Here is a 121,896-nt window from a genome sequence, read left to right on the forward strand (position 1 = left end):
GTTGTTTTTTTTTTTTGTTTAATCTATAGAACTATTTTTTTTCCATCACACACTTGTTTTATGATGTTTGCTAAAAAGCTTCCATGCACAGAGCAAAATGCGGCTGTGTTAAATCCAATGATTTTCAGCAGATGTACATTGTTATTCCAAACAGATGTGTCTATGAGAAGCTTAAAGATAGAGAGCAGACCATTTCTATTTCTATACCTGCCTGCAGCCCAGTGACAGACTGCAAATTGTGAGCATGTTAATTATGATTAGTGGAAAATGTTTTGCACAATTGTTGTCATCAACTAATTTGTGTATTGAAGCAATAATTACAAAGAGTATTTTGGTTTCCTTTTTCATTTTGCAAACACTGGCATATTGAAACACGTCATTAAATAATTAATATTAGCTCAGCATCACCACATAATGACATTAATATTAATGTTTATGGTAATGAGTTGTGAAGAGGAACACTTATTCATATTTGATTCATTAATGTAATGAATGCAAGGAATGGTAAGATAATAATTTCTTGTGTCCTTGATATGCAATGAGGAGTTTTAGAATGACTTAAATTCAAGATAGGTATGCCTAAACTGTATTAATCTATGCTAGAATATAGAACCTCTCTGAGAAAAGGCTGCAGGAAACGTACAATGTTATAGATTAAACAAAACAGAGTGAAATGGAGTTCATTTGCATCACCCTCCTCTTTTCAGAGGAGCTAAACTGCTTACCATTATTCAAAGATATCTTTTAAATAAGGCCCAAATATGCGGGTGAAACCAATTTAACGAGTGGCCACCAAAGACGTTTGTCAAATGATCTATATAGAGATTTTGACTGTGTAAGCCTCTTATCATAACTGCTATAAAACACACATCATTCTGTTTCAGGACTGAATTTCAGAGATATGAAAATACAATAAATGTGACATTTTAAAGCTTGGCTTACAGTACTTGTTAATTACAAAACCATTTAAAATTGAACTCGGAGAACTTAATAAAAGCATATTTGTGAGGAGGAATGAGATTCGCTCTGAAAAGGGAAAGAATCCTGCCTGATGTGTTCCACAAGAGATCAACCAAAGGTCTATTGCAGGTCATTTGATTTCACTGCTAATCAAGTTGTATTGCAGGTGCTTTCCTTATTTAACTAACTTACAGTACAACTTCTGTGCTCTTTAACTTTGCCAAAAAGGAAAATAAAACTTAAATCGTCTTTAAAGTTGTGCTGTGTGTATTCTCTCAGCATTTAATGGAACGTGCACCAAATGGCATTTTAGTAAACATAACAAAAGGATTGGAAGAAAATCACATTTGCATAAAGCAGGGGACAGTAAGGACAACATCACTCATGCGGAAGAGCTTAATTACCTCAAAGAAAAACAAATTAATGCATACTCTTTAATTGTCTGCTGATAACCAGCACAGGGGAAAGAAATCACCACACGCCTTGTTCAACAGCAGCTTGCAGCATGATACAGCATATATAGGTGTCTACTACTTAAATGTGTTGTTTTAAGGGTCAAAAATGACCCACGGCTAATTTTAACAGCAGAGGAAAACCCCCTAAATGATCTTTTTTCATCTTGAAACCTGATGACTAGAGTGATTAAAGTGGCTCACAGAAAAGGTTAAACATTGCCTTTGTTCATATTTCCATGAAAGCTGTACACCACCAGGGTACAAAGATTGTGTTAGGGTCGTTTTTGACCCGGCAGTTATAAAATCATTTACACACCACACACGCACAAATACACAATGACAACTCAGAAATACCTAAAAACTAAAACTTTCTTGTGCATGTGCAGCATCTCCCCTCCACGACCCCACACATGACTCAAGTTCACAGACAAAATTTCAGACAAACATTTCTTAAAAGCATTGTTTACTACTGGGCAATGCAGTCAAAGGCTATGAAGGTGCTGCAGATGACAGTACCCCCAGTTCTCTCTGTGCTGAAGCCATGAGTGCATGTTTCAGTCAGCAGGTTGTAGATCTGTTTTTTTCAGATGTCCAGGAGGAACAAGAGAACAATGATTTAGAAGAGGAGGAGGTATCTGAAGAAGAAGAAGGTGGGGAAGAATACCATCCAGAACACGATGCATCATCTTCAGATGAAGAAGAAATCCCCCAAGCTGAAAGAGACATGTTATTTTGCTGTTCTTTGACATTTTTTGTCAAAGAATAGCCAGACAGCCAAGCCAGGATGGCAGCACATAATGTCATAAGGATGACCCTATGCCATCGCCTCAACATGCTACATGTTCATCACACCAGCCATCGAAAAAATCATCCTGGATATGATAAATTTATAGGGTTTCTGTAAATATGGCGGGTATGTATAGGTCCTGAGGCGAGGCTACATCTAGTCTCTGGGAGGTTGGAAAGGCGATTTTCCATGCCACGATGCCACTGAAAGTCTTTCACACTTTCTCAAGAATGCTTGATTGAATGATTTGACAACAGTGAATCAAGACCTACAAGATGTGTGAAAGACAAACTGTCGGCTATAAGAAAGGTCTGGGAGAAGTGGGTGGAGCATCCGTAAAACCTCTACAACCCTGGGCTTTAAGTAACAGTGGAGGAGCAACTTCCAAACTTCATTTCAGAGGTAAACTTTTATTTTCATGTCAGTAATGCAAGTGATTTTCATTATTAATTGTATTATGTATTGCTGTACTATCATTGCTGTATGTGATTGTTTTCTGTGACACTGATACTAATTATTCATAGCAATCTCTTTTGTCAAAAGGTCGTTTTCCTCTCCGGCAGTATATGCCCAGCAAGCCAGCAAAGTATGGCATCAGGATATGGGCAGCCTGTGACGCACAATCCAGCTACGCTTGGAAGATGCAAGTCTGCACAGGAGAGCCAACCACTGGAGGCCCAGAGATGAACCAGGGGATGCGGGTTATGCTTGATGTGACAGATGGACTGAGGGGGCACATTGTCACATGTGACAATTTGTCCACCTCTTATGAATTGAGCCAGAAGTTCCTGAAGAGGAAGATCATAGTTGGCGCAGTTAGAAAGAACAAGCCTGAGCTCCCTGCACTGCCTTCTCATCCAAGTTTGCCTTCACCCCCACCACCACTCTAGTTTCTTACCTCCCAAATAGGAACAAGAATGTGGTGCTCTGGAGCACACTGCACAAAACAACTGAGATCAGCAATCGTGCAGACAGGGAGCCAGCCATCATCCTGGACTACAACCACAACAAAGGAGATGTGTACAACCTGGACAAGGTGATTGGAACTTACAGCTGCAAGAGGATGACTGCCCACTGGCCCCTGGTCATCCTCCATAACATCACTGATGTGTCCTCATACAACACCTTCGTCATATGGAACAAGATCAACCCTAAATGGATGCCTGATAAGTACAAGAGGACGGTGTTTCTGGAGCAGATGGGAAAGGCTCTTGTAACCCCACACGTTCAAAGAAGGGAGCGCCTCCCCCACACAGCAGCCTCTGCAGCACTTGTGAAAGCTGTTCAGGGGGCTGAATTTTGTCCTGATCCACCTGAGGCTGCATCTGGGGCAGGCAAGAGGAGGAGATGCCAAGTCTGCCCGCCAAAGACGGACTGTAAAACAAATACTATGTGCTGCACAAGTGAAAAAGACATCTACAAAGTCCATGCACACACACTTGCATACTGTCCTACATGTGCTAATTAGAGATGATTATTTTTATTTATTGTTGTTAATGCACCTTGTAGGTAGGGGCAATGGTTCAAAAAATGGGAGAAGAAAATTATTTTGTAGTTGAATTCCTCATTGTACAGTATGTAAGAATATATCAGTTACCAAAAAAGTTCTGTTATTGTTCTTCAATAAAATGCATTCAAAACTACTTTCTGCACATTTCTGCTACTTTCTTAGGGTATACAAGTGTACAAATGTTTACACCTATGCAGTACCTTTAGCAGTAATACTACTACTAATAAACCTCTGCTTTAGTAAAGAATGGCAGATGGCTTGTAATAAAAATCTCTCTGCACTGTGAAGAGGGAAGACCCAGATATTCATAAGGTTTGTGATGAATGACAGGTTGTTTCTTCATGCAAAATAGTTTTAAAAATCAAGTAAACTGCTTTATTTTAGGGGTTCAGTGGAGGCGGGTCATTTTTGACCCTTAGGACAAGGGGAGCACACAGAATGTCAAGACTACCCAAGGGTTAAACTAAAGCATACAGTGTTGCATCTTTAGCACGCTTTCATTATAAACTCTAGCAACCAACATTCCCACCTTGCATTGTGACACTCACAAACACCACACTCACCACCTTGTCAACGGTACTTACAGCTATCTTCTGTGCCTTAATTACAAATTTAACATCAGCTTGTGTCAAGTGATATAACGAGTCTAATATAACTAGCCAAACAACTGCTAATGAGTTGCCACAATGTGGAAAAACTGATTTAAATTTACAAAAGTGATATCCAATGTGGATGATTTAATTTTTTTAACTGGTGCTAAATATATCTAGTTATATATCTAGTTATATATATATATATATATATATATATATATCTAGTTATATATATATATATATATATATATATATATATATATATATATATATATATATATATATATATATATATATATATCTAGTTATATATATATATATATATATATATATATATATATATATATGGTTATGAATGAAAACCCTCACAGACACTGGGAAACGAACATTGTCTTCATAAATTGTAGGGCAAAACAATGCAGCACTTTGAGCTGCATTTTGTATGAAAGGTGCTATACAAATAAAGTTTATTATTATTATTATTATTAAAACCAAGAAATAAAAATCTTAATTGGCTCAGTCTTATAGTACATTCTATATTGTGTCTCTTTACACTGACTACTATTAGACTCTCTGTCTAGTTCAGTAAACACTGCACACTCCACACACCACACTCCACACACCACACGGTAAAGATGGATGAGCAACACTCCTCGGTTACAACAGCCACATTTATTTAGAAACAGTGGGGAGAGTTTTGGAGGTGAGGAATAATTCCAGCCAGCGGTTGGTGCCCAGTTTGAAAAAGAGGAGGAGGACCACCATGGGGCACCTGACAGTGATGAAGAGCATGGGCACATGCTGGCAGATTCATCTTGAGCCACAGAGAGAGAGAGAGAGAGAGAGAGAGAGAGAGAGAGAGAGAGAGAGAAAGAGAGAGAGTGAAAGGGGGGGGGGGGGGGGGGGGGGTGGAGCTCAGGAGGGAGGGCAGACAATGGCTGAACACAGGTTTAACAATGAAAACAGCACATAGTGTTGTCTTTGAGGTTCTCCAGCAGCAACCTGCAGGAAAGAGTGAAGCAGAGAGGAAAAGATACACAAAAAAAAAGACACAGAGAGCTCAAGATTTTATGTGACTTACAAACTGATGCGGGGCTTTCAAAACATGGCCAGCTACTTGGTTGCTGTTGGTCAATTACTTGTCACTCCACCATTCTTTTATTCCCTACTTCCTCCAGTGTGTTCCCTGTGTGGTATCGAGATAGGGTTGATGCTGATCACAGTCCCCGGCTCTCTGTGGTCCAGCTGGCTGACAGACAGGAGCTGAGCGGTAAGCTGGGAACCCAGGGATGTAAACCAGTGCATGCCTTTGATGACTGAGAGATGCACCCTTCTAGTTTGTATTTATGTATTTATGTATTCAAGCTGCCCTCTGCTGTTCGCTTTCCCAATGACATGAGATGGAACAAAAGGAAATCACTAAGTTTCACGTCAAATCACAACTGTCTTTACATTGTAAAATTAGCAGCACAGCTACCAGTGTTTAATTACTTTGTTTGAAAAATCCTTGTTGGTATCTCACCACATTTTGTGCTTCTCTTTTTTCATGGTAAGTATAGCTATGTTAAACTTATTTCACTCTGTGTCATGATTACATGGTTATTTATAGAGCAATCAAAGCACATGTGAAGGGTTGTTATCACTGTTTTTTTTCCAACACATCAGTAACAACAGGAATGAGTGATAATTGTGGTGAGCAGGGGTCATGGAGTTGAAGCTAGTAGTATGTAGCTGATTATGTACCTGCGTGTAAAGCTTTTAGTTTTGCATTTATTTCAGCTTCAGCAAATCATTTAAGCATCTGACACAGACAGAAGTTAACAATAAGATGTTGGACAATACAGGTTTAATACATTCTGGCAAAGATACAACAGAAGTTTTTATTTTAATTTTTTCTTCAATTCTTTTTTTGTGTTTCTTTTTTCACATTTGTTTTTATATTCCATTCATTTATGTTCATCATTGACATGCATAATAAAGAAAAACCTTCATATATGCATATTTGGTTTACAAAGAAGTCTATCTTCCCTCATTTTTTTTAACCACATCACCTTTTACCTCACTGTATGAAATGTTGCATTTTCTTCCCTACCTGACAATTAGATTATTACCATGATTTTCAGAAACGTGCAAGCTGAATGATAATAAGTTTCTGAAATGCAAGTGGCCCATATGCTAACTAGGGCAACATATTTTCCCTTCACATTAACATATCATCTGAATTCAGTAACCTGACACAATTGCGGAGATCAACACAGTTGATGTGTCAGCTACATGTATGTGTTGGCTTGTAAAATCGGCTGCACTCAAAGTCAAGTGGATGTTAATGCCCTGCAGACCCGTCAGTCTGATTTCCCTCATAAAGCAGGAGCACTTTTGTGCAATAGCTCTTCTTACATCTTTTAAGAGAAAATTGTGGAATTTAACCTCCCAATATTATCTCTCCTTTTTTCTTTGTGCAGGGAACAGGCGTATATCCACAAGGAATTTGGCACAGTCCACACAGTCAAGACGCTGATAATCCCAAGTCTTTGACTGCTGATAAGACGGCCAATTTAACATAATTATAAACCAGTATTATGAATAGTAACGATTCATTAATTCAGTACATAGAGGAAGATAATAATTCAAATCAAGCATTTACTCACAATTATCACTCATGATAATGATTTCATTAAATCCTGCTCAGTTTTTGGCATTATAAACATAATTGTCACACACTAAAAAACAGTTTAACGTAATAAAATTGTAGAGTGTAAATTAAAGGATGTCTGTGCTACATTAGAGAGGTGAGGCTGGCAAATCCCTCTCTCAAAACAAATGCTGTTGACCAACACTATTATTACCTCCACACTTAATTACTTTTTGCTTTTTGGTTTAATTGCTTCAATAAAAATAATCTATAACGCTTTTTTAATTACACTTTGGGAATGACCTATGTAAAGAGAATTTTATTACGTGAGCACAATAATTACCCTGTCACAGTCCAGTTAAGGGCTATTGTCTAGCTATCCTTTGCATAGCTGTTATTGGCATGACCAGCATGCCTAACTACCCATTTACTGAGCTCATAACTTTTTCAATAGTTGCACAATATGCACAACACAAGCACTTTTAGGCGGTCCTGTTTTGTGCCAGATATTCAGTGGAGGAAAAGTAGCAGCCACAGCTCAGCTCAAACACATCTGAACACTATTTGTGGACAATACGAGCACTATTCTGTTTTTCAGGGTTTAGGTAATGAATTATAGAAATGAAAGAAATAATGATCTCCCATCACAGTATTATTATATACAATAACTGGCCCACACACACACTCAGCTATAGTTTGTCAGCTACTAGGTGTTTTTCTGCTTTCAATTTAAAAAGGGGGGCATAATGAAATCACTTCAATTAAATGGCTGAGGATATTGTCCAATATGTATGTTGCTAATATGGTGCTAATGTATACACCACAATTGTGATGATTTGTCAATCTTTGAAATGGCATGCATACCTAAATGTTATTGTGCTTCATAATTGCCTTTAGTTCCATTTGGTTGATCATGCAGTTAGAAAGCTGCACATAAGCTGCAACTGATTTTCAACATCTTTTGACTGCTGCCTTGTCAGAGCACCGCTCCACTATTTTCTCCTCTATGGTTAGAATTTTAGAAATTCTTTCTTTAGCAAAACACTAACAACCCACAATCGCATAATAGCATCGATATCTTTTGTACAGATGCTCTTACATTTAAAAAAATAAAGAGGTTACGGGTATTAATATTGATAAAGTATATACTATGAACAGAAGCAACACGCAGCAGGTATCAAAGTAATTGTGTGTTTATTATTGTGGCTGTACATGTTCATTGGCCTCCCCTCCCCCCACTGGATGACAGGAGGCTGCCCCTTCCTTTGTATGGGTGGCCTTGTCAGTCCTCATCCAGTTCCCAGCAGCCGTTCCTCCAGCTCTCACTAGTACGTTAACAGCAGCTCTGTTTTAGAAATTTTATATCTCTGAGACACAACAAATAGAAATATATGAAACTAACAAAGCATGTGTTATTGTTCCTGTTTATGGGTATTTTTAACTATAGGATCTATTCACAATGTTCAGATTATTACAGTTATATTACTTGCAGCATACTGATATATACACAGCTGATATTTTTGCAACTATGTTAACCAGATAACCTATACTGATTCCTTAACTATTGGAAAAATGTCTAAGAATATCCCGATTACCCCTGTGCCACTTTTACACACGTCGAACATACACTTTAAACATATTTTGGTGCTTTTTCATGACAAATATTTATTGACAGATCACACGTCCACTGAAATATCTATGTCAAAATGATTCAAAACAAATATCTATGTAAAAAATATGCACAGTATATTGCGTACTCTTTAAAAATAAACATGTATATTTTGTTGGGATTTTGACTTCCAAAATTAACAGCAAATGCACTAACACTTTCAAATGTGCAAGGGAAACACTGAATACAATTCACAACATGTTTAAGCCAAGAATCATGTGGATCATTTGAAGAGTTTTGAATATGACCCTGCTCTAACACCACCACTGACCTGCTGAAAGCACACTTTCAGAGAAATTCACAATTTCCAGCTGCACTATATGACGGCCTCAGAAACATAAAGCCTCAAAGCAGATATATCGTCCTCAGAATCTCTGAGCAAGGGCTGAGTAGGGAGCAGTGGGACAGCCTAGGGACTGGGGGCCTTCTTCATGCTGGCTTGCCAAAGAGCCGCCCAAAGCATGGACAATTAGAGGGGTCCCTGGTGCCTCTTTGCTCTCTGTGCGCCTGGTGGGCTGTTCTGTAAGACACTGGGGGGCTTGAGGAACCGACTGGGCTAGCTTGGCGGGCTGGGCTAGAGGCATAGAGCTGGGGGAGGCCTGATCTCAATAATCCCTTTGCCCCAAGAGGCTGTCACACCACTCACACTGCTGGAAGCTAGAATGGAAATGGACCGAGGGCTTTCTGAAGCTTTTACCTGCCAGAAGAGCTCATCATTGAGAGACAGACGTACTGGGAGCTCACTGTGGTTCAAACATAGAGACAAGTTGTTTTTAGAGAATTGAACCAATACCTTTGATTTGTCATGCAGCACTGTGAAATACAAGTTTCCTCACATGAATTATTTCATATACAAATCTGTAAATAGACTTTCTGCTGAGGTAGCTCTAAACATGTCTTCATTTGTACCGCCACAGAAACAAAAAAGCATCATCTGTAATATTTTACACCCCAGATATCCTCATCTCTCACGAGATGTGAGGCTCCTCTACTTAAAAGATGGAGAGGAAAAGAGCAGTAACCCTGTCGCAATTCTTCTCTCCAGTCATTCTCCACTTTCATTAATGTACAATTTCTTCTTGAAATTCCCTAGACCATGGCACAATCTATTGACCTGGTGGAATATATATGATGTAGAATCACCTTGTTGTACAACTTAAAGTGAGCTGTCCCATATGAATATGGCCACAGTCAAAACCATTGGCCTAATTAGAACGACATGCCTCCGAATGTGAGGGGAAACTTAGTGCAAATGGATAAAGGTCTTTCAGCACTGTGCCACTGGCTGTCTCAGTCCCTTAATGTATTACCACCTGCACCCGCAATCAGCACAGGAACATTAAAATGACTGCGATTCAGAGGAGACCAAGCTCCAAACTGGTGGGAAACACATGAGAGGTGATTTAAGATATTGGCTGTAATGAAGCTGACTGTTGGCAGGTCTGCTCTGAATATGATGGGGGAAATTAGGGGCGGGAACAGGTCAGAGACGTACATATACCGAGGGCACGGCAGCAAATGAAATGCAGAGTAGAAGTCTACAGTCCAACGTGCTGTTTACTTCATGTCAGGTAAACATCAACTATGGTGAGCTTTGGGTGTCTGTGAAGATGATATAATCAATGTTTTGTGTTTGTTTTGCAGCAGCTTGAGTATATTGTGATGCTCCCTTCTTATCACCTCTGACTGCTCTCTTCCCCAACATCAGCCCTCCCTTTTATAGGCTCCAGCACAAACACAGAAACAAACAGCCGCCTTTGGGGTTGAAAATAACACATTTTTTTTCCATCCTCTTTAACTTTAGGAATATATTTCTCTCTATATCTCTAAGCAATATAGTCATTAAAACAAACATGGAGGAAAATAATCAGTGTCCAACAACATTAGTTTATAGTGTGTAAAAGTAGAAAGCTCAAACAACAAGTGATGGAAAAAGGACAACATATGAAGGAAGAACATCAAGAGATAGAAGACAGGCAACATCTGGGTATGCTTTCTCAGACTGATGGCTGCTAACTGATCCTTGTGATTGTGATTGACAGGCACTGACCACCACTCTACTGGCCCTGGCTTCTCCACACTGCTGAGCACAGCAGGTAGTGTGAAGGCTCGCTGAGATTCCCAATAAAATGGACATTACAGGGATAAACAACAGCCGGCCTCGCAGAGGTGAATGTTGGGCACGTAGCACTCCTCCATCACACAATGTACCAGGGTTCACTGACTCTGCACTGTTTCGGGATTGCAGAATATAGAGCCACACTCAGGCAAACATCTTATTGGAAAAGCTAAAATGGCCAGTGGTTCTTTCAAGATATGCTCTGTGGTAGAACTAAGAGCTCACCCAAACAGAAGAGGGAGAATCAGAATCTGTGCTAGCAGTGTTTCACAATGTTTAAGATAGTCTGCATATTTAAATCCACTTAAAATTAGGTTAAAAAAAAAAAAAAAAAAAGATGAAAAGCTTCCTTGCTTCATTTTTTTTGACAGGTGCAGCTGTTAAAAGCATGCTTTAAATAAGTGTTTAGTGTTTGTCCTTGAAAATGGTGAACCACAATTCATGTGGTTTCCAAAAATGAAAGTATATGCATAATGTAGGTTACATAAGTGTCGCCTGCATCCGGTAAATATTCCCACGAGCAATGAAAATAAAGGCTCAAAGCCATTTACATCCCTAATTTTCGCATCCATTAAAGAGATGGATGCTTTGATACTATTGGAGTGTTTATCTGCGGTCTCTGGAGATTCATTAAAGTGAACACTCCTTGCAAAATATAATCTATTGCTTAATTAAACTTCCCAAATATGAAATTTGAACCCACATATCTGGAGAGAAGTTACTGCTTTGTTGTTCCCTCATTTGCACAATATTTTAATGAATAAGTTGCTAAGATATATTGCCATTAGCATGTAAATAAAGCTTTTCCTCAAGCACTTAACAGCTTTGATTTGGATTATATGTGGGGTTTTTTGTGCTGGGTGAACCACCCAAGAATAAGAATTCAAGCTCGCTGACTGCTTAGTAAATTTCACAGCTTCTAGCTCTGAAGCACATCATTACAATGTGTGAAATTTTAATCAGGGATGTTGTGAAGAAACAGCGATCAGCCAACGAACATAATTAATGTCCTCTGTCATAGAGATTATGATGGCAAATTTGAATGTGCAAGTGTTTTAAAGAGCAAGGGGAAATGCATTAACTAAATTACATAGCATGACGTGAATGAGCCATCATGCTTTTCTGTCAGTTTATGTATGCACAGATATCCTTTATTATATAGGATGCCATTACTTCCCTTTTAATTGAACAGCATTTTGTTTGGCGCAGGCCTACTGAACTTTGCATCAGCCATGCATAAATTTTATGCATGACTTACTCATACGTGTCACAATCAAAGCAGATTTGCAAAGAGCAAGATGCAACACATGACATGGTGTATACTGAATATACAGAAAACCAAAACAAGATAAAACAAAAAGCTGCTCAAATTAATTTAAAATGAATTCTAAATCCATCCTAAGTGGTCACAATGGAATTATAATGATAACTGATCTACAAATGTGCTCAAATATGTGTTGATAAAATATCTGATTGCTATAACAAGCCACAGTTTTATTGTAAGAGTTGCTGTTGCCAGAACAGTTTGTTTTATAATGCTCACTTGCTCATTAAAATGCAAATTGTGCATATGCTTTCATTTTCCAGTACAATAATCCAGACTCAGACTGTTTATCCAATCAACTTCACTATAAAGAAAAGCCGGGGTTTACAGGGTGCTGCTGCTAAGACCAGGCATATGCACAGACACATGCACCCGTTTGCCCTTGTACCCACACACACACACAGCCTCACACACAATATCTCTATGCCACACTCACATACACATATACATAGATGTATAGTTTGAAGGCCAAAATACTCAAAGCACTTCAGAATTATACTTCACTGAGGCACAATCTGAGACTCGTTGTCAAGGACTGCCTTTAATGCAGATATAGGAATATTTTTACATTCCAAAAATCCTGTAAAATGCCCTTTACAGTAAAAAGCAGTTAATCATTTCAAGAGTTCTGGCTCACAACCTTTCTATTAGTGGAATTCAAGGAAACAAGCAAAGCTGGTCCAATACATAATCACATACAGAGAGATAATGCTGCTAACTTATCCCAGTGGTCACATTGTGGGTGTCATTAATGCTCCAATAATGTGTGTATGAGAGAGAAACTGAGAGAGAGAAACTGAGAGAGAGAGAGAGAGAGAGAGAGAGAAACTGAGAGAGAGAGAGAGACAGAGAGAGAGAGAGAGAGAGAGAGAGAGAGAGAGAGAGAGAGCTGCGAGGAAAGACTGCACACCTGGCACTGTGCCCAACAGTTGCCAGGGCCGTACTCTCGTTTCTGTCACCAGCGTTTGTTTCACAAGCCTCCTAATCAATTGGAATGCAGCCCCTGAAATAGAGCTTGGCACCGGGCTCAGCTCCTCTATTGTGCCTGCTGGTCAATGCTCAGAGAATACCACTTGTCACTCATGTCACTTTCCAATTTCCTCCTTTAACAGGGTAAGCGGGGGTTGGACATTAAGCAAATTTTACATTATTGGCCTGCCAGCTTGTAAGAGCTTCCTACTGTACAATAATTTACTCTGGAGTTGTTTGTGGCATGTGTTCTGCCAGGTGTGTGTCCTTTTGTGTTCAGTTGACAAGCAATGTTAATGAGATCAGAGCTGATGGCAGGGAGAATAAAGAGGACCGGTTAGGTTGGTTAGTGAACACTCCCAGTGAGGAGAACTTGAAGAACTGCATTCATTCTAATTTACTTAAGACAGCACTGAGTGGGATCAGCACCCAAGTACACTGTCATTAGTTTATTTGATACACTGTCAGGCGCTGGGATGTAAATTGCCGATTCCTCTCACAATGAATAAACAGTGGATAAACAACTCCCAGCAGGAAACCTGAAGACTGATAGGCCATTGCCTCCATGACACGCCACTGCATCAGCCTCTGCATGTTGCCATGTGTTCCCCAACTAATCAAGGGCGGCCTGCCTCTCACTGTCTCTGTCTTGGCCTGCCAACAGATTCATCACTGGCTGGGTTAAACAGGAATAAAAACACATTAGTGTCATGTTAGACTGATAGAGAGAAGTGCCTGGATTGGTGTTCCACAATGGTAAAAGTCTGACTGCGTATTGATTTGTGCAACATAAATCTTGTTTTCTGTCTGCGCTAGTGAATCAGTCTGACCCCCAGGGTTAACAAACATTGTAGAGGCTTTCAGCTGGAGTGTGAGCCAACAACGCTCATGCATTGCAATCGCCATGCCCCATCTTGTCATTTCTCAGCCCGCCTGGCTTTACTAATTGCTGGCAATCAACAGACAATATGATGGGGCTGAAAGAGGTGGTGGGTTTCTTGTGGTTTTTGGCTCTAACAAGGAGGTTTAAGGCTCCTGCAGCCAAAAACTATCAACAATGGATGTGAATTGGTCAGCAGGAGTCTGTGAGTTACAACCTGGATTAATTGGCATAAGGGGATCCAGCATGGCTAGCGCCAGATCACATTAAGCTGATGAGATCTGACTCAGTAAACTTTCACAAAGGCAAATCCCTCATTACAGTGACTGAATGACACTAAAGCATATAAACTTATCCACTTATCTGTTACTCCACCACTGAATGCATGTTCTTATATAATATCAACTGCTGAACAATATACAATTACTTGGGAAACTTGGGCATAAGGGTTGCATCTTTTACAAGAGGATACTGTTTGCCTTTGTTGAACTGAAAGCTACAAAACAAGCTACACAATATGTAGGTTGAGCAATATCAACACTGCAATATTTTGCTGGTCCCCTATGGCCACTTTTTGTTTTAATAAGTCATGGAGACATGAGGTGTTAAATAGTTTAATCTTTCAGTAGTATATGAAATCCATTTGTTTGTGGGCTAGGAAGATTACCATTGTGAAAGTAATTACTTTATTACAGGTGCTATCATTATCATTTATCTTTCTGACATTTAAAGACTTACTAAATGCCAAACTGTTCCTCAGAGACAGAAGCTTGATCCTACATGATGCTCAAACACTTTTAATTACAGGACTTTACATTCTAACAGTGGTTAATATCCATCTGCAAACTAAAAACTCATATGAATAACTGGGTATTGTCTCAACAAAATCTGAAATGGTTTGTTTCCTTTTTATTTGAGCAATCTGCTTGAACAAGTGATCAAGTTAATTCCATGATATTGGGCACACATGGGTCCTGTTGCAAATGCTTTGGAAGTTGTAAATGTTTATGAGTACAACTGGCTAACATTAATCAGTACGCCTGCTGAGAGGGAGGACTGTGTGTGTGTGTGTGTGTGTGTGTGTGTGTGTGTGTGTGTGTGTGTGTGTGTGTATGTGGTGGTCAGGGAGGGAGAATGGAGTAAGTTAAAGATAGAGAGGATAACAGAATTAAACAGCTAGATATAGAAAAGGGGGATGGCGTGTCTCTGGGGGCCTCCACACCAGTGCTCACCCTGCTGCCAGGCACGCTACACACACCAGAGACCTTATTTACCCAGCAGCCCCTAAGAGGCCTGGGCCCCAGATCTTATTTACTCAGAGCCTGGGCAACCATCAGGTGCTGAGGGGATCTGGCCAGCAGCAAAAGCAAATACCCCAGATCAAAACCAACCATGGAGGAAGAAAGGGGCGCTCAGCCAAAGTCCTGGTCAAGCACTAATGTTTACTCTTTGGTTTGAAGGGCTATGGATGGACTCCATTTGAAGAACTCCAAATTGACACCCCTCTCCCTCACCCCCCACCCTTTGTATAAAAAAAAAAAAATCTGATGGCTACCACTGTCTCATATCCATATGTCTAGAATACCTGCGGTAATATGGACTTCTCTCGTCTTTTAAACCAGCACTGCCACCGGTCTTCAGGATCAGACATGGTGTCGGGGGAAACAGAGATGAAGACGGAAAAAAAGCCCAGCTAATGACTAGCTCTTATGCATCAGTGCACTTACTAATGAGCTTCCAGGGAGAGGCTGGCAGAGCCAGAGCGAAGGCTGAGCCGGGATGTGAGAGGCCTGGGCCATCACTTCCCCGCTGTGATCCCTGCCTTCCCACTCACAAGGAGCCCCGGCTCCCAGCCACTAATGAGTGTTAGAGGGAGAGTCCAAGCTCGCGTCCACCTGCCAGCCTTCAGAGCCCAGCCTGCTGCAAGACAGTAGGGGTCAGACGCATTCCTGAGCTCTTAATAATTTACATCATATTGATTTCCTCACTGTTAGACACTCTCACCTGCATGGGCTCTCACTCCCACTTTCTCTCTCTGTCTTTCTCTCCCTGAAATAAGCACATTCCGTGAGAGAGAGGAGTTAGAATGATACAAAAGCATGTAACTTTGCCCTGGCTCCAAACCAGTTAAATACAACATTCAATTTAATAGATTGTGGACAATGTCTGTGTCAGTGGGGACAGTGGGCACTCTGTGTATGTCAACTGCTGGAGCATGGGCCTTAAAAATGGAGGACTTCTATTGTACTTAACATTACCGGATGGATGTGCTACACACAAAAAAAAGCCAAAATACATAATTAAATTTCTTTTACATGCCACACACATATGACACCAATTGTCCCTCATTTGCATGCAGCACCTACTATATATATATATATATATATATCACCATATTTTCAGTTTCAAAGGGACTGACTTCTGCACAAAGAAGTTATCAAACCTAAGAAAAGGAGTCAAATCAAAAGGTACAAAAATGCAAGAATGAAAATAAATTATGCAGCTTGCATTCTGCTTAACCTCTAATCAGACTCAGAGAAGCGGACATTAGTATTCTCCCATTGTCAATATGATGATCTGTATACTCAATCCTTTAAATATTCATCAGCTTTGAACGTAGGTTTGGCACCATTTCCCCCCCTCAAAGAACAACTTTCTATCATCAGTGCCACACTTAAGAATGACTTTTAACACTGTCCACCTCCCTTCATTGGAGAGGCAGCTTCAAATTATACTTTCTCTGCTCCCTAACACGGATTTCTCACAGAGAATTAACTCCACTAGGAAGATATAATTTACACAGTTATTCAAGTGCTTAGCCAGGCCTGAGGTGCATTTAAAATACATGCTGATGTAGTTGATATCTATCTATCTATCTATCTATCTATCTATCTATCTATCTATCTATCGTTCCATCTCCATCTGTATATCTTTTGTCAGGTTATGTCGCTGGCTGTCTCTGCAGTTTTCACCCTGCCTCTGGCAAGCCTTGACAAGCTTATAACCTTACTCAGTTAATTGTGGTAATCCAACACACACACAGTGCCATGGGTTTGGTCCAGCCAAGCAGATCATTCTGAGAGGATCAGTCTGAGGCAATCAAACCTGAAATCCTAAAGCATGAAATGAGTGTCAAGTCATTGTAGAATTCTTGTTTGCATGCATGTGTCATGATACATTGCCTTTTTTATGCTTTTGAAAGTATTGAAACCTGGTGCAATTGTAATGAAAGAGTTGTGTATGAAGGAGTTTGTAGGTTACAATAAAAATGCAATAATGTGGTCAAACACCTGGGCCACACTGGATGCGTGAGCAGCGCGTGTATGTCGCTGAACTGCTGCGTCTCTCACGCTTGCAGCGTTCACACTGGAAGCGTGTCTGCTGTGGCGCTTCTGCCACTGGCAACCCTATCTTTCTCGTTTTTCCTGTCCATTTCTGCTGAGAACCGCGCGCGTCACATAGAGAAAATAGGCAAGACCTCGAATCTCTAGATGAAGCGACGCAGCAGCCTCGCGTGAGACACACGTGTAACAGGTTAGAGCGGCAGTGTGGCCGCTCTAACCTGTTAACATGGGCGCCGAAATGAAAAGCAAGAGGTTCCGTGATGCACACGCACTGCTCACGCATCCAGTGTGGCCCAGGGGTTACATTTGAAACAGATGTACTTCATTTAAACTAACAATTAATGCAGATTATAATAGTCAATCAATTTAACTGACAATAAAGCAAGTAAAACTGTTTGGCCAGTTGGATACTCCAACTCCTTAGTTATATCTTGGTCAATACTGCCCTCTTCTGTTTAACATGTGCTACAAAAATAACTATGGCACGTTTGTTTTGGCATATGACTAAATCTCCCTCCACAGATTTTTTGCAGTCCCATCCAGCTCATGTAGTTTGGAAAAACAATAAAGTTCAATCAACAGAGTACACATCTCACACAGGAGGAGAGAAGAGTGGAGGAGATTTATTCAGCTCAACCAAAACTCCAACTTACCTAACTCACCACAGGCCTGTGAGTCAAACAGCTCTCAGCTTAATTATTCAACTCCTGATGTTCAAGTTGTAGCATTTCTACTTATTATTAATTTTAACATTACTTATGTTTCGATGAGGCACTGTTGTGATTTTTTTCCTAAAGCACACAAATTGCAGGGGAGGCCTTTATGTGCATGTATGTATAAGGTCTTAACACCATGAATATGTTAAAAAAAAGTGATTTTTTTTTGTAATTATCAACATCAAATCTTTTAATACCATACATTTCTATGACAAAGAAATTACACTAAACATCTGTTTTTATGTCTGTGGATGTGCATCCTACATAAAACATGTTCCTAATCATTTATGAGGCTTTAAATTGCTTGCATTGCAGTTGCATAAATTTGGAGATATATGCAGGACTAATGCTGCTGATGTTCCATTAGGAAGGAAATGAGGAACAAATCACACAAACACACACACACACACACACACACACACACACATACATATATGAACTATGATGTGGTAACTTTGCCCATTTTTTCTTTCGCATTAATAAAAAAATCCAATACTTAAGAATGAACTTCAACCAATAGTGCCACCATAAACCATATGAAACCATAACCTTTTATCTATTAATCGTGTTTTGCAACAAAGTGCTTTTGTAAAAGGTCAAACTTCAAGTCAGGTCAAATTAATTTATGATGCCAAAATGTTAGGAAGCTTAGCCAGAGCATCAAGGAAGGTGATAGGAGATAGATTCAAAGACTTATTCAATGACTAAAAAAAAAGTGATTTTTCAGACCAATGTACCCAAAAAACAAGAGTCTCCAAAAAATTAAAACAAACAAAACAAACACATCTTAACCAACTTAACTCAGGAAATTGCAACAAACTTAGGCATGCTCACTTTTACATAACTACACAGATGTTGGCTCTCTCCCTAAACCAAAAACTCTCCTCTTAAACATTGTAGGCCCTCCAATCTATCTAGGCAGAACCACAGGGTGCAACTGGTATATGAAAATGTCATTTGTATCAATCAACATTATTTACACACACACATATCATCCAGCATAGCATAGCCCTCACCATAAGCCAAAATAAAAATAAGTACAAATCACATAAACACAAACCAAACTAACTAAATACAATAAATTCCCCTCATACTTGGTCCAACTCATGACATCACTGGTGATGTCAGCGAGAGCTTAAAAGCAGGAAGTAGTTGAGTGATTCCCCCTTTTATCTACTGAAAAGCATGGTGGGTATGATAAGTAACACAACAAGCTAGTAATGCAAGAAACTCAAGACTAAATCAATAAAAAACTGAATGTAAACAATACTTGTCTGTCTTGATTAAAGCAGAAATGCAGATATAAATATAACAAAACAATGCTAAACACAAACAAAACCAGGATACTATGTGAAAACAATCCTATAGAGTAAATAGATGTTATACCGGCTAAATAAACAAATGACAAGCATGTTAAGAAATACAATAAAGTGTAACAGGGACAAATGGTGTGGTCTCACCTACTTTGTCCATGGTGGACCTAGTGTAACATAGTGTAACCTTATTTCTATGAGCACAAGTGGAAAGCCCTGAACTGGCAGTACAGGCACTACAGTATATGCAAGGTTGTACTTGATCCACCTGCACAGCGACTACACAAAATCAGACCAACTGCTGTTATACTTAAACTGCAAGAATCACAGGTCAGAGCAGGACAATCTGAACCACACTGTGTGAGGTCTTTACTGCAGTGCCACCATTCAATTTATTTTAAAATTGAAGCATTTCATGGCCCAGATATTAACCTGTAGGTGAGACATAAAATCAGCTGGTAAGTCATCCAATAAGCCTTAAGAGTCATGGATATACTTACACACGAGAATCTAGGTAAAGAGTAAAAAATTTTTCTATTGCAAATATTTCAGGGTCAATAGAATCAATCAAACTGAACAGATGTTTCATTGTTTTCTATGATAGGAATGCAGCAGAACTGGCAGCTTTCACATTGAGATCACATGCTTGTGTCATGTGTTGTGGGTGGTTCAAACTGGGCTACAGGACATGCTGAGACCACATATTAAGTAAAAACCTGTGATGTACCTCAGTAACCACATGATGTCAGCACAGAGCTTCTTATGTCTTCATAGACTACAACTCTAAATATGTTTACTTCAACACTCATGAATCTATGCCACAGGATTTTTACTCACTCAGTGCTGAAAGTTATATAAGATTCAGCAGAATTTAAAATAAAGATTGTTTTTTATTTGTTATTTCTGTTGTCACATATTTCCTGTCCCAATATTATCCTGAGCCTCATTCACTCTAAAGCTCACAGTTTAAGTGAAATCTAACTAGTGCATGTCAATACAATTTACAATTAATTGTAATATACTCCAGGGGTGGTTTATACATTGCTTAAGGCAGGCAACTGTCGTGGTCTCCAAGTGCAAGATCGCCCCAAAAGACCAGAAATTAATATGAACAAATACATTTTATTGCAACAATAACATGTCCCAACCAACCGGGACCCAGTAAATACACGCCCACTCAAAGACTTGCTCCCTTTAGAGCGAGTTATGGTTAGGATTAAACTTAGTGTTGGCCTGTGTATAACTGGATATTTCTGTGATTCTGCAGCTATAAACCCTTCTGCCTTATCTATGTAACACCCAGTATTTTTCTGTGCCACTGAAAGTCTACAGCGCACAACTCTGCTTGGAACACAAACCCTTGCAACATACAGATGTATCCATACAATGCAATTCAATATCAATACCTTTATGATGCTTGAAATGTTCAGATCTTAAAGTACACCGACAATATAACATACAACCTAGCCTCAGAAAATTTAAGTTTAACCAGGACAACACAAACAAACATTTTTACATTTCATATTGTAATAATTACAGAGCCATTGCATTGGATTTTAATACACTGAATTGCAATCAATTTAAAGATCATGTATATAATGTATGAACTGATGAACTGAAAGGAGTGAAGACCTAAACTGAGATGTTTTATGCTTGCTTTCTGCTAGGGTATGAGTGCTTCCTCATCATTCTTTGGACATAAGCCTCCATTTTATTTTTGACCTGAGCATCATTATCTCCCGATAATACAGAGATCAGAGAAAAGTACAGTATGGCACAAGGGAATATTAATTTAAAAAATGCTTAGGCAGCCAGTATTGCTGTACAAAAACAAAAGTTCCCCTTTGAGGAAAGAGGCAAATATGCCCCCTTTTTCAGCCTTAATGATTTATGATGGTTGAATGTAGAAAAAACATGCTAGTGTGGTGGCTGCTTATCTCCCCAGCGAAGATACATGCATGTAGCTGTCTGCTGTAACATTAGAAACATTATTTTAGTTCAAAGTTTCCAAAATAAAAATTAGGGAAAAAAATGTCTGGCTTATATGTATGAGACATATGATTGCAGGATGTGTTTGCTGTCTGTGTGATGCATGACGACATCCGTGTTAGTTATTGTAGTTTGGATGTGGAGAGGCACTTTTTCTTTTTTTTATTGGCTGCCCTCCAGAGAGACAGAGCTGTGGAGTCAGACTGCTCACAGTGAGAGTTCCTCATGTGAGCTGTGCCAACCAGACAGTGCAGGAAGAGATGGCTTTTCTCTGCCTACAATCTAAAGCATAATAAAAAAACCCAAACTACTGTTATCAGAGACACAATGAAGGGTGATACCAAACAGATCTAAAGCTCTAACAGCTCTACCTGTTGTGTAGGATAAAAAGGCTTTTACTTAGCTTTTGTTATGGTCAAATAATTGTTTCATTTATATTATAACATTCATTCTTATGAAAGGCTCAGTTAGGATGAAAACTGTTATGAGGGAAAACACCACCATAGAACAATTACATGAAAAGTAGTCTACGAAGAGGAGCAGTGGCACATCACTTGGGCACACCAGTTTCCATGGTAACCTCTGATCACAGAGGGGATAACTGAAATGAAGTAATCACTGCATTGCCAGCAGTTTGACAAAAGTGGGAATGCTTCTCTTAAAACTTAGCAAAGAGGGCAGCAACGTAAGTATGTTTTCACATCTTGACATGACATTTGTTTACAGGGAGTTCTTTGTGTGTTTACCATAGACTGCATAAAATAATGAACGGAGCCACCGAGACGTCACCCACTGGTCTGTGGACTGGCGTTTTGAACATGGATGTATTATAAGAGCTTATAATGAGTATTATAAGAGCTTATAATGGGTATTATAAGGGCTTATAATACATCCATGGTTTTGAAGCCTCGAGTTTGGCATTTTGACCGTTGCCATCTTGGATATTTTTGGAGCCAGAAGTGATGAGAAGTGGCCATATATGGACGAGAGGGTGCAGGTTACCCTTACGCTAGCTGCTAGCTTGGTTAGCACGGTGCATTTGCAGGGGTTAACTTTGATAATGCTAATGCTAATTTTCGTTAGCGAAAAACAGACTCAAAACCATTAAAACAAAATGAACTTACCGGAAAAACTGAATATCCGATTCCGTAAAGGGTCTTTTAGCACAACCAACGCTGAATGAGACTTTTTAGCCAGTCAAAACGTTACAATTAACTTTCATGAACTGAAAACACACTGAAATAGCGACGGCGTTACACCACGCCATGTTCACGTCACTTAACTAACGTTGTCGCCGTGGTAGAGACTTGCCAATCACAATGTAGCCACGCCCTAAAGCATACCCTGCTTTATCGTCAAATTTAAGTTACATGAGATCATAATTTACAAAATGAATATGATGTTGTATTGAAGAAGACTTGAAACTAGCGATTGAGACCATAAACTCATTAGGAAAGTGTTTACTGAGGTAATAAATCAAGTGAGAAGTAGGGTCATTTTCGCATGGACTTCTTTTTGGAGCCAGTGGAGTCGCCCCCTGATGGCCATTAGAGAGAATACAGGTTCAAGTCCCTTCCGCATTATCTTCCTTTTTCAGAACCGGAAGCCTTTTTTTTTTTTTTTGCTAGGATGGTGAAGTCATTACCTGCCCTACTCTGCCTCTGATTGCCTTACCCTGATATTCTTACCGTAACCCTACCCAATCTCACTCCTCATGCCTAAAACTAACCAACCCAACCAACAAAGACAACGCTATTAATGATGTGATGTGGTTGTAGTTTTGAGAGGAGTCTTTTTCTGATATTTCACAGACATATTCCCATTTTTTGTCTTCATCATTCAATCTACACACTGTATGAAACAAAGAGGGAACATCCAGAGCAGCACAGATATCTCCATACTTTTGTCAAGTTGATGACTCATCAGTATCTGCTGCCAATACAAGTGCTATTAATATCAGTGTATAAATTCAGCTAATGAGTTGTTGTTTTTTCTACAATTACGTCTTTAGCCTCTTCAAGTTTCCCTGGAAAAGGTGTGTTTCTGTTTGTTGCTGCTGCTGCAGCAGCAGTAGCAGAAGACACAACAGTTACTGTTTGTTTCCTCTTAAATGATTAATCTGCAGTCAGCTCAGATGGTCATCAAAGTGATTTGGAGCAGTGTTTTTTTCAGCGTCAGATTTTAATTGGCAACATTTTAATTATTCATAAAGGTAAGGTGTTACTTAAGGGAAAAGTTCAGTGATGGTGCCCTTTGCATGTCATCTAGCAGTACAGTGCCCCTGAATAAATGATAATAATGATGTACAGTAATGTTTAGCTGTGGCCTCAAAGGGCTACTTCCACTGGAGGAAAAAACAATACTGCTGATGATCTGATGGGGAACTCCTACCAGTACAAAAAGATGAAAGGCTTTTGATGCCATCACAAGTTGTTGTCGTGCACACTACTTATTTCAGAGTGTGCAGTGATGATTGACTGATGAATGATGAGTCGGATTTAATGATCTTTTTTCAGGTAATTGATGAAAAATATTCTTCAACTGTAACAAATATCTCCTATAACCCCAAGAGTGTGCATTCTATATAATTTGCCCCCAGCAGGATTTCTTGTAAGGTTTATCTATAAGCTCTAGTTTACTCTCCACTGCTAGTCTGATAAACAACAATGGATAGATGCCCTACGGTACAGATGATGCTTGGCTTTGTAATGACTCAGCAGTCACATCCTGGACAAAGGCAAACGGCAAAGCAAGCCACACAGGCAATGGTTCACTGTCAGATGACTTTGCAGCCTATTTGTGGGTGGCAACATATGGTGCTTGTGCCTAGAGACTGCAGCTGCATTCACACGAGGCCTCGCACTACTTCCCTCACAGTGGGGACACAGGGGACAGACGCTGCAGTCTTTCTGACCGTGCAAATTAATGGAAACATGTGATACAGGGTGGTTCAAAACAATCTTTGTGCACATGGCAACAGGAATACAAAATATCTGTTGATTCAAGAGTTTAAATGGTTTTACGTAATATACAGAAACCATTTCTCAAAATACATTTTTTACTGAATGTGATATGTCACATTTTCACATTTTTCAATAGGGCCTAAGGGATGAAGCACTGACCTCTGGCAGATTAAATGATATTGTTAAGTCACATACTAAGCCAAAAGTGCAGGGTGGCCCTTTTTTTCTTTTTTTTTTTTTGCTCCATTTTTTTTTTATCATTGAGGACAGATGGTGGAGAATGTGTGCAGTGGCATATGGGGCAAGGCACAGCAGCAAAAGCAGCAATAGCACTCTAGTGTTTTGCACTAGTGGATTACTCTGAGACAGGGCTGTAATGGTTTATATGGACAATGAGTAAGCCCTATGTGTTTCATGGACATACATGTACAGGCCGCAGTAGCAGAGAGAGTAGAAGGGGTGAGAGACAGATAGAGAGAAAGAGAGACAGAGAGATAGAGAGAGAGCTACTGCCGTGAGACCTGGATTAGACCCCGGACAGAGTATGCTGCTGCGGCTGCTGCTGCTGTTTTTCAGATTGCTCTAAATTCCCAGAGATTATGTGGAATGAATGAATGAACAAGTGAATGAATGAATGGAAGAGTGATTTTCAAAACAACCATACAAACCCAGCAAGCATCAGTGTTGCACTCATGTACATGGTACTATAAAAAAAAAAAAAAAACAGATGTCCCATGATTTATTCAGGAATTTCACTTACTTTTTAAATGTAATGTAATGTAATGTTGATAATAACACAGAAATTGTTTTTCCACTTTCCCTACCACATAACTGAGCTCAGCTGTGGAACAGCAATTGCTGCCAGAGCAGGTAGGAATTCACTTTGCTGCTCAAAAGATGGATGTTTGCTGGCATGAAGGAATGAATCTGGGCGCTCCTTCTTCACTAAAGCACTGTCCTTCCTTTTGGAATCACTCAAAGTGAAAACTATTGTAACTTGACAGGCCAATTACTACTACTGCAGGCACAGAAAGATAAATGTTGTCATCTAATTCAGTCACAGACACTACCACCTGCCAGGGATGGAAGATTTAATGCGTTCCTGCATCTTGTTTAAGTTACACATCAAGTACTGTGCCATTAAAGTAAACGCTCCCTTAACGTCAGCATAATAAGACCTTCATGGTATGGCTAGGAGTTTCTTTCACTTAATTTCATTCCTCATCGTAGAGTGGAGTGCTGTCAGTTCATCAGATTGCTTCTATCCTCTTTACTGTAAATTGCGCCATCTCACATATAGTATTCGCTAATTATTTAGCTAAAGCTAAACTGGATGTCTATGGCTATATTACACTTTTAACACTCTCAAACCACTTAAGCATATAAGATAATAGCTTCAAGTAGAACAGTGAGTAGCAGCTAACGACGAATTAAAGGTCAAATCAATACACACAATGTAGCATTTGTCTCCACTACTACAGCTATTAAAGATGCCAAAATAGCTCTTTATTTAAGTGTAATTCACATGCACAGGGCAGATTGTGAGATAAGTGACCATGCTGGAGTAGCTGTACAGTATGTTTTTACCCAAGGGCACACATCTCTCTATGGGGGATTGTTTCCCTTGTGTGCCGCTCTCAGTAAATATCCCCCCCTCACCCACCCATTGCTACCCTTTGCTTTTGCCAGTCAGCACATCTGCCAGTATTAATCAAATATGTTTCCAGAAGTGAGATGCACACAACAATGATAATTCTCACATTACTCATAATTCTGTAAGTAATAGTTTGGACCCCTAGACAATCAATCGAGTGAATTTTCATCCTAAGATACAAACGCAAACAAACAACACAAAAGAAAAACATGTCATGATTTTATAACTTAATTGTTAGTGAGTAATGGCTGTCCTCTGAAAGGTTCAACTGTAGCTGTGCTGTGAGTAATGGATACAAGCAGCACATTGGCTTAATGTAACTGTGATTTAATAAAATACAACAGAAAAAGCACTGTGGCCTGAGGAGGTCTGTGTTTATGGGTACAGGAGGAAAAACATTACAAGATTATTTTATCTGTTACTTGCAAAGTCACAGAATTGCTACCCTAGCTGACTTTTAAAGTAAACTCTTTTCTCAGAGCAGAGAAAAACAAAAGAGCAGATACTGCCACGAGCTTTTGCCCCGATCATCTAAATGTAGGTCAATAAAACTGAAATCCTGGAGTGTTTTTTCCACCCTAAGACATAACCTGCAGCTCCACACGAGCTCCTGAGAAGCAGGGCAACAAAATACCACACCAGCCAAGAGTAAAAACCTGCTTTTAAAAAACCAAAAATGCATCACATAGTTGGTGGTAATTGATAAAATACAAATAAATACACAAGTCATCTTGATATACATGAACTGTGATCTCTGGATATGTTCATGTTTCAGTGTGTTCTCTCAGTCTCAATTGGCCAGATGGGTGATGAGCTCCATTTGAAATAAAGGAACAGATGTTTGAGGACTATAAGGGAGATTTCGTATTATGCATACATTTTCATTTTTGCACCACCAGGCTGTTGGTTGTAGTCTGCTCAGATTAGAGGAACTTTTATTTATGTAGTTTTCATGCACCCATTCATGAAGATTGCATGAATGATCATTGAGGAAAAGTGTGTGTGTGTGGGTGTGTGTGTGTGCGTGCACTATAATCAGGCAACTGCACATCAGTAGTATATCGGCTTTTCCCTAGCTCCCAGAGGATACAGAAAGTGGTACTGAAACTGCAGGACCACGGACAGCGCCTCAGTCAAACTCATCTCATGCTACGGGTGAGCTTGAATTTTTTTTTTTCTGGAATTTTTTCTTACAGCAACTTTTAAGATCCTCACAATAAAGAGAAAGCTGTCCAAAAGAAGCTGCTCTTTTCTTGAATAAATGAGCTGCATATAAAAATTCATGATATTAAATGTGCCAAAAGTTAGAAAAAAGTATAATCAAGAAGGTATACTAGGTATAAAGTTTACTTTTCAGTATTTAGAAGTAGCAAACCACTTTAGCTGTAATTGCTGTACTAAAAGCTGTTCTTGTGATCTGCTTAAATATATTGAAATTATACTTTTCATGTATTCTGGGGTAGTGTTAAAAATATTTTATTATACTTGACAAGAAACCAGAGCCCAAAAAATTTGGCTACTCAGCAGAGTGTGGCAGTAAAATGTAAATAGATCCATCCAGTAAAATGGCTAAGAGGAACCACAGTCAATTTTCATATCCTTCATAAAATACTGTTTGTAGGACTTCCATTCAGCAGTATTTTTGATATTGTGTTGAATCAATGAGATCACTTGTATCAAAGAATTGACCATTTACAGCAAATGGTTGTACAGTTTGTAGTTTGGTGGAAAAGGCTTTGTTTAAGGAGGGGCCCCCAAAGAATCAAAGCAGCAACAAGGATTCTGCTGAGAGTAAACATACATGCAACATAAATACTAGTTAAATCAACAATACCAAAAATTCCACACAAGGAAGAGGTTGGGTGGTGGAGGGAAGGAGCCAATGTTTGTGAAGCATATATGAAGCAGATGATGCCAGTCTGCCAACACAAGCGTGACTTTAGTGCTCTGCCTGAACTAACTAATGCAATGCTTCATGTGATGGCCAATAATTTTAAAGTGTTGCTAGCCGTGCTTGTGTCCCTAAGAATCAACTGCGCATTCTTCACATCTGTGCAGCTTTTATCTAATTCATTTGGATCACCAGATCACCTTGGAGGTCTTGATGGTTGAGCACCTGCAACTCTCATCGAGCCCCTATATGAAACTGAAGTGCTCCTTCCCAGCATATGGAGGAACCTGAAGTAAACAAGTGCTTACCATGGGTAAACAACAAGCTAGTGATTTATTCCTCAGGAGGATGGCACACTAATCCAGTGAATACTGGACCAAAGCAGGACTAAAGCACCAATGAATATTGGATTTCATTACATATGGGGTTTCAACTTACAACTTTAGAAAGCTCTTGGCCATTTAATGCCTGCACTGGCTCTCAAAGGCCCGGCACACCTAAACAAGTGCTTTCAGTTATTCTGGCTGAATAGATAGCATAGCATGTGCAGAATAGATTAGGTGTAATTTTGTTTGTGTGCCACCCTTACAGGTACAACAAAACTAAGAGGAGAGTCAAGGAGATGTCAGTCAAGTCAAATTTTAGTTATGTAGCCCAATATCTAAAATCACAAATTCACCTCAAAGGATTTTACAACCTTTAACAGGAAATAAAGGGAAGAAACCCCAGGAAGAGCAACAGAGCAACTTCTTCCAGTATGGACAGAAATGCAAAAGATGTGTGTACAGAATAAACCAAATTGTGGTATGTTCACACCCACACTGAGAAGCAGAGTTTATGTACAAGTTGCAGCAAACTTTAAGTAATATGGTATAGCAATACATGAAAAACAAAGGGTGAAAATACTTTGCAGACATAGATTAAAATTACAGGTACAAACTAGTTATGACATTAACACACTTTTACTAAAGCATGTTTAGAAATATGAAATAGCAGTTTCAACAAATTCACTACTGTTTAAGTCAAGTTAATGTGGCTTACTTTTGAGAAATATATTACTCAAAATACACTGCATGAAATGAAGCTTTAAAAATGCAGTTCTATATTTTAACCCAGTATAGGCATTATTACACACTTCGGCAACATTTAGAGATGTACAATTTTGGTAATTATACCAAAAGTAAACATACTAAATATGTTTTTTTATGAGTGTACTTAGATAACAATTCTTGGTATAAATCCATATAAGAAGCACTGGAACTACTGTACAGAGTATGTACTGTATACTATAGTCTTATCACTGTAACATACTGTCAGAATGGGGGAAATATACAGTTTTCCACACCGGACAGCATATTGTAGAGCATAAAATTCCTAATAAACGCATATTTCGATTATAGTCGATCTCGGCACAAGGTTGGGAGTTATCCATACCCGCGGTGGAGGGAACTAAGCCCCCAGGGAGAAACGTCACTACCCATGGCATATCAACCACTGTCCGCTGCATGCGCGCACACACCACTACCGAGGACGTCAGGATCGCATCCATCCCTAAATGCGAAATGCTTTACGAACTGAATTTAACTCAAGCAATCCTCCCCGATTCTGTGCGTTTCGGAGAGGAGATTTTTACATGTTCTTGCATACAAACGGGCTAAAGAACTCCTCGGTGAAGTAGGTGATTTAAAGTGGAAAGAGTGCTCGCGTCGAGTATGGTTTGGGGTAAAGGAAACATCTCCAAGAGACAACATCTGTAACTTCGGGGGAAAGGAGCTTTTACGGCTGATCGTGGGATATTTTGTGCATAAACATGCCTGTAAGAAGAGGTCACGTTGCGCCACAAAACACATTTCTTGGAATAATTATTCGGAAATTCGAGGGTCAAAGTAAGTATCTTTTTGATGTACTGTTACTGCAACTACAGTAGATAAAGGGATATTACAAAGTAAATTTGCTGACAAATTAAAATCAAGAAGATAAACATGAGTGAATATGTTTATTCTGTGATAAAAATTTTTTAAAAAAATTGTAATTTTAAGACATTTTCTATGAAAAATATGACAAATAAAAGACAGGTTATGTTTTTATAGTTGTTTGCTGAACAAACTAACAATGAAAATATGTATCAAGTAATACTGAACTTAATCAACTTGATTGCTGATTAGTTTTATCTGTGACCTGACAACCTAGTGTAGCCTCCAAGGTCAGATGTACCACAGCTGGCAGTACACAGCACATACTTCTTCTTTTCATGCAGACCGGAAATTTGTGATAGCCAATGCCAGGGTGGAGAACTGTGCAATCATCTACTGTAACGATGGCTTCTGTGAGATGACAGGCTTCTCAAGATCAGACATCATGCAGAAGCCATGCACCTGTGACTTCCTCCACGGTGACCTGACTGACAAAGAGGCCATCAGCCAGGTGGCCCAGGCTGTTATGGGGTCCGAGGAGCGCAAGGTGGAGATCACCTACTACCGTAAGGATGGTGAGTCAGTGACCTGGCACAACAATGTGGTTGTCACGGCATATCAGTAAACCAAGAGGGGTAATTTGTGACGTGTTGCTCCTGAGAGAGTACCTACTGCAGCTCCTCAGTGTGTCCACAGCGTGATGTGGCCTGTCAGTCTGCTCCTGACCAGCCAGAGTCAGCTACAAGATGTACAACAGATATTACCCCTGACAGAGGAAAACAGTAAGAGCACTCAGCTCCAAAATAACTTCTCACTGTAGGTTTATGCCGGAGGTATTATGTACTCTGTGAAAGTAAAAAGATTTTTTGATCCTCCTCATACATCAGGAGGGAAACAAATAGAAATTCAGATCCTTGTACAGCAAAGCAGACAATATTATCCTAACAACAAACATATAATATCCGTATATTAGAGGTATGGCAATTTTCCCGTCCCTGCTTTTAGTGGTATGCTGCTTGTGTGTGAAAATGGTCTCTTAGTAATGTGATTACTGTTTGGTTGTATATTACAGAGGAGGTGTAACTGTCAGTGTGTCACATACATCAGTAAATAGCTCCATCTGTGTGATGGTAAAATAGGAAAGAACTTTTTGACACCTGCCTTTATTCACACCATCATGTACCTGGGTGACATAAAAAAGACTCTGGTGCTTCTTAGTTTTATCTTTACCATTCGTACTACACAAAGATAAATTAATTATGATAAAACAGTAGGTGTTATGCTTTGATGGACAAAGTAAGAAACAATAGCTGAGAGACAGAGAAAGTTCACCTGCTGCCCTGTAAAGTTTATGTTTTCTGACTTCTATATCTTCTTTACACTTTTGAAATCAAATACATTGACTGTTTTATCTGAAATGCAAAATAAAAGACCCATGATGCTTTTAGCCATGTTGTTGGTATACACTAGCTTTATTAGTCAGTGGATTAATTCACAAATCTGTAACATTGCCATACATGTGATAGGCTGCAGCTTTGTCAGCTTTGCATACAAATGCTCTCCCTTTAATGCTAACCATTTTAGTTCCAACAATAATATTGGTGGTTGTCATTCATTTGTGGCCAATCCTAGTCTGGGTATGAATGGTGTGCGGCAGAGACAGCAATCCTGAGTCAGAGAGAATTAATACGATGTTACCGCTCAGTGGCATAAATCCCCAGATTGACCACCTCCTGCCATGCTCTCACATGAGCTTTTTATGGTCAGCATGACATAGCTGCACAGCTTCAATCCTAAAGAACTTCTCTTGTAGAGCAGAGGGTGAACATACTTTTCCCTTTATTAATTGTGCACCAGTGTTTGGACCAGTAGAGGACATTATATTTTGTGATATTGTTATATTTTTTACTGTATGATAACTTCTGAGGCATGTACATACAGCAGTATATGAGGAGTCTAAACTTGAAAAAAAAATGCTGTAATATTTTATTTAACCATAAGGAGCCAGATCTTAAATTTTTAATTATGAGTTTGATTAGATTCTAGGCCATGGATACATGTTTAATCTACCATCAGCAGCCATCATCTTTTCTTTTTTTTTTTTTTTTTTTGCTAATCAGGAAAAAACCAAGAGCCAGCTGCTACACAGCTAAAATAGATTGTCTGAAAAACCTGCAAGACAATTAAACAAAACACTCAAGGATCTGTTTGTGAGAGCATGAACAGCTTGTTTTTTTGACAAGTAAGATTTTACATCAGCTTCATTTAGTTTTCCATCCTCCATGCATGTGCTGTACTTCATCTAAACGTCATGTGCCTGTAATGTTTAAAGCGTGGCGGATGAGAGTCACAGAAACCTTCCAACATAATCGTTGCTCTCTGTCTCTTCACAATCCTCCCTGGTGTGCATCACGGCTTCAAGACACAACTCTTAATACTCCTCAGAGGAATTTATAGTGAGCGTGTGTGCTCATGAATAAAGATGTCAGGGGCTGACAGTGCAGTGACTGGGAATGAGCAGCTTACAGAGTAAATGCATTAAACTGGTATGGAGGACACAATCCGCACGCTCCCACAGCTATAGGGGAATGAAAGATTCATGGCATCCTTGAGAGCGATGGCCTTATTGATTCAAGTCGCCCCACAAATTGAAGCTGATGGCTGGGAAGTGGGTGTATTCCATGTCTCCTCTCCTAACAGTATTTCAAGTTATCACTCCTCATGCAAATCAGTTAATCCTTTGTATTAAAACCCTCCATTTTCCATGCACCTACTCTATGTCACAAATCACACCAGCTTGTTACAAAAGAACATAAAATGAACCAGTATTAGCTCAAATAGGTTTGAAAACATGCTATTACTAGTCAGAATTCCCTCTATCTATTTCTCTCTGTCTTTGAAACAGGAGATGCAGTCACTTGGTTGTATTGTGGCATGCCTTAAATGTCATTGTGTAGAGGGATTGCAACATGGCATAGTGTAGTTTGTTTTCCCTCTTCCATCAATAACAACAGTGGGAAATCTTAAAAAGTAAAGTCAGGATTTGAGGAACAGCAGGAGCAGCAAAGCTTTGGCTCTTTTCATTGAAAAGGCAAAAGGTTAAGCTGCTTATGCGTTTGCTTAGAAATTAAAAGTAGTGGAACAATGGGGACCATGAGCACATAGCACAACGGCATTTTCTTTTAATTTTTGTGTTTCCTTCTGTGTGAAGGGTTGTGAGAGAAGATACCTCACATGCATCCTTATTCCGACGATGATGCATAATCAGTGAGATAAATGCTTTCCCTCGATGGCTTCATAAAGCTATCCTATTCCACGGGGTGTAATAATACTTTGTACCCGAATGAGTCTTAACAAAAGGAAGCTGACACCGCGCGGCGGAGAGAAGTTAAATGGATAATGGCTACATAACAGCGGCAGCTTAGCTAACCGTGCTGAATGATCTGGGACATGTGGTACGCGTAGGTGCAGGGTTTCATAGGTGACTCCCCACCAAGGGGACTGAAGGGCCGTGTACCCCTGCTGAGGGTTTAGTGGCAGGGGAGCAAGGGGAGAGGGGATACAGAGGGCCTACAGTGCACAAGGTGTGCTGCAGGACACTTGGATGACTACCCTCCAAAAGAGCACATCTATTTTTCATCACGCTCAGCCCTCTTTGGTGTCTCGCAGTATGAGGTGAAACACATACAGAGCTTTCCTCATCAGGTTTCATTTGTCAGAGTGAAAGCAGCTTGTCCAAGTAGATGTAACAAATTAAAAACAGTAGACGCGTTCCATTCTTGTTCTTTGTGAAGTGTGGATAACATGCTATAAATTAAGCACATTGTAAGGAGAAGAAAGAGCACTGATAAATATCAGTTTCATTGTTGGAAGTAATGGATGGATTGCTACCACTGCTACTAATGATTAGGATGTGAACCAAGTTTATTGGTAGCGAGAAGGAGCAGATGGAGCTGGAACAACATAACAATACAGGTCTCACTTTGCAGTGGATAGGATTGTTCATCCACAGGTTATTTTAATCTCATGGGATGCTTATATTGGAAGTGGTAATCTAATATTCCTCTCCATACCATCTGTGTTTTTCTCTTAATCACTTACTGTATGCTGACTTTTTTTTTTCCATCCATGGCATTCAGTCTGCCAACATTTGTGCTAAATTAAACAGAATAAAAGATCATATGGACAATATCATGAATCAATAAATGTAAACACATATGAAATATAGTATGAACTTGAGCTACTAGTTATTCCTGATGGCTCTGGTGACACTGATTGAAGATGAAATTAGGCCAGGCTGTGTAGCTTATAGCAGTCTGCATTGAGGCGAGATATTGCCACAAGGCCCAAAGACTCTAAACAAAGGGTTAGCTTGCATGGCCTCTCCCTACATGCCCTAGTCCCGATTGGCCATGCCCCAGTAATGTTGCGCATTGGCTTAAGCAGAATAGCCCTAAACGAGAAACATGTCAGATTTCATTATACAAGTCTACTACCAGGCAGTAGTCTGAGGCTGTACTGTTTAAAAGCTGTAGTTGAGGTTAGTACATTGGTAGAAAGATACAGAAACAAAAATCAGCGCTCAATAATATTACTCGTGTTTCTCCCTAAAGCAGGTCAGCTTATGCAGATTAATATGAAGCCGCGATACATCAAAATCAAATGGGGAGGTTCATATAAGAAATAGCTTCTCTTTTTGAAATGAGATTTCAAAAAATGTATAGTAGTAATCACATGACTATATACTGTAGATATGAGCACAACTACTGTATATATTTCTATATATTTAAGACATCTTAAATTTTCAACACAACTCTGTTTGACCTGTGAGTCACGATTTTAATAGTGTCCAAATGATCACTTGATTAAGCAGCAATGTTTTAATAATTGATGATGGAAATAGAGTCTACAGTAATGAAATTTCCATCATGAAAAGGGAGCCTGTCTTAATACACTGTCCATTCATTCAAGCAGGTGTAAATAACGGTTCTTGGCTCGCAGGGAAACACTCTGTGTAAAGGTCAGAGAATAAATGGACGTTCACTCTCTCGCTGGTAGAAACTGCTGCTCTGTCAATGATGCTAACCATGTCTAGCAGCTATGTTTGTGCGATATAATGTGCTGAGTTGTGTGCTGGAGAAGAAGGTTGGATAGCCTAAAACCCAAATGGTCAGCAGTCTTTTGTAGCACGCATACTGTACACTACAGCTCATGTATATTCTACCGGTTAGATTGCCGTTAAATGGAAATATAAAGGACAGAAAAATCCAAAACAGTGGCTGAGAGAACTCAGTGCACCTCTTCTTAAACAAACACATGCAAATGGACAAAACCCAAGCAAATGAAGAAAACATCATCAACATTTTGACAACACATATGTTGCAGTCACATTCTGTGCAATCACGTTCTTTATGAACTGTGTAGATACTAAAAAAGTAACATGAAAGAGTTATAAATGCACTGCCAGTCATGTCAGAAAATGAAACACAGTGGTGAAGATGAAACAGTAAATGTATTCCCTGTTGATGGTTTGTGTCTCCAGTAAATGTTGTTTTCATAGTCATACAGTATAAATAGCATCTTCTACAATTGGACCATCCAAATGCATTACATTTGATTTTATACTATTTCACTGTTTGTTTGGGGGTTTTTTTCTTCAGGAAAAATGTATTTCCCCAAGGCTTTCCATTTTTCTGTAACTACTGTATGTGCACCAAATGTAGCACACAGTAGTATCAGAATGACTTGTAAATAATTAGAATTTAAAAAAATTAGCATACCATCATCATTTGCCAGTGAATCTGAATAAGACCACAGCTTCTCATAAAACTGGCTGACAGTTTTGCTCTTCATCACACTTCAGCTGAGAACTCATGTCTGCCATGGCAATTTATCAGTCAACAGGGGGTAGCATCACAGATCTACAAAATGCATTTTTTTCAACAGAGTTCATTTGAGTTAATTCAAATATTCAAAGGCTTGAGTTTAGTAGTAATGACATTTGGTTTGGGGTCTCATTATAATCCCTTGGTTTACATGCCAATACCACTATTTTTGAACATACACAAAAACTCATTATGCAAGGTCTACATGTGCCTAAATAATCAAGTAGTATTTAATTTTCTCTGCAAGTATTAGTGATTATGGATAGACAGAGTAAGCTTTCATTGGATAAGAATATTCAAAAAGAGGGACAAAATCAAGTCCGCTTTGGATTCACATAATTTTCCCCACCAAAATACCCTCAGTAGACTTGCGTGGCCTTTGCTGTAAGTCAGAAAATAGATGAATAACACAGTTGTTCCCAATCAATGGCTGAGGCCGTCTTGCGTCAGGTCATGAGTAGTTCTGCTGATCACATGGCTTACTGCTACTGATTTGAGGTGGAGGGATGAAAAGCGCTCCCTGTTTTAATCACAAAAAGTTCCTCTTATTTTCCAGGATAAGAGCACTGTAGGCACATACATAAGTTTATAAAATAATACAGTATATAGTGCTTAGAACATATTATCAGATTAAGTACAGCCTGCTGATTTACTGTGGCAGTTAGAGAGATGCCTTCCTTTGATCCATTTTGGTAGAGATGACATTCAGCAGGAGACCAGATGAGAAGGGACCGCCACGGCTTAGCCTTTAAACATTGACTATTGTTTTCTTATCTGGTAAGGTAAACTCTAGCCCACAAATATTTCAGCAGAATTTTCCATTTTGGCTGTACACAGAGCACGGTTGCTGTACTGAATAATGTACACTAGATATTAGAATAAAAATATTAAATGATACAAATATTCTGTATATTCAGGCATTTTTAGTTCTCAGAGGGGTGCAGTGTTTTCACAGTATTTCTGTTATATTTAGCTTTTCTCTGTTAATTTTAATATCTTTGTAAAAATAAAATGTATACCTCAATGTCAAGTGATGCAATTACACCACTCCTCTGCAAAATGTAAGGCAAGTATGCAATCACATAGCAGGGAGCTTAATGCTGTAAGCAAAAGCAGTTTCTAATTTATATGCTCCCTGCTGTATTCAGTGAACTTAAGCAATTTATATTTAATGCACAAGTTATTGCACTGTTCAGAAAACTTTAGAAAACCCCTGATAGAGAGCAGATTGCAGATCAGAATCACTTGCATGCCTGAGCAATGGAGCAACGGGAGCATCTGCTTCTTTTTCCCCACATAAGGAGGAACAATGTTGAGATCTCATATTCTCATTTTTTATGTCTAGATATAAACAACTCTCTTCAGCTTGCTTTATACTTCTCTGTTGAATACAAGAAAGTCTGCAGCATATGAGACATAATTTATTGACTAACATTTAAAACCACAATCTTTCCCTAACCTTAACCAATGTGCTTTTGTTGCCTAAACCTTCAGTAACCACAGATGGAACTCAGGATATGGTTGGGATCCGAAGTCATGGTCATGCGCTTTTTAATCACCAGCCACCTTGACCACCTCCCTTCAATGTCTGTGCAGTACATAAATGTAGTGCTTTATTCTATCCATGTAATCAAGGCCAGTAATCACATGCTACCACAACATAATTGGGAAGACAAATTAGTCATGTCTAAACTTAATTTCTGGAAGACATGGGTTTGTTGTCTCACCTAAAATACACAAGGCTAAACATTTTGCATTTTCTAACATTGTGGCATTAGAAGAACTATGTATGTGTGAGAAATAGGCCTCTACACACTAAAGCATATATAGAAGCTTATATTGAGTGGCTTAAAAGAAAGACTGAATTTCACATTTCTAGCAATGTATTCAGACATACCTTTCTTATGTACCTTTCTTATATTAAGCACACAAAACAATCAAGAATGTGTGGTGAAAACATTAGAGATATGAGATATGACTGGTCCTGTTAAAGGACCAGTGTGTAGTATTTAGTGGCATCTAGTGGTGAGGTTGCAGATTGCAACAAACTGATAACCCCTCCCCTCACCCCCTTCCTTTCAAGTGTGTAGGGGAACCTACAGTGCGCGAACCTACCGTGCACGAAAAACGCAAAAGGCCCTCCCTAGAGCCAGTGTTTGGTTTGTCCATTCTGGGCTACCATAGAAACATAGTGGCAACACCGCAGGCTCCATGGAAGGGGACCTGCTCCCTGTGTAGATATAAAGGGCGCTTCTAACATGGTGAAAACACACCGATTCTTAGTTTCAGATGATACACTAATTAAAACATATTAATATTATATTACATGTCTGCCAATAGACCCCCCTAAATCTTACACACTGGTCCTTTAATGATGAAAAAGTGAGGAGGCTTGAACAAACACCGGGATGTCCTGGTGGCCTTTGATTCTATCTGGGGGCCTTTGTTACACATCTTTACTGTCTTCTCTCTACATCCTACTTTAAGCGAAAAATGCCTCAAAAACATCAATGAGTGCACATTTTCGTAGGGAAAAGTTTGAGGCTTTATCACCAACAATTTCAGTATCTGCATTCATCAGATAAATAAAAGTCAGTACTGAATAACTGTCAATTACTCACCTTTTCCGTCACTCTGAAAATGAGCATACTGTTTAATCAATTAAGATCAAAGTCAAAACCAAAAATATTAGCTTTTACCAAGGGGACAATTTAGAATTAGATGAAGGATTTCTGGGAAATGCAGAAAAGTGCTTTTCATGACAAGGGGATTTTCTGCATAAGGACTCGCAGTTTCCCAGCTCTCTAAGCACTGCTCTCCTACTTTCCAACCTAACATAACTAGGCACCCATGACACCAGACAAGATGGGTGTGCACTGCACACTGGCTGGTCTTATTATCCACATACAGCTCATACACAAGCATATGCTGTACTATTTATTCCCATCAATTCACATGATCATAATGAACATGTTGAACTGTACCTGTATGCTCAAACTTATTCATACGTTTTGATTTGTTTTGTTTTTTCATTATATTAAAATCACATTATCACATTGTCACTGGTGACAATGCAGCATTACTTCTGGGAGTTTCGATGCAGAAATCCTTCCAAAAGAACTCTGGCATGTTGAGGCAGACCAAGCTTGTTATATTTAGTCAGACAGCAAGTCTACTGCTAATGAATGCTGCTGGCAGGGTGTCTGTGAGCCCTGAGGAGATTACAGTGAACATTGGTAATATGTGTCCTCTGTGAGTAGGAGCAACACAACAAGCCAGACAGAAAGATAGAGACCTACATAGAGAGAGAGAGAGAGACAAAGGGACAGTTTTAGATTTAGACATTTTGATTTCATAAACCAGTGCCAGATGACAAATGCCACTACTTTTATTATCTTCTCTAAAAAGATTCAATTAAATGTTTTTTTTTTTTAAATATATGTAGTGCAGTTTAAGATTATGTGCTGACATTTTTTGTAATTTCAGGGACGACAGAAAAACACTGTGTCTCCTGTACCAAAGATGGTCCCTGTTTTATTGTATGTAACCCTGCATAGTAGCTATTGTTTTGTTGTTTAGGGTCCACTGGGTAGAGAGTTTTATTGGTGGGCAGTTGTGCCCGCAGGCATCAATAGCTTTCGCTAACACAGCTATAACCAGTGGAGTTGAGAAATTGTGATATTCTGGGCTCAATACTAAGTTTAGATCATGGATGGTTTTCTGCTCTGCTGCCTCACACGATGCTCAGTTAGAGTGATTATTCCTATGAGCACATTGCAATCCGTTAAATTGGCTGTAATCTGTCCCGTCTGTTTGATCTATTCTACTGAATCCTGCTATACACACTATACACTACACCATACTGTGGCTCTTGCACCATATTTTACAACTTCTGCAAGCTTTATCATTTTTATGCAATGTATTGCTCATTAAAATACACATGGTACATTTGTATGGGTGCAGATAGGCATGCACACACATAAACACACACACACCCTCATAAACTTTGTTTAACCCCTAGGCTTACTTATTTTATCTCAACTATTTCATTTGTTCTGACATGCAGGCATTGACCTTTAAATCGGATCAACTTCTCCTCAGTTTTCCCAACATTCATGTGAAACCAGAGGGAGGTGTTAGTCATTTTTAGATCTCGGTTTAATTGACATTCTGAATAATGGCCTCCACAATGGCTTGTCTGATTGTGACAGTAGTTGTTTACACACTTCCCTTAAGCACACTTACAGGTCATCGTGGGACATACTAACCCTTTTAGAGATGACAAGCAGAAGGATAATGCACAGTTCAGCTTTTTTGGCACCAACACTTTGTTTCTCTTTCAGGGTCTGACTTCCAGTGTAACATTCACATAATCCCAGTGAAGAATGAGGAGGGCGTGGTGATGATGTTTATCTTAAATTTTGATTACATCCTGGATGAAGGAAGTGACAACTCCACAGAGAAGATAAGCCCCACATCCCCAACAAAGTCAGATCAAAGTGAGTATTCAATATTCTATGCTCTCATTTCTAATAGAACAGTACCTATAAAACAGTTGTTCTTTTTTAAGTCAAAATGTAATTTTTTTTTCTATTTGTTACTCAATGATAAACCAGGGACATCATGCTTTTTGTGATTTTCTGTTATTTTTATACTGTTTTGAGGTTGGATGTCTATGCTAAGGATGGTCAAAGTTCCTAAACTTGAGGTGAACATATGTAGAATGATCCCTGAAAGTCATTGGCACATGCCTACAAACAGCCAACTGTTCCATAGTCTTTGTTGCTAAGGTTGCTGGTTGTTGCTAAGGTTGTTCTATGTGTTGTTTGCATTGTCCACTCGCATATTTCGGATCGGATTCCAGCTCAAACGTGTGGATGTGTTTGAGAAGTTTCCATTTTGAGTAAAGAACAACACAAAGAAGTGAAATCCTTCTACTACTGTTTGTTTACATAGCATTCAGACAGGAGAGGCAGCTGTCCAATCAGAACAGAGTGGGCTCATCAGGAAGGGGGTCTTAAAGAGACAGGAGCTAAAACTGCCTGTTTCAGACAGAGGCTGAACTGAGGGGCTGCATAAAGAGCCAGTATAAGATAAATAAGGAATTATAAGTCATGCAATGATATTCCAGTAGAGTGTCAGAATATAAATATAGACCTGGAAATGTGCATGATACGTCCACTTTAAATACGTCTTAAAAGCTTAATCATGACTTGATGCAGCACCAAAAGATTATGCATGGCATTGGATCTGTCACATTTTTTCTCTTTTTTTTTCATATGAAAACTGGGCGCATTTTGTGAGATGGCACCATTCCTAAAACAACTCATTCCTTACTTCTTTAACAAAGGGCAGTTGCATAAGTAGATGACTGTAATTGAGATAATTCATTAAAATACCCCACTTCATCTGCAAGACACTAATTAAGCACTAGAGATTTTGATTCAGATCCCTTTCATGCTCAGTGTAACTTCCAAACATGTTGCCAGCTTCTATTATTCACAAAATTGTGCATTATTTAGTTTGCCAGTACAGTACAGTTTACATGTATAGATATAAAATGTACTGTGTGCACACATGGGAGTGAATGGCCTGCTTACATAACCTTATCCTGTTGAAAATGTTTAATTCTTAATCTGTTTTATGTCTTTTGGTAGAGCAGCATATGCAGAGCTCCTCATTTTGTATTTGGATGTGTGTCAGGAGGTGTAAATGTCAATGAGACATTCCTGCTTCTCTCTGATTGGAGGCACTCAGCATCTCTTCTCTGACCGAAGCTCAGCCATCCACTTCACTCAGCATGAATTCCTCCATGACACCGGCATGCGGGTTGGGCTGCAGTATGTGTATGCGTGTATGGAAGTGTGTGTTTGCATGCACACTGTATATGTGTGTTCACACACATGCGCGTGTGTCTGCGTATGTGTGTCGACGAATGCCTGTGTCTGTTGCTAACGTTGTTAGTCAGAGTTGATTGCTTGTGACCGTGCATCGGCAAGAGGACCTGTGGGTAGATGGGGAAGATGAACATATGATGTGACTTTAGATTAGACTGAGTCTTGACTACATATACACATCACACTTAAAGTATGACCTTATCATTGTAATTGTCTTTGAGCATGCCCTGAGACAACACTAGGGCATAAAAGAGTAAATTACCCTATACTTGGTTTGACAGAAATGGGATTTTGAAGGATGATGCCAGTAATTCTATAACACAATATTATGTTCAGATATTGCCTCTCACATTGACTATTTTCACCTCCAAAATTACATATATTCTGTATTCCTTCAGGTGTGTGTGAAAGAGCCTATGAAACAGCATTTAGACCATCAAAGGATATGAAAATTGACAATGAAACCTTAACAGATGAACTTCCTTACAGGTTATCAGGTCTTAAAAGCAGAATAGCAGCCCCGTCCTTTTCAATGGCATGAAGACATTGACATTTCACTGCTTTGAAAATGGAAATACACTTTCATAGAATTTTATTAATTCAAAAATGGTCAGGGAGAACATTTTTTATATATGTAGCTGACATCTTTGCCTGATCTTATTTATATTTAATTTTAACATTATGTGTCTGTTTTGAGTCTGAAATCACTGAAAACCTACGTACACAGTCATTTTAGTGTTGCAGCCTATGAAAAGTCATTTTTGGACATGGGGTGGGGTGGGGGTGGGGGGGGGGGGGGTGGGGGGGGGGGGTGGGGGGGCTAATAATGATCTGATGTTGACAGCAAGCAATAAGCCTGCATGTGTCACAGTAACTAGCACAATATTGAGCCTGGAAGAGAGTAATCCCTCTTTCCCTGAGCTGCCATCTATGCCATCAGCAACTTCAGCATGCCTTCAGGGCCTAAAACCAGAGACAGAATTACTCAGCAGAAGGATCAGTGCACAGAGACTTCTTTTTACTGCTTAATCAACAAATGAATGCATATCATATATTATACAATACAAATTTTACCTTGATTTAGACATTCTATTGTTTGTCCACCACTATGCTTCATCTCCTTGAACTCTTTTGATCTGATTTCATACTGAGTTATTCCAAGGGTTAGAATGCTGCTGTGGGGTGTGAAAATTGTTTTTTTCATGCAGACGCACATTTAAGTCGCAGAGTAAATATGACATTTAGGATTTCATCCGTGGTTTCTTGGAATTCCATTAGCGTCTATAGAAGCCCGACAGATTCCTTTCAATATAAAGGAGCAGCAGCTCTACTTTAAGCTCTTTCAAGAGCTAAGGTACATTTGTAAATGCATCTTTTTCTCTCAGTTTCAGCCCTCTGTCCTTACTAAAACAGCATTTTTCTCTACCCCAAAACTGAGCATTTCCAAAACAGTTTCCAGGGTGTATAAATCTTAACACACTAGCTTGGCATTTCAAACAATAACGTGAGATTCCCATAGAGAGAGACAGGGTCTGTGTGGCAGTATAGTTGAGAAGGACTCTATTGTATGTTGACTCAAACCTTCTCTCTGATAATTTTGAAAGACCTCGTAGTTGATGATACAGTACAGCTGGTGTCATTAACCTGTATTTATGTCTATGATGTTGCATCCATGAAATAGTGATTTGGTCCGCCAATCTGTCTGTCCTACTCCGTACCAGATGTTGGGTGTGATGTAGTTTTGTTGTTTGCCAACTGAGAAGAAACCAGGAAATGCTAGTGTCAACGCTAATGGTTTTCACATGAAAACAGCATTTTAAAAATTAGGCAACGTTGTGTAGACATAGTCTAAGTGTGAGCCCAAACAGCCTGTGACAGAAACTCGTGTTGCTGCTCGTATCTATAATCTCATCCTCTACATTAATAACCACAGCTCATGAGCATAGCTAAAGGTTGCAATATAAATCAACTGATAAACTGAGTATGATACACCATCCAAATCACTGCCAACGCCACATCAATCTGCCTGTCGATCTCAAGACCCCATGACACTTTATCTCTTTCACTTGAACCAACAACTCGCTCCCAACTCAAAGGGCCCAATCCTCTATTTCCAAGCAGAGTACATTGGCATTTGAGGTGCTGATTTTCACTCTGAGCTGCAAACCCTGCTAGCATAAACATCCTGAAGTAGATGGGTTGACATGTCCAGTATTAGGGATTAGTATTAGGAGAAATTTCAGTCCCTGCTGTTAAGATTCTCAGTCATCCACATAAATAGGATATTTAGAAGTATTAAATCACGGGCAATTAGACTTGCTGTTTTATTCTTATTTTAAGACATTTCATCACTCATCCATGAGATTCTATTAGTGTACTCACCAGTGGGGAGTCCCAGGTAGGTACTGTAAACCTCTTTGGATCGTTCACACTTAAAAGTCACATGAGAGTCATTAAGGTCACATATACAGTAAGTTGTTAAGATCACATTATGTTTGAGTCATCAGAGTCACTTGAATTCAGGTGTGAATTGGTATGAAACCTCCTGTGAGGACAGCAGGATATACTGCTGATAAGCTTTCTCTCAGGAAAGCTTTATAAGCTTGTGGCTACCCAGTCTAGGCTTTTCTAAAAATAACAAGAATATAAAAAAACTCCAGAGCAAGCGGATTCATTAAAAAAAAATCAATCTATACATAGATGGAGTGTCAGGGAAACCGAGGAGGATCTGCAATAAACTAGCATCCCTGTCTTTTTCAAACCCTGCAACACACTAAGGCAGACCATAAACCCAAATATAGACAGAACTATATAATATGCAGTGCTATGCAAGGAGGACTGCACAGACCTTTATATCTGTTAGAAGACACAACTGCTGAACAAGCATATTGCCCAGTATACTGAATGAGAGCAACCTCCTCAGGTCAAGTCTCAACAGTCTACCCATATGTAAACTACAATAAGGGACTTTCCTGTGAGGACACAAAAGACAGGTGGTTTGGAAGAGGAGAATTACATCTATGTCAAATTGGAACAACCATTCCTGAAGAGAGGGAGGTGAGCTGCAACAGCACTTATCAGCAACTTCCAATGGCATCCTGACATTCTTTCTGAGGCTGCTCCACACCTTAATACATGTAACTTTGACAGCTCTCACATGCCACAAAGAAAGATGAAGGTCTGCACACTGTAGCTCCCTCAGATGTAGTTTATTTATATTGAGACATCCACCAGTGACGTTTTGAACTACAAGCATGTAGCTTGAAACGTAAACGTAAGGGAGCTACAGTGTGAGGACCTTCATCTTTCTTTGTTTACATTGTTTTAGTGGTCCAGCACCTTGAAGTTTATGGGTTGTGCACATCTACTACACTTTTGGATACCATTTGACCTTACCTGTGTGATACTGAGGTGTGCAAACCATGATGTTTAAAAGCCTTGGACACACCAACAATCAATATAACTGATAAAGCCTCCTGTATGAGTAGTGGCATAAACTAAGTCTAACTAAGTCTACTATATTACTACTATAATAAGACAAGTAGTCTTTGATCAGTTCATGTAGATATCAACCCTCCCTTCACATTTCATATTACTTATTTCTAATTTCAAATATGTATAATTCATTTTCACTCACTCCATAAATGTATAACTGCAGTTTTACTGAAGTTTAAGGTGTGGTTGGTTTTGGTTGCAAGCACAATTGTCCCTTTCCTGTAAAAAAAATAAGGCTCTTCTCTTAGTTGTTCTCCAATAAATATCATTAATAAATATTGTGAAAATACATTACATTTTCAAATTTCACTCTCATAGGATAAAGTGAAACTGGCAAAGTAAAATCCAAAATTCATCTGTGTTGTGCCATAATATATTTTACAAAATTATTGTTTGTTTTCTGGTGATGATGTCAGAAGGACATGGGGATCATTGGTACTGCATTTTTTACTGCACACCTAAGAAATAATATAACACTAAATTGCAAAGATGTCATTTTTTCTTTGGAAAACTCAGATAAGAGTATAGAACGTGTAGTCAGTTGTATTATTTTGTTAAGAAACTTCTATATACTTAAATGTATATTTGATGGGACAAAGTCTACAAATTTCTCCTCCTCTAAACATGAATTGTTTTTTGTAGGAAATGTGTTAAAATTACACAACAACAAAAACTTCAGTTTTGTTTTTTGTTTTTTTACTTAAAACAATACTTTAAATATCCTATATGTGACATTTAATATTTTATGTCATCGCCTTGTCATTGTTGGTTTAATGTGTGGGCGTTAATTAACCTTGGGGAAAAAAACTGCATGCACTGCAGTGTGCAACATAAACAGTTTTATAATTTGCACACTCCTATTGCTGTATTCTTTAATCCACTCTAGCAGCAAGTTGCATCTTATTTGGGTGATATGAGCTACACTTTCCATATTAAAATATGTTATACAGGTATCATATAAGCATTCAGTAACAGTCAGGAGCATCCTCAGTTCAGATGACACTGTTTCCCCACAGAGAAGAGACAGGAAGGTTGTCCGTATCTCCTGCCAGCTCAGGATGTCATTAGGTTTCTCTCCAGTAAACTTGTCGAGTGTCATAGCTCTATTGTAAGCCACTATAGTTGAAACATCAGCGCATTTGGCCATGGAATGGAAACAGATGGCAATGACGTTATGTAAGGAGGGTGCTGAGAGATGGGTGCCTCTCGAGTGAGGCAGGGTTCCCTTTCATCCTTGCTCTATTGTTAATGAGCCAAAACTTTCACTCTGTCCTAAGAGATCATTAACATATGTGATGGTGCGTCCATTCTGAAGATGTGACTCTACACAAAAACTGGATACCTGGCTCAGATCAATGAGGCAAAATAAATTGATTGTGCAATCTGCTCTGTGTCATGTTCCTCTGAGAGAGAACATATTTAACACTACTGCATAAAGTGTGTGTCCTGTTTTGTTCATTTAAAGATGTGAAGCTTCAGTTACAGAAATTCTATGATCTGTTTGACTGGGGACAAATACAGTATGGAAGTCACGTACGTGTGGTCCTGCAGGGTTGAGAAACCAGAGCCCAAATCCATTTATTTCATTATCGATTTGTGGACTTGTTTCATCACCTGCTGTTCTCAATGTTGGGCCTCTGTGTACCCTTTTCATGTCACAGTTTGGTCTGTGATATCAAAGTTTTGTTAGTTCTTGCTGACAGACCTATAGATTTTTAAATTTAATTTCCCATTTTCCCCTCATATATTGAAGGCTTAAGAAAGCTTTTATTGACTTGAATTTCATTATGCGTTATTTTCCAGCACTGTACACTGAAAACTTAACAAAACTTCCCATGATTTTCTCCCAATTTTTAGGAAGGAGTAGATTCTTCCGCTTCCGACAGGCTGCTTTGAGCCTAATGAATACCAACAAGCAGTCTCTTCCGCAAGAGGACCCAGATGCTGTGATGGTGGACTCACCCAAAGAGAACGAAGACTCAGTGGCCCTGCAGAGCTTCCCCTCACCCACCAAGAGCATTTGCAGTCCCATTGAGGCCAATGACACGCATGCCCTCATAGGCTCAAGCCACCACTCTTCCCAGGCTAGTATGGGTCCCGAACCACTTGACCATTCATCCCCTAAACTCCCCTGGGAGAAGCCGTATCAGCCAGAGCTGCACCCGTCCTCTACCTCCTTGTCAAATACCTTCCCCAGAGGCAGCATCAACAGCATGAGGCGAGCCTCGTCCGTCCATGAAATTGAGGGCTATAGCTCCAATTCTAAAAGCATATTCAGGGATCGTCATACAAGTGAAGGTATGTACTACAGTATTTAAATAAAGCAGATTACAGACTGAAGCTGTGATTGAATCAGCCATCACCTCATGACTGAGTTTGCATTAGACTGCAGACAAAGTAATGTTTTATAAGCTCTTAACTTATATATATCTTCTATCTTCTATATCTTCTTCTCTTAAATATGCACGTAAGTTTATAAGAAAAATAACTTTATTAAAATGCAATTTACAATAGAATTATCTTCATTCACAGTTGTGTTTCTACTTCATTTGATCTGTCCTCATAATGCCGCCTTTAGACAATGGTAGCCATGTCAGAGGTAATCATGTATTTCTGTCTATAATTTCATTGCTCAGTGCTGTTTTGGAGCATGACCTTCAAGCAAGGCAATCAGCATAAATGCTCATCACAGATCCACTTTTCGTGGATAGAGTGGGATTACTGCACTTAATTATGTGAAATGATTATATATTTAGACCAATGTAGTGGTTTTGTCATATCCGCAGTCTATAAAGACATATTATGTGATCACATAAGGTTAATATCTGCTCTCATCAGCTGCTCAAGGCATTGCTTTTGAATAAACCTGGATGAGCATAATGCTTGTATTATGTTATACCGTTGTGTCTCTGTTAACTAGCTGTTGTTACAAGCTAAGCTAGCCATTAAACATACAGTAATGGTTTCAGCAAGGGATGCACTTTCTCCATTCTACCGTACTCTAACATGTGCGTTGATAAAAAAACAGGGGCAAAGTACATTAAAACTTTCCTTTTATCTGAATCTATGAAATGGAAAATAATGTCTCTGCATAATGTCTCTGAATAAATCACAGTTAATTAAAACCAAATTGTAATTGGTTCTAATTCACTACCACAACATTTAGGCTGCGACTGTTCAGCTGCCTGTAGCATAATCTACAGTAAATACAGAGTTCTCTATCACTGTTATGTCATGTCAATATCTAAAACATGGAGATATGGTTGAAAATCAGTGAAATGTCCCTTTAATGTTAAAGATGCTTGCAGAACTGAAAACTAGTATAATTATTTCACAAAAATGGGAATTGTAAATCATTGCACTTGTCACCAAATCAGTTTTGTGTCAATGTTAATTCTGTACTGTACCATTTATACCACATTTGAACAGACTTAAGAGAAATGTTCAAACCCATCAGATATAGTGACAATGTGGGTTTTGACTGTGTAATTTCAACTCCTATTCATCAATGATCTTGGAATAATGTGACAGATTTCTACAGAATATAATTTACCAAGGTTCCTGTCATTCTGTCATGACCACTATTTGTTTTAAACCACCAGGTCCTTTTAATCACGTGAAGTCCAGCCTGCTTGGCTCTACCTCTGATTCTAACATCAACAAGTATAGCACCATCAACAGGATCCCCCTGATTGCACTCAACTTTTCTGAAGGCACTGATAAAAAGACTCATTCTCCACCGACATCTGAGAAAACCATCATAGCACCAAAGGTCAAAGACAGAACTCATAATGTCACAGAAAAAGTCACACAGGTGAGTCAATACGTTCCACTATCTTTGATATTGAAGTGTCTACTCTGGAGTGATTCCCTCTTTGAAAATGAACCTCGGTTTAGTAATAGTACCTGGCTTAGTAGTGTTTGCAGGTGGGAAGCTGGCAAAGGGATTACCCCCTTGTCTCTGCACGACTCATATTGATTGGTTAGGGCACCACCACCTTACTGGCAGAGAAAAGGAGGCAGCTGGTGACTCCATGTGTCACAAAAGTAACACATGGCTGTCCACTGCCTACACAGGTTAATAGTGGAGACATTAATGACATTAAGGATGATAGAAAGTGGGGATGATATTAAGAAATAAATTAATTCTCATGCTCGTCTAAGGGTTAGTGCTTTGGGAAGGGAGAGAGAGGAAAGTCCCTCCTAGAAGCCGTCCATCTTTTTACTTGTAAGTCAAAGTGCAGATTCATAACAGTTCAGCAGACAGCGGGGATTCAGTTTCTTGCTCAAGGACAATGCAGCAGACACTTCCTTTCATATGACTGAAACAATGCATTTCATAGGGGATGCCAACTTTCCAAGGACAGCTAATAGTGCAGGCATTCGTCACAATTTGTACTCTAAACTAATGAATACCTATATTTCATCTGATCAAATTAAATAGAAAGCCAAAATATATGTACCTATAAATAAAATGTCAGCAACCCCCGAGCACAGAAGAGTCCCAGAAAGCCTATATTTAAACTTCTTTCAACAGAGCTTTTTCGTTTATAAATGAAGACGAGCCATCATCATGATTAAATGCTCTTCCTCCATGCTGACTTTAGTTTGGAGACACCGCCGAGATGTGAACACGGCATCTACTTCCTGACTGCTAGCATGAGGAAATCTATAATTCATGTGTTGAAGATAGGGGAATCTGAAATGAATAGAAAGACCCTCCACCCTCAACCTCACTCCTGCACTATTTTCTGCCATAAGAAAGCCCTTTCTTTGTCTGCCACAGCTTATTAATACAAAAACAGGGGATCGTCTTGGCCTTCCTGAGCACACTGAATAATTTACAATCTAGTTACGGTTCATTCATTGGGGGAAATTAAAACAAATGTTTGCTTACTAAAATATCTGTGTAAAAATATTTGTCAAGAGTGTAAATATGATTATCCAATCTATGAGGATTTTTTCCACTTCATTGAATCATATATACAGTAGGTGCATATAGTTTTTACTAAGAGTACAGAATGTACTTCTTGCAAATGTGGAGCAAGTCAGAAGCAGTCACATTATTCATGTTGCCAGGACACAGACAATCTTCCTGTCATACTCGAGTGGCTGTCTTTACCTAAAGCTGTCTGACTGCGGAGCACTTATGTTGGGGTGTCATAGACATAGTCGCTGTCAAATCAGTACTTGAAGTCCTTGAGGAGGGTAAATTACTTGATTGGCTTCAGCAATAACAATAAGAATTAATTGTCTGACCCAATTGTTATTCATACCACAAAGACAAAGATAATCAACATTAATTAAGAGAGTGACAGAAAATAAAATTTTCACATTATCATGGATCCTAGGTAACTAAAAGATTTCCCCAAAACAAAGTTTCCTGATACATGATCAAAGAGGAGTGTAATCCTCAACCTCTGACCCTCTCTCACCACTCCTCTAGGTCCTGTCACTTGGAGCTGATGTGCTGCCAGAGTACAAACTCCAGACAGCCCGTATTGACAAGTTCACCATCCTCCATTACAGCCCCTTCAAAGCTGTGTGGGACTGGCTGATCCTGCTGCTGGTAATCTACACAGCAATCCTCACCCCCTACTCAGCTGCTTTTCTTCTCAATGACCAAGAGGAGCAGAAGAGGCGTGAATGTGGATACTCCTGCAGCCCTCTCAATGTGGTGGACTTAATGGTGGACATTATGTTCATCATTGACATCCTCATTAACTTCAGGACCACTTACGTAAACCTGAATGAGGAGGTGGTCAGCCATCCAGCTAAGATAGCAATCCATTACTTTAAAGGCTGGTTCCTTATAGACATGGTGGCAGCAATCCCCTTTGACCTTCTTATCTTCGGCTCAGGATCAGATGAGGTATGTTATCCCTAATGCATGTCTTTTTTACCTGTTTTTTTTTTTTTTTTTTACCAGGGAGCTTTACTGCACATCACCACAGTCATGCCTGCACTGTTATCCATTTACTAAGTCCAGACTTGTGTCTCTGGGCCACTACTTAAAGCCTGAATCTTTCTGTCTCGGCTCTGAAAGGATTACTTTAAATTGCATGTTTTTTTTTGAATGGTCCTCATTCTAGAATCCATTTACATGGATTAATGGCTTACCAAATGGCAATCAATGATGCATTTATGTGAGGAGCAGGCCAACAGCACTGTGTGCACAGCTTACATGCAGATGTGAGATAGCCATTGGTAGGCTGGCTGCCAGGCCTGCTGGCTTGTTTGTTGGTAGGATATGTCCCCTCAGGCTCTGGATCCACTTCAGTGCTTTATCGTGCTTTGTAGGCACTCCATTACACCAGAAAAGCTCCTGATTATAAACCATAATCATCTTTTCGACCACTGCTGCTGCTCCTACTGCTGAGTCAGTTCAGTGAATGACAACAAATCAAAAAGAAAATGGATGTTTGTTTTTCTCACAAAACAGGGTAACAAACAAAAAACAAAACAAATGGCAAATTTGCATAATGAGTTGCAAGTAAAACATCAGTGAAATTGATGCAAACCATGATTATAATACAGTATTAACTCAACTTTCTTTTTAAAATTTAACTGAAAAAATATATATGCAAATATTTAAACATATTTTTTCTGTTCAAGTCTTTAAATAGGATACATTGCTTGCATTTGTAGCCTTCCAGCTCTGTGTTTATAATTTTCTGACTAAGCACGCAAAGTCCCACTCAGCTGCATTCTCATTCAGAAAAAAAAAAATCCAACTGAGACAGTGGCAGATGGTTTTCACAAGGCTCATTTAATTTAGCAGCATAATAAAACGGTTTTAACCCACAAGCACTTAAGTGAACCTTTTGATTAGAGCAGGGAGTATATTTGAAATAGATTTCAATCAATGTCTTGTTGTTTTCAAAACAACTCAGACTTGCCAGAAGATTGAACATTCTGTGAGCAGCTTTATGCAAAATTGGCACCATGCAGGGTTTTGTTAATTGTAATTTATAGATATGCAAAAACAAATTATTTATTTCAAGCTGTTTCGTTGTGAAAACAGTGGAAAAGAAGTTGAGTGCTTTGTCCCAAATTGAACCTCTTAAATGTTGTTCCCATTAGAGAGAAACAGAGAGAAGTGGAGAGGGGGGTTCCAGTGCGCTGCAGCGATATTATGTAATTGCTTGTGCAGGTACATTTGAGACTTAATTGAACTTTTATTAGATTGTAGAGCGCAGTGTGTTTATAGGTTCAACAGACATGGGATTAAAAAGACCAATTGTAACATTTAGTTTCAAATATTGGATGTTAAGTTTTTCTACATAATTAGGTTATGATAAATCTAGCAGTAAAACAGGCCGACATTATGATCAGTTGAGAAGCGCACAAAATGCAGATTTTCCATCAAATTCAATTATGTGTGTATATATAGTATATATCAAACATGAGTTTTGAAATGTAAAATAATCTTAGTAAAGGGCATACATACAAACTCACAGCCATCTTAGAGTTTCCAATTCACTTAAGTTGGACGTCTTGGACTGTGGGAAGAAATCCACACAAACACGAGGACCACTGTCCTGTTGAAATATCTTGTAAGTTAAACCCAGCCGTGCACAATTATAAATAGTGACAATGCTTTTTTAAGTTCTGGATTAAAAAATAGTGAAACTATCATTTCTACAATACTGAGGGGTGAATTCAGAGAGGATGTGATTGCACATCATTTGCAACCACTATCTGGCCCATCTTAAGGTCCAATTCACAAAAGATATTGTGCTAATGAGATGATGGCACAAACATGCTCATAAAGTTTTCCAGCTGTGTGAAATTTGCTCCTTGTTTTGCATCTGATTGAGTGAGCGGTCTCCAGTGTTGCAGGATTTTTTTTTCCACATGTCAGCACACAGATTGGTGCATAATGAAAACTGCAGAGACCTCAAAAGCCTTGAATTGCGTGTGTTTAATTAGCAGAGGTGCACACACACAGAGCTCTCCACAATTACAAACCAACTTTCATGAATTTTGCTTCTTTTACTTCTCGAGTATTTCTCATCCATAACATAATCTACTGAAATGTCAAATGTGAAAATACAGCTGTGACTCAGGCAGGTCTGAAACATGTTAGAACAATGAGTCTTACAATAATGTCATTCAGGTTTCACTGAATGTATCTGGTATTTCGCAGAAACATCAGTACTGATGTTCTCTTTGTTGCCCACAGCTGGCTGTGTGTCACAGCTGGCTGCAGAATCAGACAGCAGCTGAAATGATAAGTGTGTCTCCAAACTGAGAAAGAGGCTGTGCGCATTTACGCACGCAACAACTTCATTAACACCAGATCGGTCAGGATTTGATGATAATTAATGTTCTGCGTTCTGCACATCTATACAGATTAGCTGTTACACACAGATTCCAGGTTTCTACAGTGGAATTGTTTGTAATAAAGCATGAAGATGAATCCTGAGCTCCATCAGCACTGTCAGGACATTTTTATTTTTATTTTTAAGTTGCCGAAAGCCTGAGATAAGCCTAAAACCCCATACCTCTGATTGTCTGACTGAAGATTTCACCCTTGATATCATTCAATATCAAATCAAGATCATTCAATGCCTCATAAGCTTGAAGATTTGAAGAGAGCAAGCGAGAGAGAGAGAGAGATAGAGAGAGAGAGAGAGAGTGACTGACTGACTGAGAGCGCTTCAGGTACCACCAACTAAGGCACTAATAATTTCACTCTAACTGCATGTGGCTTTTGGCGCTGGTCTTTGTGAATTGGACTGTTTTTGCAATGAGGCTCATTTGCATAGAAAGGGGACAATTTTAAGCCAAAGCCAAAACTGTGCATATTATGTAATTTACATACATGCAAATAGCAAAGTAGCACTGGTCGCTCTTTGCTTGACAGTTTGGGGTACGTTTCACCTTTCGCAGGTGCTTTGTGAATTAGACATTTTCTTTTTGTCTCATTTGTGCAGGTTTAGCAGCCGCAAAAGCCGCGCAGCCCTTTTGTGAATTTACCCCTGAGTGGTTAGGAAAGAGAGTCTCTTGTGTGTAGATTATTTTTCAAAGGTCATTCAGTAATTGTCAGGTAGATAAATGACCATACTAATGGGAATGGTTGTTAGGGTTTCTAAAACCTTTGTTGATGAACAAGAACAAACACCCAGGGATCCACTCACAGCCTGTTCAGTCTTCAATAAATGAGAATTTATCTGTGGGCTGCTATGGTGTCTCCACTTCTGTGTTATTTTTCCTTTGACCCAAGAACTGTGTGGAGTTGCCACAACAGTCTTTGTCATTTTTTCATTGTTAAAGAAACTCAATATCTTTGTTTGTTTCCTGATTTGAGCTTTAGGGCCCTTTCACACCTACCTCATTTGGTCTGGACTTTCGGACTTTTCAGTTTGGTCCGAACCAAAATTACAGGTGTGAAACTTCCCCGGACCAACCTTGGTCTGATGAAAAGAGGTGGTCTCAGTCTAACCTGATGCACCAGATGGTTTGTTACATAGAACCATCTGAGAAGTCATCCATGAAAACTGTTTGGAAAAGGGCAGGCACTTTCAAAAAATACGTGGCAGGTGATTGAATGAACCATTTGTCTGTCACTGTCTATTGCCATCTAACCTTGTGAGGCAGTTGGATTCGCGACACTGATTGTTCCGAATCGCTGGTGGTTCAGACACAAGCGCATAACTTGAAGCCTGACAAGATGAATTCTCACATGATCTTGTGATGTCATGATCTCTCAAATCCAGCTGCCTCGCAAGGTAAGTCTCAGTCCAGGAAGGAACCATGGTTCACTTCATTTCTAGTGTGAAAATATTTTTTGGATGGTTCAGACTTTTAGACCAATTACAGGAAGCTCGGGTAGGCTATAGTCAGAACCGGAAAAAGGAAAAATGAGCCACAGTAGCACATGGAGAGAGGAGGAGACCAAGTTTTTAATTGAAATATGGTCCAACAACATTTCCAGGTTCTTTTCAGAGAGGATGAGAGAGAGAGGATATGAGAGGATGGAGAGCAATGCCCCCTGAAAATAAAGAAATTGCAGCAGCAGTATGCAAAGGTGCGCAATGCCATTAGAAAAAGCGGTGCGTCAACCAGTGAGAAGGACAGATTCCCTTTTTATTACATAAATAATAAAATAATAATATTATTATAGTGGCAACAAAATGAATCTGTTCATTCATTTTTCTCCATTAATTCAAACAGCGATAGAAGGCTACCTGCTGAATTGACACACGCCTACATCAGACACATGCCTGTCTACAAACCAATCAATGTCAAGTATAGAGAGATGCAGCCCATGTAGGTCATGATGACAGGACTTAGGTATGTCATATAAAGTTTTTTAGTGCGCTCTCATAATTGCAATGTGAAACCAAAACTATACTCAAAATGTATACAATGTAACAAAAACATGGACCTTGGTTCGGACCTTGGTTTAGACTTTCAGGTGTGAAAAGGCCCTAAGATTCATTTTTAAAACATGTCAGAGCATATGGCTATGGTAGATATGCAACAAATAAGATTGATTCTTAATAAAAGGATTGTATGACAGATTAAATGTTCAATACTGTAAAATCATGGTTAGTCTGACCCACTTACATTCAAACTACTAATTGCAATTACTAATAAACTCTCTCTTCTGCTCTACTGTACATTCTGTTTAGACTACCACTCTGATTGGCCTGTTGAAGACAGCTAGGCTCCTGCGATTGGTGCGTGTAGCCAGGAAACTGGACCGCTACTCTGAGTACGGAGCTGCAGTCCTTATGTTGCTCATGTGCATCTTTGCCCTCATCGCCCACTGGCTCGCCTGTATATGGTACGCCATTGGCAATGTGGAGAAGCCGTACTTGGAGCACAAGATTGGCTGGCTAGACAATCTGGGAGTATCCATAGGAAAGAGATACAACTACAGCGATCCTAGCTCTGGTCCATCTATCAAGGACAAGTATGTCACTGCACTTTACTTCACCTTCAGCAGCCTAACCAGTGTGGGCTTTGGGAACGTTTCCCCAAACACCAACTCGGAAAAGATCTTTTCCATCTGTGTCATGTTAATTGGCTGTGAGTATGTTATGGTCTTTGATAGCATTTATTTTCTTTCATCATCACTTTATTCTGTTTTTATCTAGCACAGCACTTGAAATGGTTCAAGGCATAAACTTGTTATTCTTTTGATCAGATCCTAGACCACAGTTTGTCTGTGTTTATAGCAGCATTCGTTCAAGTAAATAGTGTGTCTCAATGGATAAAGAAAAACATGCAGAGCAGTGCACAGTGTGTAACTCAACTCTCATATTGTCTATATTTCAGCTCTCATGTATGCCAGTATCTTTGGAAATGTCTCTGCCATCATCCAGAGATTGTATTCGGGTACAGCACGCTACCATGCGCAAATGTTGCGGGTCAAGGAATTCATTCGCTTTCACCAGATTCCCAACCCGCTGAGGCAGAGGCTGGAGGAGTACTTCCAACACTCCTGGACCTACACCAATGGCATTGATATGAACACGGTAAATAACAACAATCAGCACATCTACCTTCCACTGTACCTGCAGAGGATACCCAACAAAATTAACCAAGCTTTTAAATGATCATCACATTATATGCAATATTCTAAAAATAATTTTCTTTCTCTTGCCTGCTTTCTGGATTAACATCTCTTCATTGGTAAGAGCAGGAGGTACATATTTTTATTTCTTGTCATTTTCACGGGTAAATGGGTCACTGTTTCAGCATTAATTCAAATAATGACCCATCCTAGCATTATCCAACTTACAATATCAACATAAGAAATGTACTTATGCATGATTTCTGAGTGAATTTATTTCATTGTTATAGTAGTTTCATATCATAGAGCCAAGATTTAGAATTATATTTTAAAGCAAAATATGTTTGTGTAAAACTACCAGTATACATTGAAAATGGCACTAATGTTGCTGACTTTTGTCTCATTTCAATTTTCATCCGAAATTTTATTGGCAATAACTTTATCAGTAACGTCCTTTTTCAGTCAACTTAATTATTAATAAGCACTTACAAGTAAATGAATGGTGAAAATTTGATTTGTGCTACAAACCATATTCCTTCGTGTAAAACGGTTATAACTGTATCATATGTGTAATACTTTATAAAGAGTAGGGTAAAGCATAATAGTCATGGATTACTAAATGTGGTTACTGGTCAGAGTCTAATAATAATATTGCATGCAGTCAGTGCTTTCCATTAATGTGGATGCATGCAACAAATGTCTGAATTGAATGCTGGCTCCTCCAAGGAATGGACCCATGTATAAAAATGGTGGTTTTTTTGTTGTTCACACTTTTCACACAATACACATCCTCCTCATTCTGATATTATGCGTTACAAATTAAAAAAAATAAGAAATGGAGATGAAGCCAGAATTGATCATCCATCGTACTGTGTGTTTAGCTCAGGGGAGCAGTTACATAAATGGTAGAGGTTATTTTTAAAAACTACATTTATTATGAAAATCTCACATTACCAGAAATTATAATGTCTTGATAAAATGGACATGAATGTCTTTTAATTAAGATATATAATTGTGTCTGCCTTTTATATTTGATCATTTTCTTACTACTACTACTAGCATTTGACTGTGTATAATGGGTCTATGACTCCGTAAAGTATTTGCTTTCATCATATCCTTATCGCTGTGCTACTGTCAAGCTTAAAGGTATACTATGCAGGATGGTGTTTTTAAACACAGCATTCGAAGTTGGCCCCTCCTCCCTGGCTAAACCAGAGCAAGCTGAGAGCAGAGCAAGACAGAGAGAGAGAGAGAGCGAGAGAGCAGCAGTGGTTTAGCAAGCTAGAAAGTGAATGAAGAGAGTGAGCAGCGCTGGCGAGAACAAAGCCGTGAATCAGATAAATAAAACATTATTTTCTGATTATTTCAGTGGTTACATTCTAAAGCACAAATAAACATGCCCACACCTCCGCACAACCCAGTGGAAAGGTGCTGCATTGCTGGATTTTGTGTGAATCCTGTCCACTGTGGCCTCTCTGCTCTGCATGTGTGTAGGTCAGCCCTGCCGTCAGTCAAGCAGGCACACAGACCTGCTCCTCTTTATACATCCGTGACACAGAGACAGAGAGCAGAACGGAGCAGAGAAGAGAGACAGAGACAGCAATGTAACCTGATCACTATGCCACGAGTCCGACCTCACACCCTGCATGCTGTTATTGGCTGGGGGCTACACACCCACTGCCCAAAGGTTGACAACCAGAAGCATCTGAACACAGCAAAATAGTAAGAAAATAAGAAAATACAGGTAGAGGGCAGGGTCTCTGCAGAGACATACACCGCCACACGCTTCTAGTCGGTCCTAAGTGATGATTGAGAGGGATTACTTTTGCATGAGTCTATACATTGTTCTTTAGGAAAATCCTAAATAGTATACCTTTAATTACAACTTCTCTTTGTAAAAGAGAAAAGGGTTGTAGAACTATTTACTAAATGGATCTCAAGATATCAAACCAATATTTTGTGCATTTTACTCACTGATTTTCTCTGCATCATAGGTGCTAAAAGGTTTTCCTGAGTGCCTGCAGGCAGATATTTGCCTTCACCTCAACAGGAACCTTCTTCACAACTGCAAAGCGTTCCAAGGAGCCACCAAAGGCTGCCTGAGGGCCTTGGCCATGCACTTCAAAACAACTCATGCACCTCCTGGAGACACCCTGGTCCACAGTGGTGATGTGCTCACTGCTCTCTACTTTCTGTCCCGTGGCTCTATTGAGATCCTGAAAGATGACATTGTGGTAGCCATCCTGGGTAAATACAGTCTCTTGTTGAGTATGTGTTACTGTCATGGTGTAACTTTCAGGGGAAATACTTAAAGTTAATGAGAGTTTTGCCTTAAGTGTAAAAATGGGCAACCTGGGTAGTGGATGCTAAATTAATAAGAAACTGTTACGTATGTCCTATGAAAGCCAACATTGTTATAGTTGGGGGAAGCATGAGAGTTTTTTCATCTCCTTTGGGCCTAGATAGGTTGTTTTTTGTTTGACCTTTTGCCAGTGTCTATCTCAAAACCTCATCATCCACCGAGAGGTATGAACAACTGTTAAAGTCACCTCCCTATTGTATTGACAATCTTGCAGCTGTTGGTGTTTAATGTCAGTGTCAAACCTGTGAAGACAAAGACAAAACAAGTTTGATCTTGAAAAAGCAAAGTGTGATTCAGGGTGATATAATTCTAATCTCAGTGTGGGTTTTGTGACTTTGCATTAGTGGATCTTTTGTCAGTGCTATTAGATACAGTCAAAGAGGAAGTGTACTGCTTATACCCATGAGTCCATGGTACATTTTACATGAAAATAAGCAAAGTACACTTTACGTGATGTCATTTTGTTTGATTGATTTTTACAAATATGTGGAGATGCTAGTGTCATAAGCTCAGGGAGGAATAGGCAGTGTAATTTCCCAATGGGCACACCTGTTTAAACACAGTAATACTTACAAAAAGGTTCATCATGACTGCTCTGCACAACAAAGTGCAGTAACTCTTATAACGTGAGTGCTTCAGACATGAATAATTTTGAAGTCATTAAAGCAGCTAAACCACATCATGTTCACACATTTTGACAAGAATAGCAAGGTATGTCTGCAATCCCCCATTTCTGTCCTCTGGGCAATAGGGCTGTTCATGTGACAAGCTTGAGACTCTGACATTTCTATTAAGTGGCTCCATGAAAGGTTGTTTGGCAATTTCAAAGAACACTGGGAAATATCTGCCACTTTTATGACAGCACAGGGAAATGAGGGATTATTAAAAAGGGCAGTAAAAATCAGTTCTGACTTTAATAATTGTCAACTCGCAATTTGAAATAATATTTTGCCTTAGGAATATAGTGGTACTGAGTACTCATTACTCTTGTTGGAATAATGACTTTTTTATTTTTCTTCATGTGTGAACCACAACCAGGTGCTACAGGCCAAGCCTGGATTAAATTTGCCATTATTCATGAGATGAATGCTCTCCAAAGCCGCACCTGACAGAATGGGGTTTAAGCTTAGCAAAAGCTGCTGAATCACACAAAACCCATTATTAACAAACACACTGGAAAAGTCACTGATCTCATAGATCAGCCCATTTATATATGAGTCCCTGTACACCTTGCATTAAAATGTGTCTCATATCCAGATTGTATCTAGATATGATTTAACCTGATTACATTTACACCTGGAATTAGTGTCCACATTGAGATCCAGTTGAGATCCAATTTCTCTGTCCAGCTCAAACAACAACACATCATATCCTCCTCTTGTTTGCGTGGGTCCAAAAAAGGAAAAACAAACAAAAAAAAGATGAAAAAGATTTTGCTTGTATACTTTCGTTGGGCCAAATTGAAAGCAGACACTTGGTCTCATCTTGACTCCATCCATGAGGGTCTTGGATATCTACAGCTTTCTTGCTGCTTTCTTGCTAGTAACTTAGCTCACTTACTGGCTAATGGCTGCTACCTTGCTGGTTTGGAATAGTCACACGCAATTACATATTTCCGCCCACGTAGTTGTTGTATGTGGAATGACAACACAGTTGCATTTACACTTGTGTTCAATGTGGTTACAATGCATCCCTGACCACCTCCGGAGGTTGTTTGGCCTACCAGATCATAATCCATCCTCAGTGCGTCTTGGGTGCATTTACACCTGTACTTTCATGTGGTCAAGCACTATCAAATTACAATCTTATCACCCAAAATGCATTTTAATGCAAGGTGTTAAGGGGGCCTATGATACAAACACAATGCTCCATCAGCACCATTTTGCTCCAATGTGTTTATGAAAATGATACATAGTCTGCCATTTCCTATTATTCTGCCCCAGCCTCTAACACATAGTGGTCAGCTCATACTGCTAATGCATTTTTCCAACACGGCTGCTAGCATTATTCCACAGATGAGGAATAAGTCTCTTCCACTGCCATCCAGGCTAATGACTATCTAAATCCTTGTGGTGAGGGCTGTATGTCAGGGGAGAGATACAACACTCTGAGTGAGGCTGTCCTCTGTGGTAGAACGCCGTCCGTTTCATGCTGTGAAAGGCACACTGGCAACTAACATATCACATCTCTTTCTCTAGAACCCCTGCTTACAGTGTTGGCATTTAGTGAACCCCAGGATCTACAAAGGGATTTTTCATGATGGCCTTTAAAGTAGACCTCTTGTCCCTTGCAAAATGGACACTTATTCTAACAGAGGAAAGTTTGAAAAGATATGCTAAATAACTGGCTTCATTATGCCATTGCCATTATAAACACATACATTTTTTGAAGTACTCAATACATAAAGGGTGTCAATCACAATCACCCCCCCAACACACACACACACACATCAAAGTTGCTCTAACTTAGCAGTTATTCCTTAGCGTAAATAATGGATCAATGGCAGAAAGACAACTGATGCACAGGTCTTAGGAGAGCATCTGTACGGAGAGGAAAAGCTGATTGATTTTCACTATCCACAAACACAAACACATCTGCTGCCCTTTTGTGAAAGCCTGAGGAATAGTTAGATAAGTAATCCCCACAGAAAGCGTGACCCACTCTACTTGTTGAAGTCACTGCAGGTAAAGATGATATTTTTCCTCATTGCCAGTAAACCTTTTGAGAAGATTTCTTGTCTGTGTATGCCACAACCAGGAAAAAATGACATCTTTGGAGAAATGATCCATTTATTTGCCAAGCCTGGAAAGTCCAATGCTGATGTGCGAGCTCTGAGTTACTGTGACCTGAGCACCATTCAGAGGGAAGATCTGCTGGAGGTGTTAGACATGTACCCAGAGTTTGCCGACTACTTCTTCACAAACCTGGAACTTACCTTCAATCTCAGAGATGAGTCTCCTAAGGTAGATAATTATATTACAATGGTATTATGGGACCTATGTGTTAAGTTGATGGCGTTTAACAAGTATGTAAATTATCGTAACTATGGATATGATAATAATAAGATAAACGCCTGGAGTCTGCATGTTTTCCACGTGCAGACATGCGGTTTAGGTTGATTGGCGACTGTAAATTGCCTGTAGATGTGACTCTTGAGTGTGAATAGTTGTCTATCTCCCTGTGTTTGACTCACAATATGTCGAGAGTGTCTTGCCCAATGTTGGCTTGGATCGGCTCCCTTTCCCTGCGACCCTAAAGATAACTAATAGATAAATGGATGACTATGGACATTCACAATAATACTTATTATTATATTAAATTAATAAATCAAATAAATTTGATTTGATTCCTATTGTAGCAACTGATTCTAATGCTCACATTGTTGCAGCCCTCCGGTTCCCAAGGCTGTGATTCAGATGGTGAGGGCAATAAGAGCATTAAAAGAAGGATCTCCTTCACTCCAGATCTGTCTCAAGGTAAGTTGAAATGAATCAGTGCAGGTTCTGGAGAGCCTCTTTCAGCATGCTTTGTAGTTGCAAATTTGTTCTTTGTTATTGTTTACTGAGCTCCCTGAGAACAGCTATTCTCTATGGAATAGACTACAGTGTTATTCCACTGACTCCTGTTGATTGCTGTTCTACAGGGGAAAACAAGGAAGTGGTTACAGACTTGGGGAGGGAGAGGGAGTCAAACTCGTGCCTAAAGAGATGTTCAGTCCTGAGTCCCTCTTCACCCAATGCCCCAATCTTGGACTCAAATCTTATTGGACACATCCAGGTCAGAGGCAGCTTGGAGAGAAGTCCATCTTTTGAAGGTAATATATCTTGTTTCACTGATGTAGAGATATGTATAATATTATGTGAACATAATCTTAACTGTCTTAATAGGGGCTTCTGGGTGATGCAGAAACATTACTTGTGGTGGTGGGAAGCCAGTGAGGGATCTTGTCTTTGTTGCTGCACTCCCATTGGGTGGTTGGAGCAAATGAGTGGAGGGGGTTGGGATCTTCCCAGGCATGCAAGGCTGGTTTGAATAATAGATGAGTTGAAAACACTACACTGCCGTTTATGTTAGTGTGAGACAGCAAGGATCATTGTATTCTCCATCTCAACGAACACAAGGTCAACAGTAAAATTACACCGTTTACATCACATTGTAATACATTGGATTGGCCTATGCAGTAGTCTCATTGAAATGAACAAGGAAGCTGCTTTTTCATGTTCAGTGTTGGTCTAATCATATTGATGATATGAATTATATTGATGATACGATTAGACCAACACTGAACATGAAAAATCAGCTTCCTTGTTCATTTCAATGAGACTACTGCATAGGCAAGGACCACACAGTGCAACGGAAATGGCCTTTCCAAATTGGATAGAAAAAAGGGGCAGAGACAGAAAAAAATCAGTGGCTGTTTGAGTTCAGTTATATCAGTAGCCTAATGATAAACATCATCCAATTAATGTAACTGGAATATACACAGTCAACAAAAGACAAACATTAAAAGCTTCACAATGGCGTCTTTTATTGCATAGCTTTTGCGATGAACAGCATCATATTTTACAGATATTCATTTTGTTGTGTACATATCAGAAACAGCCAATCCACTAACCTCTTTTATACGAGAGATGTGACTATGACATAGGCATTCATGTACAGTAAGAGGTGTGATTTATTCCCTCATCATTTCTGAGGTCTTTAGTGTGGGAGTTTCTTGTGTCCAATATTCACACCTGTATAAGTGGGTCAAGCTTTAAAGATTAATTTACAATGATGAAAAGCATACAGTATCTCTTACTAAAGCAGTATGCTTGATATTGATCTGTATCTTAGTCATTCCAATAAAATAAACTACAGAAGAGCAAACTGCAAATGCACAGTATGCTTATTTTTCTCAGAGGAGGCTTATGGCTTAGAGATCTAAATTACACAACAATGCTTGCAAAAACAATGTCTCCCTTAACAAGACTCTCTAGCCAAGTATTAGAAGACAGACAGTTGGGGATATGGAGGAAAAAATGCTGGGTGACTGACTGCAGCTATTGTTAATCTCTACTAATGGAAGGGTGCTGAAAATAAGGCAGCATGAGGGCAAACCTGAGTGCCATGCACGGTAAAAGCACACACAACAGTCACGGATCCTCATATCTATATGGCTCATCATGGTGGTGTAAAGCCACCTGCACAGGCTGCTGCACCAGATAATCACAGAAGTAACCATCTCTCTGTTTAAAATCACACAAGAGTCTCAATACATATCACTAGACAGCCAGCTTAATACTAACAGGTGCCCAACAGAGATAACAACCGGGTTAGTTTGCTACTTGAAAACATTGCATTAACAATTCTCCCGGTACAAGGGCTTGATAAATTACAACAAAGCACCTACACTCAGCTCTCCTGTTGAGATTAATTACATTCTATTTTAGTGAGGGTTTTTTTTTTTTTTTTTTGTATAGTGATGACGTTGCTCTGACCCACATGTGAGGATGTAAAGAATGTGTGTCTGTTTGGCTCTCCAGATCTGTGCTGTGATAAATGGGTCTGTAAGAAGCCTACGGACTACCTGGATGAGTCAGCACAGTTCCAGGACCTGAGAGAGGATGATAATTCTGCCAGCGAAATCACGTATGGAGAGGTGGAACAGCGCTTAGGTCAGCTTCAAGAGCACTTAAACAGGTACATATTTTTAGAGAGAGCATACAAATGGTTGATCCTTATTTAACTGTAATATGAATTACCCAAGAATGTGAACTTTGGCAGTCTATATAAGAGGGTATAATTAAATTAAATTTTTGGGGTTTTTTTTGAAGTAACAATTTGTTCTAAATCTTAATGTTTTCTTTGTGCCATGAGCACAGAAAGTGTTTTACTTTTTTCCCTTTAACATAGTTTTAGCATTGAGTATGACAGTCACATTGGTTAAAATTGCAGAATACTGGGTGTCTTTGATGCCCACTACAGTTACAACATATCATTATGGGATGAGTACAGGTTTAACCCCTTAAAACCCACTTACCAGTCAATACAATCTCATGCTGTGCTGTCAAACATTGTTCAAACCTACAAAGTTTTAATTTGTGGTATAAATGAGAATCCACCGTTATCAAAGATACCAAATATGTGGGGCTGAATTTAGGGGAAATGCGTATCAAATCATACAATATTTCCATTAGTCTGAATGGTACATTCATAAAAACATTAAGCCTTGGATTTGAATATTTCAGTCAGTGTGAACATCATATAACATTTACGTCAATGAGGAATTGGAAAAAAGAAACAGAGTGTATGAATGTGTCACTGTTAAGCACAGTAGAATAAGATGATAATTCCAGCCTTAACACTACTTAAAGGGACAGGTAGGGACAAGTAAAACTGTGTGTTATGGGGTCACCCTACCACTGGGGAGCGCCAAAGGCACAAATTATCATATTTGACTCACAGTGGCTTTATGCTGAGCCTTGTCTAAAGGTATTCAGTAAGGTTTATTTTCAGTTTATGTCTTCTCAAGGTCACTTATTAAACAGCTAAGCAACAGTATTAGCATTTCTTTAGATAAAAAACAGTAAATGCAAAAGCACCGTCAGGTGATTAGAGGTATTTTTGGTCACATTCTGAGGAAATAACGCAATTAAATTTGGGATTATTCTTATCAATAATCCTAATATTACATTTCAGTTGATGACTCAATAATTATTACATGCTTTATTTTTTAAAGCTGTCACCTCCCACACTGGTAAAAGTAAGCTACACTTCCACTGCGATCGCTGGCAGCATGTAGTTCATTTGCTAATATACATGAGTAGGTGGAGGAAGGCAAACTGCCTGGCAGAAGCTGTTGCCGAACTCAGAGTGGGAGGCTGGATCTACTGGAAGCAGGATGTACCACTGTAGAATCACAGCATATCAAGCCCAAGAATGAATCGGTACAAAAGCTTTGTGTGTACCATTTAGCAGGGTAGAACTCAATCTAAAACAGTTAAGTGAGAATAAAGTATGACCAATACTGAATATCTTGGACATATCTCTCTGGCTAAGCCACCCTGGCTAAACTCATTTAGATTTAAACAATAAAAATACAAGAAAGAACACCCACTTTCCAAAATTAATAGATTTCATTTTATCTCAAGACAGTATTACCTGTCGAGAAGAAAGACATTTTAACAACACACCTGCAGCCAGCAGGCAGTCTGAAATAGACACACAAATGAACAGTAGGTGGTATTTTTGGCTGGAATTATCACAGAGGATGAGATATGGCATCATGGTGCCCGGAATACTGGGTTGGCTCATTTTATTTAGCACAAATAAGACATTTTATTCACTGCACTCTACCTGACCTTGTTTTCCACTAATGCTAGCTGGCTGCCGGATGAGCAGCACTTTTCTGTCTTTGTGCTTCTGTGGCTTTGACTAGTCTGAAAGGATATGGCAGGAGGAAAAAAGTGTCAGTGTAGCATTCTTTTCAACAAATCCATATAAATAGCCACAGAAAAATACTTTGCTGCACCTGCAGTGAATGTCTACTGTATCACTGCTTTTACTGTATCCCTCATCAATTATAACCTAGTAAACAAATGTTCCCTCAGGATTCACAACAAAAGAGTAGCACAGTAAACCAGGAACATAACTAATGATATATATCATGTATTCAAATGTATGTTGCTATTTAGATGGGATACAAATAACTAAAAGGTTATTAAACGTTCTCAAATTTTGCCAGATTTAATAAAGAGCTTGGATGAAATCTAGTCATAATAAGATTGACCAAATGAGTGTGATACAGTCATTTCCACAGTAAACTCTGAATTCACACCTCCCAAACAAAGCTCATTATCACTCCTAGCAAGAGCATCATCTTTTGTCTACTACTCTGGCAGAATGTTTCTACACCTCTGCCATCTCTTCATTTGTCCACTGTTGAGGAGCACAAGCTCCATCTAGTGCTCAGTGAGGCAACTGAAACTGTCTTCGGTCATTACATGAGCTGATTTGTCAGAATTATGCATTCGTTGCTGCTTGTCTGCAATCGGCTCTCTCCCTCATCCTCTTTTTTTTCCTGTTCTTTTTGAGGCTGGAGTCTCAGCTGGTGTCAGATATTCAGACCATCCTGCAGCTGTTGCAGAGACAGCCAACTCTGGGACCTCCGGCCTACAGCACTGTGACTGCCAGTCCAGACTATCACAGACCTGCCGTGAAGGTTCAGCCAGTTGCTTTGACTGGAAGCCATTTTTTCAGCCATACAGGAACTCAAGTAAGGAGGTTCAAGAGATTTTTTTACACAATGAATAAGGTTATTTTTACAGTATGTACATGAAGCCTTGTATTTTTTCTGGCAGAGCACCAAAGTTGTGCATCAGCTGACTGTTAAAATCACCATATTCATATTCATCATATTCACACCAGCTCCTCAGTCATGTTCAAGGACAAAATGAGACAGGCTCTATAATCTGACAAGATCCCACTCTTTCTTTCTTAGCCACTTCTTTCTTTCCCACTCTTCTTTCAGCTGCTGCTTGCTATGCTTTGCTTCACACTGTTACTGACGAATGTCTTGATTGACTGGTTTGTCTGGCACAGCGTGTGCCAAAAAGTATAGACAATCACAAGAAAGTATCTGAGCCATTGTCACATGTTTATCTATGATCAACAACTTACCTGTAACCATCTGAATTGTCTTGATGACATGAAAAGCCATATGGAAGTCAATACAGGCTAAAATGAGGTCCATGAAGTTTTAAGTATATTTTTTGTAAATACTTTTTGACACAGTCGACATTTTGGCTTATAGTTTCATTTTTTATGCTGTTAAAAACAGACATTTTGAACAGTTTGTATTTAGTTTTTCTAACATTACAATTATTGCTTTTGTCTGGAATTTCTATTTTGAGTTTGATTGAGGTTACCAGGTTGAAACAAAGTATTTAATGAATACAAAATGTTGGAGGAATATACTCTATTCACCTTTAGAGTAATTACAAATCAATTTATTTTGGCAGCTAGAGTAAACTGTACTCAAACTGTACTGACTGTACTGTATATTTTCTGTCACTCTCCTACTCAGGGCCCCAACCACAAACTGGAGAGGGCCATTCAGGAATCCAAAGACTCTCTGTCGAGCTTGGCCAACGTGAATGCACCCATAGAGGACAGCCTTACAGCATTGCTTGTACAAAGACATACAGAGCCACAACAACAACAGCAACAAGAGATCACAGGGCATCAACAGTCTGCATTGATCCTTCTTCCAACTGAAACCTCTTCCACCTCCTCCTCTTCTTCCTCCCCGTCCCCCTCTGACTCCAACTTCAACACCACCGGACTCCATAGACCTGCCTCAGACCCACAGTTTCCAAGGCCATGAACCTTCCAGCAGCACAGTGTTCTAATATCTGGGTTGTAATGCTGTAATTACTAAGTAGCAGCTTTTTTATCAGCATGCTGGCACAGACATATGTATTGTTGATTTGCAATTGCTTGGTGATATATATAAGATGGGTTTTTTCATTATGCATGTGGATAAAATACTGTTCTCTGCAGTCAACAGTATGTTAACCAACAGTTTTCTGCAGTTATCAGTATGATAACGATGGTTACAAATTGTAACAATTTTCCATGAACACAGGAGCCCTCTGAATGAGTCTTTAAGGGTTATCACTCATCTTTGCAGATCCATTCACTGAAGATTTATGTGTAGATGCCCAGACAATCAGGATGAACCTTTTTAACCCAGTGGAGATTGACAGCACTTCCTCATCCACTAAGTGAACAGCTTCTTAACTATATTCTGCTTAATCAGCAGGGATGCTGGTCAAAGGGCTCCACCTGGTTGTGATAGAACTAGCACTACAACACCTATCCAACTTTATGTTTTACCCAGGCTTTGTGCTCTAATGGGCTCTCTATACCCCTTCCTGTGTCTCTACTTCAACACTGTATGTCCTAAAACACTGACTGACCTACATCACACCAGGCTGGTCCAGATGTCTAGCACTCCAGGACATGGGTATCAATCCATCATATCATGTAGGTTTCTTCTTGGTGTCAGCTGCAGAGCCAGGGTAAGACTGGCTCCCCCACAATCACCAGTCTGTGTAGTAGGTGGAGGATGGCCAAACACACCACTAAATGCAGTGCCCCAGCACAGTAGGACTCAAGCCAACAGCTTCTAAACAACCCTAGGTAAAGTCGCATGCTTGGCAAGGATCCTGGTTCTTACCAAAACACAGGGATTTGCGGCAAAGACAGACACAGAAAAATAAGTCTCCAGCCTCTTCTTAGTGCTGAGCATATGGCAAGAGAAAAAACAGTGACTGGTGGGCAGAAAGCAAAGGACAGGAGCAGTCCACACACATACTGTAGGTCACTCCAGTGTATGTTACAGAGATTTGGGGGACCATTAATCCAGGATAAACACTTACATTTTGCAGTTAAGCAGAGGGAAGCTGAGGAAGCAATCACATTACACAACATGTCTTTCACAAGTTGTAAAAACCAGTCCTAAGCACAGACCTTAGGGAGGACCCAGACACATCAGGACACATCAAATGCAGATTAGGCAGACCTTTGACCAAGACCTGTTCATGATCTTTGTAGAATTAGCATGAGCTGCCAGGAGAACTCCTGTCCTTAGACTGATACAAGCAGTAGCTTTTCCCACCCTCAGTTTTTTAACTTAATGTTATCCCTGGAAGCTTTGCTGGGAGCAGTGCTCTCTTTTTAAGGAACGTCCTGTTCACACTCACATAATTGCACATATTCAGACCTGGAAGCTTCCTTGGATGCCTACAATCTGATCCATTGGCCACTGAGAAGCCACTAAAGCAGTTGTGGATGCAGTGCCTTGCTCACTGCTGGTGCTGCCCAACTCAGATTTATCCTGTTGGTCAAGGGATCAAACCACCTGTTTTCAAGCCTGGTCCTCCAACTTTTAGCTACCACTGCCCCTTATCAGAATTTCAACAGAGGGCAGCTAACTGTACCACTCACTGCCAAATTGAACCTAGACACAGGGTAGTACAACTGATCACTCAGCATCCTGTACTCCAGTGTAACAGAAAAGTAGAGATAGGGGGCCAACTTAAAATTGTACAAGTAAATGGTGGCTATAGGCGACTCACCACTGTCAAGATGGCAGGCTGGCAGCTGGTGGGCATAGACTTGATGTCCAGGCAGGTGGGTACCACAGCATGGCACTTGGAAGCAAGGATGTGAGCCAAAGCTTTAGCCCTGCACTGCTTTGTGTCCTCATTGCTATTGTACAGATATGATCACCTGAAGCATGAGGAGATAGTTTCGTCACAACAGAAAAATGTTAACAATCCCACAACTGTTCTTTTTCCAGTTGCTGAAACCTTTTTATAGCACCCAACACTGAGGCACTGACAAGACCACATGTGGAAAGGAGGACTTTGCAATCTTGTTGTTTTAGATCGATTTGTTTCAAATTCAGCCAAATCTACTGTACTGCCACAGTGGCCACTGGTCAGAGTCACAACATGGGCCATCATAGCAGAAACACCCTTAGAAAAGTTTTTCATCTTCTCATCATAAACAGATATGTTAAATTTTCTCTGCTGTGACAAAAGGACTTTCCTGATGCTAGTGGCCAGTGAACACATTGCTCTTAGAGCCCATTAGAGTCTGAAGCCTGTGGGGGGCATGTATACATAGGCCTGAGACTGTATATGTTAATGAACAGACTATATAAACCATTTTCTGCAGCTATCCATGTAATACAGCATTATTACAAAGGTGTGAGAACAGTTTTCTTATCCTTAGTTGTATGCCTGTCTTCTCTGAAGTGTGACTCAGGGGTTAAGGACAATTGCACTGCAATATACAGTACAGTATCAAGTATACTGTAGTTTTCCTCTTTAAACAATGTGCATTATTACTGAGGTCACTGACGTGCACCTACTGTATGACGCTAAGCCAACAGAACACAGCATACATGCTTGTCCAGGCAGATAATATAACATGCAGATTTGAGAGTATTCTGCTGTTATCCCAGAGCTACTGTAGGCCTCTGACAAACAGGTATGATGTAGGCATTTCTACAGGGCAGTGCATGTTTTTTATACCTATATATTAACTGTTTTGCACCACTTATGAGCCCAAAGTAGCACATTACAATATTAAATGATGTCAGCATACTTATCTCTTTTTTAGGATGTACTTGGAAGGGAGGACAGGGATTTGAAACACTCGGAAAGTTAGTACTTGCGCATAAACAGGCCCAAAAGAGGGTCTTGTGCCTATACAATTAATCCAAATGCTAAGTTAGCATTTTCATGTATGTAACTGTCCATATATCAATAGATCATATCATTTCCCTGAACTGTTTTTGGTGGCAATGTACATTAAATATGAAATGTTGTTAGACTCTAGAAAATAAATACATCATATTGCCAGATGTAAAAAAAAAAAATATTTTTTTTAACTGAGTAAATTATTTTAGAAATTCTCTTGCAAAACAGTAGTAAATGTTTGTTTTGAAGCTGTGGGAGCAATAAATGAAAACACACTTATAGCTGAGTGCCTGGCCTTCCCTTTTTTAAGTCCATAGAGGCATATGTATGTGTATACTGTAATAGATTAGACTTGATTATATGAATTATCCTGGGGGTTTCGGACAGGTGTCCTGTCCTGTCCAGGCCAGGGATTACTGTGTTGTATATTGTTTTGCTGTAACAGTTGTTCAGATGTTGGGTGAGATTTAGGGGTAAGTTGTTGTCAATTGGCCCAGAATTTCTAGCTGTACCCCTGATCATGTGCTAACCCCAAAATAACTGATACCACCATTGCAGAATGAACGTTTAGTATGAATTGAGAGAATAACGCAGGATACTTATGTAAAGGCACAATTCATCATAATCATATACAAGTTAGGCTATGTGTGGTATAATATCAATATAACTTCATATCATTTAAGCTTAGCTTTTGGGTGATTATTTGTAGACTTGAGTAAAAAAAGATTAAACATGTAAAGTCTTTCTCTGGGATTGGTTCACAGGAGTTTGAGCATCACCATGACACATTGATAAGAAAGTAAAAGGGAAAACTGATGTTTCTGTTTAAGCCATTTATTGCCACCATACACACATGTAGAGCAACAGGAGATGATGAGGCTTGTGACGGTTATGGTTTTCTATAAATGATAAACAAAAAATAACATGAATTACAATATACAGTTAACCAATATATGACATCACATGATTAGGTACCTAACAGATAGTGAATATTAGTACTCTAAGGGGGCGAGTGATAAGCCTACCACTGCTGAAATTAGTACTACATGATAGTGAAACGTTACATTTAACAATTACACAAGAAATTCCAAATATTCTAAATTAGGTTATAAGGATTCTAGATGTTGTATCTCCTTAAATAAGAACTACAAAGAATGAATCATGTGCACTGTGCACTTACAATACTAGCATTCAAGCATTTGATCACATTCAATCTACATCAGTCTACAAATAACCATTAAACTACAGCAACATATGAAGAAAGTAATGAATTCACTTAAGTAACGCACCACCATAAGTACGTATCTGAAACACACTCACATGTGGTTAGTGTTGCTGCCAGCCAGTACAAACGGAAATTTGTGGGATATATAGAGTAGGCCATGATTAGGAGTGAGTGAGCACTGGTAAGAATGGATTGGAGATGAATTGCTGAATAGTACGGCTCTATTCTATTCTACACATCATAAATACACTATAAGCAGTGGTGAAAGGAGGTGTGAGATCCAAGTAGTAAAACCACAATCAGAAGATACTCCATCACAATTAAAAATCTTGCAGTGATCATTTTGCTAATTATTAATTTAAAATATATAAATAATAAAACATACATACAACATCAAAAGGGAAGTTTTGTCCCTTCCTTAGTGATACATTGATGTTTTTTGATGTCTTACTACTGTGGATATGACGTTATCTACAAAGTTCTAGCAACTACAGCTGCCATCAAAACAGCGAATTAATTAGTATAATATTGCCCTCTGAGTGGAGAATTTCTATTCTATTCTAACAATTGAGTACTAGTAATAGTCCCGATATGTCACCATTTGAATATTAGACATATTCTTCACTGTTCAACAATAGAAAACAGCAGTAAATGCCTCTAGTTACATGAAAATGGTTGTAGTGCTTGAGGTAAATGGTTACTATGATGCAATACTGACATCTAGAGGCCCGTTTTTAATGGTTTTACAGTTCTGGAGAAACGAAACCGAAATACCGTACTTTCATTTCAGTCGATACCAAAACAGTGAATCAGCCTTTGTGCTGCCACTAGTTTTTACCAACAGCGAGGCCAACCCGTAGTGTGTTAATTTGGATCAGTCTGATCAGCTGGGTGAATCGAAATGGAGCCTGAGGAAGACAACATTTATAAAAATCTCATTGAGCAATTATGGCCCAGGCTGCGAGAGCTTATCGTGGTGGAACAGGTTCTGGATCACATACATTTCATCAAAGCCGACCAAAAGGATCAGATCAGGCAAAAAGAGAGGACCGAGGGTAACCCTATGGCCGCGAATCTCCTCATTAGCACGGTCATCAAGAAGCCACACGAGCCCGGCTGGTTCCAAGCGTTTGTTGACGCGTTAATACAGGCAGGCTGTGGACATGCGGCGGACTACATGCAGGGCAAACTCCCAGAACCTGAAGTGGAGGCAGAGAATGATTACTGTGTCCAGCTTATTCAAATACTGTCTCCCAGTCTTGTTGACATGAATACTGCACAGGTGTGCCTACACTGTCATGCGAGCAAACTACTCACCCAGGAAGACTCGGATATTGTAAGTAGGCCCACATATAGTTGTGAAACTACTTCACTCCACAGCTGACAAGTTTTCATTTGGAGTGAATCAGCACCAGAAGGATATAATGACGTCTCAAATGGCCATAATATGTATTGCACAATAAATATGTCAAAACTAATATGTATTTTATAATTTAATAATATAATTAATATAATATAATTTATCTGAAGCTGATATGAAGCTTCGGCCGTCCAAATGAGTCAAATCAAGTAGATTTTTAGTGCCAAAGTCCTTTTTGTTACTTTACTTCCTCTGTAGCTCAACAGGGAAACACTCTCTGAGAAAACAGAAAGAGGGAAATTGATGCTAAAAAGACTGTAAATGTGGCAGATATCCACTTGATATGACTAACTCTGACTGCTGAAGCCTCATATAAGCTTCAGATAAACTTTTAAATGCATTTTTGCACAGAATGACTGTGTGGACACACTGTGGACTTTGGCCCCAATTACTAACACTGCAAGCACATTTGAAGGGGATCTTTTAATAGCCAGTATGAACAGAAGGAGAGATTACAGTAAGGAAAACCTCTTTCAGTGTTCATATGAGCACCTGACTGTTGTTTTAAGACAGACTTGAAAAATTGTGAACCTGTCCTTTAAGTCATAAGAATTGTGTTTCTGATCATTGACCACAAGATGGCAGACAAATGCACTCATTTGTTTTGCAGGGCATAGCCTTCACTTATTGCATAACCAGTCCACACCTTTTAATGTTCATCTTCTAGGTTAAGGCTGAAACGGCAAACAGAGGACCCAAGAATGGAGCTCGTGAACTTCTGAGAAGAATTGTGAGAGGTCGCCCAGGATGGTTTTCTGAATTTCTCAATGTTCTACGTGAAACTGAACACAAGCACCTTCTTCACCAGCTGACAGGAGGGCCACCTGACAATGACAAGCAAGGTGACTAACAGGAGCACACACCCATCACAGGGAATACCCTTAAACAGTATTGAGGCACAGAAAGGATCTCTTCAGTCTTTACAGTGTCCTCATTACAGCTTTATTAGATCGTAAATTTAGAGGAAATTCAGTGGTGGAAGAAGTATTCAGATTCTTTCCTTAACTAAAAGTACCAATACAGCAATGTAAAAATACTCCTTTACAAGTAAAAGTCCCACATGAAAAATCCTACTTTAGTAAAAGTACATAAGTCTTATCAGCTTGATGTAGTTAAAGTATTGCAGTAATAGTAGTGGTTTTATCCCTCTGACTGATGTATTATTATATATGGCATCATTAGATTATTAATACTGAAACATCAGTGTGTAAGCAGCATGTTTCTGTTGTAGCTGCTGGAGGTGAAGCTGGTTTGAACTACTTTATATACAGTTAGCTCTTTTAGTCCAGTGGTTCCCAACCTAGGGGTCGGGCCCCTCCAAAGGGTCACCAGATAAATCTGGGGGATCGTGAGATAATTAATTGGAGAGGAAAGAAGAAAAAACACAGTTCTGATACACAAATCTGTTTTCAGTTTTTGGACTTTCTTTGGAAATCTTTGATTTGTGGTGAAATATTGGATCATCTTAACAGTTGCTGAAATGAAACTATGTGAGAAGTTTAGAGGGAAAAATCACTATTTGGTGGAGCTGTTAACAAATCATAGACATCTGAAATGTGATCCCGACTACACACTGCTTTTTGTAAGACGTCAAAAGCCAAAAAGGTTGGAAACCACAGGTTTCATCTTTAACAATGTGTTGTATTTTAAAAGCTTGTTATATTATCCATTGTGTCAAATCTTAACATGTAGTGGAGTAGAAAATATACGACTTCCCTCTGAAGTGTAGTGAAAGGGAAGTATAATGTAACATAATTTGGAAATATTCAAGTAGAGTACAAGTACCTCAAATTTACACTTAAGTGCAGTACCTGAGTAAATGTACTTAGTTGCATTCCACCACTGAGGAAATTAATTAACTAACTATAATTTTAAGAGTGATTATAAATACAGGCTACATTTCTTCCTGTGGGTTTAGTTAAATGTGATTTTTCTTCTTTTTTTGCCACAGATGAGAAACTCTCTTCACTGAAAGATGAACCTTCAGGAAGTGGTACCGCCACAGAGGAGAGTACAGCAGGAGCTGAGAGCTGTGATAGTCCAGAATCTGTGGACATCAGCATGACCACGGAGACACAGGAGGAAGCCGCAGGTCTTACAGGGCACCTCTGTTCAATGATCAGTAAAAAAAAAATATATATATATATATAAGGATGTCAGTGATACTATCTGACAGCAGTGAAGGGAAATCCAGATTCATTACTGTACAAATTAAGCCAAATAACTGAATTTGGACGTTCATACTGCGCAGTGGGTGACTGAAGGATCAGTTTTCACCTACACCTCTTTTCTCACTTAGCCTTAATGATGTCTGTCCATTTTTCAAGTCGTATGCAGAAAAAACTGCCCATAGCGACGTCTGTGGATTATCCTGAATAACTTGGAAGTTGCTGCTGGAAAGAATTTTTCATATGAAAGGGACGAGTGTTAAAATAGGCCTTTTGGTAATTTGGGTGAACAGACTGTATTTCCAACACAGAGAACAAGGTTAAGATGTATTTCCTTCCTTTCTTGCCTGTTTTACTTTTCCAGTGATTTTAAAACTTTGTTTGATGTCTTCTCAGAGCTCTACAAAGGAGAAAATACTGACTCCACACAACTGCCAAACAGCTCAGAGCCCTCACAACCAGGTGGGACTGATTCACCCTCGCTCACCCCTTGATACTGTTGATGTTGTTAAAGTATTTAAAGCATGTTGCTTATCTACAGCAGGTATTTGTAGTTTGTTCTTGTTCTGCCATTGTCAGCCACACACAAAAAACAAACTCAAGTCATAGCAGTAAATAAGTACATAGGATCTGTAGATGCCCTTTAGTAAGCAAAAATGAGTGTGTTGCAAGTGGAACATTTTTCCGTGCTGCCTGCATGACACCAAAGAATATGTTCCATGTGTGTACAGTGATGAGCCACACAGAGGTTAAACAAAACACTGTGTAGCCAGCGCTTCAAATGAAAACCACATGCTGACTGTAAAGAAATATAAAGGAAAAGTTTAATTCAAGTCGCTATGCATTGAAACCTTCCTTTACATCTCTAGGCTTATATAATGCTTATGAGTATTTCAATAGCTATTACATTAGCATTATCTCTTTGTATTGTTCTCATTTAAAGGGCCTTTCTGACATTGGATTCACATAATAAATTATTCCTTTATGGATAAATACACCAGAACAGAGACGTTGCACAGAAGTTGATGCATGTGGACTAATGAGGCAGTGGAAATGATAATGTGAAATGAGGAACTAGAGGAAGTGTCATTTATTTTCTCAATATGAGGTTACATTCTGTCTCTGTAATTTGAATAATGTCGTGAACCTGGCTGTGGTTGGCCAGAATGTATGCTTTAAACAGAACAGATTACTTCTTAGATTGTTCCACTAAGCCATGAAATGAGTTGCATGTGCTGAATTATTTGTCTTTCTTCTGAAGTGAATCATTTAGTCAAAGTGAAAAGTAGGTCTGTTGGTTTATTGTTCTTATTGGAACGGTATTAAGCATAGCCGATTGTTGACCTTTCTAATAAATTTAGCTTCTGGGAACTGCTGGTAGAAGTTGAAGGGGCTTTACAAACCACAGTTTACTTCTTATTGATGTTGAAGCTCTGTCTCACCACCAGCACAGACTAATATTTACTCACATGTAAGTGAGTTGTTTAGAACAGCAATTTAAGGAAAATTAAAAGCTCTCTGCACTAAGAAAATAACTTTCTGGGGGTTTCTACTTCATAACTGAAAAATTTACTCATTGGAAAGAGTAGCAGAGGGGGGCGGGGGGACATTCACATTGTGCATGGTGCCTTAGTCATGTGTTATCCCCGGCTTAGACAGAGCAAATAAGTCACAGCCTGTCAGCAACTCCAGTTCTGACTAAAGTGGATCATAGTAAGTCTGCTGTCCTTGCAAACAGGAAAGTAAGAGAAAATGCTGCCACAAACACACTAGGAACACGACAGTATTCTCATAATGACATTTGATGAAATTATACACTCTGAGCAGGCTGAGAAAATAGAGATGATTCATAAATACATGCAGATGTTAGCTTGTGCACAGAAATACAGTGCCTGGTCTTTGATTGTTTTTGGAAAATGTGAGTTAAATTGGTTTATATTCCTGTTTTTATGTTAATTTCAGTTAGATCAGTACTGATGTAAGGCTAGATTACATCTATTTATTTGTACTTGAACAATGACATGTTGCTCATACTGGCTTTTTTTAGACATTAGGGTTTAGATTAAGCATTTATGGTACAATAGTGCCTCTCAGAGACATGATTGATAGTGCATAGTGTTCATATCTTAACTGCCTAAAATGTGGTTTTATACAGTTGGTGCTACTCATGGCTTACGTTTCTGCTCTAAAGATGTTTGGAGGGAGATCTGAAGTTTTTGTAGTGGTTTAACAATGGAATTGCAAAAAGGAAAAGAAAAACTGCTCACTGTTTATGTTTTAAATATAGAACATATTCCATGAATTCAGTGTGTATGTGTATTTTTTCTTCTTCTTTTTAATACAGCATTAAGGAGACATTCCACTACAAGACCAAACCACACACCAATGACAAGCACAGTCTTTTCCCGTTGGTTATGCCTGTAATTGTGGGTTGCTGACATGGACAGAAGTTTTATCTGTCTGAACCTCTGCTCTGCATTACAGATGGAACTGACTCAGAAGCAGTAGCAGGATGCCCAGAAAAAGCTGATATTGTTCTTCGAGATTATCAGATGGAGGTTGCTAGACCTGCCTTGGAGGGGAAAAACATCATCATATGCCTCCCGACAGGAAGTGGTAAAACCAGAGTTGCAGTTTATATTACCAAGAAACATCTGGACTGCAGGAGGGCTGAAGGGCAATCAGGGAAAGTGGTCATCCTGGTGAACAAGGTGCTACACCCCAAGTCTGGTGCTTCAACTTATAGCTATGCACTATTATGTTGACCTACTTCTGTCCTTTTCATATCCAAAGAAAACATTCTATCTCTTAGTCAATTTGCACATGTGAGTCAGCTCACCACAAATTACATGCCATAAGGTTTAGATATCCCCCCACACTTTGTTTCTATTTGGCATGTATGTTGATCTGCTCTGCGCTGGAAAAAATCACTACTCCATTTTGAATTAAACGTTTTCCAGCTATAAAACTGTGTTGTCAGGTTTTAAAACAGCTTGAGAGTTAGTGATCATAATCATAGTGGTTCATTCTTAAGTAATGGAAAGAATAGAATCATGTCCTTGTTAGCCATATCTCTGCACAAAGAGGAATGTCTTCTCCTGATCCTTAAACTAATTTGAAACCCTGCCTCACCTAGGGTGAAAAACCGGTCATGGACATATTTTTCTGCGCTGGACTGTGTATTGCAACAAAGTCATAAAACTGCAATTATTGTAATGATGAAAAAACACTACCTCTAATCATCAGGATAGTTTTAACAATAGAAACAATGCAGACATTTCATTTCTTATTGCCATTTACATTTATTAAATGTCTTGACTTTATAGCATCTACATTATAAAACTGAATGTACTCTTGTGTCCTACAGATCCCTCTTGTTGAGCAGCATTATTCAGCAGAGTTCCTTCCATATCTGAAGCATACATATAAAGTGGAGAGAGTGAGTGGAGACTCCCAGCTCAAAATCTCTTTCACAGAGATTGTGAAGAAAAATGATGTCATCATTTGCACAGCCCAGATCCTGGAGAACTACTTGGAAAGGTCCAACAAAGGAGACGATGAAGGAGTGGACTTAAAAGGTTTGACTTTACACTGGTGTCTTTTAAGTTGTCCCACACTGCAGTTAAAAGAATCCAACACAACAGCACAGGAGTGTAAATACTTTCTATGTCTCAATAATTTCTTCTAATTTCAAAAAAACAAATAAGCGTTCAAAAGTAAATAAATAATAATTAGTTATAATTTTTTTTTGAAAAAGGCTTTATAAAAATCTTAAGCTAAAATCCATCCAGGCTTACATTACAGACACTGACAGGTTTTGTAATAGAAAGCCACCCAGAGGACACGTAGCATCTCCCCTGATGATACCTGACAGGATCTTGTCAAAGTCTTCCGGCTCTGCTGTTCACTCTTGTTGGCACTCACCAGTCCAAGGTGGAATAGCCACCTCAGTGGAACATATGCTGTTTGTTGAAACGCCTGAAAGCGTGTGCGTCTTGTTTTTTTTCCTATCTCCTAGTTTCCAGGCCACACGTCTGTTCAAGCCATCAGTGTGTGGCTGATCAAATTCACATGAGAGTTTCTATCACCTACAGGACATCAAGCTGCTCTCCTCCATATTCTGCTCCTCCAGGGACATATTTGTATCACTCCGGTTAATCTTGTAGATGTGAATGATTATAATTATAATTCACCTTACTTACACTTCTGTAAAATACCAAATTAGTTGAAGGTATTTTGTAAGTAAACATTTTTCCAGCATATGTCATTGATATAAGTAACTTTGTCTGTGGACAATAATGGTACAGTGGGAAGTGCAGAAATACTAAACATTCATACCAAAGACGCACTGAACAGTCACTATTTATTCTCCTTTTTCCCTCCACACTGCTTTCTATAACTAGCATATTATCCATAGTCTAATTTGTGTCGCATACATTAATTTATATGTTTATTGTCATGTCTTGTGCTCATGTAGATCTGACACTGATTGTGATAGATGAGTGTCACCACACTCAGAAGGGAGGAGTCTACAACCATATAATGATGCGCTACTTGAAGCAGAGGCACAAGAACAAAAGGCTGCAGAAGGAGCAGAAGAAGCCTGTGTCTCTCCCTCAGATCCTGGGCCTGACTGCCTCACCTGGGGTTGGGGGAGCCACAAAAATGGATAAAGCCGAGGAACACATTCTGCGCGTAAATACCATTCTCAGCTTTCCATACACACCTTAAGTATGTAGAAGAAGAATGGGAGTACATTTCAGTGCATGTGGACAAAATATTAGCTAATGCAATCTAATATGACATCAGAGACTTAAAATCCCAGAAGAGGTGAATATATCCTTCCTGAGTTATTCCAGAGAATTTTTATGGAACTGTCGATTTGGTTGTGTCCACACCGAGTATATTCATATGACATGCTGAACATCCTTATTTTCCTGTCTTTAGTTCTACTATTTCGTGGAACTAGTTCATCTTTTGTTTATCTAAATCCTGCTTCAGTTTCTCTGTCTTAGTCATCTAAGACCCTGCTCACTCAGCCAAGCTGTTTCTAATGTTCCACACTGCCCCAGCACACGGCGCAGCCATAAAGTTTCCTACTGCCACAGATGTAAAAAAAAAAAAAAAAGAAAGAAAGAAAAAAAAGAAAACAGCCTTATGGCTTTAACTCTGTGTTGGACATGCAGAAATCTGATGCAAATAGTGCATGTCACTCAGATAGAGATGGATGATTTTGATTCACTGTAAATCTGTAAATCTGTGTCTCTCTTTTACAGATTTGTGCAAACTTGGATGCTTCCAAAATCATGACAGGGAACCTTGGGGAGTATAAAAAGGAACTAGACAAGATCATTGTAACAGTGGAAGACAGAAAAGAGGTACATTGGTTTAAGAGGAAATGGTTTCATGATAACTGATAACTAAAGGAATGGCAATAAGAGTGTTATATGTTTGTACAACCAAATATGTTTTTCAGGATCCTTTTGGGGATGTAATCAAGAAAATCATGAATGCTATTCATACCCATGCTGAGCTGAGCCCCACTTGCGCTCTTGGCTCTCAGAATTATGAACAGTGGGTCGTTCAAAAAGAGCGAACAGGTGAGGACAACTTTTCATCTTCAGGGATTCTAGCCCTGTGTCCAACTTCCCTTTTTGTTTTTTTTTTGTTTTTCTTACTGATAACAAGCTACCTGACTTATAGGGATGTAACAAAAACATGTCTCAATCATTTTAGCTGCAACAGAGGAAGATCAGAAAGTTCGGGTTTGCGCAGAGCACCTTCGACAGTACAGCGAGGGCCTGCAGCTCAGCAACACCATTCGCATGCGTGATGCCTTCAGTTTCCTGAACAAATACCACGAGGAGGAGAGGAAGAGAAAAACAACCCCGGATGATGAAGACATCATACAAATTACAAACACTGAGAGATTCCTCTTCAAATTGTTTGATGGTAATGTAGTGTTCATAAAATCCCAATGAATATTTATATTACCAAGAAAATTGAAGCTGAGTAGTTCTTGACTTAATTATCAATTCTGTTATATGTCCTGTTGCATTGTAAATCAATAGTCTGACATTATTGCTTATTTGCGAAAAGATCCATACTTTTATGAGAAAGTGGTGTCAGTCTTCTCACCTAACTCTTAAGCCAATAAGCATATTTCCCAAAATGTCAAACTATTCCTTTAACCTTTAAAATGACACATAGTATTTACCTCTTTGAAATCTATGTCCTGCAGAGAACAAGGACGAGCTGGAGAAGCTTGCAGAGAATCCCGAGTATGAAAATGACAGCCTGTCGAAACTAAGAACCACAATTCTGCGCGAGTTCAGCAGCAGGAAGGAAGGCAGAGGGATCATTTTCACCAAGACACGTCGCAGTGCCATTGCCTTAAGTCAGTGGGTGCAGGAAAACCCCAAGTTTGCCGACATTGGAGTGAAAGCCTCACATGTCATCGGAGGAGGAGACCAGAGTGTTGTTAAACCAATGACGGCTGTGAGTACACATTACACAAACTACAGTTTGTCTCCCTCTAGCATCCAATTTACACTCAACCTTCTCAATACAAATTTGTGTTAATCAGGCAGAGCAAAAAGATGTGTTGAGCAAATTCGGCAATGGCGAAGTCAACTTGCTGATTGCTACCACCGTGGCAGAGGAAGGTTTGGACATACCAGCGTGCAATTTTGTTATCCGATATGGCCTTGTGACCAATGAGATCGCTATGATTCAGGTCAGTGATGTTGCACAATTTCTGTTATGTCCATTAATTAAGGTACTATTATACTGTATTAAAGCAATCATTAAAGCAGTTTCACACTATTCACACTGTCATTACCTTCTGCAGGCTCAAGGCAGAGGACGAGCTGAGGACAGCAGTTACACCCTGGTTGAGGTGAAGGGGTCTGGAGTGGCTGAAAAGGAGTGTGTCAATGAGTACCGCAAGACCATGATGCACAAAGCCATTGACAAAATCAGAGCCTTACCTCAAGCAGACTATGAGAAAAAAGTATGTTCACTTCAAACTTCTCAAACTTGAAACCCTCATCGCTGTAAGACTGTTGTCAGTGATGGTTTGTTTTTTTCTTTCATCAGATCACAGAGTATCAAATTCAAGCTATAATGGAGGAGAAGGTGAGAATGGTAAAGAAAAAGCAGAAAGAACTGAAGAACGAGAACCCGTCTGATTTGAAGTTCAGCTGTCGAGGCTGCAGCAAAAACGTCTGCTCCGGTGAAGACATCCAGATCATCGAAAACATGCACAGAGTCAATGTTTCATCACAGTTTAGGTACAAATTACAATCAAGAATTGACTAATATAATTAATTCTAATTCATCTGTGTGTATTGATATATAAACTGCACTACTGATGTATAGTATGGGAGTCTTGTTGTGATGATGAACTTACTGTAAATTTGTATAAAATCAAATAAAACATTTAAGTTTTCTTTTACAGTCAACTTTTCATTCGGAGAGAAAACACTACTCTTCAAGAGCGGCTTCTAGATTATGAGACCAACGGCTTCATCGCATGCAAGGACTGTGGGCAGGTAATGTATTCCAGGCTTTTTGATTAGTGAGAAGAGCAAACCTCCTTTTTTTAGATGAGTAATAACCTTGAGTGGCTGCCAGCATTTCAGAGGGAGTTGGGAGTAGCTGTTTTTTAAAGCAATACTAGCAACGTGGCTCTAGAAATGGCGTCGATCTGTCTGTCGGTCCACTACTTCAGTCCAGGCAAAATTATCCCAACAACTATAGGATGGACTGCCATGAAATTTGTCACGGATATCTATTGTACCTAGAAGATGAAACCTAATGAGCTTAATATTCCCCTGAGTTTTCCTCTAGCACCACCAAGGTCAAATTTTTCACTTATCCAGAGAAACACAGTATCTACTTGAACGATCAGCACAAAATATTGTTCAGACATTTATTGTTCACAGTCCCCTCCACTGGGTTAATTGTAACAACTCTGGTAATCCCCTGACATTCCCATCAGTCTTAGTTGTACTTTGTGTTTAGTGCTAATTAGCACGGCATGGCAGCATTGTCATTGTCGGAATTTAGCTAAAAGAGTTATTGTTCGTTTGAGTATTTTTTAAAAACGTGAATTATTCTGTTTAAATAAGACACATTTTAATTCTGTTTAAAAATGTACTTTCTTTAAACAGAAGTACAGAGCAGTCATCAACAACTTATCTAAAAAAAGATTTGCAAAATGGGAGAAAAAATGAGTCAGATGATCACATTACATAAAACCAGATGATTCCACGTCATTCCTGTCATGTTTTTTTATCTGTTTTCTGTTGCAGAGATGGGGTTCGATGATGCTCTACCGCGGGATTGAGTGCCCTTGCCTCCACGTGAAAAACTTTGTGGTGGCGTCCAATGGAAAGAAAATTAGCAAATGCACCAAGTGGAGTGAGCTCGCCGTCAAGTTTTCAGCTTTTGACTACGCTGAACATGCCAGCCGGGTGGCAGAGAGCTCAGATGATGATGATGAGGAAGAAGAAGAAGAAACAAAATGAATTACAACTGCAGGCTATTTTCCGTTGTTTTCTTATCCTGATTGTGTGGCTTGCACTGCATGAATTACTGTGGCCATCACACTGGTAAATGCAATCTTTGTTTTCAGTGCGACATTGTCATGAAAATTGCAGTTACAATTTTTTTTTTAACATTTGTCCAGAGTATGTAGAATATTCTAATCATTGTATTGGTAATTTCAAAAATATTGTCACAAGATTGTCACAAAATTCATGATATGAATCTGCACTGATTGTCACAATATTAATATGCACTGGGGGTTGGTTGTAAACATATCTAGTATCAGATACACTATATAGTCAGTATCACTGCATCTGATACTAGCCTATATATGTTGAGTTTACTGTTGAAATACTTCAAATGTCATAAAATATAATTGGTCTGCATCATTGGTAGAAAATAAACTGGAATAAGTGGAAATGAAACTGAACGAAATGAATAATAAAAAATATATATTTTCCTCTCAAGCCGTTGTGATCTCATGAGACAGGAGCCACTGAGCCACTGTGAAAGCCCCTCAGAGCCCACCTGTCAACACACACACACAGACGAACAGGTGCTGGTGATTTTCCACTAAATACAACTGTTAGTGAGTCACTACTATTGAGCCAGGCAGGGCTGCTATTTTTAGAACTATTTTTCATGTTAGTTTCCTTACAGACCTGATTGTCTGGGATGTAAACATGCAAATTGTATGGACCACACAGTGTTAAGAGTTTGTCTCCTAACTGGCTATTGATGCTCCTTTGTATGTTTATTGAATTTATACATACATATATATATATATATATCTATATATATATAGATATATTCTAAATAAGTAATCCAAAAGATAGATAATAAGAACTGCCCCTGGCTGTTATCATCGTTCCTTTAAGAAGTGGAAAAGATGAAAAAAAAACCCATGTTGAATTGAATTGGAAGATGTAGATGAATCACTTTTCCAGCATTCTTACATTTGTTGACTGGATGACTTGCGCCCTTGGTGGAAAAGCCACTTCCCAAATACCAGCAAGTTGTGCGCTACTAAGTTGAGCAGGCTGCTGACTTCAGGGAGGCATCTCTGTCTGGTTACAGACTCCTCTCAGGAATGCAGCGGGAAGTGTGAGAAGCCTGCTTCAACTCAAAGGACGGAGCTCAGTTTTCTTATGTAGCCACATTGAGTTTGAAGTCATTTTCACAGGGTTTTTTGTAGTGAGAGTATGTTAACCAGGCTGAATGGCCAAGAAGTATCTTTGAACTTCACCTGATCGACTGTTGAGGATTATCAAAGACTTGAGAGCTGCACGTCGACTTCATCCGCATCATGGTCAGTAATCGATCTTCGTGCACCAGCTTCAATAGTGGAAAAAAAAAAATCTTTAAAATTCAAAGAAAATGTTTCTAAATAAGTTTACGCACTGTGGACATGTATGCTGCTTACTGTTGGGATAAATGAATAGGCTAAACAGTAAAAATCTTCAGCGTCAGCTTGTCTTGTGTGATTTCTGAGGATTTTTATGCAACTTTTCTGTCACCTTTCACAGGGCAAGGTGGTGTGGGGGGTGGTGGGGGCGGCTGTCGTCATCACGTTAATAACTGTCCCAGCAGTTTATTTCAGCAGTAAGTTAAAGCTCAGGCCTCCTGTGCTTATTTTTTCTCTCTGTTTCATTTATGCCTGTTTGAATTTAGTGTGAAAATAACCAAAAACAGCTTTTGTAACACTAAAGCTTCCATTCATCTATTAAAAACATTTTTTGCGCTTGATTGATGAATTTCAAGCAAGCTATTCTTGTAAGTAGCCAAACTTCTGCTTTCAAAATGTTTTATTTTGATCCTTTTTAGCCTTTTGTTTAAACTTATGAAAGCACAAAAAACTTTTGAGGTGATTTATTGATATGTATTAAGGACTATCAGTGTGATAGCACGCAGCTGGAAGTTGCCATTCAAATAGCGCCACCGCGTGACGCAAAGAGATGAGTGTTTTACATTTTTTCAAGTCAGATTTTATCTGCAAAGGTTTAGATATACCAGACAGTTTCCATGAGCTATGGTGCAAAGTAATGCAGGATGTGCGTATCATTTCAGAATCTGGTGTTACCAAAAGGCCATTCACCCTTGAAGATTATTTCAATGACACGATTAGGTGGAGATCCTACAATTTGTATTGGATATCAGGTATCACCACAAGTCAAATCACCTTTGTTACGCAAGTTGTTCTTTTAGGCAAGATAATACATGAATCTTGTAAGCATATTTATTGTCCTTTACATCTGCAGATAAGGAGTATCTGCACAAAGCGAGAGATGGGAATGTCTTCCTCCACAACGCTGAAACAAAAGAGGAGTCACTATATTTGAGCAATTCAACCTTTGTAATATACATATATTTCCAATTTTAAACCAATAAACACATTTTTTGTCAGTGCTGAGTAATAACTCATGTTTTATACTAATATTTCCACAATATTCTTCATTGTAGGCCCAAGTGGATGCCACAGATTATCTGTTGTCAGGCGATTATAAATACATTGCTTTTGAAAGCAATTTCACAAAGGTGAGAAACCCCTTGTGAATGTTCTCCAGTACTTTAAAGGTCTGTTTTTACAATAGGTAAGCTTTTCAATCCTGTTAACAAAAGTCTGAAAATAAGTTTTGTGTTTGCAATCCAACAGCAATGGAGACATTCATTCACAGCATCTTACTCCATCTATGACAGAGAGAGCTCGTAAGTAGCTGTGATTTATTGTAACAGGAAATATCAGGATTTCAGAAACTCAAACAAATGAAAAACAGATTGCATATTTTTCCAGTTGTAATCTATTGAATTCTTTGGTAGTAAGTTAGTGCCTCATTTATTATCATATTGACAGACACCTCCAAACTAATAAGCAGGGTATCATATTTCATTGCAGAACATTTGTTACGCCTGTGAGTCTTCCATCTGTTGTGCAGTATTTTGCCTGGGCCCCAATGGGAAACAAATATGTGAGTTTACACCATGTTATCATGTACTCTTGTCTTCACATTCACTTGAAGTGAATAATATTGTAGCTACTTCAGCATCACTGGTTTTGAGGTATGCTGCCTTGAGGTGACATGGGGCTAATTGCATTTGGCAAAGAGACTGCAAGACTGTGATTCAACGTGTCTTTGGTTAATCTTATTATGGATTTCTACTATATTTGTAGTAAAAATCACTGAAAATGACTACATTGTGTTTTACAGGCTTACATCTCTGACTTCAACATTTTTTTAAAATCCAATGTCACTGCTGAAGCTGTACAAGTGACCCACAATGGGAAAAAGAATGAGATCCTTAATGGTATCCCTGACTGGGTATATGAGGGTAAGTAACAGTCACTTTTTCTGTGTGTCTATATAGAAGATGATCACTGTTTGTTTGTTCATTTTATCTGTTTGTTTGTTTGTTTTTTTGTCAAACTATTTCAGAGGAAGTGTATGCATCAAATGGGGCAATATGGTGGTCATCAACTGGAAGATTCTTGGCTTATGCAGAGTTTAATGACACAGAGGTTCAAAAAGTGGAATTTTCTTGGTATGGCTCTGAACAGTATCCTCAAACAGTGGCTGTTCCATACCCAAAGGTGGGATTTTCATGGGCTTTTCTCAGAAATTGAATGTGAGATACCCATTAAGAGATCACTTGCAATATTCTGCACTGAAAGTCAATGTTTATTTAAATAGCACAAAGTGTAATTACCATCCTTACACTCTCATTATCTCAAAATATATACTGTATATCATTATTTATTAGGAATATTCCATTTTGTGTTTGGCGTAGGCTGGATCAAGCCTTACCAAGGTGAAACTGTTTGTGGTTGATACCACAAATCCATCCCACCGCACACAGGTGGTTGCCCCTGCTTCCATTGCATCTGGGTCTGTATATTCTTGAGTTTATAGCATCACCTAAATCATATTACACTGAAGACAGAGGCAAATGCAGTATGTTATGGTCCTCCCTAATGTGAAAATCTTGTCACTTTCTGTTTCCTTTACTCAGTGATCACATTTTGTGCTCAGTGACCTGGGTTACAGACCAACGCGTCGCTGTGCAGTGGCTCACAAGAAAACAGAATTACGTGGTTGTACAGATTTATGACTTTGATGGAAGTAACTGGAGAGAAATTCAGGTAGCTGTCGCTTCTCTGGTTACCTGTCAGATCAAAAATCACTGACTAATTTCTCATCTAATTGGACTGATTTCCAATTAGATGATCTTGAGAATCACTTGATGTTCCTGTGAGTAAATGCTAATTAAGTGTCTCTACTCTACTCTGTATAGAAATTTGAGCAAACAAGCAAGACAGGCTGGGTTGGTCATGTAAGTTTCCAAAGAGTTACCACTATTGATGTAATTAATGGTTTGATTTGGTGCTTGATTATGAAATATTACCTTTCTTTTCAGTACATGCCTCTACCTCTTTTCTTTGCTGATGATAAGATCAGTTTCTACAAAGTGATGAGTGACAATAAAGGCTACAAACACATTCATTATGTAAAAGATGTAAGTATCATCTGTCTTATTTATGCAAAATATACAGTGGCTGTTATCATGTTTTTGGTGTTGAGTGTTGTACTCACTATATATGTCTTGTTAAGGGCAAAGCAACACCTGTTACCTCTGGGAAGTGGGAGGTCATCTACATATCCAAATTAACAAAAAATGCCATGTGAGTGATGATGCCATACATTTATTTAAGATGTATATTAAATATTATTAAAGAATATTAGAAGATAAATACATGTAAATCTGACTTGTGTAAAACTCTTTTCCACAGATATTATGTGAGCAATGAGTACCAAGGAGTACCTGTAAAGAGAAATCTTTACAAGTAAGGAATCCTTTTTTATATTCTTCATGATACATTCAGCTAATGTCTAGATTTCTGTCCAATATTTGTATATATTCATGGACGCCAGGAAGACCGGTTAGCCGAAGCTAACTGGGATGCTATAAACAACTAACGATTTTACAAGCAGGAACTTGCATGAACTGAATGATGTAACTAATGTGAGTTGTTTTGCCTTTGTTTATCAGAGTTATGATTGGAAGCAGCCCTTCCACCCCTCAGTGTCTCACCTGCAACCTTCATAAGGACAGGTGTCAGTACAACTCAGCTTACTTCAGCTTTGACGCCTCTTACTACCGAGTGGACTGCTACGGTCAGTTACCCATCCACATTTCCTCTTAAGCAATAAATCATCTATGGTCACTGTTTAGGAATTACTTGTGGTCCGAGAACATCTGTGAGCAATAATCTGAGCTAAGACACTCACCTCTAAAGTTATACAGAAGACTTGATGTGTAATCAACTATCTATTTATTTTCTATTTTTGATTCATCCAGGACCTGGACTGCCCTTCTACACACTCAAGGACAACAGGGACCTAGGTGCAAGTACGTATACTTATGAAATTTACCAGATTTCACATACAAACCTGAAGCTCATTGTCAGATAATGTATTGCAACTGCAAATTTTTAGTTTAATTAATATCATCATCTCACTCTGTGTGCTGTACAAATGTCTGCAGATGTAGATTTAAAATTGTGTTTATACATGTATTACTATTTTCATAAAGTAACACAGTTCTGTATTTACTGTCATTTGTTGCACATGATTGATTATGCACCAGATTAGGTTCTGTTTTTGTAGCGTACCCAAAAAGTTACACACATCTTTTTTTCATGACTGAAAAACAGGGGTGGGGGGTTAATATATTGAGTCTCTCTGGCTCTCTCTTAAAATGTTTTTGCTTTTGGGGTTTCTTTTGCTCATAGGCTAATAAATCTATGAAAATTCACTTCTCCATTGTAGCCAATGGATGGAGATCACTCTGAAGAAAACAGACAATTTAGCTGTGAGGTTTAGAGTCTTTGACATTTTACCTTTACAGACAGTGTATCTACCCCCCTGTTATTTTCATGTATTTGTTGCCCTTTGTAGGCTCAGGTACAGGTCAATGCAGATCTAACTGAACATGGGTGCAGCCTTGGAAACACAGTTAGGACAAAAAAAAAAGCTTTGGTTTGTTGGGGGCCAAAGGTGCTGAGTTCCATAAAATTGACAGAAACATGAAAATTATTTGAGCTTCTAAACTGTTTTTGAAAAGGTTTAAATATTTTTATATTAATGTGCACCATTAAATTCCAGTGACACCTTTTTTTCTTCAGCGCCCTCCGTTCTTGAAGACAACAAGGAGTTGGAAAATATTCTAACAGAATTCCAAATGCCAACCATGCAGTATGGTACCTTAAAGGTTGCAGGATTTGGTGAGACAATACACATTTAGCTTCAGATAAGCAAAGTTTCAGATGAGGTTTTAACCATTTAAGAAGTGACTTTTTCCTTTATTGACTTTTAGTATGAAATGTAATTAGTGTATTAGTATTGAAGTATTACTCATCTTAAGACATCAGAGAACAAAAGCATTGATATTTAGTACATATTGTCTGAGAAATCTCAGCAGATAGATGTGTTGGATTTTGGCATGAAACCTTTACATCCTAAATGTTAATTTGTCTCTTTTTTGACATTTTATAACAGTTTTTTTCTTGCCAACAGACCTCTGGTATCAAATGATGTTACCACCAAATTTTGTGAAGTCTAAAAAGTATCCTCTTCTTATTGATGTGTAAGTGAACAACAGAGAACTCTCCTAAGTGCTGCATCCCAATATAATTCAGTGAACCCTTCAAAATTTGATGATACATACTGTTGTTGTCCCATTCAGGTATGCCGGCCCATGCAGTCAGAGGGTGGACTATCGTTTCAAGCTGAATTGGGGCACCTACCTCTCCAGCTCACACGGGATCATCATTGCCAGCTTTGATGGGAGGGGAAGTGGTTACCAAGGTGATGAAATAATGCATGCGATATACCGGCGCCTCGGGACATTTGAAGTAGAGGATCAGTTAACAGCTGTGAGGTAAAGTATGTCTGACATTTTGATCATTTTCAGTCACATAACATGCACTGTGAAGTGATCTATACTGCGGTGGATGCCAAGAATTTTGAAACTACAGAACTCCATTTATTCTTTTTTCATGGCACTCATGTGGCATCACGTAACCCATGATGTCTGTGTTACAGGAAATTCATTGACATGGGTTTTATCGACAAAGACAGAATAGCAATATGGGGCTGGGTAAGTTGGATATTGTCTTGTTGCGCTCTACATTTTTCATTTGTTTTTTGACATTTTTGCATTCACTAAAACTCCTAATCATGATTTTCAGTCATACGGTGGCTACGTCACCTCAATGGCCTTGGGTGCTGGAACTGGTCTTCTCAAGTGTGGAATAGCAGTCGCCCCAGTAGCTAAGTGGGAATACTATGGTGAGTGTACATACATTCAGCAGCATATTTCTCCAGTCTAATCTGAGAACACAGTATTCCTTGACATTGGGTAGTGTACTTAAAGGATATGGCTGTCGATATTCTGTATTCTTTTTCTTACTGTCAACAAATCTCATGCGCACAGCCAAACCAACAGTGACTTGATGCTACTCACAAGTATTGTGTGTATATCTGAAGCCTGATATATCTTATTCTTCTGTGACGTAGATCTCTATTAGAGGACTAAATTGTTGCACCCCAGTATGTTGTTGACCTCCTCCTCCCTTATATAATCGGGCTCTTGGGTCTGTTGAACAAAAATTACTGGCTCAAACCTGCTGTAAAACCCAAGTTATGGAATGCTCTTTCCTGATTGCTGTGATCCCTAGACTCCTGTGATATCGTCATGCAACAGCTGAGAATGTTTTTATTCAGACAGGCTTTTGGTTAGCCTGTCTGAATAGTGACTCCACTTTATTTATTGCTTTTTTTGTTGTTGCTGTTGGCTTATTTCCTCGTCTGCGTTTTTGAACTTCTGTACTTGTTTATGTGTCGCTGTCTGCGTCTGTGTCTCCAGTTTGTTGTTGCTGGGCCGTTTAACTTGTCAGCACTGCACTGTTTGTTGTCAATGCTACTTTTTAATATTGCCTTCAGTAGTGTATTTTTTATGAATGTAAAGCACTTTGTGGTTTTGTATGAAAGGTGCTGTACAAATAAACTTGACTTGCTTACTTACTATTATTGTCCAACAGCTATTGAAAGCATGTCAATGAGCCACACAGTTTCACTGGGTGACATATTCCTTTGCCAGGAAGAGTTTGGGGCATGGTAGCTTGTTTAAAACGGCTACAAAGACTAATAACAGTAATCATGTTATCAGTCTCCGGAGAGTAGTTCTATGTAAGACAGATGTCACTGGAACACAGTTCTGTTTACAGTGCATTGTTACCTTGTTATGCTACATATCACTACCTTTTGACTTTGCACTACACTGTAAATTTCTCAAAGAACTTTAGTGCACAGTGACATCTGCGTTACACAGAACTACATGGGACTACTCTCTGGATACTGAAAACATGACTGCTGTTATTAGTCTTTGGAGCCGTTTCTAAACAAACTACCATGCCCCAAACTCTTCATGTCACCCAGTGCAGCGATGTGGCTCACTGGTGTGTTTTTAATGGTTTTTGGACAACAGAGGTACAGCACAGGGAGACACACACAATACTTGTAAGTAGGATCAATTAATTGTTTGTTTGACTCTGCACATGAGATTTGTTAACAGTATAAAAAATCGCTAAGGATTCAAATGTCTACTTAGCTCTTGTCAACTCACTGAAAACATTTTTTCTTTCCACCTGTTGAATAGATGTGATTTATTTTAGTGTTTGTGCAGTATGTTGATGGTGATATTAACTGAGTTTTCTTTTGCAGATGCAGTGTACACTGAACGCTACATGGGCAAGCCCACAGAGAATTCAGATTCTTACAAAGTAAGCATCATTAGAGTCAGCTCTACTACAATAATCTTGTCAAACTACTGACTTGAGACATATGTTACTAAAATTGAATGTCTCTTTTATTTGACAGAATTCAACAGTGACAGCCAGAGCAAAGAACTTCAAGACAGTAGACTATCTATTGGTTCATGGCACAGCAGATGGTATGTTTAGTCTTTTCATTCAAACACTCTTCTTTGAATTTTTGCTAAGAACAGAACATGTGGTAGCTTAAAAGCCACATGCACAAAGTCTTGCACAAATGGACTCTATTTACCTTGATGGAAACTTGACATGACCAGTTTGTGAGCTTTTAGGTTCAGTCACGTAGTGACAGCACTGTCTTTCCTGTAGACAATGTCCATTTCCAGCAAGCAGCACAGATCTCAAGAGCTCTGGTGGACGAGCGAGTGGATTTTGAGGCGATGGTAAATATTGGCTCAGGGAAGTGGGACTAATATTGACCTTGATGGTGTTGATTTAATGAAGGTTTCAAATGGAAATCTGCCTTGTATTATTATGCTACACAATCTAAAATATGTTAAATTTTAAATGTTTAATTTAAATGATGTTCAGAATTTTAGAGTCAATGCACTAATCTAATTTTGGGCTTTATTTCAGTGGTACACTGACCGGGACCACGGTCTCCGAGGAACAGCCTTCCGTCATACATACACCCTCATGAGTCACTTCCTGCAGAAATGCCTCGTTAATCCCAAATAGATGTGAAGACTGTGACAGCATTTATAGTGAACATTACCACAGTTTTTTGTCTCATTTGTTTTTTTGTTATCTTACTGATATTCTTAAGTGTCAGGTTAAACTCTGTACATTTTGTAGACGTTTTTATGTGCAATGAATATTTGATTGCTCGTACAAATGAGCATTGGTATTTTATGTGGAATTATGAAACTTCTGAAAAAATATGTGGCTTTTAAGACATACTAAAAGTCATTGCATGCATTTATGGTTGAAAACATTTCTGTGTGAATATGGAATAACATATGATAGCTAAATTGCACTGCACTGATTTGTTGTGGAGCGTTATCATTTGTGTTGCAGTCATGTTCTAATGAAAGTGAAATAAACATTGTTTTTGAAATATTTATTTCAACAGTTTCATTATATTAAGTTCAAGTTCAAGTTGATTTAATTGTCATTCCAACCATATACATGGTACATGTATAAAAATATACATACTGCAGAATGAGATTTTGGTCCTCATTGGACCAGGTAATAAAAAAGTAAAATAAAATAGAAATAAATAAACTACAGCACAGGATAGAAAAGAATAAAACATCTAAAATGTGTGGTGTATAAATAAATATAAGAGTGACCTGAGTTACTTAAAATGAAATGCAGATGGCTGAGTAAAAACATTAAAACCAATCGAACTTATACCGTATTTGCAGACATATATAGTACATATAATCAGAATCAGAAACAGGTTTATTGCCAAGCAGGTTTGCACATACAGGGAATTTCCCTTCGTATTGTGGTGCATAACAAATTAAAAAATACAAGGTAAAAGAAAATGCAAGTAGCAAAAAAGTCAGGTGATCACAAATTATATAAATAAAATTGTACAATAAAAAATAAGTAAAAATATATTCTATGAGAAAAGAGCTGTTTGAGTTTAAAAATACTACACAAGATATTGACCAAGAATCTGCAAATGTTCATAGTATAAATAGTATATACACACACATGCACATTAATATACTGTGTATACATATACACATAAATACATGCATACACACATACATAAGTGTGTGTGTTTACTGATAGTATATTTTACTTTTCATCCAAAGGATTTTTCCACACATCCTTATTGTATAAACATACAGTGCAATCAAAAAGAATTAAATACGTCATATTTTTGTGACTCAATAAACACCAAACATTTTTTCTAATACAGTTGTATTAATGGCCATATCAAGTCACACTGAGCCCCTGCATGTTATGTGAGGAGACTACTGGACAAATAAGTAGAAAAAATTTTAAAAAATGATTGACTGAGTAATTGAACACATTATGGTTTATTTGTCAGTATCAGGGTAGAGGTTATGTTTGCTTGTGACACCTAAAATAGCAGCTTTTACCACCCAGATACAAAGTCAAATACATTCAATGGACTGAGACGGAAGCTGATTAATGGGTTGAGAGTAACAGAGAATGTGCTGAGGTTTCTGTGACGGAGAAGTCACCTGGGAGAGTGCTCCTCGGCTCAACTATATAAGACTGAGCAGACCAAGAGGGGACCATGAAACAGCTTGAGAAGCCAGGGAGAGGAAGGGCACCCATCAACGCACTTAACAATCCCTCTCTCAGACACTCGATAGAAAGGAGCACAGGTGAGAAGATTTTGTTCAATTATATTGGATTTAATGAAACAGTGACATTCTCACAGTGTATTTCTTTCTGTATTTGCTTGTCTTTCAGAAGCTCAAACAATGAAAAACGCTCAGTCTTTGGCTGGACTCCTGCTCCTCATCATTATCCAAAGCAGTTGGCAGGTGCCTGACCAGGACACAGACCGAAACTCAATGTAAGATCAGCTTTTTAACTTCCATTCCAGAGTTCAGTTACGAAATCATCATCAGTTACGAAAGGATCAAGCAGGTTTCGCCACATGATTATTAAGTGACACTATCTTGAGCTGGAGTGCAACAGTTCTTTGGTTGAGAGAGCTGTAGTCAACAAAACATTTCTAAAGCAGTGCAGACACAGAATACGTGTGCTGGCAGACTGCATAACTATTAACTGCTACTCAGTTAATAGTAATGCTCAGATTACCAGCTGTTGCCATCAGGGGAAAATTATTCACAGTGCTATCTTTAATGTATTTTAAAGTCATTTTTAATGTATTTTAAAGCCTTTGTTGTAGTGTTATTTTCACACAGTCATTTTAATGTCTTAAGTTATAATGTGTTTCCGTCTCTCGTTCATGAGGAACAATAGCACTTGTTGATGCAAGACAACATTTACGAAAGGAACTAACAGTGTAACTGAATCTTTTGAACATTAAGTTTCACAAGCAAGGCACCACAGCATCACTGAGATCCAAATATACAGTGACGGTTATTGATTATGGAAACATATGAGTGGTTGGGTGGGTTAGAACAGTGGTTCTCAAAGTTCTCAAAAACAGCTGTGGTGTGAAAAAGGCTTCAGTGTAGCTCACCTGTAACCCCTGAGCTCAGCAGACACCAATGGGAGAGAGAAAGAACTGAGAAAACTTAAAAGTGAAAAATGAGAACAGGTAGGGAGCACAGGTAGGCATGTATAGACAAATAGCTGTAAGTTTGAGGTAAGATCGTGTCACCTTAAGTTTAATTACGACCTTAATTCGTTTTTTGGCTTTTTTCTAGGCTATTGAATGAAAACTCCATGTTGACTGAACCCATTGAGCTTCAAAACATGAAGAGACATTCTGAGGGGACATTTTCCAATGACTACAGTAAATATCTGGAGACAAGAAGAGCTCAAGACTTTGTCCAGTGGCTAAAGAACTCAAAAAGAAATGGGTGAGTTTACTTTTATTACTTAACCTCTTCAATTTGGTAACACACTATGAATTATTTCAAATATAGATCTGCTCTCTGATACAATGAGAACCCATGAGTCTGCTGTAACGATGATAAGAAGGTTTTAATTGCATTAATACCGTAGATCGCTGTATGCCTGTAATGTCAAGTCCAATCAAGTCAAACTTATCCCAAAATCGTATTTCTTCATAATAATGTCAATGTTAGCCTTACCTGGCCTTTTGCACCACAATTACATATACAGTTACTGTGACTGTACCATCTAAATGTATCACTTTTAACAGGGGTCTGTTTAGACGCCACGCAGATGGCACCTACACCAGCGACGTGAGCTCCTACCTGCAGGACCAGGCAGCCAAGGAGTTTGTGTCCTGGCTGAAGACCGGCCGAGGCAGACGAGAGTAGACTCAACCAGAGCGCCCGTCACCACTCCCAAAAATAATGCAACAATCCACACTGACTCTCTTTGCCATTATATGTTTCACAATCTGTACTCGCCTTTTTCTTGGTATTGCTATTAAATTCACCTCATAAGAAGCTCTGTTGGCCTTCAGTGGTTGAAGGAAATGTTGTCAAAATGTTACAGTATGTTTGAAATGTGTCTCAACCATTAATGCTGTGTGATTTTTCTTTTTTTTTTTCAAATCAAGCATTCACATCATGATTCATTTCTTTCACATTTTGGCATTCCCATGCTCCTTCTCACATGAGTATGTAAGAATATGTAACAATCACGTTATTGATCTATTGATCTGAATTGCAACCATGATAATTCATCTGTAGATAGTTTCTTATTATTCAGATAAAAGTCATATTTAGTTTTCAATAAAGAAATGTGTACAATCTATGACTTCCCTCTTTAAAACATTCAAAAATTATGAAATATTGGTGGACACTCATGGCAAGCATCTGACTTTCTAAATATATTCATCTTTTAAGCACTATCTCCACCAGTCCATGTCCATCAACAGTGCAATAAAAAAATTAAAAAAAACAGTAGTTTTAAATACATTTACATAATCCAATTGCAAATTAGAATATAAAAGCTACTGAGCCTCTTCATCCAATATTATTGTTGACATGAGCGCTAGTATTTGGACATGAGATGTGATTCCAAAGTGTGCACCATTGGTTTTTCTGTCATGCGCTCTTAATCCCTCTGTTTATGGAGGCAGAACAAAAATCCTGGCAGAAATGCACTTTGGGATTTCTACCAGGTAACAGGATGATGTGTGTCACCTGTCAGCTGTTCACTGGGGAGGGGTGTCCCAGTGATGCTCTGACAGCAAGCCAAGGAGGGTTAATGAAAGAAAAGGAAATCATGTCAATCAACTCAGACTCGTCAGGAACAAAGCCCGGGTCGACACTCTTGAGTTCCTCCTGGCAAAGAGACAAAACAATAATTCACATGAGCCAGCAGCTTGACATGCTTTGGGATGTGCCACCTCTCTAAGCTGTCATCCATGGCACATCAAACCATCTGCTGATTACAAAAACCTCTGCCCACTCCAAGCTATTTGTAGACCGAATCTCTGAGGATTATTGTTAAATTAAATTGGGCATTTATGATTAGCGACATTGATATTGGATGATCACAAAGCAGTATGTGATCATACTCATACCTGCACATACAGATTGATTTGACCACTTATCTGATAAGTGAATTGAGGATAAATGATACAATGTGTTTGTAAAGGATTTTTGATTGCGGATCAAACACCTGTTGATAATTCTTAATAAGGGTGTTTAACTAACATGTAACTGATGCATGAGTCATGATCTAACTGCATGCATTAATGTGGGATATATCATCAATTCCTGTTGCTCACCATTAAGAGTTCACACTCAGTGGATGATTGTTAATTCACAGTTACTTCATACATGAATTTATATGCTACCAAATTAGCTAAAATGCAGATGCATTACCCATCTGTTCATTGTTTCTGTGCACATGTGCTTAGGATTGAGTATATGTGTGACAATGACAAGACAAACAACAGTGCTCTTAGAAATTTATTAAGCTAAAATAACACTGACAAGATATACATATGTAATAAAATTGTATTTCTAAATGTATGTCTGAAAGGAACCCCCAGTTCTTTTTACATTTACATTGTTTTAAAATCAAATACTATAACTTAATTGTAATCCTCAGATCTGTAACAAAAACATAGACGTTGAAGATTTATTAGGATCAAACACATTTTCTGATGGAGTTTCTTAGTTTATTAAACACTAAATTTTATACCAACATTAAAATATATAATGGGATCATTAAAATTCAAATTAACATTTACAATAGAAGCAATATACTGATACAAGGAGGCAAAATACTGTGTGTTAAGTTACAAGGTAATTGTAGCAAACATATTCATTTTATTCCACAAAAAAAATATAGCTTAATCATTTCTTATATAAATTAATTATTGGCATTCTAGCAAAAAGCTAGAAAAATGCTATTTTATTGCATTTGGTTCTCATGTGATGTATATTGCCCTTTTGTAAACACTTTAAAGCACTCGTTCCCATCTTAGGTTTGTCAGTCACAATCATTAGATGAGATAGTTTCCCATCCCAAAAGTAGACCTCAGAAATGTGTATTTTGCTAACTTTTCATCTTACAATATCGTGTACACATTTATGTATGGCTTATCAAAAATTCTGTGGTCTAGAATGACCTTAGGACCTCATTTCACATCACACTGAATGTCTACAGAGAACTATAGGAAATTATGTCTAAATAAAGAATTCAAGGAGAAATTTATATGGATGCATTTCAAAATACAAACTATATTACAAAATAAATACAAATTGGCTCAAAAAAAAAAGAAAACAGTCTCTCTGTCTTTCCATTTTTGCAGTTTACATTCAGAATACAAACCACATTTCATTATACAACGTTGTGTTATGAAATGATCATAATAAATGAATCTTGAATCTTGAATAACAACACTTACAGTATCTAGATTCAGCAAGTACAATTTGACATTAACATCACAAGAAGATGATAAAAGTACCATTTAGGTTTCATTGGTTCATGAAGAGGCAGAAAATCTGTGACACATCAGATAACATGGTTATTCACTTACGCACAGAGATTCACAAGATTAGACTAAAGGGTTGATAAACTGCAGAAACACAGATCAATTTATAAACACAGAGAAGGAACAGTGACAAAGACTCACAACCCTGAAAACACTGTCCTCCATCTTCTTCACCTCACATCTCTCATCATGCACTCTAGTCTTGTGGGGAAATACTTGTGTAACTAATAATTATGTAACTGCCTGCATCAAGAAAAAAAGGACAGGTGTATAATTAGTGGATATACATATACACTTATCATATATTGACTTGCACATCATGAGGCATTCAGACAGCATACCAGCTGAGATTCTTACTCTGATAAATGTAGTAAGACCAAAAAAAAAAATACTCCATTACAACTAAAAGTCCTGCATTCAAAACTTTTACTTAAAAAGTACACTTGTACTTGTTGTAAAGGTAAAAATCTGCTGAACTGACATTATATTGACTATGACAGCTGGTAGTTTTAGCAAAGCTGAGGAAAATAATAACCTTTCCTGATTAGGTGATTAAAGTATACAATACATAGTAAATATTGGTGTGCTGTTGTTTTTTATTTGTATAAGTGACCTGTAAGCCCTGAGCTTTTTCTAGAGGACTCATAAACTTATGGCTGCCTGGGTTGTGTGGAATTAAGTTGCTTGTTTTATTAAGACATTTCTATAAACCAGGGAGCATGTGAATTTGAAATTATCTTACATTTATGTTGTGCTCCATTTCAATTGTCACTCTGTCTTTTTAATTCATTAACCTCTAGTGCCCAGTTATATTATTACTGAATATAATGTATATAATATATAAAATCCAATTCCCTTCCTTCAGCGTCTCCTTTAGCTGCAGCAGCAGATAGTTTTTATTCAATTTATCAACAAATAAAAAGCTTGTAATAGTGCTTGAGCTGGCTATTTTGACTGCTGTGTTTATTTAAAACTGAATTTATTAGTGAATAAACTGTATATTCAACAAAGCAAAATGTCTTACCATAATGTTTTGAGGATTTCATTCTTTCTCAAATGTCTCAGCCATTGGCATTCCAAGTATTTCCAAAAGAACCTTTTGACATTTCATCCGTGATGTTGATGATGGGTATTCCTCTGTGGAAAGAGCAGGCATATAACAATTTACCATTTCATCTTTCTGCAACAAATTAATATATTCTGTACATGAAATGACATTTAGAAACAGTGGATGACATTCACACAAAGTTACTTGTAAAACGTCACCAATACAGTGTAACTTACTTGTACCCATGTAATGGCACTTGACCTGCTCCCTCATCTTCCGCCAGTATACTCTGATCCTCCTCCTGAGGGATAAATAAGAGAGATAAAATACATGTAAATATTCATAAAACACATTGAAACTGGCATGCATGTTGTGGTGAAAAGGTATGGCACCTCTTCAGCATCCTCAAGCTTCTTCTTCTTGCTCTCTGGCATGAGGTCATCGAGCCAGCTCAACTCTCTCTTGGTGAAGATGCAGTCCATTAGCTTCCTTATAAACACCAGAGCCAACACCTGCAGCATTGACAGACAGCTCAATCCATATAAATCCTATGCATTAATAAGGGGGGGGGGGGGGGGGGGGGGGGGGGGGGGGGGGGGGAGGTAGGGGGAATAAAATTAATGAGAAGCAGGCAGTAGTGGAAACAGCAATTGCTGAGCAGTGGAACAGAGTATGGAGATGGAAATGAGGGCAAAATCGGACTAATTGGACTAACTTGTTGTTTGAGTAAGATCATGGACACATTGTTTACAAGGTGTAAAGACCTTGAAATACAAGCTATGATAGATATGCTTTCATATGTTCAGTGTACCATTTTGGTAAAAGTCAAATGTCTGGAAATCAGCAGATTTCAAAACAACATGACATAATTAATAGAGCCAAAACATTTGAGGCGCAATCGTGAACACAAACCTGCAAAATTGCGTCAAAGGAAACTTTTTTTAAAAATTATGACAATGAACAAACAAAAACATGGAGTGGCTTTCACAAGTCTGCCAGCATCGCCCAGATAATTTGTATATTGAGATGTAAGAATGGTTTAACTGCAAATGCTCATGGACTGAATGTCTTTATCCAGATACAGATTACATGTTAATACCAGGTGGAAATGGTGCCTAACACTTTTAAACTATTAGGTGCTGGTCTAATAGACTTGCAGATAGAATAATTGGACTGTTTACACACCATCATGGGAAAGACAATGGCAGCCTTGGAGGTCTTGATAACCCAAAGAAGAATCAAGCAACTGAGCTGGATGATGGTGAAGAGGTGCACCTTCCTCAGAGGTACATGTCGCAGGTAGATGAAGTCTGGCTGGTGCTTGGCTGGCATAGCGAACAGTGTAAGACGGTCAAACAACTGGAAAGGATGAATGATAAACAATTCTTCTATCATCTTTGTTTGCATCATTTGAGAATTATAACAACTATGCATATACTATGTAAAAGGGTTCATCATAGTGACAAATCACAGAGCAATATCATCCAACTCTGCAGGTTTTGGCATCTTTTAACTCATTAATTTCCAGAAATACATATAGAGACAAATGTGCAGTAACAACCTTTTTTCTACAAAGATAATAATAAAACATGTCCTAATTTAAAAATATTTCTATTACCAATAATAGAAAGTACTTCAAAGTGAAGAAAACAAAAAGAAAACAGGGCAATTAAATAACAATCAGGTGTTCTGAGAATGGTGGGAACACACTAGAGGCCAATTAACACCTTATCTGGGCAGCCAGACAATATGGAGGCGATCCCCTATCATGGCTCGGTGAGAATCACAGATTATCTGGTAGAAGGGTCTTACAAATTCAAACTTAAAAACACTGAGCAGCTCTCCGTCTGATCTCAGCAGATAATCTCAAAAAAGTTTCATATTTTACAGTGCAACTTTTGCACAGGGCCTCGAGTGTGTAATAATCGCATTTTCATTTTGGAAATCCAGACCACTGTTTTCCTGCCTGGTGTGGGCATAAAGCCTGACAAACAAGGAAATATCTGTTAGTAAAACATGTACTGTTATGTGTGTGATGCAATTAACTTTCAACATCAGTTAAATTATTTATTCTACTAAAACCACATACAATTGCAGTCAGTCATATCAAATGTTATGAGGAAAGCGTTGCATCTTTGTGGTTCCACATGTAGTGAGAGCAAAAGAAGTTGCATAACATATAGTCAGTTTACCTGTATGCCTCTGAGAGAAGATGCTCCCATATAAAGGAATACGCCATACAACACAGGCATAGGAATTAACTGAAGGACAAGAAAAACATTACTCAGTAATGCCAATATGTACTGTATCATTAACTGCTATATTTTAACAGACTTACTGCACACAACAATTAACCTGGGAATATCAAAAGACAGGATGAAGCACTGATAAATATATAGTATAACTGCAGAGGGATTTTCTATGTCACAGTAAAGGGAGGAAAAACTCCACAAAAATAAAAATAGACTAATAACAAAAAGGCAGAGACTGACCCTAAGCACAGATGTCATGAAGACAGAGCTGCCCATGAGGGTAAAGATCATGAGGCCGGTAAAGCGTTGCTCTCTGATGCCGAGGAACTTGGGCTGTTCCCCAGGAGCTGAGCACTCCGATTCAAGCTTCAGGCTGTTGACGTGGGTGATGGAGAGGACAGTGGCTGCTACAAACCATGGCAAGCCCATCAGAGAGCACACACCAAGCATCACCCCCACCATGAACAGATCCAGGTGGTACCCACAGCCTTTCTGAAAGGGAAAACACCAGTAAATTAAGTTGAAGTTGAATCATTTTGATGCACTTTCAGACACACTGAGTTCAAATAATCAGCACATCTCCAAGATGCTATACAGACTACTAATGCAGACTACAGCCGGAAGAAGAAGCAGAAAGTACCTTAAGTTTGTGTTCTTTCCTGTTGATGATGACAGCTGTTATCTGCTGATCCATGAAGATGAGGATGGTGCAAAGCAGAGCTGGGACCACTGTTATGACTGCCGTCCACCAGGGGTTGGGCCCCAGTGGGTTGACGAACCAACCACGATCATCTCTGGTTGGCTGATAAGAAATTATTGTCATTGGTTAGACATAATTAGTAGTTGAAAATGATGATGTTACTTGGAAATCTGTTGAACAATTTATTCTGTGGCCTTGCCTCACCTTAAACACACTTGGAACTTGTAGTTTAGGAGAAGGGATCCCTAAGGCATAGTCGATCGAGACCATAATAAAGATGGCGAAGAAAACAGCAAAGTCACTGATGATGGACCTCACCTGATAGAGAGGGAAATTTGTAAAAATGATTTCATATGCCTTTGAAAAAACAGTTTCAGTCTTATTTAGTAGTAAATATGACCCTGTTTTGCAATTTTCCCCTGTTAACCATACAGTACCAGTATGTGACCACTAGAGTGTACCACTGCACCATCCTACATAACCAAAGCCTTGTTAAAGGGAGGTTGTAGTTTTGTCTGGATCATAATGTACACTGGTGTGACGATAATGAATGATGCACAATACCTTTGTGGGAAAGTAATTGCTGAACTTGAATTCCTTGAGGAAGGCAGACATCAAGACAGTAGAAAAGAAGAGAATGACACACCAGAAGAGAACATCAGGAACGTAGGGTCCATGAGGGCCGCAGGCACTGCCCACAAACTCCCCTTGCTTTTCAACACAGTCCTGTAAAGGTATAGATATTGAGCAGAGTTATTCAAATTTATCATATGATTAGCAATACATGAGCATCAACAGACTCCAAAAACTGGGTTTATGAACATCCAATATGTGCACAAAAACCTTAAGTGAGTGCAAAAATGTGCTTTTATAGTGATTTGCAATGAGTAATCCAATATAATCCAGCCCACATGGCCTTAATCTCCTCTGTCCAGCTTCCTCCATCTGGGAGAGCATGCCACTTTAAGGTGGACAACCTAAATGTACTTTGTGTAACTCAATAATTCCTGCTGATGTGTGCATCTAACCTCTGTGACTCACAGATCTGGTTTTGCTTTTGTTTTATTTGTATTCTATTTTTGTTTTGTTTTTGTTTTTTTACTTTTTTTACACCAAGTTGGCATGGAAAGTACCTTGGCCTCCAGGGCTTCCCAGTAGATTTCAGAGGCAGTGATGTTGTTGGTTTCCCAATACTTTAGGGTGCCATTGGTGGGGTCAGAGGGCTCAACGCATGAACATCTGCGGAAGCACATGAGCATTAAGTGACAAAATAATCCCTCATCTGTCAGGGATTTACAGTACCTCCAAGAAACAGATTCAGTAATTTTTTTTCATTACTTTAAAAAAAATATTGTGTGAGAATAAGTGTCCACATACGAGTACATGGTGAGTTTGTCCAGGTTGTTGTTTTTGTTAAAGGGATAGTGGTCTCCCAAGTGGATAAGTTTCTCCAATGCCTCATAGATGAAGATGATGCAGATGAGCGAGGCGAAGGCTTCCTCTGTGAAGCGTGTGATGTAACAAACGAGGGAGCTAGCATCTGTGGCCACCAGCAGAATACAAAGGAAAGCTGTCCACAGACCGATACAGGCTCTCAGTGACAAATAGGACAAGCCAAACTCCCTATGTGAAGACAGGGGGGGAAAGATAAAACCACATCATATATTGAATGTTTACTGGTAGTAATGTGGTGATTTGGAGGAACATTATCACAATGAAATGCAATCCTTCTGTCCATATTATCAGATAATTTAATGATCAACGTGTTTGAGAGATGGTATTTTCATATCAACAGAATTTATCCAGAGCAAGCCGATTAACATCAAACAATGAAATGACAAAATTACGCAATGTATAGATGACATGCACTTGAAGTGATGGGTTATTTATGTGAGCAGTCAAATTAAATTAAAACATACTTGCAGAATTTGAATAATATCTTTTCAAAGACAAGCACTGGCCCTGTGCTGCCCAGAATGGTAAGCGGCTGCCCAGCAAACAAGGAATAGGCTATTCCTGTCAGTGAGGCTCCAAACAGTGACTCAATTGCACTCTGGGAAATGGAAAAGGACAACAGGAAATGATTCACAGAAAGTTACCTTAAAACTGTTTAGCAAAACAAAACTGCTTGTTTTATGTACTGGACTTCTGAACTATTACAGTGCAGTTAGTCTTGGCAGTACACTGTGAACATTTAGAGCAAATAGCAGGTGCTTTACTATGCGTCCTTCTGTTGCCTCGCCCAGAAGTCCTCCAAAGGTGATGACTGGGGACATGCAGGCACAGTAGAGGAATAGGAAAGAGGCCACACACTGCAGACTAAAAGCATCAGTGTAGTCGGACAGGTAGTGAGGCGCTTTGCGCTTGATGTCCAGAATGAGACCACCGAACCACCTGGAAATATAAAAAGAACTTTGTCATTTATACACAAGTCAAATTTTCATTTTCAAAAGCATAAAAAATATTCTACAAAGAAAATTGAAACAACAATATAAATTACGTTAAAATGTAAAGGTTTCAGTCTGACGGGTCTATTTTTGAAAAGTGTTTAAGATTTTGCATTCCCTCTACTGCCTTCTTCCCATTGTTCAACACGTGAGTATGGTTTAAGGCTTAGTGTGATATGTCCCTGTGATCGAAAAGTCTAGCTGCAAATAGAGATCCCAAAGCTGTACTGTTTCTATGGAAACCACTTTATGACTGCAAACTACATACCAACTTTACCCAGAAATAGACAGTCAGCATTACAGTGAACATTTTGTAGAAAAGTGGTATTTTGGAGTATACTGGCTTTATTCTTTTTATCTGTGCATTCTATAAAACCTGTAATAAAGAAAGAGTGATGACAAATGAGTATACTGAGCCAGCATGAGAATATTTTCTGGTAGATACATAAGACCAATTATTATGAACACCTAAGATGCAAATCTGAGCACTGAATACACAAATGGCAGTCGTTTAAATCATAAGGCAGTCACAGAAGCAGACTACACAATATCCTTCTCCATCTATAACTGCACTGTAAGCTCTTCATTGTAGTGTGTAAATCTGGAAGCTTTAAATTCTCTGCAACAAAATTGCAAGTAGATTGCGTGCTGTACTGTCACAACACTGCACTGGAAACTCAGGAGCTACATATGAGGAACCTTAAAGACTTTTTAGAAATATATGTATTCATCTCTATATGTAAACTCCATGCAATTCTACTTGTGTTTAGAAAACCCCCACATTCTGTCTTTCCCTCTCTGATTCACTCACTTTCCAGTGCGCTGCAGTTCTGGACCCCCGTGACCACCATGCTCTTCTTCCTCATCACCTTCTGCTAACATGTTGTTACTTCTCTTTCTCTTCTCCTGTTTAACAAACAATGCACAGAAGTTAGATTATTTTTCATGTAAAAATGTAGAAATCTAAAGAAGGGGAAAAAAGTAGGTAACCAACTACCTAAACTCCTACTCACCTGAGAAGGTACATTTTTTGGTGGCTCTATCCGTATGGATGGGTCCCATTCTCCCGGAGGCAGGACTGTCACTTGATCGAGGAATTCATCAATCCCAGCAATCAGATCATTACGGTCTTTAGCTTTATAAGCAACATCATGGAAAACCTGGGAATTGAAAAATACAGTACGGAAGGCTGATTTACAGCTGCAAAAAAACTCTGCATGGACAGAACCAAGGCTAGGATATTAAAACTTAGAACCTGCTCACTGTAAAACAACACCCACTGGCTCACTATTCTCCCTTGTAAAATATCCAGTTTTATCAAATCTACTCATTCCAAAGAATGTCTAACAGTGAGTTTGGACTTTGTCAAAGCCCATCTTTTCCTCTGTGATGATGGATGGCAGCCTAAATCCTGGACAAAAAGAAGGACAGGAGGGCTGACTAATCGCCAAAAGCTTGTCATAAAAGCTCTGAGCTGTGTTTCATGCTGAGAAATGTTCCATCACTTTAGGAATTTGTTGAGTTCTGCTGGACTGTGAATTTATGCAAACTGCCTGCAGAAAATCTAAATACAGCATCTGGTTGAAATTCAAACTATTCCAGCCTCTTTTCCCAAATATTAATGAATAAATAAAATATGCAGGTTGTTGGCATGGTAATAAGGTGCTTTTTAATTAATCCTTACCTCATCCGTCATAAGTGTGGCAATGGACCTTCCAATCTCATGATACTGAGCCCCATGACCAAAGGGCCCCAAGAGAATAAACAGAAACCTAAAGGCAAAAGCAGATAAAAGATTTTTTAAATCTGTTTTTAATACATTGCCAAATCAAATCTGAATCACAACCTACACAGATACGCATTTACTGTAAAGGTCAGACAGGGTTCAGCTGGTTTAATAAGGGATATTTATAGAAAGGGTTGAGTGGGTGTAGTTAAATCAGCTTGTAGTGACCTTGTGGCAATAGGGACCTCAGCCAGCCCATTGAGTAGGACCGCCGGCGAAAGGCGAACAAACGCCACCACTGGCTTGTCCAGAAATTCCAGCTCTCCCACTAAGACGTTACACGTCTCTGCTCCTGTTGGGATCTTCTTCATGAAATGTAGGTCTATCTAAAAGACGACACAAAGTACAGTCTTTGGAGTATCATACAAAAGGCATTGACAACCTTTCTGGTTAGCTTATCATCTAAGCGGCTTTGACTGAGAGCATGCTTTGACAAGTAAAATAATAATAATTAATCTTCGAAAGTGCATACTATAAATAAGTTATTATTTTTACAGTCCATCCTCACATTAAGCCCCCAATAAAATGGTTTGACTGGATTCTAGTTATCTAGTAAGTTATCCAGGGTTTTTATCTCAAAGGACATAACACAAATGTGTTACAATGACATATTCCAAAAGATTATTTAAATACAGATGTTAGTATGATCTGTTACATAATATTTTATAAGGATTGGGTTATCTATTATTGTATACATTTATGATGCCTAAAAGCATATAAAAGCTGACCCTAACTGATCCTCTTACAGTACATCTGCTTTCTAGTCTTTGGTGCACTGGGAATGCATAGTGCAACCAATTTTGGAATATTAAAGGTGTTGATTTTTCAGTGTTAATTATGTGGAGTTGACAAGTGTTGACTTGAGTGTTATTTGTTCCTTCATAGAGTTCATATGGCTCTAGTGCGGCTGTTGAGAGCAATCCAAGAGATTTTTTTGATACACTGATGGGTCATGACTTACATAAACACTGGCATAGTGCTGATTCCTAAACTCTTACAGGTAATAAAGATTATTATGCTATGTGCATCAAGTAAATACTAATCTACAGCTGCTGCAGAGAGAGAATTGTGGTTGCATCATGGCCCAGAAATATATAACTTGTAAGAGAAGTTGCATTTTTAAGAAAAAAGCTACTATGACTGATTTGGTACGTTCATTCAACAGTTCTAAAACTGCATTCAAAGTAAGCAAAGCACCTTTTATAATTGTTTCAGTGAACAGGACAAAGCACATGGAAGGTCAAAAACATATACATTATGCAAAAAGTTTTAACAATTTTATTTTTGTCTTTGTTATGTGTGGTTGTCAGGGGGTTAATGACTTTTATCATATTCAACACGGTTATAATCCTAATCCCTTACTGGATGACCTTTCCATTATTAATACCAACAAGGATCTCCTGTTCATTGTTGACAATACACAATTCTGCTCATATTCATCAAATACAACATACTATCAGTGAGAATTAAAGTTTGCCTAATCCTGACAGCTCCACATGGTAATTCTCACTCTGATCAAAGTGTGATCAGTCCCATTGTCCACAGATATAATAGTAACCAAAACATTATACCCATATCTTGAGAAACACAGTATGCATTGCAGTGCAACTGTACATACCTTGCTAAAGTCCACAGCGCTGTTCTCTCTGTTGTCTCCTTTCCCGTCTGTACTAGCTAACTGAGGCTGGGACGATGACATCTGACCTGGATAATCCAGACAGGGGAGTGACAAAGGAGTTACAAAGATCTCGGAACAAAATTGAATTTTAACAGCTGATAATACCATCAAATGCTCCTTGGTTGATCAGAAGCAGATCTACTATCAGAGCTGCTAGCCTCAAGCAGAGATGAGGAGGGGGTTACAGAGCCAGGTATGATAAGCCCACCTCTTTCCACTAACTATAACTTTTTTCATCTTCAAACTTGTAGTTTTCAGGCCCAACCAACATCAGACATTGTGCAGCTCCCTTTGGGTCAACAAAAAGCTTTATCCAAATTTCTTACCATATGCAGTAATACTCTCCAAAACCAGTAAACAGACTTCAATGTATAAAATCCCCCCAACTCAAAATATGTTTTGCTTACTTCTACTTGGATGTTTGAGCTTCACTGTACAGAATGATATATGTGCAGAATTTGAAACTAGAGGGCAGCTTTCATATTCATCTGCTCAAGGGAGAAAGTTTATCTGTGCTCATTGAAAATCTGAGTTTGAGGGGTGGACCAAATAACATGGTTTGTGACATCACAACTTGTTTTGAGGCTAATTGTGGTGTATGTGCACTGAGAAAGTCCATTCGCAGTGCACATACACTGAGAATGGACTTTACAGTGAAGGAGGAAAAATCTTTGGTCCAGCAGTTCAACTTTTGAAATGAATATTTACATATTCATCAATATCTTACAACAAGTCTGGAGGGGATCTTTAAGGAATCATCATTACAATTCATTCTGCGGGGAACATGGCAATACTCTAAACCATAAGCCCATAGTAGGGCTAGAAGAAAGCTCAGGGGATCACCAAAGTCATGCATCTTCTGGGAACTATGGATATCTGTACCAAAATTATACTGTAAATGTTGAAATATTTTACTGAATACGTAAAAACTTTGACCTGCTGGTTGTGCATAAGGAAAAATAAGGGGATGGCTAAAGTCAGTATGAGTCATCCTTTGGAGAACATGAATGTCTGCACAAAATTTCATGGCTATCCATCCAATAGTGGTGAACTAATGATGAAATACCTTCCACTAGCATGGCTAAATTATGTATTTTTGCAGCAGAAACATGTTTTTCTACTTTTCTATCCTGCTAATCATCTCATGACCCCTCAGATCTTTCAGCCCCCAGTTTAAGAAACCACTACAAAAGAGTACGTTATCACAGCCCTCTGATTTCCTCACCATTCTTGTCCAGGTGTTGCTCAGATGTCCGTCGCATGTCAGCAATGGACCGTACAATTGGCAGACGGTTAGCCAGCTTCTTCTGGTTCTGGTGATGGTGCTGCTTCAGCAGTGTTTCACGTACTTTCTTTCTGAGCACATCCCCCAGTGGTGAGTATAACTCTTGGTGGTCCAGCACCATATCTACAGAGGACGCAGATGAGCTGTTTGCATTAATGTTTCGGGGTTCTATATGAAGCATTTGTTCTGTGTGACTTAAATTTAGTGCAAAAGTGAGAAGTAAGACAAAAGCTTCCCTAAAAGGTAAAATCTTATCAAGTAAGAAACATTCCAAATTTGTTAATGGTCACCAAGACAATCTTTTCTGAGTTCAGATGTCTTCAGTAGTCCCGATAAGTTTGGGACTTGGTACCAGTGAATGAGTTACCTGCAATCTCTTCAATGGAATTAGCCCTCATGTCGAGCAGCACAGTGCTGTTGATAATACAGCTGCGCAGCTCAAACAGGCTATGTAGAGACAGAGTGGCTACGTAGGGTTTACTCCATCGCTCTCCTCCGTCCTCAACATCCTCCTCAAACTTCAACCACCTGTAACAGGAGTTAGAGACAGAGTCAGGAGAGGCCAGCAGTCAGCAAACTGGCCTGCCATCCGCTGTAGCTGCATTTACAAAGTTCAATGATCTCAGTTCCTCTCTTCCCCCATTTAGCTCAATATCTCTTTCTCTCTCTCAGATTTACTTGTTTTCTCTACTTCCTTATTGCGTCCTGTCAGGGTATCACTGTAAATAAAATATGTCCAATTTACCATGGTAACATAATACCATCATTTTGCAAAGGCATAATTTAAATACAGTATATTCTACATCTTGATTAACACCAACAATTATCAGAGAAAGAAAGTAATAAGTTAATGCCGCAGCCATTACAACACTGAATTGCAATTACTTTATGTACACACAATGACACACAGCTATATCTCTCATCAGTATAAGTGGGATCACCAGCATGACCAGTTCATTCAATCAGAGCTCTTAGTAATGACATGTATGTTATGATTGTGTGCAGATGCTGTGTTAATAACATGACAGTCTACAATTACCTGGCGCTTTCCCTCCAGTCAGCATCCTCTCCCTCCTTCACACAGATCTCATCCATCTCTGTGAAGAGGTCATGAGGAATATGCTCATCATCATCCTCTGTCCCCAGCAGGAACTGCACTCTCTGGGAGGGAGTGTCTGAGAACACAAAGAATTGCAGTGAGTAGTCCAAACTGAAATGGTCATATTGAATATCTTAAATTAGGAAGACACAGTGAACAAAGGAACAACTACTGTGCTTGCATGCTATAATATAAGCAAGTCCATGCTTCTTAAGTACCATAAACAGGAGACTCTCTTCCCTCCATCAAGGTGAGGGCCCGGTCCCTGCTCCTCCGCTTGTGTTTGGTTCCATGGTGACGCCTGCGATGGCTGCGGTGTCTGGTACTGCCCATGGGGACATGGACCCCGATATAGAGAGTCCTGTGGCCTGGGAACACGTTCCAGAGGTTAGAGGAGGATCATCTGCGATGTGTGTGTGTGTGTGTGTGTGTGTGTGTGTGTGTGTGTGTGTGTGTGTGTGTTAGTGTGCTCTCAGAAGCTTTACAGATAATCACAATGATTTCACTGATCATGGTTAAGCACTACTTCTTTGTGTTACTCCATTAAGCTTTATATTATTTTTCATGGATTTTTGCTACATCCTGAGTGTTTTTACTGTGATGAAGTGCATTGTTCAAATAGTCAATACGCAATAATGTAATGACGCTGCTATATATGATGCAACATTCAGCATAAACACCACCTGTTACGGCTGTACAATGAACCATTATCAGAATCACCATGTCACCATATAAATATATAAATAAAAGGTTTTTGAGGTGTTTTCTAGAAGCAAGTTTTGGTTCTGGGAAAACTCAAACTGGGAATAGATACCTCTTTAGGGTAAAAGGCTTGAAAGGAAACATCTCATTTGAAAGATTTGGTGATAAGATATTTAATATTGGGAAGTTTTTCTCTAAAACAAAAATCTACATGCATGCACACACATGTGTGACCAGCCATAATAATCCACTGTACCATCTTGATGGAAAAGCCCTCTTATGTCTACGTCATCTTTAGGGTCCATGTGTAACTATTATGTAATGTGCCTTCATTTTACCACATTGACATGCGTCAAAATTAATTTTATATCAGTTGTGAAAACATGTATGAATAGTGTTTTTGGTCAGCAGCGGCATATGACCTTAATTATGAATGGAAGTATAAACAAATGTTGCAGCATATCTGATAGACTAATTTTAAAAAATGATGAAATATTGTATGGCATGAAATTATAGTGTATACTGTATAATATAGTATAGTAGTTATATATTTTTTCATTTAGGCTATATACTGTATGAAAGCATACTGCATGAAGTGGGTGCATATGGCTGCTTTGACAAAGAAAGTGTGAATTTACAGTTCAACTACTTAATGTGTAAAATGTAGTTATGTAATGTAGCACTTGAATATTGGGGGACTTTATGATTGCACACTGTCATTGTTTGTAAATTACCTATCTACTCATAGTAGTTGTGTAAATTTGTGTTGCCTGGTTATTGATTCATGTTTCCTTTTACCTTTTAAATGTCTTTAAAACTGTGTGTCCATGTTGGTGTTTATGCAGGTATGAGACAGAGTCATCCCACTCATCTCACTGCAGTATGGCATGAAGATCCAGACACATACAGTACATAGAGTGCTCTTCAGAATGAGTGGTACAGCTATGCCAGAGTGCTTGATAAATGCATAACACTAGTAACTTAAGTACTTAAGTACTTTAAGTCCCCTTATTTAGCATTTATAAGCAGTATACAAGCATTTAATACATTATAATTAAGCAGATATAAGGACACTTGTCAATGTTAAAGTACAGGATTTTTCAACAATTATAACTCCTCTAACAGGAAATAGGCTGTTGTTCTGCATTGTATTTTTTACACCTGCTGAACCTTTTTTATTTATTTGGTAAATTCAATTTGGGTTCAATATTGCATTTTTAAAGAATTGCCATACACAGTATAATCTTTTTTCACAACTGTTTAGATGTCTCAAGAGCATCCTCATGTGTTCTGCAGCATCAAGATCTGATTTTACATGTTTTTTTGGCTTTTTTGTTATCGGCATGTGGAAATTGCAAAGAGGAGCCTAACAATGAACCTGACAACAACTATGTAGAGTCCTTGAAACAGTTTCCTGTTCAAATGATATGTTTTCAGTTAAAGTGTAGTTCTAATATCCTGTGGAAATGTGTTTCCAGATTCACTGTTGCAGTGTGATCAGCACACACACACAACAACCAAGCATGATATACACAGTAGCCTACCCACGCTTACAGTGTCATACTGTAGATATAGGCTTCCTGCATTATGGCCATGTGTCTTAACTGAACATACAATAGGGGCTTGTGATTCCCTTAAAGTTATAAGTAACACAACAGGCTTGTTTTTTTAACTATAGCCTAGAACTTTACACTTAAAACTAAAAAGCTGAAGCCTTTTAAATCCACTGAAAAGCTGTGTTTTGTTATCTGTGTCTGTAGCTACAGAAGAAGAAAGCTTCTAGCATTGAGCTGTCCAAAGTATCTAAATCTGACTGTATCTTTGTTGTGCTTCTTCATGTTTTTCAGTGATTATGACATTACCGATTCAAACTCAGCTCACCCACAGCTTCTGCCTCCCACTCTACTCTTATCGTTTAACTATGAAATATCTGTCAAGAGGAAAGCAGCAGTTTTGAGGGCAGAGTAGGCGGACTCAGCTGCAGCAGCCTTTTGCTGCTTGAGGCTTTTTGTATTCCAGATGCATTCAGTGTCAATCCAGATACCTTCAAGATCTTCCTCCTCAAAGTTGGCTCCCTGTTGGGACCGTGCACCTCCTCTGTCCACCACAGCCTCATCATCACTCCTCTGTTGAACACACAGAAACAAACAGACGCACATATTCAACCTTCAGTTATATAATATCTTACCAACAACACATGTAGAACTGGAACATGAAAACTACAGTATACTTCTGTAGTATCCTGAACTTTGCATGAAATAAAATGTTTGTTGACTTGGTGTTCCCTCGCAGTCGAGGACATTATAAACAAACACATTATCCAACTGAATAGCACGGTTGCCAAAGAAACTAATTGCACATGCCATCTAGAAGAGGAAAGAGTATCTTCTTACCCCCAACATAAAGCTTTTGGGAACAGTAAATTACCTTCCTACAATTAAAGTTTTACCTCTGTTCAAGGCACTTCCTTCACAGTGACCTGTAGCACTTTGCTAACAGGACAAAAGGTGAATCGATGCTTTGCTTGACTTCATTTTAAAAAGTTAGCATTCTCCTTAACAAGCAGTTTTTTGTTTTTTTGATTAATTTTGATTTGTCTGTATTTTTACTACCACCCACACTTGTCCTTAATTGGAGGAGAAAGACAAAACAATATGTCAGGCTATAATCCAAATTGAAATTACACTATTTCATGATGATCACTGTAATATTCTGTTACCTTCTCATTGCAACAGCCATGCACATTAGCAGGGCTCCACATAGGGGTTATCCAAACCGCATTTTCCATGTTATTTTAACAGACCACATATATATTCAGGCACTGAAATGATAGACAGCAAGCCTTGCAAAAAGAACATAATCCTCAGTACAGAGCTTTTGTCAGATTACAAGAGAGAATACTGAATGACCGCTCGCTGAAAATGTCATTAAGGCTGTATGTGCATAAGAGATTTCCAATTGAGCTTCCTGTTCTATAGCACCACCAGGCTGATACCCCCCTCATAAGTCCTGGACACCTGTTCCACATGTGACAGAGGTTAACAGGCAGATAACGACTTCCGGTTACTTTTTTTTTTGATAGTTTCACTCGAGAAATGCAGCAGGACAGGCAGTCATTGCCATAGCAGGAGGTGGCTCAGCGCACATGGATCTAGTTGATTAGAGTCAAATCACTGAGAAAACCAGCACTCTGTGATGAGAACGCCTGTCTGCTTATGTAATACTTGAGAAAGAATATAAGAGGGAGGAGGTGTAAGAGAGAATCGGAAAAACTCACAGAGGGCATTATTTGCCATGTAACATACCAGGATAAAAACTCAACACCTGCTTTTACCTCTTTTATACCTCTTTTATATATTCATTATATTGCAGCTTTGCAACATTTCACAGATGTATTCTGAGTATGAACAACAGGCTGTTACGACTCGGCACAAACATTCACAGATAAATAGCCTCAAACAGTGAATGGGCACACTAATAAAGGCACCAGACAGCACAAAGGTGGCATAACCAGTGTGAATAAATAAAGAGGCTACTGTGAAGTGAGGTGAAGATAATGGACACTACTGTATCTCGCAAAACCAACAGCCCATTTTGCCTATAACCTGTCAAATATGTGCCTTTATGGTACAGAGTGGAAAAAGCAGAAATTTTTGAGGCAAACTTGTGAACACATTAGGAAAAAAAAATCTGAGCTGCTTATAAATATGAGAGGAATTTCTAAAACCTTTGGAGGCTGAACTTAACACCAAGCTGAAAAATACTTCAAACATACAGTATTATTGCCTGTAATAGCTTTGCAAACATTTAGGAATCAGTTCTATTTATTTGCACATCCTGCAGACATGGTACAGGATAGTATTCATTTGGAGTCGTGTTTCTGGCCACCTGATGAATCCATTTCTCCATGGATCTCTTGTTTTAGGTCCGTTTTGGTCTTCACCAGCTCAACTTAAAGAATGTCTGGCTCTTTAGCTTGGTATATGAAACACTTCATATAAAAGCTAGTTGATAACTTTGTGGCGGTGAGACATTACTTTTCAGCTTGATAAGATACTAAATCAAAAGGGAATGTGTACAGTGACCATTTTACACAACTCTCAGACTGTCATATGGCTCAACTCATCAGCCTCAGCTATAGTCAGGCTATATCATGCTAACAATTACATTAGCAATAGCAAATTTTGGTAGTAATGTTGGCCTTTGCATTGTATTAATGTAAGAGTTAGCATCGCTAGAGTTTGTAACATGCTAACATCAAACAGCAGCATATTAGCATGCTAACATTAGCATGTGAATACAGTCTGCATGCTTAAGCTAATATAGCTAATGGCAATCCAAAATTAGTTGATGATCCTCTATGGGCCATAAATTTCTGTACCAATTGTCAAGGAAATCCAGTCGTCCATTTGTCTGGAGTATTCACTTCAGACCAAAGTGTTGGCCTGGTAGACTGAATGACTGACATTACTATGGGATGACCAACAGAGCAGAGCATGCTCACTGGCATGGTTAAAAACAGAATGTATCCTTTTTAAATTATATTTTTCAGTATGTGGCATTTGTTGATACCCTTATAAATAGAAACATCAATATAAAATCTGTTTAAATTAAAGGAACACCACCATACTATTGCAAGCCCTCAAACGAGATTTGCTACAGTGTTTGCTGAACAATCTGTGAAATGTGTGACTGCCAATAGACATGATTATTTATCTGAGCTGGGCACCATGCTTATGTTGATTAGTTCAGCAGTGGTATAGACTTATAGTAAGAGTAAAATTAATTTGACACTGTCATTTACTGTGAATCCAAGCAGCAAACGCTGGAGTAGAGACAGCAAAACAGACACATCTGCCTTTACTGATTCACACAGACTGTCTGTTCCTCACCGCAGCCAAACCGATTCAAAGCATTTATTAGGTGTTTTAATCCTGAAAGCTTGCTTGATATCAGCTTTTCCCTGAGCGATCTTGACCACCGGTTGACTATCAAGGCATTATATTAATGAAAGGCACTGCTGTTCACAGCTGCAGTGCCACATGGGCTGGCCAGGCCACAAGGCTGATGTTGATAATCTGTCTACAAATACACAGGGCATGGCTCAACATCCCTGCTCAGATTAAAACTGTCTGTATTTGATACTAAAACACATCCCACATTAGCTTATATTAAATGTGCACTGTGCTACATGCAGTGGTGGTGTTTCTAACTAAACTATTACTGTCCAGTGCCTTAACTACAAATTACAATATACTCTGTTCTCAGAAGGAAAGTTGTCTCTATAAGAAGACATGATATATTTTACTCCCTTATAGGTGCAACCAAAGCCCTCTGGAAACAAAGGTCTACTTGAAGCAACTCCATGATGGTTCTGTATAAAACCTGCTGTTTAGTGGATGAGCTGTTGAAAGGGATTGACTGGACAAATAGATGCTAGGATGTTTCCAAGAGGCAAAACAGGACCAGAAGAAGATCAGATCAATAAACTAAGACTGTGAGGAAGAATAACAGTCAGTTACTCACAAAATCATGTTACAGGACTGGCACACCACACAGCTGAAGGGATATCATAGGATGTGGCACACACTTGGATCTGACCCCTACAGATGGCTGTGGCCATTTTGGAACCATGAGTGGCAGCAATATCATTAACTGCACAGGCTTTCATGTTGCACAAAATGCACTATAATCCTTAAATGTTTCTCCTGTAAACTTCAACAACATCCTGTAAGAGGACACATTAGTACTAAATTTCTTTTCTTTTTTTCAGAAGTTATTTGAGGTGTTTGACAGCTTTGAGGCCAAATTTGGCAGACTTAATATCTCCAAGCCACAAGATGGATCAGTAATGGTCATCAGGGAAAAGCTCTTTTTTACTTCTGCACTTTTGTCAGTTTTATCAGGCTTAGAGAGAAAGGTCTCTATCTACAGAATGTCCTAAAAGCCCTGTAAGAGCATGCACCTAGCTCTCTGTTAACCACACAGCGATTTCAATATGTCCTTTGCATCAATAAAAGTCTCAGCACATTAGTCTTAATATAACAACAGTGAATATCTTTGGTATCAGGCCTTGTCCTACCTGGTAGTTGAAGATCCAAGGAGCCTCCAAGTTTTCAGAGTGCATGAGCTCTCCCTCTGTGTCCTCTGCCATATATAATCAGTTTAGTCAGAGAACAACACACTCTGCTAAAGCTCCTTTACCCTGCTTCACACCATGCCTGATAGATGCTGATACCCTTCTGTCGTGTTAAACAACTGTAATTTGTGAACGAGCATCTATCGACACAGCCACCATGGTGCTCATGAGATTACAGCCGTGACATCATCACTGCTGCCCAGCAGCATCTTATCAAAGACAGAGCTTGAGTCATACCGTGCCATCTCTCTCTTTCCCCTTCATGAAGTAAACAGATAAACTGGTCATATTGCATCAAATCAACTTGGTTACTCCAAATGCAGTGTTTCTGCAGCTACACAAGTGAGTCTGTTTTACTTCTACTTGATCTCTTCAGAATTTGATCTCAGAAAATGCAACAAAAATAATGATTTTCATGTGCAAGTTGATCCTGACAGATTCCACATACTAACATTGATCCTCATAATGACAGAGGTGATAAATCGCAGGAATCTAACTCACCAAACTTCTACGCTTCACTGATGAGCCAAAGGAAGGGCGAACCTGAAAGACAATAAATCAAAACATTAGTTTGTAACAGGTGAAAGGGTTTATGACTATTTCAGTATTCAGTAAAATTTAAAAAGTTCCAAACCTCAGGAATAAGCCAACATTTTCACATTCAAACATGTGTGCTTCAAATCAGATGAAAGATTAATTCTAAAACGCTATGTTTTAGGTTCTCAAATGTTCACTGACTTCTAAGGTCAGGTTGCGACCTGATGTTTTGAAGCCAAAGCCACACAGCTCTCAAAGTAGAGCAAAGAAACTCTTAGCCAAAAGCCTGTCAGTCCAAAGCCTTCAGCTTAATGGAAAAATCTGTTTTGATATGAACAGCAAATGGATAATGACAACAAATCTCCCTCAAAATCACCAGCAAAGGCCAGTGGGAATGGGCCCATGGGGAGAGACTTTATTTCCTTTTATCTGGATAGTGTTTTATCATTTCTTCAACATAAATGTTGTTTTGTGAGCGTATTCCTGTGTGAGTCAGTCGCTTAAATGTACATTTGTGCAGCCTTAGTGTCAGAGCAACATCACCTCATGCCACATTACCCCATTTTATATAAAGCTTAATCTATGCCACCATTAATTCACATAATAAGGTAGCGCAAGGTCAACTCTGTTTGAATTAACTATTTTAAAAGGACATCTGGCTCAAGAGGGATTAGTCATATAAAATTATATAGGCCAAGCGCAAAGTGATGAGACATCACTTCTGCAAAATATTTTTTTAAAATGTAGAAAGTAGCTTTCCCATCATATATAAAGATTAAGTATCATGTTAGCTAATTGATTGATTAAATAAAATGACCAATAATGCAATATTGTGAACTAGCATACTTTCATTCCTCTTGGTTTGAGAAAAAAAATCATTTTCTGTCACTAAGCACAGTTCTGTAAGTCACCTGTAACTGCTTTTAGTCCCACAGGTAGCTACTCTATTTCATCACCAAAGCTGTCGACTAAACACATCAGTTGCAATTTCACCATTAGTCTCCACATAGCACACACTGATTGAGCTTGACAGTCTGGATAAAACAGGCGTCCTGAAATATTAATCTACATAAGTAAATATTTGGCCCACAAGACCAGAGCTCTTTACCGTTGGCAGCAGCGGCTCTATGTGAGCCCCCTGGTCCTTCGTGTCCATCCTCTTCTCCCCGATGTTCACCGTTGTCAGTGCAGAGACCTCCGCAGTGTGTGTGTAATCCTGTCAGGTGTAGCAGTAACTGAGCGACCACACAGCGGTCACATGTTTATATTCCTGGTCGGTCAGCAGCTCGTCCTCCTCGTTCATAAAAACATGCGCGTTAGTTAACGTGGACGCGTCAGCCCTCCAGAGTTTAGCCTCTTAAGCATTAAAACAGCAGATATCAAGGTTTCTGTGTGTACAATGTTTTGTGAGGTATATGCTGTCATTGCAGATTATACAACTATTTTATTATGGGTTTTTTTATTGGGCTCTGACTCATGAGAGTGGGCTTACTCACCAGGACTTTTTTTTCTTACATTTTGTCCATTTCACATCTCACTCACTCTAAATGGAAACTCAACTCCAATAGCCAGGTAAGAAAGTGGGCGATGATCAAGTAAATATAGGTGTATTGACATATGTTCAACTTGTCACTCACTGCTTATGTTCAGTCTGTTAGATCTTTGCAATATATGGGGATACTGGAGACTCTGACCTTGTGTTGCCTTGAATGACACTGAAACTTCTTGCTTTTCTGGGGTTTCCAAAACTATTAAATGAACTAAAAGTGCAAAGCTATCTCTCTTGAGACATTACAGCTGAATCAAGCCACACACCATTCTCCAGATAAAAACTGTGAATGTCAGTCATGAAGTGGGGCATAATTTAAAAAAAAAAAAAAGATTTTAAGAGACTTTTTTGTAGATGCTTTGGCATGTTTAGTGGTGGAGAACTGAGAGCATGTGTGTGATTTAGGGTCATGTAGGAGCACTAAAAATATTTCACCCCACCTGCAAAGGTGACCATGTTGGCACACTTCCACCCTGCTGAAATGCCTGTGAGCAAGACAATAAACAAACACACATTCAGAGATGCTGCTGCTCTACTTCCCTCTGAAGATCTGTGAAAGTATTGTTAAAAGAGTTCACTATGGTTTGTATTAAAGTAACTGAAGTTGAGGATGAACTTCATCCTATCTGCCACCAGTGCGGATACATACAGTTAATAAAGGGAGAGGTGTTAGGTTTTACACTGGTATTTCAGTTGTAATTTTGAGTCCTTTGTTGGTTTCCTGGAAGTATTGTAGTTTTAACTTTTGTTTGTCATTAGGAAGAGCTTTTCCCAGC

At 38.8% G+C, this 121,896-nt stretch overlaps 5 protein-coding genes and 1 long non-coding RNA gene across 11 annotated transcripts; 4 read left to right on the forward strand and 2 right to left on the reverse strand.

The window, feature by feature from the left end:
* Positions 1–8,114: 8,114 nt before the first annotated feature.
* On the reverse strand, positions 8,115–22,570 carry LOC122992647. 6 transcript variants are annotated; one of them, XR_006406092.1, is made up of 5 exons: positions 22,385–22,570; positions 16,909–17,011; positions 15,903–15,947; positions 8,878–15,815; positions 8,115–8,304 (listed from the first exon to the last, which is right to left on the reverse strand). It is a non-coding gene; the product is annotated as an uncharacterized LOC122992647 (long non-coding RNA). The 6 variants fall into 6 exon arrangements; XR_006406091.1 differs by having other exon boundaries at positions 8,115–9,349; positions 15,626–15,815; positions 22,385–22,554; XR_006406089.1 differs by having other exon boundaries at positions 8,115–13,672; positions 15,626–15,815; positions 22,385–22,554.
* Positions 22,571–29,255: 6,685 nt separating this feature from the next.
* LOC122992825 (potassium voltage-gated channel subfamily H member 7-like) lies at positions 29,256–71,362 on the forward strand. Its single transcript, XM_044366785.1, has 15 exons — positions 29,256–29,654; positions 30,026–30,256; positions 39,910–40,065; positions 46,816–47,256; positions 48,561–48,772; positions 50,405–50,830; positions 55,599–55,998; positions 56,248–56,447; positions 58,480–58,732; positions 61,605–61,810; positions 62,236–62,323; positions 62,491–62,661; positions 64,373–64,529; positions 66,924–67,104; positions 67,915–71,362. Exons 1-15 carry the CDS (start codon positions 29,579–29,581, stop codon positions 68,212–68,214), a joined length of 3,498 nt encoding a protein of 1,165 aa, XP_044222720.1. The 5' UTR covers positions 29,256–29,578; the 3' UTR covers positions 68,215–71,362.
* A 1,433-nt stretch (positions 71,363–72,795) lies between these two features.
* Positions 72,796–84,931, forward strand: ifih1 (interferon induced with helicase C domain 1). The gene is made up of 16 exons (XM_044366357.1): positions 72,796–73,662; positions 74,414–74,588; positions 75,698–75,838; positions 76,311–76,376; positions 78,399–78,625; positions 79,282–79,492; positions 80,392–80,609; positions 81,191–81,292; positions 81,391–81,514; positions 81,651–81,866; positions 82,156–82,412; positions 82,501–82,650; positions 82,765–82,926; positions 83,013–83,206; positions 83,374–83,467; positions 84,230–84,931. Exons 1-16 carry the CDS (start codon positions 73,228–73,230, stop codon positions 84,443–84,445), a joined length of 2,988 nt encoding a protein of 995 aa, XP_044222292.1. The 5' UTR covers positions 72,796–73,227; the 3' UTR covers positions 84,446–84,931.
* Positions 84,932–85,446: 515 nt separating this feature from the next.
* LOC122992823 (fibroblast activation protein, alpha) lies at positions 85,447–94,410 on the forward strand. The gene is made up of 26 exons (XM_044366783.1): positions 85,447–85,773; positions 85,991–86,066; positions 86,532–86,621; positions 86,723–86,817; positions 86,925–86,999; positions 87,118–87,170; positions 87,358–87,430; positions 87,671–87,791; positions 87,896–88,050; positions 88,248–88,345; positions 88,470–88,599; positions 88,752–88,790; positions 88,875–88,973; positions 89,069–89,139; positions 89,248–89,301; positions 89,508–89,632; positions 89,817–89,867; positions 90,643–90,741; positions 91,034–91,103; positions 91,203–91,397; positions 91,562–91,616; positions 91,708–91,807; positions 93,242–93,300; positions 93,398–93,470; positions 93,661–93,734; positions 93,928–94,410. Exons 1-26 carry the CDS (start codon positions 85,771–85,773, stop codon positions 94,027–94,029), a joined length of 2,235 nt encoding a protein of 744 aa, XP_044222718.1. The 5' UTR covers positions 85,447–85,770; the 3' UTR covers positions 94,030–94,410.
* A 1,159-nt stretch (positions 94,411–95,569) lies between these two features.
* Positions 95,570–97,631, forward strand: gcgb (glucagon b). The gene is made up of 4 exons (XM_044366344.1): positions 95,570–95,660; positions 95,749–95,854; positions 96,678–96,833; positions 97,139–97,631. The coding sequence occupies exons 1-4, from the start codon at positions 95,570–95,572 to the stop codon at positions 97,257–97,259; spliced, it is 474 nt and encodes a 157-aa protein (XP_044222279.1). The 3' UTR covers positions 97,260–97,631.
* Positions 97,632–98,854: 1,223 nt separating this feature from the next.
* Positions 98,855–120,843, reverse strand: slc4a10b (solute carrier family 4 member 10b). The gene is made up of 26 exons (XM_044366342.1): positions 120,680–120,843; positions 119,536–119,577; positions 114,940–115,021; positions 112,412–112,561; positions 112,134–112,269; positions 111,462–111,622; positions 111,035–111,217; positions 109,750–109,835; positions 108,300–108,457; positions 108,030–108,117; positions 107,359–107,505; positions 107,157–107,251; positions 106,118–106,292; positions 105,818–105,951; positions 105,276–105,521; positions 105,032–105,137; positions 104,463–104,624; positions 104,103–104,216; positions 103,839–104,000; positions 103,439–103,690; positions 103,139–103,207; positions 102,132–102,305; positions 101,339–101,458; positions 101,183–101,247; positions 100,923–101,035; positions 98,855–100,141 (listed from the first exon to the last, which is right to left on the reverse strand). Exons 1-25 carry the CDS (start codon positions 120,725–120,727, stop codon positions 100,960–100,962), a joined length of 3,231 nt encoding a protein of 1,076 aa, XP_044222277.1. The 5' UTR covers positions 120,728–120,843; the 3' UTR covers positions 98,855–100,141; positions 100,923–100,959.
* Between the last annotated feature and the right edge of the window lie 1,053 nt (positions 120,844–121,896).

The sequence above is a fragment of the Thunnus albacares genome, chromosome 11, assembly GCF_914725855.1.
Source record: "Thunnus albacares chromosome 11, fThuAlb1.1, whole genome shotgun sequence".
Lineage (NCBI taxonomy): Eukaryota > Metazoa > Chordata > Actinopteri > Scombriformes > Scombridae > Thunnus > Thunnus albacares.

What these genes read in the sequence shown, in the direction of transcription:
- LOC122992825 (XM_044366785.1), top strand. Translation starts at nt 29,579, where the DNA reads ATGCCTGTAAGAAGAGGTCACGTTGCGCCACAAAACACATTTCTTGGA. An exon ending in TCGGCTCAGGATCAGATGAG is followed by an intron (nt 50,831 to 55,598) that starts GTATGTTATCCC and finishes CATTCTGTTTAG; the next exon opens with ACTACCACTCTGATTGGCCT. An exon ending in ATGGCATTGATATGAACACG is followed by an intron (nt 56,448 to 58,479) that starts GTAAATAACAAC and finishes TCTGCATCATAG; the next exon opens with GTGCTAAAAGGTTTTCCTGA.
- ifih1 (XM_044366357.1), top strand. Translation starts at nt 73,228, where the DNA reads ATGGAGCCTGAGGAAGACAACATTTATAAAAATCTCATTGAGCAATTA. An exon ending in TGGTCATCCTGGTGAACAAG is followed by an intron (nt 78,626 to 79,281) that starts GTGCTACACCCC and finishes TGTGTCCTACAG; the next exon opens with ATCCCTCTTGTTGAGCAGCA. An exon ending in CCTCTTCAAATTGTTTGATG is followed by an intron (nt 81,867 to 82,155) that starts GTAATGTAGTGT and finishes TATGTCCTGCAG; the next exon opens with AGAACAAGGACGAGCTGGAG.
- LOC122992823 (XM_044366783.1), top strand. An exon ending in CCCAGCAGTTTATTTCAGCA is followed by an intron (nt 86,067 to 86,531) that starts GTAAGTTAAAGC and finishes GTATCATTTCAG; the next exon opens with AATCTGGTGTTACCAAAAGG. An exon ending in CTACCGAGTGGACTGCTACG is followed by an intron (nt 89,633 to 89,816) that starts GTCAGTTACCCA and finishes TGATTCATCCAG; the next exon opens with GACCTGGACTGCCCTTCTAC.
- gcgb (XM_044366344.1), top strand. Translation starts at nt 95,570, where the DNA reads ATGAAACAGCTTGAGAAGCCAGGGAGAGGAAGGGCACCCATCAACGCA. An exon ending in CTCGATAGAAAGGAGCACAG is followed by an intron (nt 95,661 to 95,748) that starts GTGAGAAGATTT and finishes CTTGTCTTTCAG; the next exon opens with AAGCTCAAACAATGAAAAAC. An exon ending in GACACAGACCGAAACTCAAT is followed by an intron (nt 95,855 to 96,677) that starts GTAAGATCAGCT and finishes GCTTTTTTCTAG; the next exon opens with GCTATTGAATGAAAACTCCA.
- slc4a10b (XM_044366342.1), bottom strand. Translation starts at nt 120,727, where the DNA reads ATGGACACGAAGGACCAGGGGGCTCACATAGAGCCGCTGCTGCCAACG. An exon ending in CAGTGAAGCGTAGAAGTTTG is followed by an intron (nt 115,022 to 119,535) that starts GTGAGTTAGATT and finishes TGTGTTCAACAG; the next exon opens with AGGAGTGATGATGAGGCTGT. An exon ending in AAGAGAGTCTCCTGTTTATG is followed by an intron (nt 112,270 to 112,411) that starts GTACTTAAGAAG and finishes TTGTGTTCTCAG; the next exon opens with ACACTCCCTCCCAGAGAGTG.